The sequence below is a fragment of the Leguminivora glycinivorella genome, chromosome 18 (assembly GCF_023078275.1).
Source record: "Leguminivora glycinivorella isolate SPB_JAAS2020 chromosome 18, LegGlyc_1.1, whole genome shotgun sequence".
NCBI lineage: Eukaryota > Metazoa > Arthropoda > Insecta > Lepidoptera > Tortricidae > Leguminivora > Leguminivora glycinivorella.
The window spans coordinates 12,924,483-13,031,910 of record NC_062988.1 but is presented as its reverse complement, the minus strand read 5'-3'; the positions used below and the strand labels follow the sequence as shown (position 1 = coordinate 13,031,910).

The 107,428-nt window shown below is 40.2% G+C and overlaps 3 protein-coding genes across 7 annotated transcripts; 2 read left to right on the top strand and 1 right to left on the bottom strand.

The window, feature by feature from the left end:
* The first annotated feature begins 1,941 nt into the window (after positions 1–1,941).
* On the top strand, positions 1,942–60,634 carry LOC125236150 (phospholipid-transporting ATPase ABCA1-like). The gene is given in 40 exon segments (XM_048142849.1): positions 1,942–2,066; positions 2,731–2,945; positions 4,187–4,391; positions 5,277–5,417; positions 5,843–5,982; positions 8,449–8,676; positions 9,954–10,198; positions 10,645–10,863; positions 11,905–12,025; positions 12,543–12,733; positions 13,702–13,840; positions 14,506–14,704; positions 15,461–15,662; positions 16,541–16,550; positions 16,943–17,139; positions 18,146–18,307; positions 22,426–22,537; positions 23,892–24,130; positions 31,553–31,710; positions 33,286–33,430; positions 34,054–34,197; positions 34,530–34,635; positions 35,400–35,542; positions 36,247–36,450; positions 37,719–37,813; positions 37,816–37,898; positions 39,135–39,247; positions 40,197–40,344; positions 41,605–41,712; positions 43,644–43,795; positions 44,660–44,802; positions 46,740–46,897; positions 48,526–48,667; positions 48,701–48,826; positions 49,795–49,892; positions 52,315–52,463; positions 54,395–54,577; positions 55,486–55,649; positions 55,687–55,760; positions 60,527–60,634. Coding segments are annotated over 39 exon segments (5,853 nt in total). The 5' UTR covers positions 1,942–2,066; positions 2,731–2,786.
* Positions 60,635–65,968: 5,334 nt separating this feature from the next.
* Positions 65,969–98,454, bottom strand: LOC125235857. Of its 4 annotated transcripts, none has more exons than XM_048142471.1 (16): positions 97,926–98,454; positions 96,781–97,261; positions 94,752–94,901; positions 92,333–92,497; positions 89,842–90,008; positions 83,071–83,166; positions 79,785–79,896; positions 76,405–76,472; positions 74,619–74,764; positions 72,717–72,811; positions 71,774–71,834; positions 69,692–69,821; positions 69,130–69,256; positions 68,354–68,464; positions 67,169–67,342; positions 65,969–66,285 (listed from the first exon to the last, which is right to left on the bottom strand). In XM_048142471.1, the coding sequence occupies exons 1-16, from the start codon at positions 98,388–98,390 to the stop codon at positions 66,113–66,115; spliced, it is 2,721 nt and encodes a 906-aa protein (XP_047998428.1). In that variant the 5' UTR covers positions 98,391–98,454; the 3' UTR covers positions 65,969–66,112. The 4 variants fall into 4 exon arrangements, with proteins under 4 accessions (XP_047998428.1, XP_047998429.1, XP_047998431.1 ...); XM_048142472.1 differs by having other exon boundaries at positions 89,872–90,008; XM_048142474.1 differs by lacking the exon at positions 68,354–68,464.
* A 3,794-nt stretch (positions 98,455–102,248) lies between these two features.
* LOC125235856 (ubiquitin-fold modifier 1) lies at positions 102,249–106,675 on the top strand. Of its 2 annotated transcripts, XM_048142470.1 has the most exons (4): positions 102,249–102,380; positions 102,454–102,510; positions 104,703–104,833; positions 105,890–106,675. In XM_048142470.1, coding segments are annotated over exons 1-4 (264 nt in total). In that variant the 5' UTR covers positions 102,249–102,378; the 3' UTR covers positions 105,964–106,675. The 2 variants fall into 2 exon arrangements, with proteins under 2 accessions (XP_047998427.1, XP_047998426.1); XM_048142469.1 differs by lacking the exons at positions 104,703–104,833; positions 105,890–106,675 and adding an exon at positions 102,623–103,633 and having other exon boundaries at positions 102,284–102,380.
* The last annotated feature ends 753 nt before the right edge of the window (positions 106,676–107,428 follow it).

Genomic DNA, 107,428 nt, shown 5'->3' with positions numbered 1-107,428 from the left:
GTACAACCTTCTTTGTAAGTACAGAAAAATGTGCATTTTAAGCAGAACCTGAGGAGTTGGTGGTTCCAGCTTCGGTTGAGAAATGATGCCTTGTGGACTCCGTAAGAATTCATCTTCAGTATGGATTAAAAAAGATTATGCACCTCCGAACAGCTCCAACTACTTTTCCCTTTTGTCGAAATTGTGCAAAACTTTGAATGGCCGTATCTTAGTAAATATATGGCTTACCTAGATAAAATTATTGGGTTGGTAAGGAAGTAATGAGCGAATCATAACCAATATTGTAATTTTTATTTAATTTATTATTTTAATCATTTATCAAAAATATAACGGCCTTCGTTATCTACTACTTGTCTCCATCGTTCTGGTAAAGAATGAATAGCATCGGCGAAGAAGTTCTTAGGTTTAGATTCAAAAAACTCAGCTATGTACTGTCGTAGATGGGCTTGATCATCGAACTTTTTTTCATTCAAGGCATTGCTTAGCGATCTGTACAATGCGTAATCCGTAGGTGCCAAGTCTGGAGAGTACGGTGGATGAGGTATCACTTTCCAACCTAGCTCCAATAGCTTTAGCCGAGTCACTTTTGCAATGTGTGGGCGAGCATTGTCGTGTAAGAAAAAAACTGTAGCATGCTGTGGACGATTCTGACAGATTTTTTGGTTTAAATTTTCAAGCTGATTACAGTATACTGATGAGGTAACAGTCATTCCACTTGGTAGGAGTTCCCAGTGAATAATACCATGAATATCCCACCAAACGGACAGCATAACTTTTTTCGGGTGAGGCTCTGTTTTTGGTGCCTCTATTCCTTTTTCGTTTGGAGCTAGCCACTGACGTTTGCGTGTGTGATTTATATATAAGACCCATTTTTCATCTCCAGTGATAAGATGGTCCAACCAGTTGAATGTGCGGCGAAAATATAGAAGTTGTATGCAGATATCGGCACGGCGGTTTAGTTGATCTCTATCAAGTTCGTGCGGTATCCAAACACTGTATTTGTAGTTTTTTCCCAACTCGTGTAAATGTGTTTCTATGGTGACATGAGAGCAGCCTAACTCGGTAGCAAGAGTACGACTCGTTAGCCTCGGATCTCCTTCAATTAAGGTTTTTAATTTGGCTACATCAATCTTCACCGGTCGACCAGACTTAGGTTGATCTGATAATGAAAAGTCGCCACTACGAAACCGCTGGAACCATCGTTTCGCCGTGGCCTCATACACAACTTCAGGAGCAACACGCCGACATATATTACGAACTGCTTCGGTGGCTGAATGGCCAGACTGAAATTCATATCGTAAGCAATGCCTTACATGCACTTTTAATTCGTCCATTTTCTTCCTTATATTAGTTCGGCGACAGCTAGTGAATGACTGACGAGAAACTGTGCGACTCGCCCTTTATATACTTTCGACCATAGAAGATTCTAGAACTCTCTCAATAATTTTATGTGGAATTCAATCGATCGCTCATTACTTTATTACCAACCCAATATATTCATAATAACGATAATTTAGTAGACAACAAATTGTTCATAGCCACTTTTGTTGTTAAAAAGGTTCTTGGTGGTAAAATTTAACAAAGTCAGAAAAAGTCATAAAATTTTACGGATTTTCATGAATTTAATTATGACCCCATGGGCTTTCGAGGTGGAAAACTTGGATTTGACATCACTATTTCATCTCTAAGAATATATAATACAAATTAGAACTACCTCATTTGATGCAAGGCGACACCCCTTAATTGATACGATTTCAATGGATCAAAAGTTCGAGTTCTGTGAAGGACAGTGAGGTTTAGCACTTTTTTTTGACACCTTAATATTATAGAAGGTAGTATGCATTTAATAAGTTATTGACAGCTATTAGGTATGCACAGTATCATTTAGAATGTTTCCTAATTTCTACAAAACCAAACATTTCAATTCGTTTTCAGTGGAAGTATCCGAGCTGTTTTCTTCGCCGGACCGCGTGGAGTCTGCCCTCAGCGCTCTCGGCATCAACAACACCAATTTCTGGTCCATCGCAGCACCCAGAGTCCACGCTGGATACATCAATCTAAAGCCGGTATTGTTTTTATAAATTTAATTGATCTCTTCGATTGAAGGAAGCGATTTACAACAAAATGCCCTAATAAGACCTGTCGTGTATGGGTCAGAGTGTTAGACCCAAAAGCTGACGGATGAAGAGTGTTTGCATTTGGTTTGCATGAAGCAGAGATGAGAATATTAAATGGATGATGGATGTGTGATGTGGATGTTACAAAAAAACCTACCTATTTTGTTTTAATTTTTGAGTTTTGTAATCATTTTAAAATATAGGAGTAATTATTTGCTCACTTGAAAAAAATAATGAATATGAAAAAAGAGATAATGGGAAAGGCAAACCGCGAAAAAGATTAAAAGACTGTATGAGAGATTGCTAATTAAAATCGCTGTCAATAGAAATTGTCAACAATGTAAACAAACCATTCTATAAAATATCAATATTCTAGCACAATTTTATTATTTTAAAAGTTGAGGATCATAATGTGATATGAATTGATTAAATAACACATGGATTTATCCAGTATCTGATGAGTTATAATGTAAATTAAAGACATTTTGATTACAAGGTTTGTTTACATTGTTCACAAATTCTATTGACGGCGACTTACACGTGTTGGAATCTGTTAAGACGCATCTTTAGATATGGTATACGTTAACATCACAATAAAACTCCGTTCTTTCAGATCATCACCCCAAAATCCGACTACCAAATCTCCAACTTCGTTGCCAATCGGAGTCCATGTCACAAGCCATCGTGCCAGCCAACGTGGACGTGGTGACTTTAGACGACGTCTATGGAGCTATTATAGAACAGTTTTGTAATATAGAAGATGAGCAGGCGAAGCAGATCGTGCCTGCTTTGATGGAGAGCGTCAACTTTAGTTACGTTTTGGATAAGGTTCGTAGGAGTTCTCTTGAGTTTTTTTTTTTTCAAGATATCACTTAAATCTTAACTTTGTTGTAATTTTTCTTTGTTTATAACGAAATAAAAAAAAATCGACACGAGTACGACTTCCATTTTCGCACGTGTATCGGACGACGTTTTTCAGTACAGATGGACCTCCGAAGTTTCGACCTGCCATATTGGCTTCGTGCGAAGTGCATGGAGGGGGTAAGCAAAGCGATTGCAGTGCTTGCGGTGGTCAAAATCGACACTGATTGTGGTTGTCATCTATCAAAACTCATAAAATATAATACAATGTGTAATGTTTGATATGGGGCATCAATGTTGTTTCGTTGTTAATTTTAAAAATAATGGCATAAATAGTCGTTGCACGTTCTATGCGTTTCTTAGAGCACACTGGAAATTGGATCAAAGAACTAAATGGATAGCTACGGTGAAAAGAAAACGTAAGTGACATGTCAAAACAAAACATTATAATAAATTATATTTAAGCTTTGTTTACCTAATACTGTTCAATACGCTGTTAGTATTTTTCCTACCGTAAAACATTATGCTTAAAGATTCAGGCCTAGCCTGGGAATAGGCCCGTGTCGGATATTTCTGCGGCCGCGGACATGACTAGGTACTTACGTTTAGATTTGTTTTAAATATGGCATTAACGGGACGTTAGGTTTAGCGAATACCATATCACTAGCTCGAAGAACTTGTACCATTACTCCTATGTTCTTCAAGATTCCTTATATGCCCTGCCAGCACCAATTTATTGACTCTTTCTGTAGTCTGGGGTTGGAAGTTTATACCGTGAGTAATGCTTTGGAAACTGATTTTTGGTATTATATCCATGTCTTTATAATCTATCTACCTAAATTACACTTGAAATAGTAGCTCTTGTTATTCGATTTATTTAAAATTAACGAAAAATCGTTAAAATGTAATGTTTGTTTACATGTCATTTTTTGACATTTTCCACTTCAAGTTTACATGGGTAGTGGGCGTAATGGTCGTGCACGTAGCCAATAATGAACCACTTCTCGTACTAGTGCGTAAAAAAATCACCATCTATTCTGTACTGAAAAATATGTTTTAATCTTGTCTTATTATTTTTGAATCTTTTTTGATGGAGTAGAAATGTATCTCCCCCTTCCCTCTCTATTGAGAAGATGAAACTTGGCCCTACTCACTCCAGCATTTCCCCTCTTTGCCGTTTGTATGAAAGCCTGACGTTCCCTCCACAGATATCATCAGTCCTCCTCGTCCAACTCTACTCAGCAGCAAACCTAACTAGCGAAGAGGGCGCCACAGTCCTGGAAAGCTATCCTCAGATGGCGTCCCTCCTGCCTATAATCCAGGACAATGTGGGCAACCTAAGTGACGTGCTGGCCAACGAACCCATCTTCCAGAAGCTTGCTGATTTCACGTCGGTTGGCAATCTGTTTTCTTGTGAGTAAAAGTGTAAAAATAAGCTTGGACAAATCTTAGGGTTCTGTTTTTCTGTGCTAAGGTACGGAATATTAAAAATGTAAGGTGACCCGGTAAGCAGTCACTTAGATTGCTGTAGCCAATGATGATGTTTATAGATAGAAATCATAGGCACACCTTCGGACAAAGGCGATCAAATATTATATGAAAGAGGCGTGTTCCTGCGCACACAGTCTAAGCTCGTGTAGGTAAACGGCTGAACGCGTACACATGCTTGTATAAGTGAGATATGAGCGGTTGCGTTTCTGACCGGCGGTAACTCTGAGGTAACCGAGAGCGGGTGGGCGACACTTTCAGCGGGGAGCGGGAGTGGCTGCACTGTACGATTGTACGTGTTCATCACTATCATCAGTATCAGCCACTACCACTACTGAGCATAATCCTCTCTTCTAGTACCGATCACTACTTGTCTCGGCACTGCGCTATTTCATCCAGTTGTGACCCGCAATTTTCCGGATGTCGTCCAACCAGCGAACCAACACGAACGATGTGTTAGGATCGGCAATGTAACACCGCATTTAACACCTCTGGAGTTACACAGGCTTTGAGGCTACAATGACTGCTTACCGGGTCACCTTACATTTTTAAATTCCGTACCTCAACACAGAAAAACAGAACCCTAAGATTTGTCCAAGCTTATTTTTACGTCTACCATTGTTGGACAATTGGACAATGGACATGTTTCGTTAAAGATGCACCTCGGGAGCGATATATGTCCAGCAATCTTCGCTAAGCCGTCTCCATATCCTATGGACGCATGCAACTCCAGCGGCACTTCATGACCGTTGAACTCTAAACTTATTCTGTGTTTATTTTAAAGGTTTTATTTATTTTTTATTTTTGCAGCATCAAGTTTCCTAGCATCGGCCGGTAATATGTTGTGCGGAGCGCCTATGCGGTCGGTGGACAATCGCTTCTATAAAGCCATTGTCGAGACCACTGACTTCTCTAAGGAGCCTGACCCTATGCAGTTGGAAGTGTTGCCAAGTGAGTTTACAAATCATTGTTATCAGCTGTTGATAGTAGATCATTGTATAATGACAGTGTATTTTATAAGGTACAGCGGGGCTAATCTGGACTGGGGGGCAATTGTAATTAATCCCTTTTTTTTACACTATGATGTTGAATGATGTTCTAATGTATCCACTTAACACACTTACCATATATAATCGGTGGACAGTGGACACTCTATTTAATAATGCAAACATTGTAAAGCATGGAAAAAATGGACCAGTTACATTTGCCCCCCAGTCGAGATTTGCCCCGATGTACCCCCGTGGGTGAAGTCGACTGCAGGAAATAAAAAGCAAGCATGTGTCCTAATTTCTGATTTAAGTTTTAGAAATTCTTTTCATTAAGTTACCTTAATAAATACTGTTACTTCAAAATATCAATTTAAATTTATTTTTCAGCCGATTTCTGCCGCTCTATTTACAAAGAAATATTAGGCATGTATGGCGGCAAAATTGTATGGAGTTATATAAAGCCAATCATCATGGGAAAGATACTTTATACTCCTGTGAATCCTATGGTCGAGAAAATTATTTACCAGGTAAGATTACTATTTGACTGGCAAGGATTACTAATTGACACCGGTCGTCGAAAGTCATCGAATGTCAGTGATGTAAACAAGAAGTAAATATTTTAAATTTTCTAACGGCTTCTGTAGATACACTATGTACTACATACCTATGTAAAATGTATAGTACGACTGTTTGTGTTCTAAATAAATTAAAAATAACCTAACCACAAAATTAAAATTAAAAAAAAACGCCCAACCGCGACATAGTGGACCGATTTTCATGAAACATGGCTAAGAACACTCCCGACTAACTCAGCGTTCAAACAAAAAAAACTAAATCGAAATCGGTTCATCCGTTCGGGAGCTACGATGCCACAGACAGACACACACAGAGAGACAGACAAACAGACAGACAGACAGACACGTCAAACTTATAACACCCCGTCGTTTTTGCGTCGGGGGTTAAAAAAAATGTTACATAGGTAATTTAATATTTTTTAGAAATGTAACCTGTAACACCCTAAGTGCGTTTTCACATTATCCGATCCGATATCGGATGTCGGAAGGATTTCTATAGAAAAAATCTAAGATGGCGCCTGTAATGTATGGGATATCGGTCCGACATCCGATATCGGATCGGATAATGTGAAAACGCACTAAGGCTGATGACTCTGTAGAACAAACCGAATCTAAATTTACATGACTTATGATACGAATGTAAATCGAAAATAACCTTGCCATTATAACATTTTAACTGTTAACTCTTTGCACGCCAAAAACACCTAAACATGTTTGTCGAGTCTCCCTAAGCCACTGGTCCCACCGCGAGCTAGTAAGCTATGAGCTATCGGCTATAAAACGAACATAAGATAAGCACTCCCGTGCAAATAAAAGAGACACGGCGATTTTGATAACTCACCGCTGGGCGAGTAACTATAAACATCGCCGTGTCTTTTTTATTTACACGGGAATGCTTATATTTTGTTCGTTTTTATAGCCAATAGCTCATAGCTTACTAGCTCGCGGTGGGACCAGTGCCTATGGACTAAGAGTCCAGAGCCCCCAGACCGTCCTCATTTTCTCAAGGATGAAACTTCGGGATAATGTAGAGTTCGTATTCTGTTACTTACCCTAATTTCTCAAGCTGCGGCCGGCGCAAACGGTCCGGAAATGATCATTATCAAATCCTTGCAGTCTTTTCTAACACATACATACATACATACAATCACGCCTGTATCCCATAAAGGGGTAGGCAGAACACATGAAACTACTAAAGCTTCAGTGTCATTCTTGGCAAATAAGGGGTTGAAAGAAAACGAAACTGTGACATTGCAGTGACAGGTTGCCAGCCTCTCGCCTACGCCACAATTTAACCTATATCCCATAGCATATATTTCTAACACATATATAAAAATCAGCTTTGAGAATTTAAGGAAAGTTAGTGTCTTTCAAAAAAAACCTTATAGCAAAAAAATGGCCGACGGGCAGAACTAGGTATATAATACATGCAGACATTAAACGTCGATACAGTAGTAGTAGTAATTACGCGCGACTTTCGTTCCGGAGGTCGCGAGTTCGAACCCCGGCTCGCACCAATGAGTTTTTCGGAACTTATGTGCGAAATGTCATTTGATATTTGCCATTCGCTTTTCAGTGAAGGAAAACATCGTGAGGAAACCGGACTAATTCCAGTAAGGTCTAGTTTACCCTTCGGGTTGGAAGGTCAGATGGCAGTCGCTTTCGTAAAAACTAGTGCCTACGCGAAATCTTGGGATAAGTTGTCAAAGCGGACCCCAGGCTCCCACGAGCAGTGGCAAATGCCGGGATAACGCAAGGAGGATGATGATTAAACGTCGATACAAACTCTACATTATCCCAAAGTTTAATCCCCGAGAAAATGAGGAAAATCTGGCGGCTCTGGTTCTTATTCCACTACAAGTGTTATAGCCGTCGATGTCACCTATCGTCACTACTTTAATAGTACATTACATCAGAGGCCGGGAAAATGAGGATTTCCGGCCAAGTGGGTATATACCGATAGGGATACGAGGCCGGGAATCCGTTTTCACGCCGAGGCATGTATAGTGCTTTTCTCAAACATACAATGAAATAAATAAAAAATGCTCTAAAGGACAATATTTTATAAAAAAAAGTTACTTTGCAGGCCTAGGCCTGAAAAATAATATGAAATCCCTTTACAGTCCTCTCGAGTTGTTGCGCCCAAAAAGCGATACTTCCCAGCCCATTTTAAGGAACGTAAAGACAATATTTCATTGCATGTTTGAGAAAAAAAAACTTGTATCTTCGTCTCTCAATGAAAAGAAAATTGTATTACCTAGTAAGTATGTATGATGTATATAGACTAATACTACGTTTTTACTTTGAGGATCAGCGTGAGATACGACATTTTGTCAATGTAGTGACGACATTTCGCTTGCGCCTTTCCATTTAAGTGATGTTTTATGGTGTCTAAGTTAATTTCCATTGTGATTTCAGGCAAACTCGACGTACGCTCACATGCAAAAGCTAGTTGACTTGGTCCACTCATTCGCCAGCGCGTTTACTTCCATCGACAAATTATCCCAACACAGAGACGGCATCACAGTCTTAAGGCGACTTATAGCTTCACCAGCGTTTGGCCAGTTAAGGAAGAATCTTATAGGAGAATCACCAGTTCCTGATGTGGATGTAGACGGACTTTTTGATGAATTTGGGGATTTGAAGGTAAATTAAAACATCAACAGGATAAATTATTGAATCGACTGATTTGTATACGTCTTATGGATATTCATAGCATCGCCAGCGTTTGGCCAGCTGAGGAAGAATCTTATTGGAGAATCACCAGTTCATTTGAAGGTAAATTAAAACATCAACAGGCTAGTTTATCCAATTTTCTGATTTTTATAAGTCTTAAGGCGACTCATAGTATAACCAGCGTTTGGCCAGTTAAGGAAGAATCTTATAGGAGAATCACCAGTTCCTGATGTGGATGTAGACGGACTTTTTGATGAATTTGGGGATTTGAAGGTAAATATATATTAAATTAAGATATCCTGTAGGTAGGACGACCGACTAGCACTACTTAACACGTGCATATAAATAATAAATAAATATTATAGGACATTCTTACACAGATTGACTGAGGCCCACGGTAAGCTCAAGAAGGCTTGTGTTGTAGGTACTCAGACAACGATATATATGTATAATATATAAATACTTATATACATAGAAAACATCCATGACTCAGGAACAAATATCTGTGCTCATCACACAAATAAATGCCCTTACCGGGATTCGAACCCGGGACCGCGGCGTAGCAGGCAGGGTCACTACCGACTGCGCCATACCGGTAGTATAGGCTGAGCTATTAAGATTTTATTTATTTATTTATTATGGACTGATCGGCGATTGACTCTAGTCAGAACTAATGGAAAGTGAAGACAGAGTAAGATGGAGCTCACCGATTCAGTAATAGCGTATTCACTCTTGCTTTAAAGATACCGAGGTTTTTTTTTCTGGGAACACCGATGTCCACTTATATGTTTATTTATTTATTTTTATTTATTTATAAGGTACAGGCAAACATTAACAAAGTTTTGTGCTTATCCTAAAAATATGTACATTTAACAATAACAAATGCAGGTACCACAGGTAAGAAATTTACAGGTCAGGCTGCTCTGGTCCTACACTAGGCTCAGCCTGTCTCGTAGGTAGCCAGACTCCAATGAGTTAATGTATAGCTAGATCTGACCCTAATATCGGTCAGTCACTACATTCAGGTAGAATCAAACTTTCTTTTTCTTCAGTGGGCAATATACGTACTTTTTCGAACGCGTTTTCAAATCGGTTGGATCGTCGATGACTATGCGCAGCGGTTTTAAAGTACGCGTACGCGCCGGTGACAAAATCGCTCGTATGTCTATCAACCGCTTTACTCATCCGATTTATTACTATCACCTCGTTTCTGTTACAAATAACCAATCAAAACATTTTCCCCTCAGAATGTAGGCAGCATGCTCCGCAAAGGCTCAGACTTGCTCCATTGTATCAACATGGACCGCTTCCGACCTGTGCCCGACGAGCAAGAGCTCACCCACGAGGCGGTCAGGCTGACCAGGGTCAACGAATTCTCCGCCGGCGTTGTGTTCATGAATGTGGGCGAGGAGGCCGGCAGGCCAGTCAATGTGGAATACAAGATCCGGATGGATATAGAGAGTGTTCCTACTACTACGAGGTTACGGAACCAGTAAGTACCTTTAGATTGATTACGGAGTTGATTGTTAATGACCTTCTGGGTTATGAGGACTGAAGAGTTCTCCGCTGGTTGCTCGTGTTTATGAATATGAACGAGGAGGCCGGGAGACCGGTCAATCTGGAGTACAAGATCCGGATGGATATAGAAAGTGTGCGGACTACCTACTACAAGGATAAGAAAGCACAAGCAGTAAGTACATTTAGGTTGATTACGAAGTGACTCTTTAGATTGTGTAATGAGTAGGTAATGACTGTCTGGATTATGAGGATTGAAAAGTTCACCGCTCAACTCTTAGCCAAATAAACTAGTATTTAATAAACAGAAACGTCTTACGTAAATCTCACAATCCAGATGATGCAGGTTCAGGTCTCGCCATAGCGTATTATTGTTAACCAAATTGATTCGGTAATATTTGAATTCAATTCATCTTTCTCTAGATTCTGGACTCCCGGCCCCGAAGACAGTTTCCTCGAGAACATGCGGTACTTCCGCGGCTTCGTCCAGATCCAGGACTTGATCGACAGCTCCATCATCAAGCTGGCCGCCAACACTTCTAGAAGCTCCCAGAGGGTTCAGAAGCGCGACGTTGCTGCTGCACCGGAGAAGTGGGCGGTGTATACGCAGCAGACGCCATACCCGTGTTATAGGAAGGACTAGTAAGTACAGAGTAAATTTTGGATTGTTGATTGGATAGAGAAGGAAATGAGCAATGTCTGTGCAATTTCCGTTAAGTTTGTACATTTGGATCACGTCTCCGATTTTGATAAAAATTGGTAGACTGATAGAGTCCATGATGCTGAGCAAGATCCACTAGGTTTCCCAAAATGTCCTAGGTTCATTGTATGAAACTTTCCTTTTTTGTTACCGAAAATGTGTAGAAATCTGGTAACAATCAATCATCAAAACCGGAGACGTCGGTCCAAATGTACAAACTTTTCGGGAATTGGACGTCTAAAGACCCACCGAATAGGTACCAGTTTTTGTAGGTAGTATTTTGTTCGTGTTGGTGTGGTGAAAAATTTTGTGTTTCACTCGGTGGCAAAGTTTGTTTAACCTTCGTGCCTTGAAACCCTCGCAACGCTCAAGATTCCACTTTTTCTTCTTCTCTAGCTCTTTCGCTTGCTCGGGTATCAATATTGGCACGTGCGGTTAAACAACTACTTTGCCCCCTTGTAAAAAAAATAACTATTGTTACATTTCGCGACACTAAAGTCGAACGACGATGCTGGGCCAGGTCGCCCGCAACGTGTCGGCGAAAGATGCAACGGTACAGGAGAACAATTTGAATTTTGAGCGAGAGAACGTACAAGTATTAGATGAAATTGTGTAAAATAAGTTTTACTTATTGGAATAAAGCAATTTAAGTGTTATTCAGGTTTTTACTAACATAATCCTACATCATTTGGGATAACTTCTACTACGCATTAATATTGGCATATAGGCAAAAGAATGTAGAATGAAGGTTGATGGATGGAGAGGGAGGGGTAAACCCAAACAACGATAGATGGATTGTGTGAAAGAGGATATGAGAAAGAAAGATGTAAGTATTGAGATGACGAAAGATGGAGGAGAATGGAAGAGGAAGACGTGTTGTACCGACCCCACATAACGTGGGATAAGGGTAGGAGAAAGAAGAAGATTAATATTGACGCTAACCCCCTTCATCGTGGAATTTCACATTGAATATCTTCTTCTAGCTTCCAGTCATCGCTGTACGAGTCTCAGGCGTTGGTCGTGGCGTTCTTCTTCTCATTGCTCTTCACTGTAGCATCTGCTGTACGCTTCATAGTCTCTGACAAGGAATCTGGAAATACCATGGTGAGTTATTTCAGCTTTTGTCGCAATTTTGCCAAAGTTTGAGATTTCAGTTCATAGTGCTCCTCTAGTATATATTCTGTCCGTTTTTGACCTTCAAGTTAGTCTCGCTTGTAAGTAATATCTTCGTAAGAGAATATTGTTTTTTTTTTCAACCTACCTAGTTAAATACGCCATTTTTTTAAATATATATATATTATTGCCCGTGTGGTGACGGGTTAAGAATTTCACCACTCCCTTTCTTCCCGTGGGTGTCGTAGAAGGCGACTGTGGGATATGGGTTGAATTGTGGCGTAGGCGAGAGGCTGGCAACCTGTCACTGCAATGTCACAGTTTCGTTTTCTTTCAACCCCTTATTTGCCAAGAGTGGCACTGAAACTTGAGTAGTTTCATGTGCTCTGCCTACCCCTTCATGGTATACAGGCGTGATTGTATGTATGTATGTAGATATATATTATGTTTAACTGCTCGTCCTAATATTTATCGATACCCAAGCAGCTGAAAGATAATAATTTCACAGCTTATGTCGGTAATGGGCGTAAACCTGAGCTACCACACGCTGTCCTGGTGGTTGGCGTCGCTCGCAGAGCTCGCGGTGACCGCGGTGTGCGTCACGCTCGCGCTGGCGGCCGGCGGCGTGCTGCCGCGCACTGACGTCACGCTGCTCTTCACGCTGCTGCTTATCTACGGCTACTCTGTGCTTATGTTCTGGTAAGTATTAGTTAGCCTTTGATAGTAGCTTTCGATATACGGCATCGTAGTGTTGGAACAATATACCACCAACCTGAAACTTGTCATATACGGCTACTCTGTGCTTATGTTCTGGTAAGTATCCCATCAGAAACATAACAAGGATTTTAAACGCAATTTATCTACCTACTACAAGAGAGGTCATGTTAGCTTTTAGTGGTAGCTTTCGATATGCGACAACGGAGTGTTGGAACAATATACCACCAACCTGAAACTTGTCATATAGAGGTACGGCTACTCTGTGCTGATGCTCTGGTAAGTATCCCATCGGAAACATAACAAGGATTTTAAACGCAATTTATCTACCTACTACAATAGAGGTTATGTTAGCTTTTAGTGGTAGCTTTCGATATGCGACAACGGAGTACTGGAACAATATACCTTCACCAACCTGAAACTTGTTATATACGGCTACTCTGTGCTTATGTTCTGGTACGTATCCCATCAGAAACATCACATGTAGAAGGATACAAGCCTCGAAATGCAATTTATCTAGGTACCTACTACAAAAGAGATTAACTTAGGTTTTTAATCGGCAAAGAAGTGTTGGAACAATGTACCTGAAACTTGTTATCCATGGCTGTGCTTGTGTTCTGGGAGGTATTACAGTCAGGCCAAGGTTCAAAATTGATGTCAACTAATCTCGGACTGACTCTATGAATATACAAATTTTAAAAGTGTTAAGTAGAGGTAATGATGTACTTACTATACATGCTTAATAGTGCGAAAACATAATACGTTTGTTTTTGGTGGTAACTTCCGATATGCTGCAACGTAGTGTTGGAACAATCTACCGCCACCAACCAACCTAAAAATACGAGAAAGGTCGAGAAGGGAATTATATTAATAGAAATATTTTGCCCGCAGCAGGAGAATCTTTAGATACTCGTATTTGTAAAAAAACAATGTTCTACATATATCTCTTTCAGTTACGTGATGTCAAAACTGTTCTCAACGGCCAGCTCGGCGGCAGTGACGGCAGCTCTGGCGTACCTCGTCACTTTCATGCCCTACGTGCTCATACTGTCTCTAGAAGCACTATTATCTCTCACCTCCAGGTTATGTGCTGTAAGTTTCTTTTCATAAAGCTGTTCTCAACAGTAAGTTTATTATACACTAGCTTCTTCCCGCGGCTTCGCTCGCGTTAAAAAGAGACAAAAAGTAGCCTATGTCACTCTCCATTCCTTCAACTATCTCCACTTAAAAAATTTCTCCTCCGTTTTGCCGTGAAAGACGGATAAACAAACGTCTGTTTATACTACTATGTACTAATATTATAAATGGGAAAGTGTGTGTGTCTACACACACTTTCCCATTTATAATATTAGTATGGATGTACCTCAAAAACTTATAGTTGCTAACTGCCAAGAGGCAAAGGGAGATAATATAAATCCTTCGCTGTCCTTTTCAGCAGCTACTCCGAAGTAACCTAAATGTACAAGTCGCAGGACATCAAAAATGTACCTAGAATTTATCCACTAAGATAGTTATTTTTCATAGATAATTTGAAGTTAAAACTCTCTGTAAGCAATACATCAAAACTGTACCTAGCGTAAACTTTACTTAGATAGTTCTACCCACTTAGATTATGTAAGGGAGTCCCCTCTGCCAACAAACTGTCCTGCAGTTTGACAGAAGATTTAATATTGTTAAAAAGGGTTTATTTTGAGATTTAAAAAAAAAAATTTATGTATATATTATTCTTATCTACTTACCCATTCATTTGTTTCCAGTGCCTCTCGATGTCGACAGCGTTTTCATACTCCCTGCTCTTCATAGCACGTTTAGAAGCCATCGGGGTCGGCGCACACTGGTCTGATCTCTGGGCGACCCAACCTGGCGATGGCATGAGCATTGGTCTGGCTGCTGTCATGATGCTGGTGGATGGACTGCTTTATTTGGCCATTGGATGGCTGATTGACAGATACTTTGGTAAGTAGCTGTTTGCCTCTGCTTTCTCCGAGCGTTTCACATTAGCGCTTTACGAAACCGTTGTCAGAACTCTTGGTGTTTACAACTGCGCTATGGCATAAGCAGTGCACTGGCAGCTATAATGATGTTCGTAGATGGTCTGTTGTATTGGTAAGACATTTTTATAATATCCCTTCATAGTATTTTAGAAACTGATATATGACTTCTGGTCTTCGGAACTTGGAGAAAGTACAGGCATTGGACTACTTGATGCTGTCATGATGTTGATAGATGAAAAATTCTAAATGTTTATCAATAAATAAATATCATATGAAATGTAATTAATCTTTCATCATCATCATCCTCCTTGCGTTATCCCGGCATTTGCCGTGGCTCATGGGAGCCTGGGGTCCGCTGTGACAACTGATCCCAAGATTTGACGTAGGCACTAGTTTGCCACTGTCATCGCTGTCCTACGAACCAAAAGGGTAACTTATTGGGATTAGTCCGGTTTCTTCACGATGTTTTCCTTCACCGAAAAGCGACTGGCAAATATCAAATAATATTTTGCACATAAGTTCCGAAAAACTCATCGGTATGAGCCGGGGTTAGAACCCGCGACCTCTGGATTGAAAGTCGCACGCTCTTACCGCTAGGCCATCAGCGCTTTCTTTCAGCGCGAATCCTATACCTTTATTTGCTAGAATATGGTAACTTATGGCTAAGTTTTCCATGCATATGCAAGCTGATATAGTTATTAACTTCAACAATTTACAGGTCTAAAGACCCTCAGCAGTAGCATCACCTACACGACCACGAGCAGTGAGAAGGCCGGCGTAAGCATCGTCAATGTGACTAAGATATACGGCGAACGCTCGCGAAGACCGAAAGTAGCGCTCGACAATGTGTCTATAGAACTACATAAAGGACAAGTCACTACGTTGTTAGGACATAATGGTGCTGGCAAGACTACTCTTACGTAAGTTATACTAATTTAAAATTACCTACAATAGATTAAGCAGCGAATAAGTCAGAGTATCGTCAACGTGACTAAGATATACGGCGAACGCTCGCGAAGACCAAAAGTAGCCTTGGGCAATGTGTCTATAGAACTGCATTAAGGGACAAGACACTACTCTGCTGGGGCATAATGGTGCTGGCAAGACTACATTTACGTAAGTAATACTAGTTTAAAATGACCTACAATAGAATAAGCAGCGAGGAAGCCAGAGTATCGTCAGCGTGACTAAGATATACGGCTAACGCTGGCGAAGACCAAAAGTAGCGCTGGGCAATGTGTCTATAGAACTGCATAAGGGACAAGTTGCTACTCTGCTGGGGCATAATGGTGCTGGCAAGACTACACTTACGTAAGTAATACCAAAGACATATGTAACGTATAGACAGATGAAGTCTAAGAAAAAAACCGTACCTCAAAACCATACAGAAAAAGGTACGGTGACCTAGATGGCGATACGCCTTTTGGGGGACGCTTGGCGAGATGGCGCTAATATTCATATTTGACATTTTAACACATATCCAGATAAGAATATGGGTCAAATTGTCAAAACTGAGGTTCAAAAGTTTTAAACTTGTGTCGAGAGATGGCAGTCTATTGCACTGTGATTACACATTTTACTTTGACAGTAACTCTCTATAATACTCGATCCTCTTTGGTAATATCAAGCGATCAGTCTTTTATTTACTTTATCTTTCTGAAAAATTTTCAACATAATGTGGCTTAATCTACCTAAAAACCTAAAAAAAAGCAAATAGTCCAGTAAATTCTCTTACAATTTTTTACTTGTATCACAATATGTCTATGATTTAAACGATTGCGGTGCAATTTTCGATCAGGAGGTGGCGGGTTCGAACCCCGGCTCGTACCAATGAGTTTTTCGGAACTTATATGCGAAATGTCATTTGATATTTGCCAGTCGCTTTTCGGTGAAGGAAAACATCGTGAGAAAACCGGACTAATTCCAATAAGGCCTAGTTACCCTTCGGGTTGGAAGGTCAGATGGCAGTCGCTTTTGTAAAACTAGTGCCTACGCCAAATATTGGAATTAGTTGTCACAGCAGACCCCAGGCTCCCATGAGCCGTGGCAAATGCCGGGATAACGCAAGGAGAATGATGTCTATGATTTAAAGCAATCACTGCATCAAATTAACGTTAGACTGACACATACTAGTTACAATTCGAATGAAGTAGTTATATCCTAGTCATGAAATAACAACTAGGTATATAAATCTTTCCAGAAACATCCTCACGGGCATGCTAAAGCCGACCAAAGGGCACGTGACCATCCGATCCGAGCTAGAGGCGGGACCCGTTTCGGGGTCTGTCCTCAACGGGACGTACTGTTTCCGTGCCTCTCAGCGAGAGAACACATCTCTTTGTACGCACAACTGAAGACTGGTAAACCACTGAGAGAAGTCCAGGATGAAATAAACAGGTAAAGTGATAGATTTTCCAACAGTCAAAGATTTTCCAAGTCTTATCTTATTTTATCTAAGTTGTAGAAAATGTAATTACCGAATTTAAATGTTTCCGCGTTTGTGTATTGCAAGAAATGCAAAGTGATGTTGGAATAGGGAACTTGACCGTAGTAAAAATAAAATATTTTTCACCACACCAACTGGAAAAGGCTTTCTTTGCTATTCGAAAACAGATAGCAAAATTGCATTTTATCCACAAGGGGGCAAAGTAATTTCATACAAAGTTTAACTCAATGTCTAAGGCACTGGTCCCTCCGCGAGCTAGTAAGCTATGAGCTATCGGCTACAAAAACGAACAAAAGATAAGCACCCCCGTGCAAATAAAAGAGACACGGCGATTTTGATAGCTCACCGCTGGGCGAGTAACTATAAACATCGCCATGTCTCTTTTATTTACACGGGAGTGATTATCTTTTGTTCGTTTTTATAGCCGATAGCTCATAGCTTACTAGCTCGCGATGGGACCAGTGCCTTAATCTGGCAGATTTTACCTGTAAATGATGATTTTGAATCATAAATATTGAATAAATTCGCAACGCAACGCTCGCTCAAGATTCCACTTTTTGAACCACTCGCTACGCTCGCGGTTCAATATTGGAATCTTTCGCTTGCTCGGGTATCAATATTGGCACGTGCGGTTAAACAACTACTTTGCCCCCTTGTAAAACAAATAACTATTATACCATGCACGAAATAAAGCATCAGATAATTAGAAGAAAAACATGGACAGAAGTTATTTTTAAATCCAATTTCTGTTTAATAAGTCAGGTAGAAATATATAAAGTAACTTAGTTGACAGTGACGTCACTCAATTCGATTTCATATAAATTCCATATTAGCGCAAGTCGTTCAAATTCGTTTTGACAGTTCTTAAAAAGAAGCTGATCTGACTAGGAGGCAAATAGCCTATTCATCTTGTTTCATTCACATAGAATGAGAGCCTAAAAGTGTTTGTCATTGCAGCATGCTCCAAGTCCTATCCCTGGGTCCTCACGCCGACCACCCAGCGAGCAAGTTGTCTGGTGGAACGCGACGGCGTCTATGTGTGGCTTTGGCGTTCGTCGGACAACCGGATTTGGTGTCGCTGGACGAACCAGCCGCTGGGGTTGACCCTGCTGCTAGGAGGTAAGCGACACAAGTGACTATATACCTCTGCCACACTATGCTCCTCGCGCTGCCGCGATGTTGCCCTCATCGGCCACAAACTGCCCTACTCGCGCGATGAATCGCACTAGGTTGTTGCCGGCCCTTTGACTCGCGCCAAAAAACCGACAAAACAGGGAGCGGTGGGCATGACGAGGAGCATGACGAGCGGCATGACGAGTAGCGCGGCCACACTATGCCTCTGCCTACTTCTCACGACGCTCGTCGAATGTGTGGCAGAGGTAATACAGGTGAAATGGGAGAGTACCTATGATTATGGGGCTGCTAGAGGGTAAGAAACACCATCCAGCTAGCAAGTTGTCTGGCGGTATTAGGCGTCTGTATGTGACGTTGGCGTTCGTAGGACAACCGGACGAACCAGCGGCTGGGGTTGATCCTGCTTCGAGAAGATAAGACTGAACATGTGTGGTCACGGTAGTTTTACTTAGTAGGTACAATATGCTTCTGAGAAATGTCAGACAAATATACTCAGTATTCACATCTGTATTCCCAAACACATTTCAATCGCCTCCACCGCAATTGAACCCATATCCCACAGTCGACTTCTACGACACCCACTGGAAGGAAGGCGTTGGAGAAATTAGAAACTTTCACAGAAAGTTAAAATCAAATCTAATCACACCCAAATGTTTTCTAAATTGCCTGCTATTATAATTTACAACCCCGTATATGTAATAATAATTTGACGACCGATCTGGCCTAGCGCGTAGTCCTGCCTGCTGTAACTAAACCTCCGCTCACCTTACTTATTTACTTACTTGACTAACCAACAGTATAGCTAACCCCCCTTTAAATATACCCCATAAATTTGGCCTTCGTCATCGTCTAGTGCGAGTATGTAGAACCCTTCGATGTGAACCGCGATAACCCAGATCCTTTAATGAGTAACGACTATATTTTGAACTCTAGTTATTTTTTTTTAGTTTGTAAATATAAATAACCTGTTGTTAGAATATACTATAAATTGAAACGTTACAGAAAATAGGAAGTTATAATAAGAATAATGATGTAATGTAAATATTTTGGGTTTTTGAACTAGTTTATTGCAGCACTTGTGATATGAATATTTAAAATATTTTTGTAATCATCCGCTACGCCTTATTAGTGGTCCCGGCTTGGGCAAGGGCTTGCGATACGGTATGGGACCCCTGACCTGATCAAACCACTTTATCAGGATCCTAAGCAAGTAAGCCTGAAGGGCTATCTATCTATGAACTAACCCCCCTTTTGTTTTGTTTGTACTTCCCTAGCTAAACCCCCTTTCCCCAATACTGCTAATAGACCATAACTTCTCGATCCTTCTAATGTTTCAACGAAACACCGAGTAGTCGCTAACTTTTACGAGAACTAAGTAAGTCTACTAACTTTTTTAAGCTTTTGACTTTCCATCAGTGGACGGCGCTCGCATGCCACTGGACCCTATAACAAACAATCCTTTTATTCCAAAGACAGTTTGTTTCCCTAGCCAATTTGATAGAATTTACCTTGAATAACCAGTTAGCAACACTTAGCGTTCCGCAGCTACACCGAGAGATCAGAAATTGCTACCACAATTATTAATTACACTCAGATAAATTAAGTATTAAAAGATTTTATGAATTACCAGTTTACCACATATTTTAAGATAGTAAACACCACATTTAAAGTCCATTTAATCCATAGAAATACACGCCTATCAATTATACTTCAAGACCAATCGTAAAACAACCCTAATTTCATAGAAATAGTGTGTGACGTTACCCTAATCCTATCTATTTCCCTACTCTAGCATATCTGAACCACAGATCATCACTTACCATAGATCTTGAGTTCAGAATATGCACAAGTGTATCCCTACTAGAACTGTACAGTTCAGCCAGCGAAGCTGAGATAGGCAACCTATAGGCTTGTGTTCTGATCCCCCCCTCTGCGTCCGCAGACTAGGTAGCAGAGAGTAGACCGCCCTATCTGTGTATATATCCAGTATTCTAGGGCACTCCAACACCAGTCACTTGAGGAGACCCAGCTGCGATCAAAACTTTGTCGTTTAGGTATGGATCAATCACAACTGAAATTCCCCAGCAACCAGCACCATCGTGACCCAGAGCACCGAGTAAATAAATATATATAATACAAGACCTAGCCTCAATTACTGCTGACTTCAGTGAGCAAGGATTACTCCTAATGTCTTTCTTCAATCGCGAAAGTCCTCACTTCCATCTAGCAGCTGGACCTTGAGACCAGGGAGGAATGTTCGCCTTTTGTAAGTATAAAAAAGACGCCAAGCCTCCTCAGACTTGGAACAAAAGACTCCTAATCGCTCCTTTTTGGCACCGTTAGGTAAGAAGCGCTTAGTCGGGCAAACTGTCTGCCCAAGCAATGACTTGGCTTAGTAAAATAGCAAAATATCCCCACAGAAAACTAAATTCAATTTTACTAACACAACTCTTTGTAAAATCACATAAATAAACCGACAAGTGAAATTTCCTTTAATTACTATGATCTGGGCTTAACTTTACAAGAATCACTTCCTATAAAATCAAACACAGACGCTTTCCCAAATCTCAGCCATACATCGACCCAGTCTTTGTATTGCTTAATGACACTTAGGAAATCACAGCGTAGAAACTTCACTATACACGTTAAACTACAAATAACTCTGCACTTAATTAAAATGTAACACTACACTATAAATAGAACACTAAAATAACCCCAACTGACAGTAAAGTAATTCCACTACAAGCCTAAGTTCAACTGTACAAAGATATTGTCTTCGCACAACCAAACAGAGACACAATTTCAAAGTTTACAATCACTTAGAATAATTTCCAAGTAAGTACAAACAGAGAAACAATAGCAGAATAACTTCACTCACCAGTATAATACACGATAGCCAGGGACACTGTTAGTCTCGTTGATATTTGAAGAATGACCTGTGACGGCCTGCCCCGGCCCTTTTATAGTATCTATCTCCGACTTAACTCCGACATCCGACATCCGACCTATCTCCGACTTATCTCCGACCTATCTCCGACATCCGACCTAAGTCCGACCTATCTCCGACCTTTCTCCGACTTATCTCCGACATCCGACCTATCTCCGACGTATCTCCGACATCCGACGTATCTCCGACCTCCGACCTAAGTCCGACCTATCTCCGACCTTTCTCCGACTTATCTCCGACCTATCTCCGACATCCGACCTAAGTCCGACCTATCTCCGACCTTTCTCCGACTTATCTCCGACATCCGACCTATCTCCGACCTATCTCCGACATCCGACCTATCTCCGACCTATCTCCGACGTATCTCCGACATCCGACCTAACTCCGACCAGACGGCTATTAAACCGCGTACTTTGTTTACTAAGCCATGCGCCCTACGCATTAAAGTTCATGTTCTCTCAGCAAACGAATGTTTACCTATCAGTAGTAACATCTGCATGAATGCACGTGTTTTAGAGTGAGATGGAGATATCTTTTGTTGATTCCTAGTACGTAATGAAACATTTTATATTGTGGTAAATATAAATATGCTAATATTACTTTATCAAAGGGTTTTAACCAGTTTCATGAATCAAACCTGTGGCATAATATCAAATTTCTTTCTAAAAATTACATCAAATATTGCATTCTAAATATATTTTCCAAGGAATATGTTCAAAACTAACCTATACCAATTTTCCTGACCTGTATTTGAACCCAAGATGTAATATTGGAACGCTACTCAGTTGACAGCTGTCAGTGTCAGCATTCCGTCCATGTGAACGTAGCTTGTTGGTAAATAAACTTTCCCAACCTGTTTTGCATCAAATAATAGTGAATTTTATGTGAGATAATATGATAAGACATGTGGACAAGTACCACAGTGAATTAATTAAAATATCCAGTGAAATAACGTTGGATGAATGCTTTCCAAGGGTCGAGCAAAGAAGTCTCCAGTTGCCTTGACAATGTAAGTATTATTTAGGAAAAAAAAACAAGAATAAGACCACGAATCAAATGCTTGTTCTGTCACACTGCTAAGCCGCGGGTTCGGTCAATCTGTATAAATAAAAATATCCTATAATATTCATACTTATTTATTATTTATTTGACACAGGGATATCTGGTCGATGATCCTGAAGCTGAAGGAGGACAGGACCGTCCTGCTTACCACACACCACCTGGACGAGGCGGAGTTCCTGAGCGACCAGGTCGTCATCATGCATAAGGTAACAAATCACTTAATTACTAATATTATAGTTGTTTGTGACGGCCCGGCCACGACATTGGTCTAAGCGCGACAGCGGAGAGCGGCAGCCTTACGTGCGAATGAAAAGTCCCATTGCTGTGTCTCGCTCCAATGTATGGCCGCCGCTTACCGCTGTCGCGTTTAGACCAATGTCGTGGCCGGGCCGTAAGTCCATTGAGGAGAACTTTGTTATCTTTCGACTGCCCAAGGTAAAGCAGAAACGCATCGCAAATACAACGTCTTTATGCAATGGCTACGTATTTGCGGTGCTGTAGAAAGTTTAGTTCCACGGAGGCCGTAGACACTGAAACTTAAAAAAAAATGAATTTATATAATTTGCTCCGCTGTGGCTCCACTCGTAACCAAAACTTCCCTTATCCTTTGCTCAATACATTGGACCCATCCAGCGAGAACGCGGCCAGTCTTAGGCCGTTTTCACATTATCCGATCCGATATCGGATGTAGGAAGGATGTAAAATGTAAGATTTATGCGCTTCCAGGTCTTTATTTATGTATTTGATAGATCATTATTACTAAAAAACTATATAAAACGCAAAAATTGCGGATTTAATCCAGATGGCACTATCCTACGACAGTTTTTGTCCGAGGCACCATCGAACTGCCGATATCGGCAGGACGCTTCCGACATTTTTGGCATGCCGGACCCCCCGCCAGCTGTCGGCCGATAATATTTGTATGTGTGCGTATATAATGTAGGTATACGTTTGTAGTAGTGTGCGTGACAAAAATGGCGTCTATTAAACAGTTGTTAATGATGAATTTCTGTTGAAAAAAAAAAAGATTGGTATTCATCGGTCCGAATTGCGAATACTATTTTTTCATCTTTTTGTAGATATAGTTAAATGTAAAATTATTTATTTTAGCTGCCACTCTTGAGTATTTTTATGATCTAAATTTTACAATAAAATATTTGAAATGTAGTGCGTATAATTATTAAATATAAAAAAATTAAAAATATTTTTTGATACAAAATCATACTTCATTGATTTGGAACAATGCGTTTTATCGGACCGACATCCGACACTATCGGAAGCGTTTATCGGGTGTAGGATGTCGGTCCGACACCCGATATCGGATCGGATAATGTGAAAACGGCCTTACGGCCCGTCCACGACTTTTGTCTAAGCGCGACAGCGGTGAGCGGCGGCCATACATTGGAGCGAGACACAGCGATGGGACTTTTCATTCGCACGTATGGCTGCCGCTCACCGCTGTCGCGCTTAGACCAATGTCGTGGCTGGGCCGTTACATCGTCCTCTTAAAATGGGTTTTAATTTAACTTTAATTTGTACTAAAATTGTTACTGTTATCAGGGTCAAATCCACACCATGGGCTCCCCAATCGAGATCAAACGCAGCCTTGGCAACGGGTACAAGTTAACTGTCACCTACCCCCACGACGAAGAATGGAGGGAAGAAGATTTGGAAGAGAAGACCAAAATGCTGCTAGCTGCCGTGAGAGATGTGGTCAAGAACGCACAAATTGTGGATGTAGACGGACTGGAGGTGGAAATAGTGCTGCCGTTCTTTGATGCCAATGGGTTGAATAATGAGTAAGTATCTTTTCTCCTCCCTAGCTCGGAAACACTTGTTTTGTCCTTTAATAGCAGCGGGTAAAAACGCATTTTATACACTAGTGAATAAAGTAATTTGACCTTGAATATAGTCAAATTAAATGTTTTAAAATTGATAAAAGTAGGTTTTTTTTTTTTTTTAATTTATTGAATAATAAACGAAAAATTACACATTCTTACACAAGACCCATCGTTGGCAAAACCTTGAAGAGGTTTGTGTGCCGATGGGGAGTTCAGTATATCTATATAATATAAAGCTACAACCCGACTGACATTTTTCAAAAAATAGGCAGAAGGGGGATTTGAAGGTGGCAGTGTTTGGTGTGGTCGTATAGAGTTTGGTCCTGCGACCCCGGATAGATCAGACCGTCGGTCTACCAGTTCCGGGTAAAAAAATGTTGGACGGCCTGGCCAAACGGCTGGAGTTAGCCGGGGAGTGTTCGACCAAATGTCATAGAGGACCTTGGGCAGTTTTTGACGCCGCCATTTTTTTTTCAAAATGGCCGACTTTTTTTTTGCTGATTTTTCAAGTTTGTCGTAGAGAGCTCAAATTTTGGTCATAGAATCTCCAGGTGGCCTTGATTCGAATGAAATAAAAAAAAATTGAAAAATGCTACAAGTGTGGGAAAACTGGCCACTTTTATTTTGTATGGAAACTTTTAAACCGTAAGAGATAGCCGGGGGGTGCTCGACCAAATGTCATACAGGTATCCGAGTAGAAAAAAGTTGCATTAAAAAAAAATTCAAAATGGCCGACTTTTTTTTTTGAAAAATTTCAAAATGGGTCTAGCGCGCTGAGATTTGGCACACGGCTGGAAGGTCGCCCCAAGATTTATATTCAAAAAGAAAATTTTGAAAAATTCAAAATGGCGGCCTTTGAGGGCCAATTGAAATTTGAATGGAGGTTTTTCTTTTAATTACCATAGCTCCGTAACGGTACAAAGAAGTGAAAAGTGCTCAAACAAATGTTATACAGTCACCCGAGGTCCATCGAATGGCATTAAAAAAAAATCAAAATGGCCGACTTTTTTTTTTGAAAAATTTCAAAATGGTCCGAGCGCGCTGAAATTTTGCTCACGGGTGGACAGCCACCCCAAGATTAGTATACAAAAAGAAAATTTTGAAAAATTCAAAATGGCGCCCTTTGAAAGCCAATTGAAATTTGTATGGAGGTCCTTTTTTTAAATCCCCATAGCTCCGTAACGGTAGGGAAAAGGTTAATAGTGCTTGAACTAATGTTGTACAGTTATCTGAGGTCCATCGAATGGCATTTACAAAATTTCAAAATGGCCGACTTTGAAATTTTTTTTTTTTATTTTCGGTCCGAGCGCGTTCAAATTTGGCACGTGGTAAGAACGGGGGCCAAAAATAGAAATGAGAAAAAAAAATTTGGAAAAGTCAAAAACGGTGGCGAGAGGGGACAAAGTCAAATTTCCCTACCAGTTTGTATGGAGGTTTTTTTTTTAAATCCCCATAGCTCCGTAACGGTAGGACAAAGGTTAATAGTGCTTAAACTAATGTTGTACAGTTATCTGAGGTCCATCGAATGGCATTTACAAAATTCCAAAATGGCCGACTTTGAAATTTTTTTTTTTATTTTCGGTCCGAGCGCGTTCAAATTTGGCACGTGGTAAGAGCGGGGGCCAAAAATAGAAATGAGAAAAAAAAAATTTTGGAAAAGTCAAAAACGGCGGCGAGAGGGGACAAAGTCAAATTTCCCTACCAGCCTGAGGGAGCGTTCTACAGCCCGACGGTCATTGCTCCGGTCCAAGTTCCGAGCTGCGTACAGACAGTGCTCCCAAGCAAGAAAATATAAGTAAAAGTGTCTAAAAAGCGACGCGGCGGGCCGGAGGCCGCAGGCCGGAGGTCCAACTTCCCTACAAATCCTACAATCCCCACAGTAACTACGCGGAGGGCCGAAGGCCCGGAGCGTGTCTGACAGGCTCCCAAGTACGCGAAGGCCGCAGGCCGAGCTGCGGGCAGAATGCTCCCAAGCACGCGAAGGCCGCAGGCCGAGCTGCGTGCAGACTGTGCTCCCAAGAAAACAATAACAAAAAGTATCTAAATAAGCCAAGCGGCGGGCCAAAGGCCCGACGCGGAGCTTCGAAATCCAGCGAAGGCCGAAGGCCGAGCTCCGCGTAGGGCCGAAGGCCCGGAGCGTCCCTGATCGGCTCGCCGGCGGACCGGGAAGTTGGAGCTTAAACACGACCCAATAGTAAAAGTGTATTAGAGAAGCGAAACGACGGGCCGGAGGCCGCAGGCCGCAGGCCAGTCGTGAGCTTCTCAAGACACTTTTACTATTGGGTCATGTTTAAGCTCCAACTTCCCTACACCCCCACAGTAACTACGCGGAGGGCCGAAGGCCCGGAGCGTGTCTGAGAGGCTCCCAAGCACGCGAAGGCCGTAGGCCGAGCTGCGGGCAGAGTGCTCCCAAGCACGCGAAGGCCGCAGGCCGAGCTGCGTACAGACTGTGCTCCCAAGCAAAACAATAACAAAAAGCATCTTAACAAGCGAAGCGGCGGGCCGAAGGCCCGACGCGGAGCTTCGAAACCCAGCGAAGGCCGAAGGCCGAGCTCCGCGTAGGGCCGAAGGCCCGGAGCGTCCCTGATCGACTCGCCGGCGGACCGGGAAGTTGGAGCTTAAACACGACCCAATAGTAAAAGTGTCTTAGAGAAGCGAAACGACGGGCCGGAGGCCGCAGGCCGCAGGCCCGTCGTGAGCTTCTCAAGACACTTTTACTATTGGGTCGTGTTTAAGCTCCAACTTACCCACAACCCCCACAGTAACTACGCGGAGGGCCGAAGGCCCGGAGCGTGTCTGAGAGACTCCCAAGCACGCGAAGGCCGCAGGCCGAGCTGCGGGCCGAGCGCTCCCAAGCACGCGAAGGCCGCAGGCCGAGCTGCGTACAGACTGTGCTCCCAAGCAAAACAATAACAAAAAGTATCTTAACAAGCGAAGCAGCGGGCCGAAGGCCCGACGCGGAGCTTCGGAACCCAGCGAAGGCCGAAGGCCGAGCTCCGCGTAGGGCCGAAGGCCCGGAGCGTCCCTGATCGACTCGCCGGCGGTCTGGGAAGTTGGAGCTTAAACACGACCCAATAGTAAAAGTATCTTAGAGAAGCGAAACGACGGGCCGGAGGCCGCAGGCCGCAGGCCCGTCGTGAGCTTCTCAAGACACTTTTACTATTGGGTCGTGTTTAAGCTCCAACTTCCCTACAACCCCCACAGTAACTACGCGGAGGGCCGAAGGCCCGGAGCGTGTCTGACAGGCTCCCAAGCACGCGAGGCCGCAGGCCGAGCTGCGGGCAGAGAGTGCTCCCAAGCACGCAAAGGCTAAAGCAAAAAAGCAAACAAGCATAGCTCAAAAACAAAAAGCATAAGCATAACTCAAAAACAAAAAGCAAAAGCAAAAGCAAAAAACAAAAAGCAAAAGCAAAAACAAAAAACAAAAAAGAACACCGCGGGGCCCTCGGGCCCCGCGCACCTTTAAAAAACTAGTTACTTAACTATATCTATACCTAAGTTTTGAATACTAGTTAGGATTCTTAGTACATATAGCTTAAGTCGTTAGATTGTAACAAATGCATTTTAATACATTTTTTAATATTTTTTCCATTAAGATACTTAAGTCTTACGTCCTCTGGCATCTCATTAAGTATTTTTGGTAGAATATATGTATACAACCTAGTGCCGTATACGTTATTATATTTGGGTATACAATATTTGTTTTGTCTCTGCAAAGTTCTTAATTTTATACATCTATTTTTTACTTTTATATTATTAACATGATGATATTCTTCCGTTAGTACAGCTAGTTTAAATTTTTTTTGAATTGGGAGTATATTACAGTATTTGAACAATTGAGCATAGTCTGTTTCATATTTCTTTTTTACATGTCTAGGTACCAGTAACTTCAATAATCTTATTTGTAAGTTATATATTTTTTCTACATAGGTTTTATAGGTTCGACCGTAACTACTCAGAGCGTAACCGATCACAGAGTCAGCAAGGGCTAAGTATAGCATACGTAGTGTTTTGTATGGTAATTTGTACCTCAAGGTTGACATTTTACATAAAATTGCTCTTAGTTTATCGCACACATAATTAATATGTGGCCCCCAATTGAATCTGTGGTCGATTATAAGCCCCAGGTACATGTGTTCTGTGACCGCTTCTATTTTTATACAATTACATGCTGTGGTATTAAGTTGGTGCAGACAGTTATGTTGGTGTGCAATCACATTAATATCATGAGTAGTTTTATTGTGAGCTGAACGAATATGCATTATTTTTGTTTTCTGCGCGTTAATTAGCACACAGTGAATCCAGTAACAAAGATGATTTACTACCACCTGTGGAACTACTGGAATCAGTGATAAACGCATTGTTTGCGTTGTAGTTTCCTCGCTATAGTGAGGGGAAAAGTTTTGTGTTACACTCGGGTCCAAATGTATTTTACTTCTCGTGTGTTAAAAAAACTCGCAAGTTCAGGATTACATTCTCTAACCACTCGCTTCGCTCGTGGTTCACCTATAGCATCCTTTCGCTTGCTCGTTTTTCAATTCCACACTCGGCGTTAAATACAACTTTGCCCCCTTGTAGATATAACAAATAACTATTTCTCCTGCTAAAGTTGGTAAGTTATGACTGTAATTTATCTATACCAAGAATCTAGGAAGGTTTGGAAGAAAAGATCAAAAGACTACTAGCTCCAGTCAGGGATGTATTAAAGAATGCACATTGCACAGTTTGTAGATGTAGATGGACTGGAGGTGACAATCGTGCTGCCATTCTGAGAGAAGCGCTGGTGGCCTAGCGGTAAGAGCGTGCGACTTTCGATCTGGAGGTCGCGGGTTCGAACCCGGCTCGTACCAATGAGTTTTTCTGAACTTATGTGCGAAATGTCATTTGATATTTGCCAGTAGATTATCGGTGAAGGAAAACATCGTGAGGAAACCGGACTAATTCCAATAAGGCCTAGTTACCCTTCGGGTTGGAAGTTCAGATGGCAGTCGCTTTCGTAAAAACCAGTGCCTACGCCAAATCTTGGGATTAGTTGTCAAAGCGGACCCCAGGTTCCCATGAGCCGTGGCAAATGTCGGGATAACGCAAGGAGGATGATGGGTTGAATAATGAGTAAGTATTTTTTTCTCTCATGCTCAGTGAGTCATTGTTGCTCTAGCCGATGGGGTAGTAATATGGAAGAGGACATAGAGAAGAGAAGGCCAAAATAATGCTAGCTGCTGGGAGGTATGTGCTCAAGAACGTAGATCTTTAATGCTAATGAATTAAGGGGCTGACAACACCCAATTCCGCAAAATTGATGTTACTTGGGCAGTTTTTTAAGACAAAGTTTTAGCAAATACTATATAAACTCTAGAGTTAATACGTGCAGCTTCTGACGTTTCCCATACAATGGAGCGGCAACAATTTTACTAGCACCATCTAGCGGTACGAGTTGTTCAAAGTAGTTTGTCAGACTTTTATTTTAGTAAATTAAAATAGAAAATGCGATTACTTGATCTACTTTAACATTTTTAGACGGAATAAAACAAAAAAATAAGAATGTGTGACTTTTTTTAATTTTATACTGTATGAACTAAACTATTTTGATCAACTCATGCCGCTACGGGCGCTAGTATCGCATGTTGCCAACTTTGGCACCAAGCTGCACGTATTAACTCGTAGAGTTTACATAGTATTTGGTTTTAGTAAGGCAAGTAAATTGTATGTTATTATTCATTATATTTCAACGAACATAGCCGTACTCTATACACGATTTAATGAAATCGGCTCGATAGAAAAAAATTGCAAAGATTGGTCTCGAGTTCGTCATTAAACGGAATAAGTGAATAATTGAATGACATAGAAATGTCATTCAATTATTCACTTAGTTGTATTTAATTAATATTACAATAACAAAAATATACATACCTAAAACACTAACGAAATATTTTGCACAAATAATGCATCTTTCTATTTTATTTGAATATTTTTTCCGTACTTTTCGTACCTAGCCGCCCTGTTTTAGTGACATCGCGCTCTCACTTACTCCCATACGAATAGACAGTGTACGCTAGCGTCAAGGCCATTAGGTGTTGTCAGCGTCATGAAGTAAGTCCACTTTGTATCACCGCATCGCTTATCATAGAGGTGTGAGATGAACGCTTATCTTGAAATGTCACTAAGATTGAAGAGTAATTTCTTCGCTTGAACGCTCGGCTGTTGAATGAACTCGGATCGGCTTCGGATCGAAAATAGTGTGAAAACGCTCTAAGGGTTGTTCCAAACTTATCCGACTGTGATCCGAGTGAAGCGAAAGTTCAAAGCATAAGTTTCAGTACGACCGAAAGGTTCAGCAGATTTTATTCCTAATTAAATAAATAAATAAATAAAATAAAAACCGGCCAAGAGCGTGTCGGGCCACGCTCAGTGTAGGGTTCCGTAGTTTTCCGTATTTTTCTCAAAAACTACTGAACGTATCAAGTTGAAAACAATTTTTCTAGAAAGTCTTTATAAAGTTCTACTTTTGTGATTTTTTTCATATTTTTTAAACATACGGTTCAAAAGTTAGAGGGGGGGGGACGCACTTTTTTTTCCTTTAGGAGCGATTATTTCCGAAAATACTAATATTATCAAAAAACCATCTTAGTAAACCCTTATTCATTTTTAAATACCTATCCAACAATATATCACACGTTGGGGTTGGAATGAAAAAAAATATCAGCCCCCACTTTACATGTAGGGGGGGTACCCTAATAAAACATTTTTTTCCATTTTTTATTTCTGCACTTTGTCGGCGTGATTGAAATACATATTGGTACCAAATTTCAGCTTTCTAGTGCTAACGGTTACTGAGATTATCCGCGGACGGACGGACGGACGGACGGACGGACGGACGGACGGACGGACGGACGGACGGACGGACAGACAGACATGGCGAAACTATAAGGGTTCCTAGTTGACTACGGAACCCTAAAAAGCCGTTTATTTCTCACCAGAATAATTAACATTATAACGAATGAATGAATGAAAGTTTATTCACAAGAACACTGATTAGTAACTAAGTAAGGTAAGTTCAGGAGTCTTTTTCCTGAGTGAGAACCCCTTTTTATAGGGTATAGGCCTCCTCCAAGGATCTCCAGAGCCCTATTCCTAATTACCTAAGACAAAATACACATAAGCAGAGATCGGACAACTAGGCGTCATTCTAACAACATAAGGTTCATTATTCCGAAAATGTCATACAAATGACGCCCAACTGTCCGATCTCTGCTTATAAGCCTCACAATAACTACGCCCAACTACGAAACAGTTTCTTAGCGAATGCAGAAAATCGTATTTCAATTGTTTTCGTCGAATTAGTTCCGTCACTAGTTCTTAAACGTACTAATATTGTTCCAGCTTCCTCAAAGTGTGCACCACACTGGAGGCCCGGCAGCATGAGCTGGGTTTTGCAGCCTTCGCTATGGATTGTAGCTCGCTCGAGCAAGTCTTCTTCAACATCACACCGCAGCCCGACGCCAAGTTTGACTACCCCGCCAAATCTACTGATTCTGGAGGTATGTCATTGAGTTCTGGCAACCTTACTGACCAACAAGAACAACGCTGTAAGGTTTTTTTAGTTTTTTACTGACTTGTAATCTATTGCCTACGCAAAAGGCTACTAGACTTATATCGAATTTGGCACAATCAATGATTATCTTGTGTAGTATTCTAGTATTTGACATGTGATTCAAATGTGTGTATTTTTTTATTTTTTTTTGCTACCAAAATCGCTGTCGCGATGTAGTGGCGTCATCGAAACCGAACTTACTTCATGTCAAAACAATCACTGACATAATTAACTTTATGCCTCATACTTAAAAGTCAGAAAATGTTGTTTTTGAGTAGAATGTGTTGATGCACACAATATAATCTATAGATTAACATGACTGTGCTGTTTTCGCCTGATTACGTAATAGTACATTGTGCAACAAGGGAGGTAAGGGGGTCATTAAATACGAGTGTCCTGATATATTCACGACAGCCGCAGGCTGGAGTGAATATAGACACGAGTATTTAATATCCTTACCTCCTGAGTTACACACAATGTTTTTCATCACATTTGAGAGAAAAATACAAAAAAAAAGTCATAAGGCAAAACCTTCAACGCAACGACGGCGCAAAGACCAGAAGTGTATCTTCATCTATATCAGATTATTTATATTAAATTCCATTGTTTTTGATAACAAACACTTTTTTAACGAAAACAAACACGAAAATCCTGCATATAAATTAAATGCAATGTTCAAAAAAGCATATAAATCGTATAATTGAACTAAATTATTATTCATTCATTCATTAATTTTGATCTGTTGTACTCTCCGTTGCTAGGCAACGGTGGGCGCCTCGCGCTGGCACGCGGTCAAGCGCGAGTCGAGAACATATTGTCAGTTTGTAAATTATAACGATTTATCTGAATTAAATTTACGAAATAAATGCAAAACACACTGAAATAATTCTAAAACATAAATAAAATGCATTTTTCATACCGTATACCTATTCCGTTCCGTTCTTTTATACCTAGCTTAATAGTCAAATTTTGGTTGTGCAACAAAAATCCTTGGCTGATTGAAACATCCTTTGCCTGAAGTATTGTACGGATTGTATTAATTTTTAAAACTAAATCCATTATTCCCTTGGGAATAAAATAGTACATTATGCTTCAGTACACGTAGCCGCAATGATACCTTTAAACAGCAAATGTGATGAAAAAGTAGGTATACTTTAAAAATATTTTTTGCTGTTTTTAAGTCATAATAAAATATGGTTATATTTTATTTCGGTTAATTCGACAGTACTTAATCATATAAGACAGACTTTAAAAAAGAGTCAAGTAGCCTATATTAGACCGTGAAATTTTAATATTTAGAAAACCAATATTTCAAGTCTTCAATGGATTCGGCTTGGTTCCGTCCTTGAAGTATATATATAACCTATCTATTTAATGACCTAAATATCCTTTACGTTCGTTCTTGTGCCAGGCTTCCACAGTTGCCCCATCAGACCTTAGAAGCAATAGAACCCGCTAGAATTTTTCCAGGGTCTTTACTAAGTTTTCACGCACGTGTATTAAAGAATAATGTAATTTTCAGACAGTCCGTCGAAGAGCGCGTCAAGCGCAAGCATCAAAACAGACCGAGCGCCGCTGGTTGACGCTTCAGGTAGCCTAACTGCTAGCGTCACAACTCAGATACGCGCCATGTTACGCGCGCGATGGCTGCATTACTCCAGGAACAGGTAACATGTCACACCAAATTAGACCGCCATTATAAAGAGCGGCAGCCATACGTGCGAATGGAAAGTCCCATCGCTGTGTCTAGCTGGGCCATTTTTTTCAAAGTGGTCCACCCCACTTTTTTGTAACATGGGTATTTTTTTACGCGATTAATACTCAGAATCGCGAGCTCTTTCGATCCTGATAGGAGAAAAAAATGTCCCAAAATTTCCATACATTTTTTCGAACCTTCCATTCCGTTACCGCCATACAAAATGTATGAAAAAATGGTAACGGAATGGGAAAAAATCTTGGGACACTTTTTTTCTCCTATTAGAATTGAAAGAGATCACGATTCTGAGTGGAAACCTCATAAAAATTTCCAAATCAAAAAAAAACTTTGAAAAAAATGGCTCAGCTCCAATGTATGGCCGCCGCTCACCGCTGTCGCGCTGAGACCTATGTCGTGGCCGGGCCGTTATGCGTCTAGTAAAAATACCTGGAGGGTTACCATGACGTGCTAAAGCCGTTCAGTTTAGGTTGAGAGAGAGGGACGGAGCTATGTAACTGTTATAGCTGTGTCCCTTTCTCGCAACCTAAACTGAACGTCTTTAGCACGTCATGGTAACCCCCCTATTCCCACCAGATGGCTGTTGTTCCTGCTACTAGTGCTGCCCTCTCTGTTTGTGGTGATCGCCATGGGTTTCTCCATGATCCGCCCGCCGGCAGACAACGAGGTTCCTCTGAGACTACATCCTGAGTTGTACCCTGGTGCTACACAGTTTCTAGTGTAAGTCGTCTAATTTATACATACATACAATCACGCCTGTGTTCCATGAAGGGGTAGGCAGAGCACATGAAACTACTCAGGTTTCAGTGCCACTTTTGGCAAAAAGGGGTTGAAAGAAAACGAAACTGTGACATTGCAGTGACAGGTTGCCAGCCTCTCGCCTACGCCACAATTTAACCCATATCCCACAGTCGCCTTCTACGACACCCACGGGAAGAAAGGGGGTGGTGAAATTCTTAACCCGTCACCACACGGGCAATCTAATTTATACGTAATCAAAGTTGTCGAAACTTGTAAGTCCAGGATATATATACTATGTACGTTTCTTCCAGACCGCACCCCGCGATGTATTCAAAGGACATGGATCCATCGTTTGTACAACGAGTATTGGACGAGCTACAGAGTCAGAAGGACAATACTAGGAATTGGTCCAGCCAGGTAAGAAACTTAATTACTTCTTTGTATAAATTCAAATATTGTAGATAAACAAGAAAAATAGTCTTAAATACTGTAACCTATTTAGGACACCGAGATGAGTTGTGACAACATCGATTTATCGAATAAATAATTGATTGATTGATTGATTTAAGCAAGCTCGCAACTGTAACTGACCTTAAAATCTATTATTAAGTAGTATTTTTTTGTATGTGGTTGTGGATACTTCTGCAGATTGTAATTTATTATCTCTCCCCCACCCCCCTCTCTCTCTCTCAACACTAGAGATGCACCGAATATTCGGTTTCTATTCGGTATCCGGCCTATTCGGCCCTTATTTTAATATCCGGCCGGATACCGGATATCCTATTTTTGATTGAATGATTTTGGAGTAAACAAATTAAATGTAAAAAAAACAGGTTACGCTTATAATACTCATAATCATAGCCCTTTATTATTAAAAAAAATAAACATTTAAACTAAAACGGACTCTGCGCGAAGTTCACTACGAAACAAGTCAAAACCTGCACGACGCGCCCGCTCCCTGCTTAAATTGTAGGTATTGTAGGTAAAATTCTGCTGTTCGAATATTGTTAGGCCGAATATTCGGTATCCGGTATCCGCCCAAACAACTATTCGCTGCATCTCTACTCTCAACCAACACGTACCTATATCACGAATTGGTTCATAAATTTTGTAAAAAATTACTCTTCTTATAAGAAATATTTACCGTTTATGCCATATAAATATTTAAAAAATTGTTCCAGGATTCGCCCGACTGTAGATGCGATATACGGCAAGTTTGCAACATAACCGAGAGACCGTCTCTTCCGGAAATGATGCTCGTACCGGATGCTGACACTCTTAATAATTGGCTCATCGATTCACAAGAGATATATATTGAGAAGCGGTAAGTCTTAAAAAAAAGAATAGATGAATACGGAATGAGGATCATTTCGCACATTATTTCAATGTACAAGAAGTGTTAGATTTAAGGTACCTCATTCTCGCTAACAGGATATTTATCTATGTATGAACAAAACATTCTTTATGAAAACTTTAACATCCTTACAGTAGCTATGCGAAAATCAGCTTTTACTCGATAACATCAGAAATAATCAATACTACAACCTGTTTTTATTGAATTCCGTTAACTTTAAGGGAAGGTTCTTTAGACCAAATACAATTAATTTCTCCAAGAAACTAGCATCTTAACTCTTACGGTTATCGAGTTATTAAAAGAATAAATATAATTACTGAACACGTGTGTGACAACATTTACCAATTCCTAATGTTATTTGTTTTTACATGTGCCGTCATGTTATTTGTTTTTACATGTGCCGTCAATCACTTGACACTAACTTGAATGTTATTCTTAATAATAAATTCATTTATTATGTATGAAAATGATGAAAAATTTTTTTTGCGAATTTGAACAAAACCTGGTGATTCCTGATAATGAACACGTGAGCTGAATGCCTATAACAGAAAGACTACAAAGTTAACATTTGCACATTGTACAGTCGTATGGTTTGCAAACCTTACTATTGCAAAAGCTGCTGAAACATTTTTTTGTAAGGTCGTGTTTTCTCTCACAAATCTACGCTCTTTCAGCTACGGCGGCTACTCATCAGCCCTACTAAACAACGTGAGCCACCTAGTGGCGTGGTACAACAACAAGGGCCACCACGCGTTGCCGAGTTTCGTGAACGGGCTGAACGCTGCCATTTTGCGCTCTGTGGCGGGCCCGCGGGCTGACATCGTTGCGTACACGCACCCGCTCAAGATATCGCATGAGCAGCTTAGCAAATCCACTTTGTAAGTAACAAATTTACTATACTATTCCCATACAGATGCTATATATGTATATCGTCACGTGCAGTTGAAGTTGTGTAATACCAAGAAAAATTTAATACTGCACTGACAAAGCCCATATAAAAAAGCGTACCCTTGAAATGTATAGGTCTTTTAGGCTTAAAACTAGATGGCGCTGTTCGCAGCCTGGAAGTAGCCAAAATAATCCTTTTCCCCTAATATTTTGCGTGCTTTTATTTCTTACTAGCTTTTGCCCGCGGCTTCGCTCGCGTTAGAAAGAGACAAAATGTAGCCTATGTCACTTTCGATCTCTTCAACTATCTCCACTTCAAAAATCACATCAATTCTTCGCTCCGTTTTGCCGTGAAAGACGGACAAACAAACAGACACACACTTTCCCACTTATAATATTAGTATGGATAGGAATAAATGACATGCTTCTTTATTTTAAAATCATGGTATCATGTCAATACACATTTTGAAAAACAAATTAGGCATCGTCAGTGTAGTTATAATAGTATTTAATAGGTGGCGCTTAAAAGTCGAGGTACGATTCTTAGTATGAAATATGTAAATCCTATATAAATAATCCTCGGTTCATTGTTAATAATGATTCTTAACGTACGTTTGCCTAACAAAACCTAACTTAAATTATGTTACTGTCCTTTCTATCATACATTTTATGTTATTAAGTTAATATTACGTCTTATGTCTGCTGTCAATTTACTTGTACAGTGGCGGTATTCCGCATCTGTTTGATATTTGTGCTGTCGCTTATTTTTAGTTTAGCTCTTAGCTTAGTTTATTTAGTCCGGGACCCACTGAAAATCAGCGCTTCGGCATGCCGTGGCAATATGCTGAGTGGGCCCCCAATTTAACATCTAGATTGTGTTGTATTTATCTTTGTTATAAATTTGTTCAAACTGATGTTAAATAAAAACTATTCTATTCTATTCTTTAACCTAACCTAAGCCACTGGTCCCACCGCGAGCTAGTAAGCTATGAGCTATCGGCTATAAAAACGAACAAAAGATAGTCGCTCCCGTGCAAATAAAAGAGACACGGCGATGTTTATAGTTACTCGCCCAGCGGTGAGCTATCAAAATCGCCGTGTCTCTTTTATTCGCACGGGAGTGCTTATCTTTTGTTCGTTTTTATAGCCGATAGCTCATAGCTTACTAGCTCGCGGTGGGACCAGTGCCTAAGGCCCTGACCACAGAAGGTGTGATCGAGGCATAACTACGATATCCAACTCGCTTCTTTTTTTTTAGATTACAACACGTGGCCGACGCAGGCATATCAGGGATGCTGCTAGTGGCGTACAGCCTGGTAGCGGCGGGTGCGGCGGCGCACCTGGTCAGCGACCGGGGCGGGGGCAGAAGCGGCTGCAGCTGCTGAGCGGCGTCAGCCCGGCGGCCTACTGGGCGGCCGCCGGCGTCTGCGACATGGCTGTGAGTCACTTTATGAAATGAAATATTTATTTTCCAAGTAGGCATATTACAATGCGCTTATGAACGTCAAATAAAACTACGCCGGCTCTAACCCTACGCCTCAGCCTCGAGAAGATTTCAGTCCCCCCTCAGTTGGAGGGGGGTATCCACTATGGGACCGGCAAGAAACTCGGCGGGCCATTTCTTTTCAAAACATTACATCTTATAATGTTTTAGTCTACTTAGTGTAAATCTTATAATTAACATGCATTAAAAAAACGAGATACAATTTAATCAGCAAAAGTATTCATAAAAAAAATTTTAACAGACAAGGTACCTACTCTATGGAAATTCATTTCAAGAAATTATACAAAGTACAAAGCTACTATGATTAGTAAGATGTGAGAAAAAAAAAAAATTATGCATGATGAAGAATTGACAACATGAAATGAATTTACTAGCTAGTTTTTTTTTTTTTAAGATCAACTTAGCCCCAAACTAAGCAAAGCTTGTACTATAATGGGTGCTAAGCGACGATATACGTACTTACTTACTTACTTATTAAGTCACTTATTAGATTAGTGATGGCGGGTGCAGCAATATATCTCATCAGCGACGGAACCGTCAGCAGAAGTGCACCTCTCATGACGTTCTCATCCATACTAATATTATAAATTCGAAAGTGTGTCTGTTTGTTTGTCCGTTTTTCGCGGCAAAACGGAGCGACGAACTGACCAGATTTTTTATGTGGAGATACTTGGGATGGAAAGTGACATAGGCTACTTTTTGTCTCTTTCTAAACCCTCACTTACCTAACACAGAGGGGGGGGGGGAGGGGGTGAAAGTTTGTTTTATAAAATAAAGCTGTAAGTGTTGTAGAAGTTGACTGTGGGATATGGGTTCCATTGTGGTGTGGGCGAGGGCAATTCTTTCAACCATTTAAATGAGGAGGCACACTCAAAGACTATGACAGATGGTGCCACCATATAAGTCCATTGCACAGATAAAGAATTTCATACGCGAGAGCGAGAAGATATTTTTTCTCTCACACATATATGAATGACAGTGACATGCCTAGACACTTGCACAGGCGCCGCCTGGCGGGATAAAATGTCAGTGTGCCTCCTCATTGCCAGGAGTGGCTCTGTAACTTGAGAAAGGCATAACACGAAGATGCTGCCACTTTTTAATTTCTAATACTCTTTTGGCAAGCTATATTTACTCACCTAAATTAATTTATGAAATGTTTTTTTCCAGATCATGATTCTGAACATAATCATCTCTGTATGCGTGCTGGAAGCGTTCGGTTTCCCCGTGTTCGTGGCCAAGAGTAATTTACCCGCCATCTGCTTGCTGCTCCTTCTATTTGGGTAAGTTATATAAAACGTATCTTAGTTAAACACAAATAATGTCTAAGAAAAAGCACTTCGGAACCATAAATACAAAATTAATCTCGTGTACAGTCAACCAATTGGAACCCTAGGCCATTACAACCATGTCAAAATGACAAGCAGTAAGAGATTTCTTACAATCTGATTTGTAACGTCACTATGACATAGTTCTACAGTGGCCTAGGGTTCCAATTGGTTGAAAGTCTGGCTAAAAGGAGTAGAAATTAAAAAGTGGCAACATTGTAGTGCCGTTCCTTTCAAATCAATACGAGAATGTGTATGTGTAAAGGTTGGAAAACTAAAACTTCCTATTTTGCTAGGAAGGCTTGTTTATTTAATGTTTGCTTCGGTTATTTTCATTTACGCAATTTTGTTCAACATACACCCCTCGAGAGGTAGCGCAGGACCTGAAAGGAAAAGGGGCTATAAAAACGAACAAAAGATAAGCACTGCCGTGTAAATACCGACCGTGTTTAACGACCGGTCTGGCCTAGTCGGTAGTGACCCTGCCTGCTACTCCGCGGTCCCGGGTTCGAATCCCAGTAAGGGCATTTATTTGTGTGATGAGCACAGATATTTATTTGTTCTTGAGTCATGGATGTTTTCTATGTATATAAGTACTTGTATATTATATATATCGTTGTCTGAGTACCTACAACACAAGCCTTCTTGAGCTTACTGTGGGACTCAGTCAATCTGTGTAAGAATGTCCTATAATTTTTTTTTTTTTTTTTTTTTAATAAAAGAGACACGGCGATGTTTATAGTTACTCGCCCATCGGTGAGCTATCAATATCGCCGTGTCTCTTTTATTTGCACGGGCGTGCTCATCTTTTGTTCGTTTTTATAGCCGCTCATAGCTTACTAGCTCGCGGTGGGACCAGTGCCTTACTGTGCCTTCTTACTTAGCATATTTTATTATATTTCAGTTACTCATGCGGCAGCCTAGTCCACCTGCTTGAGAAGTTGTTCCTGGACCCCAGCCTCGCGACTATGGTCATATTCTGCGCTAATGTCTTCTGTGGTCTTTCTGGTATCACGATACTGCTCATCATGGACATCATCTCCGAATCACAGGTTTGAAATGAAATGAAATGAAATAATGAAATGAAATAATGAAATGAAATATTTATTTTCCAAGTAGGCATATTACAATGCGCTTATGAACGTCAAATAAAACTACGCCGGCTCTAACCCTACGCCTCAGCCTCGAGAAGATTTCAGTCCCCCCTAAGTTGGAGGGGGGTATCCACTATGGGACCGGCAAGAAACTCGGCGGGCCACTTCTTTTCAAAACATTACATCTTATAATTAACATGCATTAAAAACAAGATGCAATTTAATAAGCAAAAATATTCATAAAAAAAAATTACACTCTATGGAAATTAATTTCAAGAAATTATATAAAGTACAAAGCTACTAGAAAAAAAAACTACTGATACAAATAAAAGATAACTAAAATAACTTTAGAGTTGTACAAGACTCTTAATGTCTCAACTAAAGAAAAAAAAATGTATATACTTAATCTACTTTTTTCCTTGGAGATGTATATGGTCTCCAAGAGTCAGAAAGAAAAAAAAATAAACAAACAAGGACCGAACAGAGTGCCTCAAAGTAATCTTATTTAAAATTTATGTTACAATATAATAGTATAGCCCCTATTAGCTGAAACAGACCGGTCTTCACAAACAGCACCCGTTCACGAGTATGGCGCGTATCTCAGCCATTTGTTCAACTTACTTTTACCAACAAGCGCAGTAGTGTAGTAAGTATGTAAGTACCGCGACGAGTGGAGGGACAGCCTTTTAAGAGTGAAACCCATGATAAGGGCCCATTTAGACGGTACGAGAACTCGCATACGAGTTTTATTACATTGCGGTATTTGATGGCTGCGCAAAATTGTATGTATCTCAACAGCCCGCAATGTAACTAAAATCGCATGCTAGTTCGCACGCCGTCTAAATCAGGTCTTAGTATAGAGACTGTAAATTGATATTCATACTACTTAGTATTATAAATGGGAAAGTGTGTGTGTCTGTTTGTTTGTCCGTCTCTCACGGCAAAATGGATCGACGGATTGACGTGTTTTTTTAGGTGGAGATAGTTGAAGGGATGGAGAGTGACATAGGCTACTTTTTGTCTCTTTCTAACGCGAGCGAAGTCGCGGGCAAAAGCTAGTCCTATATAAATAATAATAAGGTTGTCTGGTAGAGATCGCTCTTTAGCGGTAAGACCGCCTGTTGTCTGCCTCTATTTATAATCATTTGTTTTGTGTATCTTTTGCTGAGGTGTGCCAATAAAGAGTATTCTATCTATCTAATAATCCTTGGTTGCCAGGCAACGGACGACGCGCGGTGGGTGCTGCACAAAGTGTTCATGTTGTGCCCGCAGTTCGTACTGGCCGACGCTTTGCTGGAGATCGCCAAAAACACTGTACAGGCACAGGTAACATTTACTTTCTCTCAGTTTTTAATACTTTCTAGGTATGTGCTAAAGATGTAACTACTATATGAATTGTTAGGAAGGAACCTACAAGTATATCCCAACCGAGGAAGTGCAAGTGCAGGGAAGGTATGGAAAATTCGCACACATCCAGCAGGCTTCCGTGACTCACTTGGTCAGCTGATTAGGCATTTCAGAAATTCGCAGGTTCGAGTCCTTGGAGGTGTGAACTTTTCTTTAGTTTAAAAATATGTAAGTAGTATCGCTCGCAGACTTTGCTGCTTCATAAAAAAATTCGATACTTTAATTGTTGAGCCATATGGAGACCACAATAATTTTGTCATTTTGTAGTTAAGCTATGACGTGTCCAGTATAAAATGGGCTAGAAGTGGATCAACAATTGAAGTCCCTGACCGTACATATGTGACTTATATTGACCGGGATATAGACCGAGATTACCTTTTTGATTTCTGTCGAGCTCCCGATATTTCGACGCAGTTGCATGCATCATGATCACGGAAAACTGACAGGAAAATTGCACAGTTCTTGCGGTCACCTAAGGACAATTTTCCTCTGGAAAAACCTGGTGTGTACAAAGTTGAGTGCAGTTGTGGCAGTTCTTACATAGGGCAGACCAAGCGCACTATTGCCTGCAGAATTAAAAATAAATAAATAAATAAAACAATTTTATTTCGGATAAAAAAATCCATAGCTGTTAGTAACATGTACATTTAAACTTATAAAATAGTGTTAGTGGAATTACAGACTAATTATTAAACCTAGATATTTATTTATTTTTCTACAACATGGAGTTTTGTCCAGTGCTGTAGCAGAGGGGAGTCCCACCTATCCGACAACGCCACCATGATGCTGTTGGTACTGCCTCGCCAGCGGCTTAGTAAAGAGGCAACCCGCTTCCGCATGATAGCCGCAAAACCGTCAACTTGTGCCTCCGCAAACATGCCGGATGCACTACAGTGACGAGGCAGCCCCATCAGCATCCTGAAAGCGTTGTTGTACTGCACACGCACACGCATTAAAGAACACATTGCTGCAGTCAAAAAGAACGATACTCGCAAGTCTGCTATTGCTCAACATCTCATTGAGTCGGGTGCAAATCATTGGATCGAGTTGCATAGTCCTAAGGTAATAATTTCGACGGAACGCCATTACATACCGAGATTGGTAAGAGAAGCCATTGAGATTCACAAATATAAAAATTTCAATCGTGAGGATGGCTTCAAACTATCTAATGTATGCAATCCAGTGATTTGTTTGTGTAAAAAACCGGTGAAGTCTGAATTGAACAAACGTAGTGACACTGTGAGTATAGTGTGTTTGGACAGACCATCGAGTGTGAATGAGACCAGTGGTAACGCTGAAAGTGAACGCAGCCGACGCGCGCGAAGGAGGGTAGATCGCGCGCTGTCTATGCAACTTTAACATCCACCCGCCTTCGTCCGTTTTCCGTGATCATGATGCATGCAACTGCGTCGAAATATCGGGAGCTCGACAAAAATCAAAAAGGTAATCACGGTCTATATCCCGGTCAATATAAGTCTAATGAAAATAACCGTGAATCATTCAAAACTCGTACATATGTGTCTTCCGGCCTCTAAACCATTGAAGGAGCATTCCATGAAAGAGTCTACCAATGTCCTGTACAAACGCGAAATTTCTCAAATTAGCTGGGATAAAAGTGTCTTTTTCTGAGGTAATGTACCTACAGAGTTATGCACAGAAAACTGATTTACATAACATACAATCACGCCTGTATCCCATAAAGGGGTAGGCAGAGCACATGAAACTGCTAAAATCTCAGTGCCACTCTTGGCAATTAAGGGGTTAAAAGAAAACGAAAAACTGATTTCATGCTTTAAAACCCGTGGAATGCTCCTGAAGTATTACAACGCTAATTGTTTAAACATTTTCAGGTGCTAGAGCGTTTCGGTATGGACACGTACAAGGACCCGCTGTCGAGCGATCTGCTAGTATACCACTACGTGGCGTCAGCTCTGGTGGGGACAGTTCTCTTGCTACTGAACCTGGCCATCGAGTACGACTACTTCGAAGGAATTATTGCTAAGTAAGCTTAACAAGGTGTCATACTTAAAACAGAATGCAGGCCTTGGTCACTTGTTCTTTCATATGTGACGTTATCTGGGTACCTTATTGTCGATGGCGCTTACGGCGTTATGAACGATGCTCGTATACAAATACGATGCCGCGGGACGTAAGCGCCACCGACAATAACCCTTTACCCAGATAACGGCACATATGTGTAATTTATATGGAAGAAAAAGTTACCAAGGCCTTGCAGTGCCTGAGGCTGGAATCGAACTAGCGCAGTTCCAATTGTGCTCTGCTTACTCCTTTTGGGAATACCGGTGCGAGTTATACATAGGAACGTATTCAATTAGCTATTTCAACCACTTTTTTGATGCCTTGAATTAGAGATGGGCCGAATATTCGGTATTCGGCAAGTTTTTAATCGTATTCGGCCGAATAATTCGGTTGCATTGCCGAATATTTACCGAATAAACAAAGTAAATAACCACTGAAGATCTTACTTATTCCATTGGATAAGAAGCTCCTATTTTAGTAGCTTTTTAAGGAACTGCAAAAAAAAGAGAAACCTAGGCGTCAAAAATAAATACAATTGTTTAAAAAAAAATGAAAAAACCGTAGTTGAGAAGGATTCAGAGTTGTTTTAACTACGTTTTAGTTATCCACTTATGCATGTAACCATTATCAATCATTTAATAGTTTAAATGAACATCCCCTTTAAAAATATGGCGTAACCGAATATTCGGCTGAATGTTCGATTCGGTAACAACTGAACCGAATGTTCGGCCGAATATTCGTATTCGGCAAAGTCCATATTCGGCCCATCTCTACCTTGAATTTATTTAATTTAATTATGAACAAAAACCTGAAATACTCTTTTCAGATTCCGTAGCAAGGCCTTACCAGTAGACACTAACGAAATGGAAGCGGCCGACGTAGTTGCGGAAAGGAGGCGCGTGGCAGAGTCCATACAGGCGGCTAACGCGCGGGTCGTCAGGCTGCCCACTATTGGGAACATTAACGCTGGTAAGTACCGGGTAATATTACCGGTAAGGCTAGGAGATTGAAAGGAGGCGCGTGGCAGAGTCCATACAGGCGGCTAACGCGCGGGTCGTCAGGCTGCCCACTATTGGGAACATTAACGCTGGTAAGTACCGGGTAATATTACCGGTAAGGCTAGGAGATTGAAAGGAGGCGCGTGGCAGAGTCCATACAGGCGGCTAACGCGCGGGTCGTCAGGCTGCCCACTATTGGGAACATTAACGCTGGTAAGTACCGGGTAATATTACCGGTAAGGCTAGGAGATTGAAAGGAGGCGCGTGGCAGAGTCCATACAGGCGGCTAGCGCGCGGGTCGTTAGGCTGCCCACTATTGGGAACATTAACGCTGGTAAGTACCGGGTAATATTACCGGTAAGGCTAGGAGATTGAAAGGAGGCGCGTGGCAGAGTCCATACAGGCGGCTAACGCGCGGGTCGTCAGGCTGCCCACTATTGGGAACATTAACGCTGGTAAGTACCGGGTAATATTACCGGTAAGGCTAGGAGATTGAAAGGAGGCGCGTGGCAGAGTCCATACAGGCGGCTTACGCGCGGGTCATTAGGCTGCCCACTATTGGGAACATTAACGCTGGTAAGTACCGGGTAATATTACCGGTAAGGCTAGGAGATTGAAAGGAGGCGCGTGGCAGAGTCCATACAGGCGGCTAACGCGCGGGTCGTCAGGCTGCCCACTATTGGGAACATTAACGCTGGTAAGTACCGGGTAATATTACCGGTAAGGCTAGGAGATTGAAAGGAGGCGCGTGGCAGAGTCCATACAGGCGGCTAACGCGCCGGTCGTCAGGCTGCCCACTATTGGGAACATTAACGCTGGTAAGTACCGGGTAATACTACCGGTAAGGCTAGGAGATGGAAAGGAGGCACGTGGCAGAGTCCATACAGGCGGCTAGCGCGCGGGTCATTAGGCTGCCCACTATTGGGAACATTAACGCTGGTAAGTGTTATCGGTAAGGATGGAAGCGGCAGACTTAGGGCCAGTTGCATCAACCACATTTGACAGACACATCATCACGCAGCAGACAACTTCTTAGGCCCATTCGCACCAATCACTTAACTCAGGATTATTGGTCTTTCATCTGTCAAATTCCATAGAGATGGTAGACTGCGGAAAAGATACATATTTTTGACATCTTTTATATTTTTTACCTGTGGTCTGACGATAAATCATTGCATTTCATTTCATATAAGAAAAGTTCCCGGCAACTTTGTACATAGCCACGTCAGCAAATTTTAATTGATCCTATTTTGTTACCAACATTTAGTAATATAAGTCGACTTTCGTAAAATATATACAGGTTAATTGTTATAATTAGGAAAATATAGATACTAGAGAACCTTAATGACGAAAAAAAACTTACTAAAATCTCAATTCATCAAAAAAATCTTGGTAACAAAATAGGAATAATAAAAACAAATTTAACTTTTTCCTTAATTTTTGTACAAACTTTTCGAGAACTGCTGATAAAATGGTGGGTTAACCCTCCATTTTCATTGGTGCAAGTGGCCCTTATACAATCAAATTTAACGAACGCATTAACGATGACAGATGGTTTGATGCAACCGGCCCTTAGATATAGAAAGGAAGCGCAGATTCCGTTCTTGGCAAAAAAAATGGGTTAAAACCTCAGTTGCGCCTGATTGAGCAAAACATGCTCTTAGGGCGCCGACACATTAAATATTAAAACGCTACGCGACGCCACGTGTTAACACGTTGCAGTTTGTATAGAGCATGGCGTCGCGTGGGATTTTTATAGTGGGAAAATACTACAATTTGATTTGACTCAACGCGTCGCGTTACGTTTTAATAGTGTGTTTCGGCCATTAGAAAAAACTACAATGAACCCTACCTATATAAACTTAATAAATACGTTGCCTCGGGGTTAACTTACTTTCGTCTTTTCAGGTTTTATAGACACAGAAGGCAAGAAAAACTCCGTGAAGCGTATGGTGTCAACTACAGCGGACGTAGCCCAATGTGTGGCGCTTAGCAAACAGTACCACGCGCTCGGCGAACCGCGGGTCGCGGTCAGCCAACTTACTTTAGGCATACCGCCAGGACAGGTAAAAATTCCCTTAGTAATTCCATGAGCTGTGGGCATTCTTAATAGTTCTATAAGCAAAAGAGATGCTAGGTAGCTCTGTCTCGCTCATATTTGAGTGACGTCACACAGGAGATGGACATAGCTCAATGTGTGGCGCTTAGCAAACAGTACCACGCTCTGGCGGTCAGCCAACTTACTTTAGTCATACCGCCAGGACAGGTATGAAACCTCCTCAAATGAGCGAGGCAAATGCTTTATCGTTATTTCTTGCTCACACCGTCCAGCAGCGCAGTGGCATTGCTGTCATCCAACATACCCCAGGCATACTTCTAGCTAGACAGAGATGCTAGATAGCTGTCTCGTTCATACTGCAGTGACGTCCATATGAGACGGACGTGGTACAATGTGTGGCTTTAAGGCCGATAGTCAAGTATCATATGTTTATCATAGAAATATTATCTGTGTAGGGTGTAGGCCTCCCTTTTTCTCCGTGAAGAAAAAGGACGGCATGACCATATTTGTATGACAAACATATGATAGTGGATTATAGGCCTAAATCAGTTGGCAAGTAGTACCAGGCGCTCACATGTCAGCGAACTTACTCTAGGCATACCACCGAGACTCCTATGATCGTATGACTCTATGATTGAAGTCTGTCTACTACCTACCTACTGCTATCTATATTCTCGTTTAACATTTAACTTACGCCCCTTAGGTCCACTTGCACCAACCACTTAACTCAGGGTTAGTGGGATGTCAACTGTCAAATTCCACGGTCCATTTTCATTGGTGCAAGTGGCCCTTAAAGTACTATTATTTTTATTTTATTAAATATTTTCTTCCTGTGTTTTCTATTATATTTACATATATCGTTGTCGGAGTACCCATAACACAAGTCGCTTTTTGGTGAAGGAAAACATCGTGAGGAAACCGGACTAATCCCAATAAGGCTTAGTTACCCTTCGGGTTGGAAGGTCAGATGGCAGTCGCTTTCGTAAATCTAGTTGTTTACGCCAAATCTTGGAATTATTTGTCAAAGGTCTCAAGAGCCGTAGCTAATGCCACACCTCGGACACTGGCGATCAAATATAAAGAAGCGCGTTCCTAGCACACAGTCTACGCTCGTGTAGGTGAACGCGTACTATGCTTGTATGAGTGAAATATGACAGGTCGACTGTTTGCGTTTTTGACAGGCGGTAACTGTGAGGTAACCGAGAGGAGGTGGGCGGCACTTTCAGCGGGGAGCGGGAGTGGCCATACTGTACGATAGTACTCTTTATTATACTGTGCTAATGCCGAGATAACGCAAGGAGGATGATGATTACAGTGGTGTTTAGTCAATTTGTGTAAAAATGTTACTTCATGTGATTGTGTTTAGTAAAACGTCCCACTTTGTCGCTTACCATAAAGACGTCATATGCTTGTATCTTTATCTGAATAAACTGACAAAGCGGCTTTATAGCAATCGACAAAGTGGGGCGATGTACACACTCACATATACAGTCAACCAATTGGAACCATGTCATAGTGACGTTATAAATCAGACTGTAGGAAATCTCTTACTGCTTGTCATTTTGACATGGTTGTAGAGTGGCCTAGGGTTCCAATTGGTTGACTGTACATATTTGATTGTATTTATTTTTCCAGTGCACGGCGCTATTAGGGGAGAACGGGGCTGGCAAGTCCACCACATTCGCTATGCTGACGGGGGAGGTGCGGCCCACGAGCGGGCAGATATACCTCAACGAGGCGCCTGTTAACCCGAGGCAACTGTGCAGAGGGTTGATCAGTAAGCAGAGTTAATATTCATAGCTTAGCGTAGGGGAGAACGGGGCTGGCAAGTCCACCACATTCGCTATGCTGACTGGGGAGGTGCGGCCCACGAGCGGGCAGATATACCTCAACGAGGCGCCTGTTAACCCGAGGCAACTGTGCAGAGGGTTGATCAGTAAGCAGAGTTTATATTCATGTCTTATATACATAAATAGCAACTCTATTCTATGAGCTATAGACCGCGAAGCAGCGAAGTCATTTCCCACCACACCGAAAATATCAGGTAGTGTGGCGTTGAAACTCCAAACAAAAAAAAACTCATCACAACTATTAAAAATAATATACCTCGGTTTAATTAGGGTGGTTTGAAATCTGCAGCATTTACTTGGGCTGTATGGTCTCCGGAAGACCAGCGCTGAGGCCATTTCGTGGCACTTTATTTTTTTTATCTGTAAAATTGCTTATTGTCTGTGTGCTTTCGAATAAATTCTATTCTATTATCGGTAATAATGGTGACGACATTTTGGAAAATATACCATCATAATTTCGCAATAGAATTCCGTTTGGTGCTACTAGAATATAAAATCATATAGATAGGTACCTGTGACATAGTAATTCTTATCTCTATTGAATATTAATTTGACAAGACTCGTGGTCCTCTTCACATGTAAATATCTATGTATAGGTACATATTCCGCAGCCAAATAGCATTAGACCCTACTCATAGTGTTGCGTTCCTGCCGGTGAGTAAGGCTGCCAGAGCTCAACCAGGGTGCGGTATGCTGATGACGGGAGGACTTACGGAACTATCCTGTTCCGTCTATTGTCCTTTGAGTCGTCGGCAACCCGAACCCTCTTTAGAACTTGTACACTCCTTTTTGCTGTGTACTTAACACAGCAAAAGGGAATGTACAAGTCTCTAATTGAGTGGCAACGCGCATGTGACACTGTTTGAGTTGCAGGCGTCCATAGGTTACGGTGACCGCTTTACATCAGGCGGGCCGTACGCTTGTTTGCCACCGACGTAGTAAAAAAAAAAAATACAGATTTTAGTAATTAACAGTTTGGTCTAATTGGAGTGTGATGATTTTATATTTACCTAGATCTATTCAAACCGTAGTTAAAAATCCTTCTTATTTACAGGTTACTGCCCACAAAATGATGCCCTAGATCCGCTCTTGACAGTGCGAGAAACGCTTAGCTTCTACTGCCAGTTGAGAAGCATAGATCAAGAAGATGAGGTAATTCTTAATTTTTTTTCTAAATACCTGTTACGTCGAAACATGGAAATAAAACAGGGTCACACCATAAGCATTTTGTACCAAAAAGGTACAAAAGGGAACGCTAAAAAAAATCGTAGCTTTTAAAACCGATCGACCTCTTGGTAATAGACTCCGAGCCACGAACAGGTTTCCCGCGCAATATTTTGTACCTTCCCGAATAAAGGTTGAAGCTAGGAGCATACTACGCGGACGTCCGTCGTAAATCGACCGCGGACGGGAAACTGGACAATTAAACTACACATAACCGTGCAAACTATCGGTCGACGGACGTGGACGTGGCCTTGAGCGTATGGACGTCCGATCGAAATCTGGCTCGCTGGATGTTTTGTTCCGTGCACACTGATCGGTCGCGGTCGCAGTCGATTTACGACGGACGTCCGCGTAGTATGTTTCTAGCTTGAGGGAGGCGATGGCTGAGATACGCGTCATACTCGTGAACGGGGGCCGTCTGTGAAGACCGGTCTTAGTAACTTAGTAACTTTAATTCTATTTTTTATTAAATTAGGACACTTTGTTCGGTTGTCGTTTGTTTCCTTTCTTTTAGTGAATATTTCAAATATATGATTTTGACTCATGGAGACCATATACATCTCTAAGGAGAATTAGATTAAGTAGATATACATTTTATCTTTAGTTGTGACATTTAGAGTCATTTGCACCTCTAAAGTAATTTTAGACTTTTTTTTTGTATTTGTACTTTTTATATTTAGTGTAGTTCTTGGTTGTAATTCGACATTTAGAGACCTTCTAAATCTCTAATTAATTGTATAGAGTTAACTTTAGTTAGAACTTAGAATTAGTATATAATAGTATCAATTGTAATTTCAACTCAATTTTCAATATTTTCTAAATATGTACATGTGACGTGTAAAAGTGCCCCTGTGGCCTATTTGCTGAATAAATTATTTTGATTTTGATTTGATTTGTATAGTGGGTAAAATCAATAATGAGCAGCAATAGTCAGCTGGCACTTTGTTGGTGGGTTGAGGAATGCCAACCACCGAAACACGTAAAAAATTTTTTTGATTTCAGTCATCGCCTCCCGTTTCATACTTTATTAGATGATGATGCAGTTACGTTACCATTGTACCTTGTAAAACTCTCTAAAATCAAAAGACATCTTTTTGAGGATGGTAGGAAAGTACAGCGGTCTCGGAGCCGAATATATTTTTATTCCATTCGGCGTCTAGACGCTTGGTCCGTGGGGTACTTGGCGGTCAGAGTCTCTTCAAATACTTACTTATCAAAGAGATTAAGATACACCACCGGAGACCGTAGAGCGTGCAGCTTCCTCACTCAGCGAATCAGCTTGACAATCAACAATCAAGCTTGATAAAAATAAAATCATTTTAGTTTCGATCCGTCCATATTTTTTTCACCACACCAACTGATAAAGGCTTACTTTGCTATTCGAAAACAGATACCAAAATTGCATTTTATCCACAAGAGTGCAAAGTAATTTCATACAAATTTTAACTTGATAACTTGAGCTGGCTGGTAGAAATTACCTATAAATGATGATTTTGAATTATAAATATTGAACAAATTGATAGATTTGATTTAGTTTGATGGTTTATAGTCAGTATTTTGTTCGTGTTGGTGTGGTGAAAAATTTTGTGTTTCACTCGGCGGCAAAAGTTTGTTTAACCTACGTGCTTTGAAACCCTCGCTACGCTCAAGATTCCACTTATTGAACCAATATTGGTTCAATATTGGAATCTTTCGCTTGCTCGGGCTTCAATATTGGCACGTGCGGTTAAACAACAACTTTGCCCCCTTATAAAAAAAAAACTATTTCATCACACTTTAAATGTGCTATTGCACGCAGGCGGAGCGAGAGTTGTAGAAAAATCGTTCTCCCAAGGGAATAATGAAATTTCTTGTACCGTACTTAACTTTTCATCACACCCGCACTTTAAATGTGTTATTGCAATCAGGCGGAGCGTGAGTTATAGAAAAATCGTTCTCCCAAGGGAATAATGAAATTTCTTGTAATGTACTTAACTTTTTTACATCTATTTACATATTTTTTACATTGCGAGTGTGATGAAAAACATTGTGTGTAACTCGGGGAGTATGAATATTACTAACTCGAGTCTTTAAATCGCTCCGGCAAGCCGTCGCGATTTAACTTACTCTCGTTAGTAATATTCAACTTCCTCCCCTTGTTGCACAATGTACTATTTTTACATCTATTTACATATTTTTTACATTGCGAGTGTACTGAAAAACATTGTGTGTAACTCGAGTCTTTAAATCCGGCAAGCCGTTGCGATTTAACTTACTCTCGTTAGTAATATTCAACTTCCTCCCCTTGTTGCACAATGTACTTTTAATGTAATGTTTGTTGTAATGTAATTTTGATGATATTATTGTCCAGGTAATAAAGCGAACAGTGGACATGTTCGACCTGTCGAAGTACGTGGAGGTGCGAACGGGCGCGCTCAGCGGCGGGAATAAGAGAAAGCTGTGCGCCGCCGTCGCTTTCATGGGAAGGACGCCGTTGGTGTTGCTGGACGAACCTACCAGGTCAGTTGTAGCACATGATACATAATAGAATAGAATAGAATACATTTTATTCGTAAACACACAAAAGAGAAAAATATTACAAATAGGAACACAAAAAACGAGAAGGTGCCACGAAATGGTTTAACCTCAGCATATTGCTGGCGACTTCCAGCGCTGATCTTCCGGTTAAACCATTCGGTGAAAAACAATAACGACAGGTAACATGAACAAAATTGTAGAAACAACATATTACACACAAAAAAGACAAAGATATTACATGCTTTTTAAAAACTATAACTACATGCCCTATCGCACTATTTGTAAGTGCGGTAGGGACGGCCTGATATTTTATCGTCTATCGCGCGACCATACTTCCCGTGCTGAATGAATTATTTACAATGTTTGGTTGTCTGGGTAAGTCAACAGTATCGTACCGTTTTAAAGGGTCGGACACCGCTTGGCCGTGCATTAAGCTTGCCGGTAATAGTACACGTACAGAAGACCCACTGCTTTGATGTTCCCGAAATGCCGTCTCTCAAATGCCTACAAAATGATTAGTTAATAAGTAAGATCTTTATTGCAAACCATGGTATTTACATAGATGTTACAAATTGTGGATAGTTACACATGGACCCCGGTGGGGTGTAGCAATTTTTCTTATAACTAGTTTCTATAATAAGATTACAAAGAAACAAGCCGCACATGCGCAGCGTCGGACGATAGGGTTGCCTATGGATTAAAAAAATTATACTCAGATAAAATGTTATGCTATTATGTTCAAGTCTTGGGTATACAGTATTTATATTATTTTTGTTTAAGTCCCAACGTCACAAGCTTTATTGAACGTTTCCGTGGGACATAAATGACATAATCAATAGTAGATCTGTGTATGATTATCCTATTTTATTCATGATGTTTATTTTACTAAGCATTATTAGCCATTCCATCCGCGGATATCGCATATGAACCTTTCAAAAAACTCGCGACGTATAGTGATAATAGAAAGTGCGAACGTGCGTTCCGTGGGATTGCGAGCCACCCGTGATTAGGCCGCGAACTCGCGGCCGGTACTTGTAACGCGGCGATGGAATCGCGGAGTGAAGCCGCCCCTGGTTGTAGCTCAATGACTTCACAAGCGTTAGCACATGATTACATACGATTCATATAAATTTTAAGAATTAAGAAAATGCATGGATAATCCCGACCCGGACGTGAACAAGCTTCGGTAATCGGTGTATAAGGTGCTGCGATTTAAGTACTTGATGGGGCAAATGTGAATAAAATGATTCCTCAAGGTAAAATGATCTCCTGTCGTAACTACAGGGGCCCATTTATCAAAACTGAAGGTTACAAAAAAACCCCTTAGGCGGTTGATAATTGAGGGAAGGCGCAGTTGGAAGCGAATGGCCCCGGCAAGGCCAGAGGTCGCAGGTTCGAGTGTGTGAATTTTTCCATTTTTCCTTTAATTTAAAAATATGAAAGTTACAAGCGGAAGTCTCTTTCCAACTTGTCATATTAGACATTGACAACCGATTGTAAATTGTAACTTGTAGCTTCGAAAAATGGGCCCCTGGTGCCATCTACATATGCTTTACTTTTTCCATTTGCATTTCATTTTGGAATCTTTATAATGTTGAGCTTGCATTTCAGCGATATTTGTACTGACGCAAGTAAAATATTGAATATATATTTTATAGACGTTTTCAAATTTAATGTTTGCGGTAAAGTGATTCATTTTCCTAAATTTAAAATGATCCTAACATAGTTCTTGAAAAATGGCCTCAGGAAGGACTACTAAGGATTTATAGGCTGTCTAGATATTTAAGAAAAATTTCACGTTCTATGTTTCTATTTTCTAACATGTATGCCATACGAATAAATAAATAAATAAATAGGCTGTTAAATTGTGGATTGCTTTTTAAAACGTTTCTCACTGGCAATATTCCCCGTAGCGGCATGGACCCCGGCTCTCGCGGCTGCGTGGCGCGCGGCATACGCGCGGCACGCGCGGCGCGACGCGGCGTGCTGCTGTCCACGCACGCGCTGCGCGACGCGCGACGCCTCTGCGCGAGAGTGGCTTTAATGCGGCGGGGAAGACTGTGCGCGCTGGGCAGCGTCGATGATTGTCTAAGAAGGTTAGTTTAGAATAAGCTAAGCTCGGCCACACCTGCGCGTTTTGAGTGCTTAGGCGGAGCGTTAGCGGAGCGTCAGCGGAGCGCAATGATAGCGGTGCGCCGGACGAACGCTGGCGTTGCGCCCAGCGAACGCCGGCGGGAATTAACGAGCGCGGATTGCGAGCGGAACGCCAGCGTTCGTCCAGCGCACCGCTATCATTGCGCCCCGTAACGCTACGCTATCAAAACGCTTTATGTGTGGCGGAGGCTTCATAGTATTTTGGCGGAAATTCCCGTGGTGATTGGTTTAAGATGTCTTCCAACCCTATCGGACTTTAAAGGTAGCAAGAAGTAAGATGAAGGTAGGTTGCTAAAAGTAAAAATGTGTGTTCTTTGTGTTTGGCGCAGTCGGTAGGACTAATACTAATCCTTTGTCACACTTTGTTTTATGATTGATTGTCATTCATTTTCTTACAATTTCTTAAAGTTTACATAAGTATATGTGTGTAAATTTTTACTTTAGGATATAACTACAAAACTGCTCCTTTCGGGTATTCTCTACCACAGAACTTAATTTAGATAGAAGAAACAAATTCATATATTTGTATAGGGGCCGAGCGTGTCAAATTTTGTACTGAAGTTGATTCTTGCCTGTAATTTTAAATATGTCTCAGGCTCTTGATTGTTCATAATTTTTGTGTTGTTGCTATTGAATATCACGTAACGAGGCATTTTTTATGTTTTGGTTGACTTCAACTTACAAAAATTGACGCCCGAAAGCTGCAAGCTGCGAGTAAAGACGGACAACTCAGTGGATTTCACTGAGTTCATTTGACACGCTAAGTAGATACGTTTGCTTGATCTATGGTATATATGACATCTGTGTTCTCTACATAACTACAACTTGATCAAAATACATTTTGTAACAGGTTCGGCGGCGGCTATGCGATATCGTGCCGCGTGGGGCGGCGCGAGGATGCGACGCTGCAGAGCCCGCGCGCCGCGTGGCGTCGCGTGGTCGCGCGGCTGCCGCACGCCGTGCCGCGCGACCTCAGCCGGGGGCGCATGCAGTTTGTGGTCCCTGCTGTACTAGGTAAGGCTCTAGAGGTAGATACAACACGTTGTAACAGGTCAGTGTGTTCGCGATATCGCGTCGCGTGGTCGCGCGGCTGCCGCACGCCGTGCCGCGCGACCTCAACCGGGGGTCGGTAGGGCAGTTAGATACAACACTATAACAGGTGGGTACGCGATATAGCGAATCCGTGAGTGAAAATGGTCTTAGAAAACATTCCATCGATTTCAAATTAATGAAGATAGGCGTTCACCCGATTTGAAAAAAAAAGGACAAGAGCGTGTCGGGCCACGCTCAGTGTAGGGTTCCGTAGTTTTCCGTATTTTGATAAATCTCAAAAAAAAACTACTGAACCTATCAAGTTCAAAACAATTTTCCTAGAAAGTCTTTATAAAGTTCTACTTTTGTGATTTTTTTCATATTTTTTAAACATATGGTTCAAAAGTTAGAGGGAGGGGGGACGCACTTTTTTTTCCTTTAGGAGCGATTATTTCCGAAAATATGAATATTATCAAACAACAATATTAGTAAACCCTTATTCATTTTTAAATACCTATCTAACAATATATCACACGTTGGGGTTGGAATGAAAAAAAATATCAGCCCCCACTTTACATGTAGGGGGGGTACCCTAATAAAACATTTTTTTCCATTTTTTATTTTTGCACTTTGTCGGCGTGATTGATGTACATATTGGTACCAAATTTGAGCTTTCTAGTGCTTACGGTTACTGAGATTATCCGCGGACGGACGGACGGACGGACGGACGGACGGACGGACGGACGGACGGACGGACGAACGGACGGACGGACGGACAGACAGACATGGCGAAACTATAAGGGTTCCTAGTTGACTACGGAACCCTAAAAACATACATATAAGACATACCTTTGTGTCGATAGATATTTTTCAGTACAGATGGTGTTTTTTTTACGCACTAGTGCGAGAAGTGGTTCATTATATGCCAGGTCGAAACTTCGGAGGCTCATCTGTACTGAAAAACGTCGTACGATACACGTGCGAAAAGGAAATTCGTAACTCGTGTCGATTTAAAACACTCCCTTCGGTCGTGTTTTAATTTATCGCCACTCGTTTCGAACTTCCTTTTTTACGTACTTGTATCGTAATGTACTATTATTTTAAAGCACATAAAATTCGAATAAAATACACTGCTGACACGGGCCCGCTCACTGCTCAGTTCAGTCTGCGCCCAGCGCTCATAGACAGTGGACCTACGTTCGATAGTCCGGCGCACCGTGCTCTCGTAAGCGTAAGCAGCAAGTAAGCAGCTAGATAGTTCTGAGAAGTGCTGTATAGGTACTGCGACTAAACAAATTTTGATCCTGTTGGTGGCAAACAGGCATACGGTCCGCCTGATTTTTACACATGCAATTTTATCCAAGAAATTTTACTTGAAATCTGATGAGAGTTTGAATTATTATTATATTTCGGGACCAGGGGAGGGGACCGATTTTTGAGTCTCACGCGTTCGAATTCAGAAAATTGTCACTGAAAATACTAAGCAATTCACTGTTTTCAACCGGTATTTTAGTGACAAATCCCATATGTGAGATTCAAAAACCGGCCCCCAGGATGAGGTTCTGGTTTTCATGGTGAAGTCAGGATATGGTCAACAAAACTGCTATTTTACTCATTATAACTCCACTATGTTTGGGCTTATTACATTTGGACTGATGAGCAGCGTCGATCTCGATGATGTCCAAGGTCACATGATCGAGTCAGGAAATGAATAACAGAACTGCTATTCTACTTATCGTAACTCGACCATGTTTGATCTCATTAGCCGGGCCAATGACACATGTAATTTTTTGCACACAGCTCAGCTCTTTGAAACTGTTTATTTTAAGTTACTTACAATTAGTAGGTACCATATAATAATAATATATTCTTATCTCTTGTAAACTTTACAAAAAAGTTAACACATGAAACCAAAAGAATTGTTACTAGCAATTAAATTCAAAACTATCAAGATCATTCTTGCCTGTGTGTTGCGTTACCGGTGGCTCGCGTACCGAGCGTCAACGCCATCTATCAATGGCTATTTCACGAAATTGATGAACGCTCTAAGGAATAAGGGCTCTTAGTGTAGTGGTTATGCCAGTCGACACTAGATGGCAGCATTAAAAAACACTGGGTTACACTGTATGACATTTTTTCATTTCATCATTAAGTAAATAAAAACAAAATGTAGTATTATTGTGTGCTACTTAAAACTTTCCTTGTTAGTATAAAACCCGGAGTTCTTAAAAAAAAAATAAGAAAGTAGAATCTTAGAGAAAGAAATAAGCAGGTAAATAAAATCAAATAATCCATACTGATTAAACTGGAAAGTGTGTGTGTGTCTGTTTGTTTGTCCGTCTTTCAAGAGAAGCCGCGGGCAAAAGCTAGTAGAACATAAAAGAAAAAAAGTAAATAAAAATGCAAAAAGATTGCGTGAGCCGAGATTCGAACTCACGACACTCATGGCGCAAACGGTTCCACCTAGAAGTCAAACCCGCTAGACCATTTGCACATTGTGAAAGACGGCGAATCTTCTAATTCTAATCACCAAATGCTAGTGCTGAAGTTTCGCGCGATGGATACGCGATGACCTTGAGCCATCGCCGTCGCATCGCGTCGCGTCGCCCGTCGCTCACGCAAGACAGAGCGTAAACTCATTGTTCCTGCCGGTGAGTAAGGCAGCCAGAGCTCAACGAGGGAGGACCTACGGAACTAATTAGGAGAATAGATTGTCCTTTGAGTCGTCGGCACCCAGGCCCCTTCTAAGTACCTACAGGTTTGTACAAGTTTCTAATGAGTCGGCAACGCACATGTGCCACTCCTTGAGTGGCAGGCGTCCATAGGTTACAGTGACCGCTTTCCATCAGGCAGACCGTATGCCTGTTTCCCACCTACGTGGTACAAAAAAAACTGTCGTCGAATTCACCTTAAACATTAAAAACTAAGTCAAAATCGATTGATTCGTTCGGGAGCTATGATGCCACAGACAGACATGTCAAGCGTCAAACCTTAAATTATTATAAAACACTCCGTCGTTTTTGCGTTGGTGGTTAAAAACAAGAAACTTCCTTCAAAACTATAATAAAACACAACTTTCTATGAAAATTGGTCAAGTGCGAGTCGGATTTCGACATTTCCATACAAACCGGTCATGAGCGCCTGACGAAATGTAATGGCAACGTACATTAAATTTCGTACTTAGATTTCGCGTATATTTCGGAAACAATAAGAGATAGAGCAAAATGGACTTCTGATTTTGGTTGTCGGTGGCACAATTTTTTTGTTTTCGTATATATACACCTTTTTTTGGACCTATGTGGGCAATATTATGGTCAGTGAAGTTCTAAACGGTCTTAAGCGCCTCTTTTTTAGTAGGAACTTAAGTCATTTTGGAAAATGATTTTTTCTTTTTAACAATTTCTATAACAAACGAAACCGAAATTAATTTCTTTATACCTGTCCAACGCGATTACAACATTTTAAGATGTTTAGTAACTACTTGCAGCGGCAGTGAGTGAAATTCGTAATCTGAGTTTTTTCTCTTAAGTCCGACTTACGCTTGACTGTAGATTTCTAATAGGTTTTCCTGTAATCTACAGGTAGAGGGCTATCCTGTGTATTTTTTTGAAAATTTTACGCTAAGTAATTTCGGAGATAAGGGGGGGAATGGTCATTTTTTGCGTATTTTCTTAAATTACTTCTAAATTACCAAAATAAAAAAAATAAAAAAAATATACTTCAAACGCTTATAAAATGCTCTTTCATTTGATATGTAACACAATATAGTTTTAATAACTTTGATTTTTAATTTTCAATGTTACCCCCCAAAAGTGGCCCCTGTGATTAAATTTCATTTAATTAAATTACATGTCCGTCTTTGGGCCACAGGTTTACATATGTGTGCCAAATTTCAAGTAAATCGGTCCAGTACTTTCGGAGAAATCGGCTGTGACAGAGGGACAGACAGACACGCGAGTGATCCTATAAGGGTTCCGTTTTTCCTCTTTGAGGTACGGAACCCTAAAAAAAGGATGCAGACAAAAGCTCGTCACTGACATTTTTTGCCAAGCGATCTTAAAGATAAAAACCATCTAGGAGAATTAGTCATATGTTATAATTTGATCACCTCGTGAGCAGCATATTCAGGCTGATCTGTCTGTACCGTCACAGCCAAGGTCAGTCCAACTTTTTAGAGGAAAAAACAGAACGTAAGATCATGGACTATGATGGAGCGAGCGCACCCAAAATATGCCTGTTCACACTATAATTCCAAATCAAAAAAAAAGTGGGGTAGACATAGGGTTGCAAATAGAAAAAAAAACAAATGTTATTTTTTTAGAATTATAAAAAAAACATGAAAAAAACCAAGCACCATGGTTCTTTTTTCTAAATATGTTTTTTTTTTTCAGATCAACAAATAATACGACTATAACGGTTTTTCGTGATTTATAACGTTTCAATAACAATAACGTACATTTTAATTCGATAAACATTCAGTAAACAAACATTTATTGGGGAATCCCCGATGCGGCGTGGAGCGTGGAGAGGCGGTGGTGTTGCCAACAATAAATAGCGATAACCACTAACTACAGATTGTGTAAATGTTAGTTTTATAAAACCAGAAATTAAAGTTATTAAATTAAATTTGTTTAATAGTTGACATAAAGTCTAAAAAACCGCATAAAAGTATTAACTGTTCTGCAAATTTGGAGATTTCAACCTTTAGAAAAAAAACAGACTCCAGAAAAAAACTGTTTTTTTTTTCAGGGTTTTCTTTCATGTTTTTTTTTTTCAAGCCAGAAAAAAACCGTTTTTTGCAACCCTAGGTAGACAACATTGAAAAAAAAGCCCTTTTATACCATTTTTTTTCGTTTCAGATGTTCCTAAGCTTCACAGACAAGCCGGAGGAGATATTCTGGGACCCCCTCCCCTCCCCGCAACCGCGGCGGGACAGCGGACAACTCGACAGTATTACGTCACTATAAATATAACTAAGGCAAAGAAAAACGTACAAATTGGCCCATTTAGTGTAAGGCCTGAGGGCACGCTCATATTGGACGTGAAACGGTGAGGGGCAAGCGGCGTGTAACATAGCAAGCAATTGGCTAGTTTCCTACTAGTCAAATCAGCTTTTTTTAAGAACTGTCAAAACGATTTGCTAATATGGAATTACTATGAACTACTGAGGAGTGACGTCACGGTCAATTCATTTACTTTATATATTTCTCTTTGACTTATTAAATACAAATTATGTTTTAACATAAATACTGTGCATATTTTTCTTCTAATTATGTGCTGCTTTATTTCGTGCACTGCATAAAATATTTTATTTTAAATATAGGAAACTAGTCTATTGAAGCTCAATACATGTGTCCTGAGTCGACGCTACATAAGCACTTACACGGTGCGAGAACTCGCATTCGAGTTTCATTGCATTGCGGTATTTGATTGGTGTGCTACTTGAATAGTGTTTATACCTCGATATTCCGCAATGTACCGCCTGGCAAAAAAAAGTAGACATTAAGGCCTGATTTAGACGGCGTGCGAACTCGCATGCGATTTTAGATACATTACGGGCTGTTGAGGGTATATATAATTTTGCACAGCCTTCAAATACCGCAATGTAATAATAGGGGCGCCACCTTCTATGTGAAATTGTAAATCGTTTTGTGTGCGGCAACTATTGAGTCACTTTTGTATGAGATCTGTTAATGGTAATTTAAAAAAAGAAATACTACCATTTCTTCTCACTTTTGCCAGGATACTATTCTGTTCGGCGTAGCAGATGTAAGCGACGACTTAGTTTAGTCACAGTATAATAAAGAGTACTATCGTACAGTAGGGCCACTCCCCGCTGAAAGTGCCGCCCACCCGCTTTCAGTTACCTCACAGTAACCGCCTGTCTAAAACGCGAACAGTCGACCTGTTATATCTCATTCATTCAAGCATAGTACGCGTTCACCTACACGAGCTTAGAATGTGTGCTAGGAACGCGCCTCTTTCATAATTATATTTGATCGCCAGTGTCCGAGGTCTGGTTTAGTGCAGCGGCCTGAAAATTGACGCTTTCGGGTCGCAGGACAGAAAAAACATTTTAAATGACTTATGATTACAATTAAAATTGCTGGACAATAATTAAAACCTATGCAAAGAGATTATTTGTTATCTTGCCTATTTGTCTGTGTTAATCTTACCAGTTTTTTGACACATATTTTTAATCAAACTAGATTTTATAGGTTACCTTTTCTAAATGATTACCATGATAAAAAAAAATAGGTATAAGAATAGACACAGGTTCGGGACATAGTTCAAAATGCAATAGACAAATAATTAGATATAAATATAGATTAAGATTATATGTTTTTGTGATATTTTTACTAAAGTTGCTCATGAAATGACATTACCAAGTAATACGTAAATTATATGAATTATTTGAAGCGCGGAGTATAAACAGGGGGCCGATTTTTGAAGCTCGGCCATTCGATTTCGTGAAATTCGTTCAATAATATCTCCACTACTAGCGACTTAAATTCTACTAACAGAATCGAAAACGAGTGGTCATTACCACTAGTTTTAAAATTACTAGCAGTCATTTTTCAAAACTAGCATTACGTCGTTTCCACAGCCTCTCGAACGGCGAATTCGTGCGTTAGAAATTCAAAAATCGATCCCCAGACTATGTTGATACGTAATAGCCTGACCAGGAATATATTATGACTATTATCACAGTATAATAGAGTACTATCGTACAGTATGGCCACTTCCGCTCCCCGCTGAAAGCACCGCCCACCCCCTCTCGGTTACCTCACAGTTACCGCCTGTCAAAAACGCGAACAGTCAACCTGTCATATGTCACTCATACAAGCATGGTACGCGTTCACATACACGTGCTTAGACTGTGTGCTAGGAACGCGCCTCTTTCATATATTTGATCGCCAGTGTCCGAGATGTGCTATTATCAAGAGGGCGCTGTTATTCTGATGTAAAGTATTAGGAATAGTACATTACATCAGAGGCCGGGAAAATGAGGATTTCCGGCCAAGTGGGTATATACCCGGATAGGGATACGAGGCCGGGAATCCGTTTTCACGCCGAGGCATGTATAGTGTTTTTCTCAAACATACAATGAAATAAATAAAAAACGCTCTAAAGGACAATATTTTATAAAAAAAAGTTACTTTGCAGGCCTAGGCCTAAAAATAATATGAAATCCCTTTACAGTCCTCTCGAGTTGTTGCGCCCAAAAAGCGATACTTCCCAGCCCATTTTAAGGAACGTAAAGACAATATTTCATTGCATGTTTGAGAAAAATAGTTCTAATGAATTTCCGCAACATGGCGCGTAGTCATAATTTATTTCTAGTCAGGCTTTAATAGACATTTCCTCCAAATTATGTTTTATGATAAGGTTTTTTATTAGAAGTGTTTTTTACAGAAAACGTACAGTAGGTAATCATTAATAACATGGGACAACATACAAAAATATGTATGAAATTAAACATGTTTGTGATATTTTAATTTTGTCAACCAAATATCGAACTTAATGTTACAATTACAAATTATTTTGCACTCATGGGAAACGAAGATTTTTGTATACAAGACTAAAACCTGACTGTTTGAAGCCTGTTTGTTTGAAGGTTTGGATACAAGATATTCATAGTTTATTGTAAAAAGTACTTCTTGCAAATGAAGTGCGAGTGTACTTAAGGTTTTTAACTGTACATAAGATACGCGACTTAATTTTAAGAATAGTGTCTATTTCATTATTTCCTACTATTTCATGCTCTTTTCTGTTTGAGCTGTGATATTTTAATATAAAATAAATATTTTATTCTAATGGTGTACGGAAACACGTATTTTCATTTGCGTCCATTTATTCAATAATATAAGTATATTAATTATATTTATACAATAACATCAATATAAATCACATGAAATTATTATATATTCGAAGTAGTTCATAAAAATATCAGATCTAAATTAAAATACATTGTATAGATTTACGTACAAAAATTTTTGTAAACATTCTAATTATTTCACAAAAAAACATTAAATAAAAATAATAAGTAGCATATTTTTGTGCCAGATCTAAAAAAATACTTTTATGAAAATAATTTTCTTTTACTTTTAGTAAAACACTTTAACTTTTAGTAGTACAGCGTAAATAATAATAATAAGCAGATCATTTTCAGATCAATAGATAAATAATTTACACCTAACAACACTGTCTGCCAATGGGGTTACCAATCAACTTTGCATAGATGGCGCCATTGTCGCTTGCGCATATCTCAAGTTATATTTTATGTAAATTGGGTTAGAGAGCAAAAAATCCGGGACATAAAATTGTAATAAATCAGAATTTGCCAATTCTTGGAATTGACCTGGCTACCTATAATGGCACCATCTGAATAATATTTCAACCAGCCACCCCATTAAATCAAATTATAGGGTAAATTGCCAATAACTGGCCACCTAATAATCCTATTTATTAGCAGAGTTTATTATTACATACAATTTATATTTCACCACACCAACGGGTAAACATCAATTTTGCTATTCGAAAACGGATAGCAAAATTGCATTTTATCCACAAGAGTGCAAAGTAATTTTAACTTGATGCCTTGAACTGGCTGGTAGAATTTACCTACAAATAATTATTTTGAATCATAAATATTGAATAGATTGCTGGATCTAATTTAGTTTGATGTTTTATAGTCAGTATTTTGTTCGTGTTGGTGTGGTGAAAAATGTTGTGTTTCACTCGGTGGCGAAGTTTGTTTAACCTACGTGCCTTGAAACCCTCGCAACGCTCAAGATTCCACTTTTTGAACAACTCGCTACGCTCGCGGTTCAATATTGGAATCTTTCAAGTATCAATATTGGCACGGGCGGTTAAACAACAACTTTGCCCCCTTGTAAAACAATAGTTATTTTCCCCTCACTAGCTCGGAAACACGTGTTTTGTCGTTTAATACCAGCGGGTAAAAACGCATTTTATCCACTAGTGGGTAAAGTAATTTGACCTTGAATAAAGTCAAATTAACTGCTTTAAAATTGATAAAAGTAGGTGAATCTAGTAATAAAGATGATTTACCACCTGTAGAACTATTGGAAGCAGTGATAAACGCATTTTTTGCGCTGTAGTTTCCTCGCTACAGTGAGGGGAAAAGTTTTGTGTTACACTCGGATGCAAATGTATTTTACTTCTCGTGTGTTAAAAATCTCGCAAGTTCAGGACTTGCCCCCTTGTATAACAAATAACTATTGTTATACAAGGGGACAAAGTTGTATTTTAACGCCGAGTGTGGAATTGAAAAACGAGCAAGTGAAAGGATTCTACAGTTGAACCACGAGCGAAGCGAGTGGTTCGAGAATAGAATCCTGAACTTGCGAGTTTTTTAACACACGAGAAGTAAAATACATTTGCACCCGAGTGTAACACAAAACTTTTCCCCTCACTATAGCGAGGAAACTACAACGCAAAAATTGCGTTTATCACTGCTTCCAGTAGTTCCACAGGTGGTAAATCATCTTTATTACTAGATTCACCTACTTTTATCAATTTTGAAGCAGTTAATTTGACTTTATTCAAGGTCAAATTACTTTACCCACTAGTGGATAAAATGCGTTTTTACCCGCTGGTATTAAAGGACAAAACACGTGTTTCCGAGCTAGTGAGGGGAAAATAACTATTACTGGCCACCTCTCAAAAACTGGCCTCGGATAATGATTCCGATTCTTATTACAAGGTACAGCATTATACCCTATCAGGAGTCATATCATTCGCCATAATTACAGTCGTATGTTTTAAGTGTAAAACTTAAAATTTCCTTAATAAAGGAAACTTTTGAAGTGTAAAGCTTAAAATATCCTTCATAAAGGATAGTTTCAAAGTGTGCAGCTTACAAGTTCCTTTATAAAGGATTATCTCGGCTCCTACGCATGAAAACTGCATGAAATCAATTCTATTTTATCCAAATTTTCATTTGCATTCTCAAGTTCACGAGGGTGCGGTGTGCTGGTGACGGAAGGACCTACGGGACTAATTTGTTCCGTCTATTGTCCTTTGAGTCATCGGCAACGCGAACCCTTAAAACTTGTACACTCCTTTTTTCGGTGTACTTAACACAGCAAAAGGGAGTGTACAAGTTTCTAAGGGGTTGGCGACGCGCATGTAACACTCCTTGAGTTGCAGGGTGCGTAGCCTCATGGCACAAACGCTCACTCACGAAACGAAACGCTCGTAGATATCGATCTTTATCGCTCTTGCGTATTGGCGCGACAGAGCTAGACTACCTTTCGCGGCGTTTCGTTTTCGTTTCGCGTCGTAGAAATTCCATTCGGCTACGGGGCCTAGCTTCCATAGGTTACGGTGACCGTTTTCCATCAGGCGGACCGTATGCTTGTTTGTCACCGACGTAGTATAAAAAATGTGTAATGTTCAGTTGGCAGTCTATCAAATGTTCAGTTTGCATCAAAAGAAGGGTTCCTGAGTCCGGCAGACTTCTTGAAATGCACCGCAACGAGGTCCAAAACACGGAAAATAACATCTTTGTTTATCTCTTTGTGTCCAAAACTCGATATGGAGAGCTTCACGGAATCTGAGAGCGCTTCTTCACCAAATATTGTGCCGAGAACTGGAAAGATTAATAATAACATTTTTTAAATTAGCTAAAGTTACATATTTTTAAATTAAAGGAAAAATTGGAAAAATTCACACCTCCGGCAGGACTCGAACCTGCGACCTTTGGCCTTGCCGGCGCCATCGCGCTTCCAACTGCGCCACGGAGGCCTAACACGAGGCACGGAGGCACGGAGTTGGAAGCGCGATGGCGCCGGCAAGGCCAAAGGTCGCAGGTTCGAGTCCTGCCGGAGGTGTGAATTTTTCCATTTTTTCCTTTAATTTAAAAATATGTAATATCGCTCGCAGACGTTTCTGCATGATAAAAAACAAAATTTAGCTAAAGTTGTAACTAACCTAACCACAAAATTTGAATTATGAAAAAAATACCGACATTCCCCCCGCTTTCTTAAACATGGCTAAGAACACACCCGACTAATTCAGCTTTCAAACAAAAAAACTAAATCTAAATTGGTTCATCTGTTCGGGAGCTACGATGCCACAGACACGGTGTTTTTGCGTCATTTTAACAAATATTATATTTTGATTTGTGTTTTTTTATGTAGTCACGCTAATATATACTACTACTAGCCTTTGCCCGCGGCTTCACACGCGTTAGAAAGAGACAAAAAGTAGCCTATGTCACTCTCCATCTCTTCAACTATCTCGCTCCGTTTGGCCGTGGAAGACGGACAAACAAACAGACACACACACTTTCCCATTTATAATATTAGTATGTATATATAGTTTCTTTAATATATGACATCTTATTTCGATTTTTAAATAAAATCGTGTTTAAAATCGTCGTGCTAGTAGAAGGTAGCTACTTATATGTATTCCCACAGGCAGTTAATACAGGAAAGTTATTATTACCCGCCAGACATACAAAATAAAGTTACCTGGTATTTTCGACATGACGACCTGACACGTGTGATCCAAGTTGTAGGGCCTGAGGTGTGTCCGCGGCGGGTCATTGACCTCGTCCGCCATTTTGTCAAACACCACGAACACTTGTTTTCTCAGCCACGACGCCAGCTCCTCTAGCCACGCCTCGATAAGGGATTCTGCTACGTCTGTTGAAAAGTTTGTTAAAATGAGACATTATCTGGGTAATAGTACATTACATCAGAGGCCGGGAAAATGAGGATTTCCGGCCAAGTGGGTATATACGGTCGAGCGAGCGTGCGAGCGAGGCCGGATAGGGATACGAGGCCGGGAATCCGTTTTCACGCCGAGGCATGTATAGTGCTTTTCTCAAACATACAATGAAATAAAAAAAAAATGCTCTAAAGGACAATATTTTATAAATAAAAGTTACTTTGCAGGCCTAGGCCTAAAAAATAATATGAAATCCCTTTACAGTCCTCTCGAGTTGTTGCGCCCAAAAAGCGATACTTCCCAGGCCATTTTAAGGAACGTAAAGACAATATTTCATTGCATGTTTGAGAAAAAGGATTTTATTGTCGATGGCGCTTACGTCCCGCAGCGTCGTATTTGTATGGGAATGGAGGAATGGAGGGGAGGTCTATGTCCGAAGACGGGCGCTTTAACCCTTAAATGCATGGTGATGTATATATGCATCATATATTTGATGGACCGTGGCTCGATATGTAGCTATCCAAAGTCACATTTATTGCTTAATTATTTATTATTATTCAATATACAATTAAATAAGTGAAATAATATAATGATTTACTAATTATTATTTACGGATTAAGATGAAATGGCGAAAAAGTGTGAAAAAACAGGACGATTTTTAGTATGTGATTTAGGCTGATTTTTTCGGAGTTAGTAATTAGTTTATGTTTAAACATTTTATCTTAAAGGTTTCACAAATAGTGTACCTTTTTAATAGTAGTAAAACTTTACAAATAAAACTTAGCAATATTTATATAAATAAGTTTTGGCCTATTTAACTTCTAACACTGATTTAGTATTAAAATCGGTAATAAATATTTTTTTTTATTATTTTTTCCAGACTCAGAAAACCGTTGTCTATGACATGTATTAAAGTCTCGTTAAAAGAAAAATTCATGCATTTAAGGGTTAAAGGTTGCTACAGATAGATAGATGAATGCCGATACCCGCGAGCAGCAGCGTGGCGAGGCGGTGCGCGACGTGCGTGCGCGCGAGCCCGCCCGCGCTCGCCAGCTGCGCCAGCGCCACGCCGCCGCCGTACACGCAGCCCCACTCCTCTGCAACACAACATACGTTTTTATTTATTCGCTAACTGAGCATTTAGCTTTAGTTTTAGGGAATTTTAGGTCAATTGTACTCAGAATCAAGAGTACTTTCAATCTCACTGGGAGACAAAAAGTGTCCCAGAATTTCCATACATTTTTGTTACTTTCCTCTTTTGTTACCCCAAACAACATGTACTGAAAATGGTAACAAAATAAGAAAAAATCGTATAGGACAATTTTTTTAACTACTAGGATTGAAAAGGCTAGTAATTCTGAGTAGAAATAGCATTTTTTTTTTCACAAATATCACACTTAATAAAAGTGGCAAAAAAAAAAAAATGCTCATCTAGCTTTTGCTCGCGGCTTCGGTCCCGTTAAATTCGGAAATACTCCATACAAACTTCCACCCCCCTCCCCTCCCCATTTTAGGAAAGTGGGGGGTTAGAAAGAGACAAAAAGTAGCCTATATCACTCTCCATCTCTTCAACTTTTCTTTCCCATTTATAATATTAGTATGGACAAATTCCTACCGAAGTCCTCAGGCACTATGTGTCGGTCTTTAGGCGGCGGAGCTTGCTGCTCGAGCGAGTCTAGCGCCGCGTCCACGTGACAGGCCCTACCTCTTAAGTGTACAAAGTTGGATTCCTATTTGTCAATGTAACAAAACTATTTCCTACCGAAGTCCTCAGGCACTATGTGTTGGTCTTTTGGCGGCGGAGCGAGTTGCTCGAGCGAGTCTAGCGCCGCGTCCACGTGGGAGTACGCACGCCGAGATCCTATTAGACGCGCCACCGCCCCTCCCACCTAGAAACATAATTAATACTATAACGAGCTAAAAAATGCTGAAGTAATACTTCGTCGCCTTCGGGAAAGACTGTGGTTTGTGTGGACTTAGAGAGACTCGCAATCATCGTAACAATTTGACGTTTAAAATGACATCTGCACTAGTTGTCTAAGGCCCACTTGCAGCAACCACTTAACTCAAGGTTAGTGGGCTGTCATCTGTCAAATTCCATATAAAATGGTGGGTTAACCCTCCATTTTCGTTGGTGCAAGTGGCCCTTAATAAATTTGTAAAACTCTAGGCAATGTCGCGTTCGGCCCTGACTGCGATTTTTATGGAGTTTATGACGACTGGCAGGAGCATGCACAAAACTATGATGAGTGGTGGCTTTGCCCAGTAGTGGGGTACAATACATATAGGCTATGTAAAATAAATAAAAAATTGAAATAACTTACGCTGAGTTCGACAGAGGTGTAGACATGTGTCCACTCCTGGAGGGGCTGCGGAGGTAGCGCCTCATCGCCTTCGGCCCCGACCGCAGTCTTTATTGAGTTAAACACGCCGGTCACCGTTCGTTGGAACAGTCTGAAATTTGATCAAACATGCACAGGTGATAAACTTATGGTCATTTATAACAGCCCAGTGTGGAAGCACCATTATATTATTAAATTAAAACGGGACTTAATCGCGTAAAACTTACGTTTTATATTTAACCCGACGTTTCGGACATGACATTAGGTCCGTGGTCACGGGTAGACTGGCTGGGAGTTGTATCAACATCTTCTAGCTGTACGAGTTTTTCGAACTACCCGCACTTGATTGTCATCAGTCACTTTTACGCTAGGGTTGCCACTCTGCCTACATACAACACTCACGACATCCGATGGTATGGGACGGGAAGTTTTCTCACGTTTACACTTGCTAATCACTGGATTCCACGAAGATGAAATCCCTTGCCCTTCATTTTGATTGAAATTACGATGTTTCCTGATTTCAATCGCTTCACGTACTTTCCTGTTATAGTAAAGACGTTCAGTTGAAAGGACTTTGGGATTATGCAGTTCAATCCAGTGGTTCGGTCCTGACTCTAGCAAATGCTCGGCAACCGCAGACTTATTTATTTGTCGTTTTTTGACCGCCGCGATATGTTCTTTGACCCTTTCCGCTATGGTGCGTTTGGTTTGGTTTTGGGTTGGTTGATGCGTGGAATCCAGTGATTAGCAAGTGTAAACGTGAGAAAACTTCCCGTCCCATACCATCGGATGTCGTGAGTGTTGTATGTAGGCAGAGTGGCAACCCTAGCGTAAAAGTGACTGATGACAATCAAGTGCGGGTAGTTCGAAAAACTCGTACAGCTAGAAGATGTTGATACAACTCCCAGCCAGTCTACCCGTGACCACGGACGTAATGTCATGTCCGAAACGTCGGGTTAAATATAAAACGTAAGTTTTACGCGATTAAGTCCCGTTTTAATTTAATAATATGAGTGAAGATCGTGTTAGTTTAAATCAATATATGAAGCACCATTATTCATTAATTTCATTATGCATCAAGGAATATCCATACTAATATTATAAATGAGAAAGTGTGTGAACACACACATTATTGCGTATCAGCATACCGACTAGTCGGGAAAGCCGACTATCCAGTCACATTTGTAGTCTCCGATTAGTCGGCGACTAGTCGGCACTTAATAAGTGGTAGAAAAACAGCACAAATATAAATTAACAGCTGATATTGTTGTATTATCAACGTAGTATTGCTATGCCTTTATTAGTCAAAAGAAATAAAATTTTGAAAAAACCCCCATCCGCTACATAGTGGACCGATTTTTATGAAACATGACTAAGAACACTCCCGACTAACTCAGCTTTCAAACAAAAGAAAACTAAATCGAAATCGGTTCATCCGTTTGGGAGCTACGATGCCACAGACAGACAGACAAACAGACAGACACGTCAAACTTATAACACCTCGTCGTTTTTGCGTCGGGGGTTAAAAGTATTTGTCATCATCAAAGAAATAAAAGTCCTAGGCAAGATTACTACTACCCACTAAGCCAAACCGGTTGTTAAAAATGGAATTATTCTCATAGACTTTTGAACCAATAAAAAAATAATGAAAAGCGCGAACAAAGACGACCGGTCTGGCCTAGCCCGTAGTGACCCTGCCCGCTAAGCCGCGGTCCCGGATTCGAATCCCGGTAAGGGCATTTAATTCTGTGATGAACACAGATATTTGTTCCTGAGCCATGGATGTTTTCTATATATATAAGTATGTATTTATCTATATAAGTAAGTACATCGTCGCTTAGCACCCATAGTACAAGCTATGCTTAGTTTGGGGCTAGGATGATCTGTGTAAGGTGACCCCCAATATTTATTTATATTTATTTTTAAAGGACCAAAAATAAATTCAATTATTCTGGTGAATTTAGTTGTAAATTATGTTCTGCCCGACTAGCCGTCTAGTCCACCGACTAGTCGGTAGTCGGCCTAGTTAGACAAATCAATAGTCGGTACATCTCTAGTACTTACTTATCTAGCCTGTTGGAGGGCGTGGGTGACGAGCTTCTATCAGTTTGCATGTCGTATTCATCTGAAACAAGACATTTAAAAGATGGCTTGAGTTGCCGCCCTAGCGTTGTATTAATGTTGTAGCGTTATTAATAATAGCGCAAGCGTCACTGTCGTATAAGGTACTTTTACCTGCGGGACGTCACAATTTCGCAATGAAATAACGTGTTTTTTATTTCCGTTAAGTTCTATACGTCGTTAACAAAAGCTTAGCATTAAGACCGATGGCAAATGCTGCACGCTGTCGCTATGTAGGTTTTAAGTGTGAATTGTTTTAGTTTTTTAAGTCTTAGCAGTAGGTAAATGTCTTACTAACACTAATATTAGTTCTTTAGAGTTGTAATGTTCTACTAACCATCTATGGACCCTGAGTCTGAAATATATGATTTTTATTTTATTTTTATTTTTTATTAAAAGTAAGAGCAGTTTCTTAGAGAAATTAATTATATTTAACCTAAAAAACCTTTCCTTGAAGTTAACGGAAATCAATAAACACAACTGGAAGATCAGCGCTGACCCCTGGGTCAGCATTTATGCTGAGGTTGACCATTTCGTGGTAAACCCAACATACTTTTTTTTCTAATCTTATTTTTGCAATTGCTAAATACTTATGTACATACATAAACAACAAACGGGCCTCTCGCTCGTTTTTGCCCAGAACGTGCAAGTTGTGGAATGAGCTACCTTCTGAGGTGTTTCCCTTGCGCTATGACATGGGGTTCTTCAAGAAGTAGGTATTTAGGTTGTCAAAGGTTAGCAACGCATAAGTGGCTTCCGTGATGTTGCTTATGTCCATAGGCGGAGATGACTGCTTCCCATCAGGCGGCTCGTCTGCTCGTTTGCTGCCTGCTTATTTCATTAAAAAAATAATTTTGAATCTAGATTGTATAGTATAACTAGTTACCGGCGAGCGTGGCGGTGTCAACAGGCCTCGAGGAGTGGTGTCGCTGCGCGCGCCCGCGCGTCTCTTCCGCGCCCTCCCACACAACATCATCACCGCTGTCAACAAACACTTATTTATTTACTAAAACCAAGAACGATTTAATATTGGACTGACAAAGCACAAAAAAAGCGTACCCCTGAAATGTATGGGCCTTTTAGGATTATAACTCGATGGCCCTGTTCGCAGCCTGAAACTGACCAAAATCATATTTGCCCCAAATATTTTTGCGTGTTTTTATTTTTTTTAAGAACACAAGACATATTTATTTATTTTAAAATCATGATATCACGCCAATACACATTTTGAAAAATATAAATGTGTAGGCATCATCAGTGTAGTTCTGATAGTATTTAATAGGTGGCGCTGAGAAATCGAGGTACGATTCTTAGTATGAAGGTTGTAAATCCTAGATAAATAATCCTTGGTAAAAAATACATAAACTCACGCCTGTTCCCAAACGGGATATACAGATCATATGAAACTGCTCAAGTTTCTCTCTTCGCAATTAAGGCGTTGAGACCAAATTGTGATATAGTAGAGATTGCCACCATAATTCAAACCATATCTCACAATCGACTTTTACCACGGGAGGAAGGGGGTGGTGAACATTTTTAACTCGTCACCGCTGCGAACAAACACTACATATTTACGACAAAAGTGTGTAAAAGAGAAATTTGAAATGAGTGCTAATATGTAAATTAAAACTCGAGAAAAACGGTCAGCACAAGAATGACACTAGATTAAATCGCCGCGACATATACTACCTGTCCTTATGTTATTAATACAATAGCAAAAGTCGTGAGACATATCTAGTAGAACCTAAGAGTTTTCTCAAGTAGATTATAAAGGTTACCTCAGTCCGTTCTTCTCCGGGCTGTCTAGAGACTTCAATAATAGCTTCTTCTTCCTAATGTTATACCGACATATTGCTCATGAGAGTCGATGAGAGCGTGGTGTCCGCTTTGGCAACTAATGATGTGATTTGGAGACTTTAGAGTCTAGTTTTACGAACAGGACTGCCAACTGTTCGGAAGTGTTTTTCTCCAGGTTGGCTTATTCCTGGGCTCGTTCTCTGGTCTCTGGATGGTCAGTCAGCAAATCATGCAGTTACTTCAATGATAACTAAATAGCAACTATAAGGACAAAGGTCACCTCTGTCCGTTCCTCTCCGGGCTGCCTTGCCGCTGCAGCAGGGACCTCAGCTTGGCGTTGCTGGCGGACAGTTCCTTGACCTCCTCAGACTGTGGACAGTCCGTCAGCAACGCTTGAAGCGCGAACAGTCAAAAACGCGAACAGTCGATCTGTTAATTTCACTCATACAAGCATGGTACCTTCTCGTCTGAATCAGATCTTGTGAACCTGGTCTTGTGAACCTGGTCTTCTGAACTTGGTCTTCTGAAGCTGTTGTACTGAATATGGTCTCCTCAACTAGAGTAACTAAAGATGGTAGGTACCTCTGCCCGTTCTTCTCGGGGCTATCCTGCCGCTGCAGCAGGGAGCGCAGCTTGGCGATGCTGGCGGACAGGTCCTTGACCTCCTTAGACTCTGTAGAGTCCGTCAGCAAAGACTCCCAAGGACCCCCGAAGCAAGCCGTCAGCAAAACGTGCGGAGGGTTCAATGATAACTAAAAAGAAAGCAGCTATAAGAAGACCAAGGCTACCTCTGTCCGTTCTTCTCGGGGCTGCCTTGCCGCTGCAGCAGGGAGCGCAGCTTAGCGATGCTGGCGGACAGGTCCTTGACCTCAGACTCTGTAGAGTCCGTCAGCAAAGACTCCCAAGAACCCCCGAAGCAAGCCGTCAGCAAAACGTGCAAAGGGTTCAATGATAACTAAAAAGAAAGCAGCTATAAGAAGACCAAGGTTACCTCTGTCCGTTCTTCTCGGGGCTGCCTTGCCGCTGCAGCAGGGAGCGCAGCTTGGCGATGCTGGCTGACAGATCGGCCGCCTCCTCGTATTCCGGCTCGGGGGAATCCGTCAGCAAAGCGTGCGGGATCGGCTTCGGTGCTGACGGCTGACGACAGAAAACAACACATACGGCCATTTTCAGAATTTGGCACCCCCCAATTATAGCGTAAGTTGTTAACAAAAATTAACTCACTGTCAGTTTTGTGACGATAATTGGACGTATATGGGTGAATCAACTTTTTCTTGCTTTTTGCAAGAATTACCCTTACTTATTATTAGGTCTACTTTTGTGATTTTTAACCTTACCATCGTGAATAAAGATCCTTATTTCACGTATACCAATTACGGAAAAATTTAAAAACGATTCATTTTTAATTAAAACAATATGTGACCCAGTGGAAGAGACACTTTTTTCATACAAAAGTGAGGGACAGCTATGTCCACTGGGTCACTGCTCGAAACAAAGTTATAAAATAGGAAATCCTATAATTACATGTTGTATTGCATAGCTATTATATTTGTCTTTAATATAATAATTATACATTAATTAGACTAAATCCCAATTAAATTTTCTGACCACATGTAGTCGAAGTATGCGAAATTTTCCTGGCAAAGAAAAGTTGATTCACCCATAGTTACGCAGAAACGTTCCAATCCATCTGAAATTGTCATTGAAATGAAAAACTTTTATTTTTCATACAAGGTCTAAAACTTGATGACAATTTCATGTGGATTGGAACATTTCTGCGTAACTACGTCCAATTAAGCATGAAATTTCAATAAAAACATTTTTTTTGTGTTAATTACATAAACTTTAAGCAGTAATCTACATTCAGAACGTGAATATAAAGTAAATTTTTAGACAGATTTTATGCTTAATTGTCGTCATAAAACTGACAGCGAGTTAATTTTTGTTAACAACTTAGAACTTACGCTAATTGGGGGCACCCAAATTCTAAAAATGCCCATACATAAACTCACGCGTGTGTCCCCTAAAGGGGCAGGCAGAGCATGAAACTGCTCAAGTTCCAGTGCCTCTCTTAGCACAGAAAACAAATATATCAGATTAAAGGCCGGTTGCATCAAACCGTCTGTCACCGTTAAACCGTTCGTTAAAAAAATTGTATGAGAAATTTCATAGACGACTGCTGCCTGACGATGATGTGTCTGTTAAATTTGGTTGATGCAACTGGCCCTAAATATTTTATAAGGTCACTTTACGGATAACTTCATCCGAAAATAGCTTGACATGTGCCCTCCCAAGTCTCCCGACGGAACAAAACGGAACGGGACATATTGTGTGTGTGTATGCAAATTTCGTCCACATGGTGTACTACAAATACTACAATATGGTCTCTTTTACTTAAAAACATCACATATGTAGCAGATTTTTTAGCGCTGGTAGCCTAGCGGTAAGTACTTGCGATTTTCGTTCCGGAGGTCGCGGGTTCGAACCCCGGCTCGCACCAATGAGTTTTTCGGAATTTATGTGCGAAATGTCATTTGATATTTGCCAGTCGCTTTTCAGTGAAGGAAAACATCATGAGAAAACCGGACTAATTCCAATAAGGTCTAGTTTACCCTTCGGGTTGGAAGGTCAGGCAGTCGCTTTCGTAAAAACTAGGGCCTACGCCAAATCTTGGGATTAGTTCTGATGAGCCGTGGCAAATGCTGGGTAACGCAAGGAGGATGACGATGATCACATATGCAGCACTTGACCTCTTTAAACAAGATCTAAATATTTACCACGCTGTCTTGCGAGACGACACGGTGCTGCTTCACGAGCGAGTGGGCCGCGCTCAACCCGTTGTCTTCTGCAACAATCAGTAAATCAAGTGGTTTTTAATTAATCATTGATTGATATAATTATTGGCAGTGAATAGGGAACTCGACTGTAGTTAAAATAAAATATTTTATCATCATCGTCGGCCTTCAAGTCTCTAACAGACTATTCAAGCAGTGTCAGGTAGGGTAACAACGTTTTTCGTGCCTGTGTAAGCCAATACGGAAGCGGCAAACACGACCACAACTCTGGCAGGTGTAGTGTACCCCTGGCGAAGAGGTATCGCGCTGATAACGCTTGGCTCGCTTACTTGCGAGTGCCGCAAACCAAGAATTGTCGTGGATTATATGTCGAAATGTCGTGGAAATATTTTATACTATGCACGAAACAGAGCATCAGATAATTATAAGAAAAACATGGACAGAAGTTATTTTAAAATCCAATTTCTATTTAATAAGTCAGGTAGAAATATATAAAGTAACTGAGTTGACCGTGACGTCACTCAATTAGATTTCATATAAATTCCATATTAGCGAGTCATTCAAATTCGTTTTGACAGTTCTTAAAAAGAAGCTGACTTGACTAGGAGGCAAGTAGCCTACTGACACTTTTTTTCACAACTTCACCCTTGAAGTCTGCCGCCTTTTTAGTGCCAAGATTTAGTTGAATTTTAGTTGAGATTGAGTTGTTTGTTTATTTTAGTTGAGATTTAGTTGTATAAAGAGACGGTCAACTTGAAAACTTTTATCTTGAAAACTTGAATTTGTGATAGCATGCATTTGATTACACTGACTTCGGATTTTATTTTATTTCTTAATTTTATTGTGTTTTGTGTATTTCTATTTCTAAATGACGATCCTTATTGGGAGAAAATATTCATTTTATTATTTTCAATTTATAATGTAATTTTCGACGATCATGATGAGAAGATAAACATAACTTTGGCATGTAACAAATTTATAATGTAATTTTTATCATGAAATAAAGAAATCTAATCTAATCTAATCTTGAAATTATAGAAGTTCATCCAAATTTTGGCACTAAAAAAGGCGGCAAATTTGATAAATGTAGGGCTCATCGGCCAATTGTATCTTGTTATTCAATGCATGTTAATTGTAAGATGTAATGTTTTGAAAAGAAGTGGCCCGCCGAGTTTCTTGCCGGTCCCATAGTGGATACCCCCCTCCCAACTGACGGGGGACTGAAATCTTCTCGAGGGTAGAGAAGGGTTAGAGCCGGCGTAGCTTTATTTGACGTTCATATGCGCATTGTAATATGCCTACTTGAAAAATAAATATTTCATTTTCATTTTCATTGTCTTCATAAATCGCGTGCTTTTCTAAACCTTGACGTTGGGGAAATCAAACACTAAAAAATTTATTGAAAATGTAGAGGCAAAGGTTTAATTTCCATCGAAAATTTGAATATCGCGCCATTTAGTGCTGGTCATTTCTCAAAATTTTGCCACCCCCACCTGTCAGTACGTTTATGTTAGAACTTTTTTTTTAGTATACAATATCTTCATAAATAAATTATCAATACATATTAAAAGACAGTTTTTACATAGAGGCCTGATGCTTTGAAATCGATTTATTTTATATTAATGAAATAAATAATAATTGTAACTAAGTTTTGTCGTTCACCTTCCGTGTCCCAACGCGGAGTACTCATGTTTCGAGTTGTTAAAAGTACACAAATTATTAACTTTACTTACCTTTATTGCTGTATTTTATTTGCATATATCCTTAACTTTTAAAACTAGAGTATCTGATAGTAATATTACACTTATGTTCAAAGTTATTTGGCTTTAAAGTTTGTCCACGGCCGTTTTTGTCGTTGACCTGTCGAGACAAACTCGCAAGCACTGTGCGATCCCTACTCCACCTCTGCCGCCCCACCCCACATGAATCGAAGCCGCCAGTATCGGCCATCACCTGTAAGCAACGGCACGTGCTCACTACGTCTTGATTAGAAAATAGAAATTTTTAATTACCTCGAACGGGAGTTTGTAACGGGTAAGTAGTCGTTATTCTGTCAATCATAAACTGGTTATTGTTTGAGATAATGCATTAACTGTAACATATGTTTCGTATTTTGTTGCTTATTTTTAGGCGCCTAAATATTTAGTTCGTTTGGCAAATACTTTTTGAGTTTTGGCGAAATAACTGGCATTTAATCGGTCACTTGTGCATCGTTCACCTGGCTAAAATAGGCAAGTGAACGACATTTTGGGACAGGGTGATGACAATAATGATAAATTTACCAATCGTAATAATACTTTTTTACACCTTCAATATTTGTTTTGTGCGTTAAATGAGAAAAGTATTACTGTTATATCGGTTTAGGCTGCATTTCTCAAAGGATTGTTGCTTTTTTGTGGTGTGTGTCCTTCACCTGTGCGATAAAGCCAGGTGAACGACTCAGTGACAGGAAACCGACACGTCGATAACTTGTCATAAGCCAGATGAACCATTACGAGGGGCGATCAATCGGATCAATAAGTAATGATAATGAGTATTAAACATAATCTAGAATATGAGTATTATGATAATAATTATAATGAGTATCCTTATATTTTTATAATTAAAAGTAACTCTTCTGTGATTTATTTACATATTTTAATTTTTTCATTTGTTTTTTGCCCCCTTTAAAAATGAAATATTAATTATAGTCTAAATACCGTGTAAGTAAGCAAGTGATTGCTTGAAGTGAAGTCACTTCATTATACTTCAGAGTAGCTATTATATTATAATTTTATTTAAAGGTCGGGTATAAAATATTAATGACCCCCTTCCTTGAGATTTGGGCGGCGGTTAAAAGCTATTATAATGCTGGTGGGCAGGTGAATGACGTCCATATCAGGTGAATGACCACCAAACTACAGGTGATCGACTACGGACGCAGGTTAGCGACGCTTGTCGTTAACTTGTCAAATGTGTCATACAAATTTGTATTAATTTGTCGTTAACCTGCTGCTGTTGTCGATAACCTGTGTATATTTATCCTTCACCTGATCATGATGTCGTTCACCTGAATTTTAATCGATTATAACTTCTAAAATAATTAATTGATATCGGTGCCTTCGACATTTTTGAAATGTTTGAGACGCATTCAAACGATTCCTACAATTTTTTTTTTAAAAATGCGACATTTAAAAAAAAGCAAATCTTTCACCTGTCGGTGCCAAAATTTTGAGAAATGGCCTGCTAAAATTTGGTTGAACGTCTTTGGTCGAACTTTGAACGAACGTCTACAATTTCAAGTTGACGGACGAATATCCTTGCTCGATAAGGTTACCTCTTTCCCTGACGTACGGAACCCTAAATTGTCTGAATGAACCTACCTCTTTGTATGACTGACGGCATGATAGGTTCTGGTCTCGTTGCTGCCATTTTCCTGCCCTCTGTTGGTGAATTCCGCTCGCTCTTGTCTTTCAAATGTGACGGTGACTTCTCCTGTAGAGATACACATACATAGTACTAATGAACATCAAGGAAACGTTTCCAAGTTACTGTGATGTATTGGTGCTTGAAAAAAACTCCAAAAAATATTTAAGTAAGAAAATTTAACGTATGTTGAGCCCTATGGAAACTATGGTACTGAAATGGGTCGATTGGCAAAAAAAAAGGTTTGACAAAAATGATTTTTTTCTCGTTATATATTATCTTCATTAATTGATAAGCTCTGGTGGCCTAGCGGTAAGAGCGTGCGACTTTCGATCCGGAGGTCGCGGGTTCGAACCCCGGCTCGTGCCAATGAGTTTTTCGGAACTTGTGCAAAATGTTATTTGATATTTGCCAGTCGCTTTTCGGTGAAGGAAAACATCGTGAGGAAACCGGACTAATTCCAATAAGGTCTAGTTACCCTTCGGGTTGGTAGGTCAGATGGCAGTCGCTTTCGTAAAACTAGTGCCTACGCCAAATCTTGGAATTAGTTGTCAGAGCGGACCCTATGCTCCCATGAGCCGTGGCAAATGCCGGCATAACGCAAGGAGGATAAGATAAGATAAGATAATCATTTATTTGTTTGCTACAATACACACCAAAATTAAACAATTAAAACAAAAATAAACAATAAAAAGTACTAACACTACAGAAAAAAACAACAATAGCATACATTATACTTTTTGCTTATTTTAATTATAATATTAGCATAATATTTCAATCTTACAGCGCATTGGCATAAGTATAAGCTGTAATGCTGTGAAATTTTTTCTTCGAATAAATAAATAAATACATTAAAATGTGGGTGGGTTTGCTGTGTGCGTTGCAGCAAAAACAAAAGGGTCCTGGCTCAGTTATATGCTCCACTCTTTCGGGCGAAGCAACTGGTAATTCTGCTAGAACCCAGGTCACTAAACTCACTAACAGATCGTTATACAAAAAATTAAATGTAAAAATAAAAAAATAATAGTTTGCCTATGTCTAAACGATTGCATTTATTAACATGACATAAACATAAATTGCAAAAAATAAAATTACAAGGAGTGTGCGTGTGTGTGTGTGACTGTGTGTGTGTGACTGTGTGTGTGTGACTGTGTGTGTGTGACTGTGTGTGTGTGTGTGTGTGACTGTGTGTGTGTGTGTGTGTGTGTGCGTGCGTGCGTGCGTGCGTGCGTGCGTGCGTGCGTGCGTGCGTGCGTGCGTGCGTGCGTGCGTGCGTGCGTGCGTGCGTGCGTGCGTGCGTGCGTGCGTGCGTGCGTGCGTGCGTGCGTGCGTGCGTGCGTGCGTGCGTGCGTGCGTGCGTGCGTGCGTGCGTGCGTGCGTGCGTGCGTGCGCGTGCGTGCGTGCGTGCGTGCGTGCGTGCGTGCGTGCGTGCGTGCGTGCGTGCGTGCGTGCGTGCGTGCGTGCGTGCTGTGTGTGTGTGTGTGTGTGTGTGTGTAAATTAAAAAACAGACTAGACTAGATCCGGTAATCTGCAACCAAGTACCCGTATGGGATTCCTAAATGTTGCTTGTCAAGTAGGTATTTTTTTGAAATGGAGGATGATATTATCTTCATTAATTCTAAATCGAGGGAAGCTCTTCTAAGACCATTTTCGCGAGGTGCCACGGGATCTGGTAGCCTCCCTCACTGACCCACCATCAAAACACCCTGTAAGTATCTTATACTTTTAAACGAGCAATTCTTGTATATTTATTTATTTATTTATTTATATATACCGACGATCTCGGAAACCGCTCTAACGATTTCACTGAAATTTGTTATGTGGGGGTTTTCGGGGGTGAAAAATCGATCTAGCGTAGCCTTAGATCCCGGAAAACGCGAATTTTCGAGTTTTCATGAGTTTTTCTTTCGCGTTAGTAAACGTAAAATATGGTCGTTAATTTCGCCGCGCGCGCATCGATTCCGCTTAGCTCAGTCGTACGAGGTCGGTCTAATGTACGCAGATAGACCGTTGGTGTCAGGGTTTCGAATCCCGGCCAGAAATTAAGTTTTTGTTTTTTGTCTTTTTTTTTTGTTTTTGTATTTATAAGAGTTTTTTTTATCTAAAGATGTGATATATTAAAATAGACCCGAGCGAAGCTCGGTCGCCCAGATATTAGATATAATACTACATACATAAAGTCTGACCAGAAATATATGACTCGCGCCATGTTGCGGAATTTCACTAGAACTATTACCTACATACTAAACTGAACTGTCATCCCACACATCAGAATAGAAGCGCCCTCCTAACAATAATCCATACTAATATTATAAATGAAAGTGTGTGTGTCTGTTCGTTTGCCCGTCTTTCACGGCAAAACGGAGCGACGAATTGACGTGATTTTTTAAGTGGAGGTAGTTGAAGAGATGGAGAGTGACATAGGCTACTTTTTGTCTCTTTCTAACGCGAGCGAAGCCGCGGGCAAAAGCTAGTCATATTATATTTCTGGTCAGACTTTACATGCACGCCTGTTTCTAATAAAAAAGTAGGCAGAGCACATGAAACTAATCAAGTTTCAGCGGCAATTTAACACGTATCGTCGACTTCTACGACACTTGCGGAAAGAACGGGGGTGGTGAAATTCTTAACCCGTCACCACACGGGTAAAGTATGTAAGGTACAGCGGGGAAAATCTCGACTAGGGGGCAAATATAACTGGTAAATTTTTTCCATGTTTTACAATGTTTGCATTATTAAATAGAGTGTCCACCGGTTATAACTATATCGTAGGCGTGTTCAGTGGATACATGTAGAACTCAATATCACAGTGTAATGATGGAAAAAATGGATTAGTGAGAATTGCCCCCCAGTCGAGATTTACCCCGCTCTACCTTAAGGGTAAAGAATGTATGTATGTATGTTTGTTTGTGTGTGTGAATGTTTATTAGCTTTATCAAAGAGGATCGAGTATTATAGAGAGTTACTGTCAAAGTAAAATGTGTAATTACAGTGCATAGACTGCCATCTCTCGACACAAGCTTAAAACTTTTGAACCTCAGTATTGACAATTTGGCCCATATTGTTAGCTTGATTGGAGTTAAAATGTCAAATATTAATATTAGCGCCGTCTAGCCGAGCGTTCCCCAAAGTTGTAACACCATCTAGGCCACCGTACCTTTTTCTCTATGGCTTTGAGGTACGTTTTTTTCTTAGACCTTATCCGTCTATACGGAGTTACATATGTCTTTGGCTTTATTTACCTGTGAATCGTCACCGAGGCCAGTGAACCGCAGCCCTTTCTTGAACCCCGCGATCCCGAAGTCAAGCAAGCCCTCCATCATGCCCGCGGCCTCGTCCTGCGACCACAAACCTTATCATCCAACACATAAAGCTCACTTTACGATAACATTAACGCATTCATAGATACATATGCTATAGCATACGCGTAGTCATTTGTTGCCTTTGGCCATAGAGGAATAAGGGAAGAGTTGTAATGTAACTCTAATGGTGGCTCATTCAAATCGGTCAGTTAGGGAAATTCTGAAAATATAAGACATACGAAGATCTGTCCTTAGGAACCATGTCATCGATTGTAATAAAAAGAAAAACTGCATTGATACATTTGAAAAAACTAAACCTATCAAGTAAAATGTACCCAGCTGGGGAATCGAACCCGGTTGTTTTGAAAAAAAAATAAGCCCCCACTTACATTTTTTTCTATTCAAATATCGATTGTGTAGGTCTTAAGCTGTAAATGTCTCTATGAAACATGATGTTTAAAATGAATAAAATGAATTGTTTTCACATAATTTAATTTATTTTAGTAGATGTTCGATTCGAAGTGACCAACGTTAGAGTATTCAACAGCTTCTTTTTCAAATGCATGAATGCAGTTTTTTCTTTTTATTAAAATCGGTGACATGGTTCCTAGGAACAGATCTGAAAGACTGATCTTCGTATGTCTTATAGTTTCAGACTTTCCCATACTGACCGATTGGAACGAGCCACCCTGTATACATTAGTAAATGCGAGTTATTTTATAGGCATAGTTATAGTGACCTCCAGGCCTAAATTATCAGTACTGCTACTTGTCAATAGATGTCGCGACGAACGAAGAGTCTAATGCTCACCAATTTTTAGCTAATATTACAATTAATCAGTATTCTGTTTTCAATTCCTTCTGCTTGTAATATAAGTTGTAAACTGTTCTAATATTAATTGTTTGGCAGACGAGACACTATTGACACCTAGTATCGAGTAGTGGTACTGATAATAGTGATAATTCAGCTATTTAACGCGTGATTGTCGCTAGATGTCACTATATCTATGCCTATACAAAAACTCGCATTTACCATCATTTACTGATGTATGTAGTTACAACTATTCTGTAACTTATTCCTCAATACCTTTGGCCTATGACAGATGACGTCACTAGCCGTCCGTGAACATGTTAAAAAGGACAATCACTTACTCTGAGACTCGCATGTAAGGCCGGCAACAGACAGTCTTAAAAATTCATAATCTTAAAAAAGATTTGTATGCAAACTGACAGTTCAAACTGACACTGACAGATCTGTCAGTGTCAGTTTGCATACAAATCTTTTCTAAGGTTATAAATTTTTAAGACTGTCTGTTGCCGGCCTAAGAAAGATGTCTTTATATTCTAACATTTAAGGTTAATTTTACAACAATTAAGCAAAAGTGTTCACTCTGTAGGTACATAGACAAAAACACCTAATAAGGAGGCACACTGAAAGGTTATGACAGATGGCGCCACCTTATATACGATTTTTGCACAGATAAAGAAAAGAATAAGACTGCTTTTTACTTTATCTGTAGGTTTTTGTTAATAGCCATAACACATCACCGGACCATGCTATAGTACATTACGATAAAAGTGCGTAAAAAAGGAAGTTCGAAACGAGTGGCGATAAATTAAAACACGACCGAAGGGAGTGTTTTAAATCGACACGAGTTACGAATTTCCTTTTCGCACGTGTATCGTACGTTTTTCAGTACAGATGGCTATCCGAAGTTTCGACCTGGCATATAATGAATCACTTCTCGCACTAGTGCGTAAAAAAAACACCATCTGTACTGAAATAGTACATTACGATACAAGTGCGTAAAAAAGGAAGTTCGAAACGAGTGGCGATAAATTAAAACACGAACGAAGGGAGTATCGTACGACGTTTTTCAGTACAGATGAGCTTCCGAAGTTTCGACCTGTTATATAATGAACCACTTCTCGCACTAGTGCGTAAAAAAAACACCATCTGTACTGAAAATATCATTTCATACGTTTTTTCTCTCTCACATATGAAATAACGTTTACCGGTAATGTGTGGGGCGATTACACCTAGTGACAGATTGTGAATGACAGTGACATGCCTAGACACTTGCACAGGCGCCGCCTGGCGGAATAAAATGTCAGTATGCCTCCTCATTATAAAAGCTTGAATTCTAGTACAGATTGTAGTTTTTAATTGATGAAACGTAATTCTAAAAATAATTTAGCCAAAAAGTATTGAGTTGGACTTAGAATAAGTTTGCCCATACCTCTCGTAAAATGTATCATTATTAAATAAGGAAATCGATGTATGGAGTGAACACTTTAGGCTACCTCATTTTTCTATAAGTAACACTAACACAACGCTAGCGGCCTCCCCACACCAATAGATGCGGAATTTGCAATAGCTTAATATCTATGTAATATAAAAACGAAAAATATGCGCAATAATACGTCCTTCTTTGTCAGCTATGCGCATTCTGTGTCGATAAGTGTGAATAGACCCTTACAGTTAATTTTACAATTACACCAATCTATACAAACCTAACCAAGTCACGAAATATTATACAAAATTACCGACTGAAATAGATACCATACACTAAAGAAAAAGCGATCAAGCCCTCTGGTGGCGAAGCCGGGAATCGAACCCGGGTCTGATTTGTTCCCTACATCGATAGATGGCAGCACCATCTCTCTCGCTATTTATCGTAATCCTGCAAAAGGATTCATATAGGAGGTGCAAGCACAAATTGCTCGCCCTTAGAGTTGGTCAAAGGCGCCTGGCCTTCAGAGATAACATACACTAGAGAAATTTCGACGGGTACCTCGGCGGTCGAGGTGGTGTAGCGGTTTATCACGTCAGCCGCGTTAGCTGGAGACCCGGGTTCGATTCCCGGCTTCGCCACCAGTGGGCGTGATCGCTTTTTCTTTAGTGTATGGTATCTATTTCAGTTTATAATTTATATATAGTAGTGTTACTACTTAAAAAAAAAAAACAAATCAAAAAATACTTAATAAAATAATTTGATTTGTTCCCTACATCGACAAAATTACCGTTAAATTTACCAATATTGGACATTTTCACGGTGCGTTTTTCACCTTTGTTCCAAAATAGGCAACCAACATATCGTCACTACTTTTTAAAAAACTTGTATCTTAGTCTGTCAATGAAAAGAAAATTGTAGTAAGTATGTATGGAATGCATACAGACTTACTGCGTTTTAACTTTGAGGAGCAGCGTGAGATACGAGATTTTTTCAAAGTAGTGACGATATACTTTATAAGTACGTAACTATTTATACAGATCGTCACTACTTTTAAAAAAACTTGTTATTTCGTCTGTCAATGAAAAGAAAATTGTAGTAAGTATGTATGGAATGCATATAGACTTACTGCGTTTTAACTTTGAGGAACAGCGTGAGATACGAGATTTTTTCAAAGTAGTGACGAGATGTAGTACATAATATTTTTCATACGCATTTTCCCGGAAACGTTCGTATTTGTCGTGCTACTTCAATACATATATTGATTTAAACTAACACGATTTTCTCATATTCTTAATTTTATAAATTAAGACGGGACTTAATCGCGTAAAACTTACGTTTATATTTAACCCGACGTTTCGGACGTGACATTACGTCCGTGGCAATCAAGTGCGGGTAGTTCGAAAAACTCGTACAGCTAGAAGATGTTGATACGACTCCCAGCCAGTCTACCCGTGACCACGGACGTAATGTCACGTCCGAAACGTCGGGTTAGTTATAAACGTAAGTTTTACGTGATTAAGTCCCGTTTTCATTTAGTAATACTTCTTGTATTTACTGAGACTGCTGGAATAGCATGATATTTCATACGTTTCCGTGGTGGAAAAACATTTTGCACTAAATCTGTTCTTATTTAACCAGTACGTGCAACTATATTCTACCTTTCCATGCAATTCATGCCAATCGGACATGGGACATTCAAGACATGTTGAACATTGGGAGATTACTTGTGACAGAGCGAGCTCAAGGGACCTCATCCAAGAAATGTCATAAGTCACCTAAGGTACAGCCTAGCAAAAAATAGTAGAAAGGCGCTACCGTCTATGCAAACCGTTTTGCATGTTATATTATAACTATTGAGTCACTTTTGTGAGACATGTTGCTATGATAATTATAATAACCTAACCACAAAATTAAATTTTGAAAAAAAACCCCATCCCGACTTAGTGAACCGATTTTCATGAAACATGGCTAAGAACATTCCCGACTAACTCAGCTTTCAAACAAAAACAAACTTAATCTAAATCGGTTTATCCGTTCGGGAGGTACAATGCCACAGACACGTCAAACTTATAACATCCCGTCGTGTTTGAGTCGGGGGTTAAAAAATAGTTCAAAGTTCAAAGTTCAAAACTTTTCTTTGCTAAGTTAGTTCCATTTCTACTATTTTTGGCCAAGCTGTAAAAGCTGGACTTTGTGTAAATGTGTCTTTAAGAGATACGTTCGAAATACAACATAGTACAACTTATAAAGCCGTCTACATTGATATTTCGTACCTCGGAATCATTAGATTAGTTCAATTTTCTTTGGTAGTTTACACTGAAAAGTCATTGTGACATTAAATTTGTGATAGTAAGTAGGTAGGTTACTTACATTCAAATATTTCTCATAAAATAAATCTTAAATAAAATAAGTATCTACATGTAAAGGAATACAGGTCTTTAAATAGTTTAATATCCTTGCAATCACAGTGACTTTTCGGAGTTAGCCTTAAGGAAGAAAAATAGATCGGATAATAGGATAATTATTTACTAAGAGTAAAGTAATCTGACTTTAACTTATTATAGTTATTCAGATTAAGTACCTATCACATTACAAACTTAGATTTTTAGGTTTCGGAATCTGAAATTTCTTAGACCGGCCAGATGCCGGCCAGGCGAAAATTTGGGTGGTCATTATTATATTAGGAACTAGCTTTTACCCGCGGCTTCGCCTGCGTAATAAAAGTATTCATTAAGATTTTCATTTGGATCCGTAGGTTTCTCTGTAGGTATATTTATCTGCGATTATTTCGATTGCACATAATACTTTTGCTTGCAATGATTGTAGAAATATTACACATCGACCACAGCGTAGGTAATTCTATACATATACGCTGGGGAAACCTTTATAAACATCCCACATAGCCCGTATTTCGACACTATGATCGGTGGGTAAAAAGTACTTTTTTCTATTATCCCTTACAATTTTTTACATTTTGCTTAGGTATACTTATCGCAAACGTAATCTTTAAGCAAGCAAACAACGATCGTCTTAGAGCACATTGATTGAAAGAGACCGCCGACCGATTATCCGTATCCCTCTAACGATACCCATATTATCCGTATCCGTATCCGTATCCGTATCCCTATCGCTATCGCTATCGCTATCGCTATCGCTATCCCTATCGCTATCCCTATCGCTATCCCTATCGCTATCGCTATCCCTATCCCTATCCCTATCCCTATCCCTATCCCTATCCCTTATCAAGATGTTTAATGATATAACACTTTAAGTTCTCGCGCTTTGTACACATATTTAAAGTCACATACAGGTCGAACGCGATTAATTAACATTATTTTTACCTTTTTTCCCAACGTTTCGGCCAGGTTGCACTGGCCGTGGTCGCGGAAGACTGACGTCCCAGCAAAATGTCACCGGAGATGTAAACAACACAAAACTACCCGATATTAATTTATATAAATGTTCGGGGTAGACAAATAAATATAATCTACCCGCTTTTACTTAATGTTTATTTTCCACCATGTTTATTTTAAAGGTAAAAATAATGTTAATTAATCGCGTTCGACCTGTATGTGACTTTAAATATATGTTTAATGATTTCTTATCAAGTGCTAAAATATAAAGTTTTATGGTTTTATCTTTTAAAATTAAGAAATCCCATACAAACTTTCAACCTCTTTTTCAACCCCTTCATCCCTTTTTTTTGAAATAAAAAGTAGCCTATGTTCTGTCTCAGGGTCTAAAGATTGTCTGTTCCAAATTTCATCAAAATCGGTTGCGTGGTTTAAGCGGGAAAGCGTAACAGACAGACAGACAGACAGACAGACAGAGTTACTTTCGCATTTATAATATTAGTATGGATTATTACGGCCATGAATAATTAACCCTCATGAAAGTCAGCTAACTCTTTATTGGTGGGTTGAGAAATGGTAACCACAGAAACACGTAAAAAATTTTAAATTCAGTCATCGCCTTCTTTGTCAGATAATACTTTAGAGTCTGAAAAAAATCGTCAGCCGGCTGTATCGTGGTGGAAAAAACGTCAGCTGGTTGCGTGAGCATTTAAAAAATATGCGCCTTGTCTTAGTGTAACGCCTGAGTGCACGCTTATTAGGCGTGCAGCGGAGCGGGGCGTGCGGCGTGCATGTCAAACTATTGAAGCTCATACATGTCCTGAGTCGACGCTGCGTAGCGTGCACAAGGGTAAGCCCGCCCCGCTGCCGCCGAACCGAACGCTTCAAGCGTCCACTCAGGCCTTACGGCTCCGCCACGATATTGGTCTAAGCACCGCAGCGGTGAGCGGCGGCCATACATTGGAGCGAGACACAGCGATGGGACTTTTCATTCGCACGTATGGCGGCCGCTCACCGCTGTCGCGCTTAGACCACTGTCGTGGCTGTGCCGTTACACTAGAAGTAAAAATCCGATTAGCCGATCCCAAAGCATAGAGAAGCGACAGTACGTGCGTGACTAACATTGGGCCGGACATCTACACGAGTGGGGACCTGGAGGCCTCCGATCTTGGCCTTGGCGGAGTGCTGGAGCTCCTTCAGCAGTTCCACCGGCTTGGGGCTGTGCTCTTTCTTCACTGGGCTGTCTTTCGGCGGGCTGTCGCGATCTAGGTCCAGTGTGTCTTCTTCGCCTGTAAAAAGAGAAATAGTATATTACGATACAAGTGCGTAAAAAAGGAAATTCGAAACGAGTGGCGATAAATTAAAAAACCGGCCAAGAGCGCTCAGTGTAGGGTTCCGTAGTTTTCAGTATTTTTCTCAAAAACTACTGAACCTATCAAGTTCAAAACATTTTTCCTAGAATTTTTTTACAAAGTTCTACTTTTGTGATTTTTTTCATATTTTTTAAACATATGGTTCAAAAGTTAGAGGGGGGGGGACGCACTTTTTTTTCCTTTAGGAGCGATTATTTCCGGAAATATTAATATTATCAAAAAACGATCTTAGTAAACCCTTATTCATTTTTAAATACCTATCCAACAATATATCACACGTTGGGGTTGGAATGAAAAAAAATATCAGCCCCCACTTTACATGTAGGGGGGGTACCCTAATAAAACATTTTTTTTTCCATTTTTAATTTTTGCACTTTGTTGGCGTGATTGATATACATATTGGTACCAAATTTCAGCTTTCTAGTGCTTACGGTTACTGAGATTATCCGCGGACGGACGGACGGACAGACAGACATGGCGAAACTATAAGGGTTCCTAGTTGACTACGGAACCCTAAAAAACGACCGAACGGAGTGTTTTAAATCGACAGGAGTTATGAATTTCCTTTTCGCACGTGTATCGTTACGACGTTTTTCAGTACAGTACAGATGGCCCTCCGAATTTCGACGTGACATATAATGAACCACACAAGCACTAGTGCGTAAAAAACACCATCTCTACTGAAAAATATGTTTCAAAGCGTCAAATTTCAGGTCGCTGAACTAAACGAAATTACCGCTTCCCGGGTCCGTAGAACAGAAAAATAGTAGTAGGTGGAAGTTTGTGTGGAGAATTAAGCAATTTTCGAATTTAAAGCGAGCGAAGCCGCATGCAAATGCTAGTATTTTATATTAGAATCCCTCTATACACTCAGGATTCAATTATATAATAGGCTACTTGCCTCCTAGTCAAATCAGCTTCTTTTTAAGAACTGTCAAAACGAATTTTAACGTCTTACTAATATGGAATTAATATGAAATCGAATTGAGTGACGTCACGGTCAACAGTTACTTTATATATTTCTACCTGACTTATTAAATAGAAATTGGATTTAAACATAACTTCTATCCATGCTTTTCTTGTATTTATCTGATGCTTTATTTCGTGCATGGTATAAAATATTTTATTTTAAGTACAGTCAAGTTCCCTATTCTTTGCTTCACTGTTGATTTCGCCGTAAATACGTAGGTAATTTTGCTCCCTTATGAAACATTTTACTACTTTTAAAAAATGTGCTTAATGGGGTAACCTAATAAGTAATTGTTGCTATGAAAATACATAATTCAGTCCTATATAAAAAAATGTTGATCTATTTCGGGGGTTTTTAAAAATACCGGTTAAGATCCCCGGCTTCGAGGTACATTTTTTCTTAGACTTTATCTGTCTATACCGAGTGAAATATGTCTTTGATCTTACCAAACCACAGGGGCGGATCCTTAGCGCTGTTGTCGGGCGACAATGGTCTAGCTCCGGGTCTATAATCGTATTTGACACATATTTTAAGGCCCTGTAGGCCTAGCCGAAATGACAATAGTTGACGCTAGACGCCGACCGAAACGCAGTCTGGCTCTGTCGCGCCAATACGGAAGAGCGATAGAGGTTATGTTATGATAAAGCGATATCGTAAGCGTTTGTGCATATGGCTACGCACCCTGATCACACGGTGAACACACGGGAACATAAAAGAAACAGAAGCATAAGACTAGGGAACAAATCAAATTAATTTATTGAATATTTTTGATTTGTTTTTTTTTTTTCAAGTAGTCACACTACTATATATAAATTATAAATTGAAATAGATATCATACTCGAAAGAAAAAACGGCAAGGCCCACTGGTGGCCGAGACGGCAATCGAACCCGGGTCTTCAGCTTACGCGGCTAAAGCATAAGTATTTCCTTTACCTGTGTACTAAGTTTGGTAACTTTGAAGCATGTTTTGACCATGATTTCCATATATCCTCGTAAGGCCCAATATACATTACAATGTATATAGTGTTGCAATCTAATTTGAACTTTCCAAGAACTGAATAAAGTCTAATTTCCATTGTCTTTTGATTTTTGAAACAAACGAAAATCTTACCAATTTAATAAATACAATAAGCTTCAAATTCAAAATGGGAAAACTAACTATGGTGGGCTTTACGAGGTTGAAGTAACGTCAAAAATAAGTACAAGAATGGGTAATAACAGAGTACCTATTTTTTGTTACAAATGAAAGTAAGTAATGATGATGTCTTACCGAACCACAGGGGCAAGTCCTTAGCGCTGTTGTCGGGCGGACTATGGTCTAATTCCGGGTCCGGCCATAGTCGGCCGACCACGCCGCCGTCCAGGCTGGCTAGCAGGTCTTGGCCCATGCTGATGCATTGCAGGTCCATGTCTGTGTCCCAGGTCTTTACGCTGCCTGCCGAAAATATCCATACTATTACTATTACTATAATTACTATATTGCTATATCCATACTTAATATTATAAATGGGAAAGTGTGTGTCTGTTTGTTTGTCCGTCTTTCATGGCAAAACGGAGCAAAGAATTGACGTGACGAGATATTTGAAGGGATGGAGAGTGCCATAGGCTACTTTTTGTCTATATATATATAACTGCGAGAAAGCGGAAAGGCAAGATTAATCCCGAAAACTTGCAATTTTTAAGTATATAACTTCTAGTACTTGTAAGTGGGCTATTTCTAAAATAAATATTGAACACCTGACACTTTTAGGGTCTCCCCACACTGAGAGAAATTTGCATTGTGAATTTAACAAGTTCAACTCGTTGCGGGTTTTTATTTTATTATGGACTAATCGGCGATTGACCCTAGTCACACCAGGGTGCGTAGCCGAATGGCACTAACGCTCACGAAACGAAACGCTAGTAGATATCTATCTCTATCGCTCGTGCGTATTGGCGCGACAGAGCCGGACTAACTGGCGTGGCGTTTCGTTTTCGTTTGGCGTCGGAGAAATGCCATTCGGCTACGCACCCTGATGGGAAGTGAAGACAGAGTCTAAGATGGTGCTCACCGATTCAGTAATAGCCTATTCACTCTTACTTTAAAGAGACCGAGGAGGTTTAACCGTTTGAAACAAAAGTATTTTAGTAAACTGAATAAATCACAATATTGAGGATACGATCGAATCTGTACGAACAACAAGATCAAACTTGTTAAAAGATATTTGATTGAATCAGCCAAATACATTATAAACTGAAATAGATTATAAACTGAAATAGATACCATACACTAAAGAAAAAGCGATCAAGCCCACTGGTGGCGAAGCCGGGAATCGAACCCGGGTCTCCAGCTAACGCGGCTGACGTGTTTGACCGCTACACCACCCCGACCGCCGAGGTACCCGTCGAAATTTCTCTAGTGTATGTTATCTCTGAAGGCTAGGCGCCTTTGACCAACTCTAAGGGCGAGCAATTAGTGCTTGCACCTCCTATATGAATCCTTTTGCAGGATTACGATATAGCGAGAGAGATGGTGCTGCCATCTATCGATGTAGGGAACAAATCAAATTATTTTATGAAATATTTTTTGATTTGTTTTTTTAAGTAGTAACACTACTATATATAAATTATAAACTGAAATAGATACCATACACTAAAGAAAAAGCGATCAAGCCCACTGGTGGCTTGATCACTTGGCTTTGGTGGCAGTGGGCTTGATCGCTTTTTCTTTAGTGTATGGTATCTATTTCAGTTTATAATTTATATATAGTAGTGTTACTACTTAAAAAAATAAATCAAAAAATATTTCATAAAATAATTTGATTTGTTCCCTACATCAGCCAAATACATGTTTAAAACAATATATGTCACGCTGCTCTTATAAAATCGACTTGTTGATTCAAATGACAAGTAACTTGTAGAATGCACTAGTTACACTTACCAAATCTAACTTGTTCTTTGAACCAAAGAGCATGTAGGCGCTATTTTAACCAAAAACTTGTTGAACAAACATGAAAACTGGTTGTTTTTTCTCTCAGTGCAAGCCTATGGACGCGGAATCGGCTTTGCGGAATGCGTAACGCATGCGTTCAGCAACGACGACGCGTAAGCGTTTTTATACTAACGAACGATTTTTGTTCGGTTATAGGCTTGTGTAGTACATGTACTAATAGTACAAAAGACACGATTCCCTGCACTGTACTAGACCGAACTACTCCCAAATGATTCTGCTCTCTAGTACATTTAGTACACTCACACACGCGCAAAAGAATGGGAGCGAACGGAGCGAAGAGCCCAGGAGTGACCAATGACACAGCAAAGCGATCCGAGTGATCCGACCGCAACCGAACTAGAACCGACTGACTCAGCGCACGAAAACGGCCGATCAGCTCTCGGCTAGTACGAGCGAGCGTTACTGTTCGCCATATGCACAGCTTTGTCTTTCGCTCTCTCAGTGTACTACTGTACTAAATGTCCTAAAAGAACGAACTAGTACACTTCGGAGATCGTACTAGTTGGGAGCGATCTTTTCATTGAACGAGCAGGCTCAACGGCTAGATAGGTTTGGGGAAAATCTTACAAAACTGAATGATGAAACTTTCTTGGAAGGTCTGTGCTAACGATTCCAGAATTAGTATCATTGAGGACATCTTTTGTCCCAAAATGTTTCCAAATCATTTACATCACATGTGTTTTATGTGTCTTTATACCTTCAACAATCCGGTCATAGATCTTGACTTCTCTCTGGCGTCCGCGCCGCTGACGCAGCACTGGCGCGTCTGTAGAGGGCACCACCTCAGCACCCTCTATAACCGGTTCAGTGTCCGGTACTAATGGCGTGCTTAGGTCTTCTGTAATATCTGCAAAAGTAAACAGTAAGTGCGTTTTCACATTATCCGATCGGATGTCGGACCGATATCCCATACATTACAGGCGCCATCTTGGATTTTTTCTATTGAAATCCTTCCGACATCCGATATCGGATCGGATAATGTGAAAACGGCCTAAGGGTTAATCATTAAAGATGCCATAGTAAGAGTAAGCTGGTGGCCTAGCGGTAAGAGCGTGCGACTTTCGATCCGGAGGTCGCGGGTTCGAACCCGGCTCGTACCAATGAGTTTTTCTGAACTTATGTACGAAATGACATTTGCCAGTCGCTTTTCGGTGAAGGAAAACATCCTGAGGAAACCGGACTAATTCCAATAAGGCCTAGTTACCCTTCGGGTTGGAAGGTCAGATGGCAGTCGCTTTCGTAACACTAGTGCCAACGCCAAATCTTGGGATTAGTTGTCAAAGCGGACCCCAGGCTCCCATGAGCCGTGGCAAATGCCGGGATAACGCAAGGAGGATGATGAGTAAGAGTAAGTTGGCGGTTTCCGCTTTTTCTCGTGTATACACACTGATCACTGCAAAAATTGTATTAGCGCCACTAACTGACGCAAACGCGTGCGACGTAATTCACCTACGAATTTATCCGAGCACGTGCAGTGAACAAGAACATGTTAATATAGGTACCTATACTCTTGCCGCCCAATGTACAGTGTGCTGCAAAATTGAATGGAGAAGTTATGAATGAATGAATAGGCTAGTTTCCTATACTTAAAATATTTTATGCAGTGCACGAAATAAAGCACCACATAATTAGAAGAAAAATATGGACAGTAGTTCTGTGTAAACATAATTTCTATTTAATAAGCAGAGATCGGATTTTTGTGCGTCATCTCATACTAAAAGTCATTAAAATGACGTAAGTCTCTAAGAATGTCGCAAATCCGTCCGATCTCTGTAAATAAGTCAAACAGAAAGATATAAAGTAATTGAATTGACCGTGACGTCACTCCTCAGTATTTCATAGTAATTCCATATTAGCAAATTGTTTTGAGTTCATAAAAAGAAGCTGATTTGACTAGTAGGAAACTAGCCTATTCATTGATTAATTCGCCATGCACTTTTGCTACTCACTGTACATTTAGGTGTACCACATTTGGCGTACATGCCTAAAGGCTCCTTATAGGGACTTCATAAGCAATAAGGACCAATTTATGTAAAAAAAAATTAAGCTGGTAACATCCTTATTGCACAGGATTAAAATTTCTTAGCAAAAATGTTTTACTCAGTGGTAGTCTGAGGCTATACCATACCTATGTGTCATTATAAAACACAATAAATAGATAAACTTAAAATAATGGTATTATTAAAAAATTACACATATTTAACACGAAAGTTTCGAAAATACGCCTGTGAACAATTTTATACAACTCACGCAATTTATTAGCATAAAAAATCTAAGTATAATTTAATAGCTCATTAGCAAATGCCACATTTAATACATTAAAAATGTTGTCTAGTTCACAGTGAAAGTTATGATAACAATGAAATGTAATTAGGCTCAAAATTAGGCTTAACTTTTAACACATGCAACCCTATAACTAAAACTGTTTTTTTCTTTTGTTTCGCATATGTATTAACATTAGATTTATGTACTTGTCTAGTCTAAGCATATTTGTATACCTACTTGTAATACCTAATACCTAGTGAAGTTAATTTCTATAAGATTTCTATCTGTGAGAACCTGTAATTGGCCTTCTGTTTCTATTGTTTCTGTTAACATGTTTCATGTACTGTTGGTTTTCCAATAAAAAAAATAAAATAAAAAGTTCTTACCCCGGGATTTCACCATACATTCTTCTATAGTATTGAATAGCCACAATGAAAATATAGAAGCTATTAGAAACTTACCTCTTTGTAAAATAGGTGCAGCACTATTAGTCGCAATTGAGGACAAAACTGATTCAATCATTGTCTCACTTTCTTTCTCCTCTACCTCTGACTCTTCTACTTTTTCAACAACTTCCACAATCTCTGCTTTATCTATGATATTCAATAATTTATCATTAATCCAAACGGGATCGGCTAAAGTACTCTCAATAAACGTATCAAGTTTCTTAGACAATATTCGGACTAGTAACTCTGAATGTGGAGTGTCCCAAAGCTCCCAAGGAACAAGTTCTTTAAAAATAATCCGCAGAACATTAGTACAGTGTTCGCCCGATTCTAGTTTCTTCTCAAATATTGGATGAGATTTCTTATAAAGAGACTCTATAGAATTTGTCGGCGATTTTTCGTGTCTTTTCAGAGTTTTCCTGTATTCTCTTAAGTGGCTAGTTAATATGGAACAGGTGTCTATGAATACTTCTTTGGTTTCAATTTTGTTGCAGATCTGAAAAGTAAAGAAACATATTATTATAGATACACTAGCACCTAAAGGTGATGCAACAGGTGTCTATGAATACTTCTTTGGTTTCAATTTTGTTGCAGATCTGAAAAGTAAAGAAACATATTATTATAGATACACTAGCACCTAAAGGTGATGCATGCATATATTACTAAAGAATCACATTAAAGTTTTGCATCATTTTACCTCAAATTGGTCTAATGGATGAAAATTATAAAACATGATGGTACATACAATCATTGGCCCATTTCTCAAAGCTGAAAGTTATAAGTTAAAGTTAGTAGTTCTCTTTTCAAGTTGTCATAATAGACATTGACTACCACTTGTAAATAGGCTAGTTTCCTTTACTTAAAATGAAATATTTTATGCAGTGCACAAAATAAAACACCACAAAATTAGAAGAAATATATGGATAGCAGTTATGTTTAAACGCAATTTCTATTTAATAAGTCAAAGAGAAAGGTATAAAGTAAATGAATTGACCGTGACGTCACTCAGTATTTCATACTAATGCCATATTAGCAAATCATTTTGACAGTTCTTAAAAAGAGGCTGATTTGACTAGTAGGAAACTAGCCTACTGTAACTTGTAGCTTCGAGAAATGGGCCCATATCTATATTGTCAGTAATATATGTAGTTAAGACTAACCTTGAAAGTTTTTTCAATCATTTGATCCAGCAACTGCTTGCACGCAAAAGGAAATCCAATTTCTTGTGAAATATACGGCTTGTACCACGACGACACTAACTTCTCCTGCAGCACCGTCGATATAACACTCAGCTCGTTCGTATCATACTCTTTCCCTTCTTGGAAGTCCGCAGATCTGACCCTCTTCTTGACTTGCGGTAAAAACCGTTTTAAAAATATAAACTGAGAATAATCCGCAAATAAACCTTCCAAGTCATATTTAATGGGCTTATTCATATGCAATAACCACTGGATGAACTTAAAACTAAACGATACTGAGAGGATAAAGACTACAATAACGTATAAAGGAAACCATATCCCGGTTAACGGGGATATGTTCGTCGCACAGTTGAGAAATATGCAGAGAACACATACACCACACGAGAAGAGGGTTACACATTCTAACAAATTTCTTTTTAACAACATTTTAATTTAATATAAGCCGAAATTTGTAATAAGTAGAGCGCAGAATAACTGGTTTGTTTATTGATTTTTGCGAAATCCTTGTACGTACGTCAATGGTCTGTCAAACATATGTCATATGTCAAACGCAACAGCTGACATTGACGGAGCTATTCGAGATCAGTTCGAATTTAAATAAATGCATACCGTATTCAATCATTTTGTTTTAGCTGATATATGATGATGATTTATACCATGTCATAAGTATAGTCGTATAATAACAGGCCTTTGCATCTATAACAGATGATTTAAGCAGCATCCTTGCGACACTTACGTTCGTGGCTGTATAGCCCAATTCGAGAGAGGATCCCTCGTCCGCACACATGGCAGGTGTATGCTCCCCCAGATGGGCGGGGGTTAGAGGCCTGCTCGTGACGCCTCATGCGTTTATCATTCAAGGAGGAGAACCAGGCGTTGTCGTGCTTGGATTGACCGTCATGGACAACACGGCGCCACGTGGGTCGGTCTTCGGCCAGCCGCTGCCACTGGTTGCATGGAATATCAAATGTGACCATGTCACGCTTCACGCAATCTTTAAAGCGCAGCATTGGCCGTCCGACCGGTCTCTTTGCATCTGCAACCTCTCCCAGCAGGATTTGACGTGGTAAACGAGTCTGCTCCATTCGATACACATGCCCGAGCCACCTCAGTCGCCTCTTCTTTAGTATGGCTGTGATACTAGGAAGCTGTGCCTCGGCTAGAACAGACTCGTTTGTCACGCGATCCTTCCATGTGATGCCCAGTATGCTCCGCACACAGCGCATGTGAAAGGAGTTCAGCCGGCGTTCTTGCTTTGCGTACGATGTCCAAGTTTCCGCTCCGTACAGAAGTGTACTTAGGACACATGCTTGGTAAATGAGAATTTTCGTTTTTACCGTGAGATGTTTATTGTCCCAAGCCCTTGTACGGAGCCTCCCGAACGTTGTGGCCGCTTTGCCGATGCGGGAGTCGATCTCCGCGTCAAGCAAAAGATTGCACGACACAAGCGAGCCAAGGTAGCAAAACTTGCTGATCACCTCTAGAGGTGCACCGTTAAGCACGATAGTTGGCTGTTCTGAACATCCTTGCGCTAGTATGACGGTCTTCTTGGCATTAACCGACATGGAAAAGAGGTCGCACGCTTTTTGAAATTTGTCCATGATGGTCTGCAGTTGAGACTCACTGTGAGCGACGAAAGCAGCGTTATCAGCAAAGAGAAGGCTATCTACAAAAAAGTCCTTTCTATGTCGTTTGGACTTAAGCCTAGCAAGATTGTACATCTGACCATCGGCTCTTGTATACAGGTGTATCCCCTGTAGATCATCTCCAAAAGCAACCTTCAAGAGTACAGAAAAGAATATTCCGAAGAGAGTAGGTGCCAGTACACAACCTTGACGAACGCCACGGCGTACGTCGAAGGGAGCCGATGTTTGACAAGAACCGAATAAAGCCCCTCTCTACTCACAGTGTCAAATGCCTTGTTGAGATCGACAAATGCTACGATAAGAGGACTGCTTTGCTCCCTTCACTTTTCTTGTAACTGTCTGAGTGAAAAAATCATATCGACAGTTGACCGTTGGGCCCGAAAACCGCATTGTGCCTCTGGATATACGCGGTCAGCCAGCTTCTGTAGTTTGGCTAAGGTAGCCCTAGCAAAAGCTTTGCCGACTATGCTGAGGAGGGATATTCCACGGTAATTGTTACAATCACCGCGGTCGCCTTTGCCTTTGTAAAGAGTGACGACATTAGCATCGCGCATATCCTGAGGCACGCAGCCTTGTTCCCAGCATTTGGTCAGGTGGTTATGAAGGACAGGAAGGATGCACTTCAACTTGACGATTCCGGTGTACACTTCGTCTTTGCCCGGACTTTTGCCATGTTTTAGCTGCTTGACGGCCAGGTAAAGTTCCTCTACGGTAGGTGCGGAGTCCAACTCGTGCCAAGTGTCCAGGGTCGGCATTAATCCTGCAGTTTCTGGTTGAATGTCGACTGGGCACGAGTATAGCCCGGTGTAATGTTCCACCCATCTTGCCATCTGACGGCTGCTGTTTGTTATGACAGAGCCGTCAGCCTCTTTTAGAGGGGCCGTCTTTTTTGTAGGAGGTCCAAGAGCTCGCTTAATACCCTCATAAACACCGCCCATGTTTCCTGCGTCTGCGCTTGCCTGAATTCCTTGGCAGAGTTCTGTCCAGTATGCGTTTGCATAAAAACGAGAGCTGCGCTGGAGTGAGGCTTTCGCCTTTTTGAGCTCTTCTCGTGCAGAATCACAGGGATTAAGGCGGAAATTTATGAGAGCTTGCCGTTTCAAGTTAATAAGGGGAAGTAAGTGCTCCTCATTTTCAAGTATCCAGTCGTGAGACCTTGCCTTTTGATAACCAAAAACCCTCCCCGCGGCGTCTGTGAGAAGAGACTTAATCATTTCCCACTCGGCTTGCGCTGATACGGAACTGTCCCAATTCGCAATTTCGTCACGTACTGCAGCACTGAATAATTCCACTGCTTCCAGGTCCCGGGTCTTAAAAAGATTAATCCTCTTTCGGCCAAGAGGCTTAGCAGAATGGATCCTTTTTGGGACTAGTCGGACCTTGGTGGAAACCAAACTGTGGTCTGTGTCGCAATCAGCGCTGTGGTACGTCCGCGTGTGAAGTGTTTCGCGCAGGTCTCTTCTTCTAGTAAGTGCAAGGTCCAACTGATGCCAGTGTTTTGAGCGGGGGTGCATCCAAGAGACTTTTCGCATCCATTTTCCTTTAAAAAATGTATTGGTGACGCATAGTTCATACTTAGAGCAGAACTCCAACAATCGTTGTCCGTTGTCGTTGAGCTTACCGACACCATGCGCACCTAGGCAATCAGGCCAGTCAGTATTATCCTGACCGACCCTAGCATTGAAGTCGCCCAATATATGTAGCCTGTCGGATGGACGCACCCCGCGGAGCACTTCATCAAGCTGGTTGTAGAATTGATCCTTGGCCTCGGATGTGGAATGAAGCGTCGGTGCATAAGCGGAGATCAAGGTGACATAGCCGCTTTTTGTATTAAGACGCAAGACCATGATGCGCTCAGATACACCTACTGGTGTCTCAATAGCATCAATAAGTTGATTACGGACCGCAAATCCTACACCATGCTCCCGTGTTTCCGTGGAACTCTTGCCCTTCCAGTAAAAAGTATAGTGAGCTTCCCGTAAAGAGCCTTCGTCCTCAATCCTGGTCTCCTGTAAAGCTGCAATATCGACTTTTAACCTATTGAGCTCCACGTCGATATTGTAGGTCTTTCGCAGATCTTGTGCGATATCAAGGTTTTCACAGGTGTTCGGAAAACCCGTCCTCATTGTTCGGACGTTCCATGTCGCATAGCGCATGTAGGAAGCGTTGATATTGGGTTTAAATGTTTTGTTTTGATTCTGAGCAGGTGGTCGGTTTTACAGCGCTAACGTCCGGCTGTTAAGCTTATGTTCTGTTCACCCAGACAAAACAAGTTAACGCTGAGGCGGATCAGTACCTTATTGGTCGAGGATTGCTCAACTTGAAGCAGGCGGTAACTGATCAGTGGACCTTCGATGGATCCTCCTACTGTCGGGAGTGGCCCCTGGCGCCCGCACATACGACGCCTATTCGTGCGGGCTTATAACCGGTAACTGCCACTCCCCGTGTTGTTTCCCCCCTGCACGGCAGGTGGGCGAAGTATAGTCGTATAGGTTAACAACAGGTTGTGTTTGAAGTATAGTCGTATAGGTTATTGCATTTACCTAATTTCTAATGAGTATTATAGTTCTACAACAGCAAAGACATGAAAATTAAAATGTGCACGAAACGGCTTTCTAACAAAATAAAAAGTTGATCCTTTGACTTGACGTATGACGTTTCATGTAAACGTCACTTCACTTGACTTGTCTGCCTTGAGTGCATCAAATCGTGTTTCGTAGATTTCTTGGGACTATTTTTAAAGAAATAACTTCGAAATTTAATTCAAGATGTAAGTATAATAAACTATTCTGAACTTAACTTTGTTGTATATGTTTGTAATTGATTTTACCTTTTATTTTCAGGTCGAAAGTGACTTTTAAGATTACGCTGACTTCGGATCCGAAATTGCCTTTTAAAGTGTAAGTTTTTACTTTTATTCACCAGAGAGTTCTGTCCCTGCACGTTTGCGAAGTAACTTCATGCTGTTAATGCCTTAATTTATCTCAAATTAGTCTCAATTTGTGTTAACAGATGCTGACTGGGCAGAGCTGAAGTTACTTCGCAAAGTCAACTATGGACGTGGTTGCTAAGCAATTCGTCGACCTTTTTCAAGATTTCCTCCAACTATGCCAGCTCCACGACTGGCCCGACAATGACACATCTGACACAGAAATTAAAAATGCATTCCTTGTAGCCCATCACATTGAAAAATGTCTAGATAAATTCCAAAGAAGAGATATGATCAGTGACGTCCTTACCATATTGAATAAAGAACATGACATGTCAAACATTGTGCTTAAAAACTGTTTTGCAGACCCACCAAAATACATATTGAAGAAAATTATAACTTCCAATACTAAAATAACACAAATGGATTTAGGTTTCAAAATATTTCTTCAAAATTTCTCAGATGATAGATTAGAGAAATGCTTGTCTGAGCTGATGTTAGAAGCGGCATCAAAGGAGACTCTTCTTAGAAACTTATCTATAGAAATGTCAAGAGACAAATTAATGCAGTTTAAAAGTAATATTCTATTAGATGAACTAAATAATTGTGATGATCCTAAGGAACCTATAATGATTATGTTAGATAGTTGCACTCAGGATACAATTGATCTTTTAGTCTTAAGTTTATTAAATAAGGATCTTAAATATCATAAAGCTGTGAACAACATTATCAATACACTAATAACAATTATATCAAAACAGAGTCACATTTACAAAAAATTCTGGAACTTTTTGTCCAAAGTTGATGAGAAACAGTTCATACAATTATGTTTAGAACATTCAGACTTGTGTAAAATTATTGTAAAAGCCTTATTAGACTGCGGTAAGTTGTTGAAAGAGAATATGTCATCTGAATACTTTTACATTGACCTGACATACTCTGAGCTAGCGGGCATAGTGCAGACGTTGTGCAAGGATCCATGTTTACGATTAGAGTTTGAAGATATAGTTAGGAGCAGTTCTGATGATTGGACGTTTTGGGAGAATATGTTGCCATCATGATAAATTATTGTTTAATTTTTAATACACTTTTTATAACACTTTCATGTTTTATTACCGGTCAAAAATTTAAGTTCACTCCTTGTTTTCAGTACAATTGACTGCTTTAGTTGTTTGTAGTTCAGACGTCAAAATTTGTTTCGTAAACAATTTATATTTTTTTAACATCTGTTTCCCTCAAATCTTATAGGCTAAATAATTATTTGGCCTATATTATCTGGCTAAAACTGTGTTTCGTGTAAAGATGTGTCTCAATTAGTGGCAAAGGCAAGGCCATAAATATAACTAGCATTTTGCCGTCATGTTTATTAGATTTTAGTGAAAGAAAGGTACGTCAATTGTGTCTAACTAGTAAAACAAATCTCCACAAAACAATAAATATAAGTTGAAAACATATTTTGACTACCAAACCGAAGATAATTATCGTACAAAAGTACTCATTTGTACCGAAATCAAAGGGTGAACTCAAACTTTTGACCGGTACTGTAACTTTCCCCTTACTCTACTACACTACCCATATGGGGTACAGAAACCACCTTTTTTATAATTCTTATAAAGTAGGATAAACATATAACTGATATATCTGATGGTGACAGATATATCAGTTATATGTTATCCTACTTTTAGTAGCAAGTGTAACTGGTATACTATAACCGTTCTTGTGAATTAAATAAAAAAAAATCAGAGTGATCAAAGACGAATGTCTGAATATGCATCTATTGTCATGGCGTGTTCAAGAATTTTTGCGCGCCTCGGAAACTTAGATAATTATATTGATAAGTGACTGGAATTATCCTCATTTACTGTTCAATATCAGTATAACTTATTTAGCACCTTTAAAACGAAACAAAGATTTACTTTATTTATAAACAACAACATAATTGAAACTTTTTTGGCACAATTAAATATAAATCAGCTTCAGCTTGAATTATTTTCGAATTTTTTATTGTAACAGTTAAAATTCGTATGAAAATTATTCTTCACTCTTAGGGCGCTCATTAGCGAAATGCGAGAGAGTTTAAAGCGAGGCGACAGCGAGCAAATTCACCGCAAGCGCGTGCACTGTTTTTATTAAGTGTAGACTTTAATATGAAATTTCGTCCAGGCTGAGCGTGCCAGAAGCGACGCCGTTCACGGCAGTGCTCAAGTTCGCTGCCGAAGAGTTCCGCGTGGAGCCCGCCACCAGCGCCATCATCACGGATGACGGCATCGGCATCAACCCTCAGCAGACCGCCGGTAAGAATTGATACTACTATTATGGAAAGTGTGCGTGTCTGTTTGTTTGTCCGTCTTTCACTGCAAAACAGAGCGGCGAATTGACTTGATTTTTTTTAAGTGGAGATATTTGAAGGGATGGAGAGTGACATAGGCTACTTTTTGTCTTTTTCTAGAAAAAAGTGCCCACCAAAAACATTATGTAAAAGACTAGCCAAGTCTCGATGCAGCTGCTTGTTTCTCTCTAAAAAGTAATGAAATCTAGACAAAGTCGTGCCAAGTCTAAGGTTTCTTACTGCGATTTCTTTAATATTATAGTTAATGTTGTGTGACTTAGCCGTTGAAGGGTAGGTAGTGGTTCTGGCGACAGATTGATGCAATGGTGTCATGGGGCACCTGGTTTTGTACCCTTGTGTACCCTTCAACGGCCAAGTCACACAACATTAACTATAATAATAAAGAAATCGCAGTAAGGAACCTTAGACTTGGCACGACTTTGTCTAGATTTCATTACTTTTTAGAGATAAACAAGCAGTTCCATCAAGACTTGGTTAGTTTTTTGTTTTTGGTGAATTTTCTCTTCGTTTGTAGAAACGTGGGCATGAAATGAAGCGGCCCGTCAAGTTGAATATTTTTTGTAAAGGCGGTATGTCAATCGCCAATAGTTTGGTTGGGCTCTTGTGTTTTCTAATCAGGGTCACCAGGTACTCCAGAAATCGATTATCCTAGTTTTTATAGTGTTCCCTTTATGTGGCCATTAAACCCAAACTCTGTACCAAATTTCAGCTCTCTTGAGTTTATGGGAAATAGTAGTTCTATTCTGATGATCATGAGTGAGTGAATCTTATTTCAACCTGTCATATTAGTCGGTGACTACCACTTGTAAATTGTAACTTGTGGCTTCAAGAAATGGGTCACTGCTCTTATCCAGAGGTTCTCATAATAGGGGCCAGAAAATGCGGCGAGATGGTTCCAGTAAAGGATGGTACGGCAGTGCTTGCTTCGCGCTCGACTTGGCGGGGCACTGCCGTGCCCCCTGGCTCTTTCAATTAAAATATTTACTTCTTCTTTTTCAAGGTAACGTGTTCCTGAAGCATGGTTCGGAGCTGCGGCTGATCCCGCGGGACCGAGTGGGCCACATATCCACATAAACATTCCTCGTCCATCGTACAGTCAGCAACATGCACAGCTGTGAATAATGTGCCAAAAATGTGTATACACAACTTTATTGTCTGTACATTATGGTGTGTGTATATACATAATTTAGGCAATTTGTCTGTGTTCTCAGCTGTGTTGTTGACTGTACAGTCAAGTTAATAAATATTGGCACAGACAAAGTGGCAAATTATGTATACACGACCTTAAGGTCACATGTATGTTTTTGGCATTTTGTCCGTGTCCATATTTCTTACTTTGACTATTTCCCATTTGCTTCATACAACTGATGATGGCCTTTTCTGTATCATTGTATGTTATTGCAAAGAAAATAATTAGGTATGCCAATTTAATTAAGTACTGCTGTCTGCTACTACTGCTACATCAAAATAGTTAAGAAATGTGGAAGTAATATTGTCTTCGGTTACCGCGATAGTTACTCATGAAATAAAACTATGGAAACGGATTAAAAATAATTTTTAAATTCATTATACGCGATTTAATCCGTTTCCATAGTTTTATTAAATGTGGAAGTGTTTTATCGTAAAGATAGCTACATATGCAGGGGTGCATACCGGACCAATGACACAGTATAATAAAAGAGTACTATCGTACAGTATGGCTACTCCCGCTCCCCGCTGAAAGCACCGCGCACCCCCTCTCGGTTACCTCACAGTTACCGCCTGTCAAAAAGCGAACAGGCGACCTGTCATATCTCACTCATACAAGCATGGTACGCGTTCACCTACACGAGCTTAGACTGTGTGCTAGGAACGCGCCTCTTTCATATATTTGAATCGCCAGTGTCCGAGGTGTGCCAATGAGGAGGCACACTGACATTTTATCCCGCCAGGCGGCGCCTGTGTAGTGTGCAAATGCTGTGCAAGTGTCTAGACATGTCACTGTCATTCATATGTGAGAGAAAATAATATTTTTCTCGCTCTCACGTATGAAATTCTTTATCTGTGCAATGGACTAATAAGGTGGCGCCATCTGTCATAATCTTTGAATGTGCCTCCTCATGTCGGTGATGGTGACTGTAATCACTTTATCATTAAGAAGGCATTGATCGAACTATCACGACAAATACGAAAGTTTCCGAGAAAATACGATGGAAACATTTCGCACCACATCTGTAATTTAACTAATAACACAGTAACGCGCCGTGGAAGCATGGTAATAAATGGTACAGAAAAAATGCTGTCTATTTATTAAAATTCAATTGTATGAAATGAATGGGAATCATTCTTTTTTAATTTTAAGCTTGATTTTTATATAAAAGAATATTTTACCATTACCGCTTAATATATAATTGATGTTTTTAATAAAAGCTAAAAATACTTTGGCATGTTTTATTTCAAAACTTAATTACTCTTAAAATTAGTGGAACATTTGATAGAAGTACAATTAACTAATTTGATGCTATGCAATCCATTGGAAACTTTGTTTAAAACTTATTAT

Excerpts from the sequence above, each read along its gene's own strand:
- LOC125235857 (XM_048142471.1), bottom strand. The coding sequence starts at position 98,390 with ATGTTGTTAAAAAGAAATTTGTTAGAATGTGTAACCCTCTTCTCGTGT. Across the intron at positions 92,498-94,751 it reads CTATGACCGGATTGTTGAAG|GCAGCGTAAAGACCTGGGAC; the intron begins GTATAAAGACAC and ends TATTTTCGGCAG. Across the intron at positions 71,835-72,716 it reads TGACACCGCCACGCTCGCCG|ATGAATACGACATGCAAACT; the intron begins GTAACTAGTTAT and ends GTCTTGTTTCAG.
- LOC125235856 (XM_048142469.1), top strand. The coding sequence starts at position 102,665 with ATGGACGTGGTTGCTAAGCAATTCGTCGACCTTTTTCAAGATTTCCTC.